The 144179-nt window shown below is 33.2% G+C and overlaps 6 protein-coding genes and 1 long non-coding RNA gene across 29 annotated transcripts; 4 read left to right on the forward strand and 3 right to left on the reverse strand.

Moving 5' to 3' along the window:
• The first annotated feature begins 5594 nt into the window (after positions 1 to 5594).
• LOC129804895 (nose resistant to fluoxetine protein 6-like) lies at positions 5595 to 19674 on the forward strand. 2 transcript variants are annotated; one of them, XM_055852651.1, is made up of 10 exons: positions 5595 to 5721; positions 5798 to 5940; positions 8159 to 8305; positions 8450 to 8950; positions 14140 to 14478; positions 14542 to 14886; positions 14953 to 15139; positions 19155 to 19297; positions 19360 to 19474; positions 19542 to 19674. In XM_055852651.1, the coding sequence occupies exons 1-10, from the start codon at positions 5643 to 5645 to the stop codon at positions 19589 to 19591; spliced, it is 2049 nt and encodes a 682-aa protein (XP_055708626.1). In that variant the 5' UTR covers positions 5595 to 5642; the 3' UTR covers positions 19592 to 19674. The 2 variants fall into 2 exon arrangements, with proteins under 2 accessions (XP_055708626.1, XP_055708627.1); XM_055852652.1 differs by having other exon boundaries at positions 19545 to 19674.
• On the reverse strand, positions 19054 to 24687 carry LOC129804961 (uncharacterized). Its single transcript, XR_008752033.1, has 2 exons — positions 24481 to 24687; positions 19054 to 20579 (listed from the first exon to the last, which is right to left on the reverse strand). It is a non-coding gene; the product is annotated as an uncharacterized LOC129804961 (long non-coding RNA).
• LOC129804945 (receptor expression-enhancing protein 5-like) lies at positions 19783 to 41635 on the forward strand. 2 transcript variants are annotated; one of them, XM_055852736.1, is made up of 4 exons: positions 19783 to 20030; positions 25447 to 25679; positions 25743 to 25842; positions 41211 to 41635. In XM_055852736.1, exons 1-4 carry the CDS (start codon positions 19901 to 19903, stop codon positions 41285 to 41287), a joined length of 540 nt encoding a protein of 179 aa, XP_055708711.1. In that variant the 5' UTR covers positions 19783 to 19900; the 3' UTR covers positions 41288 to 41635. The 2 variants fall into 2 exon arrangements, with proteins under 2 accessions (XP_055708711.1, XP_055708713.1); XM_055852738.1 differs by lacking the exon at positions 19783 to 20030 and adding an exon at positions 24695 to 25353.
• On the reverse strand, positions 41636 to 42258 carry LOC129804954 (probable 28S ribosomal protein S16, mitochondrial). Its single transcript, XM_055852748.1, has 2 exons — positions 42038 to 42258; positions 41636 to 41973 (listed from the first exon to the last, which is right to left on the reverse strand). Exons 1-2 carry the CDS (start codon positions 42161 to 42163, stop codon positions 41695 to 41697), a joined length of 405 nt encoding a protein of 134 aa, XP_055708723.1. The 5' UTR covers positions 42164 to 42258; the 3' UTR covers positions 41636 to 41694.
• Positions 42259 to 45159: 2901 nt separating this feature from the next.
• LOC129804879 (protein lingerer) lies at positions 45160 to 104268 on the forward strand. Of its 21 annotated transcripts, none has more exons than XM_055852548.1 (15): positions 45160 to 45223; positions 46206 to 46386; positions 58500 to 59169; positions 63429 to 63844; positions 68421 to 68777; positions 74547 to 74938; positions 81903 to 82022; positions 87345 to 87449; positions 87832 to 87947; positions 88033 to 88172; positions 91000 to 91149; positions 91283 to 91405; positions 91498 to 91752; positions 96044 to 96202; positions 102470 to 104268. In XM_055852548.1, exons 2-15 carry the CDS (start codon positions 46237 to 46239, stop codon positions 102539 to 102541), a joined length of 3225 nt encoding a protein of 1074 aa, XP_055708523.1. In that variant the 5' UTR covers positions 45160 to 45223; positions 46206 to 46236; the 3' UTR covers positions 102542 to 104268. The 21 variants fall into 21 exon arrangements, with proteins under 21 accessions (XP_055708523.1, XP_055708526.1, XP_055708528.1 ...); XM_055852551.1 differs by having other exon boundaries at positions 91283 to 91396; XM_055852553.1 differs by lacking the exon at positions 102470 to 104268 and adding an exon at positions 96972 to 97250.
• LOC129804902 (uncharacterized) lies at positions 52865 to 55508 on the forward strand. The gene has a single exon (XM_055852662.1). The coding sequence runs from the start codon at positions 53476 to 53478 to the stop codon at positions 55168 to 55170; it is 1695 nt and encodes a 564-aa protein (XP_055708637.1). The 5' UTR covers positions 52865 to 53475; the 3' UTR covers positions 55171 to 55508.
• Positions 104269 to 108692: 4424 nt separating the features above from the next.
• On the reverse strand, positions 108693 to 109514 carry LOC129804941 (vacuolar protein sorting-associated protein 28 homolog). The gene is made up of 2 exons (XM_055852732.1): positions 109497 to 109514; positions 108693 to 109424 (listed from the first exon to the last, which is right to left on the reverse strand). The coding sequence occupies exon 2, from the start codon at positions 109401 to 109403 to the stop codon at positions 108771 to 108773; it is 633 nt and encodes a 210-aa protein (XP_055708707.1). The 5' UTR covers positions 109404 to 109424; positions 109497 to 109514; the 3' UTR covers positions 108693 to 108770.
• Positions 109515 to 144179: the final 34665 nt, after the last annotated feature.

Here is a 144179-nt window from a genome sequence, read left to right on the forward strand (position 1 = left end):
TTACAGAACATATTTCGGACATAACTGATTTTAAAAATGACCAGCCACCAATTTAAAATGAAATGTGGGAAGTTCGACTTTAAAACAAGGAAAATTGAATAAGAAATACTCAAAATACATCGAAGTGGCAATTAAAGAATCATATCTACCATAAGTAGTCTAGTTTCAACACTGCACAAATCAGAAAGTAGAACTCACACCTATTGTAATCCGCGAATCTGTCTTACAGAACATTTTTTGAACATCAGTGATTCTTAGAATTACCAGTGAAGTGATTAATTTAAAGTAAAATGCGAAAAATTCCACTTAAAAACAAAGCAAATTGTACAAAAAATGTTCAAAGCTCACCGCATGGGCAATGAAAGAATCACACCTACCATAAGCAGATTCAGGCTTAATGCTTAATTTGACAGAAGTGAAATAAAAACATCTGATGAAGTCTCATTTTGATGGGGAAGTGCGTGTTTTCCTTCGAGATTTTAGTGAAAATTGTTTAATATCCCAATTTTCTTGTGAATTTATTCAGTAGAATCTCTGATGAGTCAAATATCCCAAGCGGCGTGCATAGTATGACCCAAAACAGTGAGTACTTCTCAAATTCGGTGGTCAATAATTTTGACAGATGTTTTACGAAGCTGCAAAATTCCATTTTCCTGAGCTGCAAGGGTGGTAATTTTTATGAATTTTCCTCCACCCACAAAAATTACCCCCTTCAAGCAAAAGATTTTCATGGTTAATATTAGCCCTAATAAACCCTCTACAACCTGGAATAGTTGCTTTTTTCGAAAAGGCACTTGCAGTGTGCAAAAATGCATAAAATATTACACATCAGAATCACGATTTTTTTATTTTCGCCTTTTGACCCAAGAAAAAAGACCTAGGCTTCCAAGTTTGTCAGGAAATGTGAGATGTAGGACTAGCTTTTAGATTATATGTCCATGGATGAAATTCATTTAGTAACTTGGAAAAAAATCAACTTTTATGAAGCTGCAACATTACGAAGGTGCAAAACCTTCCCCTACTAGACGTACCAACGCCATTCGTCGGAGGAGTCACCCCATTCCCATAAAACTGCACTGGTTCCAATCAGTTCTGAACCGGTAATATCCTAGTTCATAACCTATAACTAATTTTTATTCGTAATTAAATTATATTACTTCTTAAGTGTATTTTGGGCAATGTTTTCAGTGATTTATGAATCGCTTAAAATCGGTTGAGAACAGGCAAACGATAAATGATTCAAAAGATATATAGCATCTAAATCGCGAGTTCGAGTACTTCGCAAAGCCTGGGATCCTTTACCACCCATTTGTTCAATAAACTTGCATTTTGTTGAGAAAATAACTTAAAATTAATCATAAATCACTACCATTCCTCATTGATGTGTTTTTTTATACAGTAGACTCTCGCTCAATCGACTCTTTTTTACTCTGGCGAAAAATGTTCTTGATGATTTTTACGTTTGATTTTGAAGTAAATTTGCTCAAATTCACTGTAGTTTCTCTTGTTTTATAGTGATTCTTTATAATTGAGCGCTTTTGTGGAATTTAAAATGTCTTTGATGCCCGAATCTCTCGATAATTTGGATGACATTTTGCTCCATATGCCCGATTGAGAGAGAGTCTACTGTAACTTTTTCACTTTGTCCTTGTTAAGAGCATTTAGGCCATTTAGGTACTTTCAATTAGTAAGAATTTGCGATTTTCTTTAAAATATTGTTGTTAACATAAATTAAAAGATCTTAATTTAGAATAATGTGGTATTATAGAAAAAATTGATAAATTAAAATTGTATAGGGGGAAGTGGGGCACCTTCGAAAATGGGTTAACTTTGAAATTGGGTTTTTCACTTATTTTTAAATAAAATTGAGCCTCTTCGTGAAATAATTTAGTTGCACAAACAGATTGAGAAGCTAAATTACATCATGATAGGGGAAGTGGGGCACATTTAAAAGTGAGGCACTTTTGAAATTGGGATTTTTCTCCTATGTTTAAGTGGAACTGAGCCATACCATGATGCAATTTAGCTTCTCAATCTGTGCACCTAAATTATATCACGATAAGGCTCAATTTTATTTAAAAATAGGTGAAAAATCCCAATTTCAAAGGTGCCCCTCTTCCCCCTAAAAGATGAAAATAGTACAGTTTAATATTTAACTGTTTGGGAATTCAGTACAATCTTTACTAAATTTAATTTTAATTGAGCATTTTTTTAAAGAAAATTTTACCAAAATGTCACAGCTTGATTTAAACTTAAACCCAGACAAATTGTTTTATGTTTTTGTAGAAATATATTTCTCGAACTTGCGTCATGTAATGAGATTTTAAAAATTCCATGAAAAATCACATTAGAGTCATGATCACTCCATTTACTTTTCTTGCAATTTCTTTTGTGCTTTATTTAGATTTCTTTTTGACTATTAAACACAGACGCTTTAATTAATTAGGAAAATATATAGAACAAATACAAGGAAATTGCGATAGGGAGAAAGAGAGACCAGAGAAGAACCAAATTTCAGAAGTTTGCAAAATAACTTTAGCACTTGAAGTATAATTAAGCAAAGTGTAAAATTTTAATTGCCAACAAAATCACTCAAATTGCTCTCAAAAAAACATCGAAAACTCTCGGAGCATTAATGAAGTGGAATCGTGTCATGTGATAGACTGAAAAATTGATTAGAGAGACGTGCAAGATTTACTTACTGATGAGAGTAGTGATTTTCTTTTTTTTTTTTTAATTTCTGCAAAATAACGATGAATCGAATGATGATAGAGTAAATGCATTGAATAATTGTATTGCTAACGCCCAGTTTTGATGATGTGTCTAGGAATACAGGTGATCAAAGCGTGACCTTAACTATTAGAAAGAGGGAGAGAAGATGAAAAAAAAAATAATAAGAAAATTAAATATAAAATGGAGATGTGTTTTCTCTACTCCAGACATGATAAAAAAAATTAGTGAATTTTTTTGGTAAGATAAAAATTGCAGTGGAACAATTTTTTTTTCCTATATTGTATTAATCTTTCAGCATTAATTGACTCATCTCTTTTTTTTTGTTCTTAAATTGTATATACTTGAGTGTATGAGAGTTTTTAAATAGCAATAGTTGGATAGTTTAATTGTATATCAACTATTTTACAGTATCATGATATAATTGCAATTTTGGCGCTTCAATAGATAAAGGCATGTAATTATTGTTAAAATATTTACGTTCTATCTATATGTTCGATGGGAGATTTTTTGATAAAGAAATTGAAAAATAAAACTTTTAGTATTTAGAAGAATTTAGTGGAAATTTGTTAATTTTTGCTAAAATTTATGTACCTCAAGAAGAGAGAATGCGGAAGAAGGATTATTTGTAGATTAAAAAAAAAAGAGGAAAAAGAGAGAAAATAATAAAAATCCAATAAAAGGAATTATTCCAAAATTTTCTTGTTTTTTTTTGTCTTATGATAGGGTAAAGTGATATAAGTTGGACATAGTGTTACAAGTTGGACAATTCGCCGGTACAAGTTGGACATGATTTTTTTCTTGATAAATATAGTACAAAATTTGTTTTTAATGGCTCCGGCACACCTTTTAGATCAGGAAAATTTCATGAAGATGAAATTCGGATCCCTTTCTTTCTCGCATGTTTTGCATATGTCTATCTCATTGTCTCGTACTCTTCTTCTTCACTAAAACATCACTCCAAATTCAATTTAGCTTAATCGAATTTGGTATGTGCAAGAATGAGATAGTCATATGCAAAATATGTGAGAAAGAAAGGGTTTCGAATTTCAATTTTACGAAATTTTCCTGATCTAAAAGGTGTGCCCGAGCCATAAGCACAAGGAATCAAATTATAAAACTAAAGCATTAAAAATATACAAATAAAAATGAAGTACTAAATTTATCAAGAAAAAAAAGCCCTGTCCAACTTGTACCACTTTATCCTATATCTACGTGCTCCTTCCTGTTTTTTTACTTCATAAGATTAAAAATTTTCAGTTGTCACTGGCTCGGAGACAGAACGGTAAGAGATATCGATATAATCCCTTTTCCCTGGAAAAATTATAATTTCAGTCCGGCTTCCCATTTTGTTCTATAAAAAAATTATCAAAAGAAAACAACTGATCCCCCCGACTTTTTTTCAAAAATTTTTATCTTTTCAAAAAGTCATTATTTTCAATATTTTTTAGCTGAAATCAACAGAGAATACTAAAAATGAGTATAAAAATCGTTCCCAACAGGTGGATTTATTACAAAAAAAATATGAAAACCGAAAATTTTATAAAGTTTGATTTTTTGGAGATCAAAGTTAATCTATCTCTGGAGAACTCATTTCTCAGACATTGTTTTTAAAATTGAATTTGTTTGAAAGGTCTTGAAATTTTTAACCTACAGTAGATCCTCGCTATAGGCCATATTTGATTCCTAATTTGACACTTGGGTCGCACTATAGTCCATGTCATTTTTTAAAATTATCAACGACTTTTAGTATTGAAATTGCTCGACGGCATCCACTTTCTTTGCGATTGTGGTACTTGTCCTCGCTCTCTTCATTATGGATCACAATTATCACAACTACTCAATTAAGTTTGCCAAAAATATTAAAATAATTATGACAACATTGCATGTCGCGTACTAAAAAACATAACCTAACTTAAAATCAGTGTTTTGAAATGAACGGTCGAGAAATTGTGGACTTATAGAGCGATGGCCTATAGCGGGGCTCTACTGTAACTGCATTGATTCCAACTGGTAATGAATTGCTAAAGTATCGAGAAATTTTCTTGCTTATTCTTTTTTTTTAATTTATTGTTTGCTTGTTACCTCTCGAAGACAAACAATGCAAACTGACTCCCTATGAGTGTTCATTCTGATTGAACATTTCGCTTCTATAAATATTAGGGGAGAGTGGGGCACGTCAAGATGGGAGTTCGGTCTATTTTTTGTTCTTCAATTTATTTTTATTATCCAAAGTTTTGATCCTGTGTGAGATCTTCTTCAGGGCATTAAAAATCTGGGAGAAAAATTATCAGGAAATTTTTAGGAGCACTAATTTTTACCAACTCCTCTTTCAATACTTCCTCATTTACCACCAGTAGTGAAAGACTCCACTGGTTTTCCACTGGTGATGGATGAGGAAGTATTGAAAGAGGAGTTGCTAAAAAGTAGTACTCCTAAAAAATGCCTGATAATTCTCCCAGATTTTTGATTCCCGGAAGAAGGTCTCATCCAGGATTAAAACGTTGGCTAATAAAAATAAATTGAAGAACAAGAAATAAACCAGACTCACACGTTTACTTGCCTTAAATGTACATACGCTCGTCAACCAGAAGTGGAGTGGGGTACCTTCCCCTATTCCACAAATCTGAGACGTTTTTTATTTTGTTTCAAAGTAGATTCTTTTCCAATGCGTGTTTAAGCATATTTACCTTGTGCTCCATCCTTTCCTGGGAAAACTCCATGTCACCTGGGAAAATACTCACGTGCCAATTCTGCGGATTCACTTCGCTAAATAATTAAAAACGTCGCACGTCACTTAGCTGTTTCCCGCCCAAGTCATTTTCCACTTTCATTGACACCCTCCACTCTCTGGAAGTGCAGTTGAGATCAGGATATTGTGGAGAGTAGTTCTGTTGTCAGGCCTCGCGGGAATGCACCCCAAATTCCCCATAATGGCCTCTCTGATGGCGTGTCTGCTCAACATCTCGTCCGTTGATGGACAATTCAACAGTGAGTTTTCCCGCCAAATTCCCCAATTCCCCATTTTTCTTTCTCCATTTGATGTTGGTGATCCTGCAAATTCCAGTGAGTGAGTACTACAAGATGCCCAAACTCTATCTGATGGATGACTACGATCGCTGCCTGGATGAGTACAATGCCTCCACTTACTGCATTGCATCATCTATCATTAAACCCAACGCTACTTCCGCTCTATGGGAGTACATTGAGGTGATACTGGAGCTCTTTCCATTCTAATTGTGAATTTAGAGGAAAAATATCTTGAATTTTGTGATTTAAATGCAATTCAAAGTATCCAGATCCATAATATGTATCAAAGAAATAATAATATTTTGTGCCAATTGAGGATTCCGTTTAAAAAATATTTATTAATTAATGTGTTTTTATATAATCAATAATTATCATTTATTTAACAAGGTGCATATATATATGGAGTTCATGTAGTGATTCAAATCAAGTGAAAGTCCTAACATAATTCATAGGAAAATCATAATAATGAAACCTTAAAATTTGTTCTTTTAAATCAGTGTGGAACTTTAAAAGTGTGGAAAGCACTTTATGTGAAAATTATTAATTTAATTTAATAGAATTTCTCGGAATAACAATAATATAAATATTGATTTTTATGGGAATTTATTCTACAAAAATAATTAGCCAAATCATGTTTTTATTAGTAATATAACAAGATTTTTATAAAAAAAAGCATTAAAATTTAGTGAAATAATTAGATTTAGATAAAGTACCCTAATAAACCACTTTTTTAAGCAATTACATCATTACTTAAATTCTTTTCAAAATTATTTCTACACAGAAAAAATATTTTGTAAAATTGTTCGTAAATGTTTGTGAATTCCTATGGAGGAGTTACGAAATGCTTGTGAATCATATAACCCAAAAACAAGTTCGTAAAATTTTGTACTTTTTTCACAAACATTCTTCGTAAAATGATCATTTGACGAACATTTTTTGTACTTTTACAAACATTTGCTCATAAAGACACAAAAAATGTTCGTAAAATTTTGTCATTTGTTCGTATTTGTTCGTAAATTTTTGTTTGTCTGGCAAAAAATGTTCGTAAAATTTTGTAATTTGTTCGTAAATTTTTGTTTGTCTGGCAAAAATTTACGAACAAATACGAACAAATGACAAAATTTTACGAACATTTTTTGTGTGTTTACGAACACGAACGAAATGTACAAAATTTTACGAACTTGTTTGTGGGTTATACGATTCACAAGCATTTCGTAATAAGTCTGCTATAGGATTTCACAAACATTTACGAACAATTTTCCAAAATGTTTTTTTCTGTGTCTTTATTATTAATTTGTTATACATTTTTTTTTTATTTTTCTAAGTTTTTTTCAGTTTTTGAATTATAAATGTTTTTTTTAATATTGTAATCAATTTTTAGCAAGTTTTGGAAAGTTGAAATATTGTACTCATATGTTTTCATTATTCTTATTATTTCAATTCCTATAATTTCTTATAAGTTCCTTTATTTTTCTATCAATTTGTTTTCCTTTTTGAATAATACAGGATTTTTTACAAACCCGGAAATATCTAAATATTTTAATCAATTATTTTAATTTATTTTCAATATTATTTGTATTTCTTGTAATTCATTATGTTTTTTTTATTAATTTCTTTTTTTTTTTATTTGGCAAAGGCTTATTTTTACAATTTTTATTTATATCTCAATATTATAATCAATTTCTATCAATTTTTAGACAGTTGAAGCAATTTATTTCTATTGTTTCGTTATTTTTATATTTCTAAAATTTTCTTATGTTCTTTTCTCATAAATTTTCTTAATTTTTCTATGAATACATTTCCAATTTTTTGAATGATGAAGCTTTCTTTTACGACGATTTCTATAATAATATTTTCATATTTTAATCGATTATTTCATTTTCTTTTCATTATTATTCCGATTTCTAGTAATTTCTTAAATTTTTCCATTTCTTCATTTTTTATCAATTTATTTTAAAATTTTCTGAATGGTGACTTTTATTACAGCTTTCACTAATATCCTTATTTTTGGAACAATTTTTGGAAAGTTGGGACAATCTACTTGTCTTTTTAACTGGATTTAGAAAGATTTTTACATCTTTTTCAATTGTTTAAAATTTGTTATCAATACTCTAGAATTTTTTGCAGAGCTTTTCCCATTACGACAAATTTTTTTTTATTTTTTTAAATGAAAAGTGTGTCAGTGTAAAGTGTGTGGAAAGCCCGAAAGCCTTTCCCTATTTGATTTTTTCTGTTACTTTCTGCCTGATCTAACCGTAAGCTTTAAGAAAGAACATAAATCAAGTGAAAATAGTGTCTTAATGCTAATAAATGCAAGTGATTTTTTAGTGTTTTGCAACAATAAGAAATAAAAAGAATCCGAAGAATCCTTTATTAACAAAATGCTTCTTATCTGCAGAAATTTTCATCAAACAAAAAGAAGCATTTCCGTCACGATCGCCTTCAGCGTGGGATTTGCATAAATCTGTGTCAGGAATTAATGGATCATTTTGATCCAGAAGAACAAATGTCCTATTTTCAGGAAGAATTTCCCACAGACAACGAGGTGAGTGCATAAATAATTGATCTAAATGTCCTTGGGCTACATTCCACTCCCCTATTCGCTGCACGTGTTAATCTTTAATTGAGCATAAGGGTTGGGAGTTGGGTCAAGGAAACACTTTCACATCGAACTCACGTGCGTTCTCAGGTCTGGCTGGATCCTCGGATTTTCCGCAAAGCCACACACTACCGGAAGTTGTACGATCAATTGATCAATCAGTGCATCAATCATGAGTTGATTACGGGATATGATCTCGTGGCTTTCTCCCAAGTTGAGTATTGTGTTACGAATCATGAGATTCTGGAGTATGACTTCCTGGACATTTGCTTCTTTTTCGTGCTGGTTTCTCTGGTGACAACGGTTTTTGCGTCCACATATTTGGACCGGCGGCTCAAGAAGACACGCCCAGTTGAGGAGCAGACAAGTGATCACTACAGGATGCCCCTGCAGGGACCAGTCAATGGTAGAGTTACCTTTTCTCTGCTTCGCAACTGGTATCGCTTAATGTCTGGTCCCAAGACGAATTCCGATAAGGATTTGCGGTGTATTCATGCCATGAGATTCCTCACGATGTTTTGCGTCATCATTGGCCACACCATTCTATTCCTGAACGTCTTTCCCGTCTTCAATCCTCAGTACATCGAAATGGTGAGCTTTTAGGAAGAATTATAAGTCTTACTGTGTTATCACACTTGGACATTAAAATTTTAATATGATTCACAGTAATTGTCGCTGGTGAGAGTCCAAATGTGTAATTTGTGTGTTTGAATAATTTTAAATTCAAAATTTGATCTATTTGTTGATAAAAAGGTAGACTTGGCCCGCAAAATTTGATATAAATTGATTTATAGCATTAATGCGAAAAATTAATGCGATTTTCTCTTTAATTTTTTAATGTGAAAAATATTTATGCTTTAGGTAAATTTAAACTGATTTTTGCAGGCCAAGTCCACTTCTTTATCAATAAATAGAAAAAAAAACCCCAAATATTAAGTGACTCAAAGCCACAAATAACATATTTGGACGCTCACAAGCGACAATTAATGTGAATCACATTAAAATATTAATGTGCAAGTGTGATAACGCCGTTACAAAAGAACGTAGCCAAAGGATGGAATGAAGGGAAGGTAGAGAATCTTTACCCTGCCCATAAAAGCCCCCAATCATTTTCTTAAATTAGAAACTCATAAGGAAAAATGATTTTATATATTATTAAAATCACTTTGAGTGCCGTATATGCGTAGGGTAAAATGATGTAATTCAGAACCGTTTACGATTTGGAACACTTGAGGTATTCTCACTGTTTTAGATGAGCAAAGAGAAGATGAAGACCGCAAAATAGATCAAAAGTACTATTAACTCTTTCGCTCCTTTGGGACTCTGGGTTACCCATGGAAATAGATTTTTTTGGAATATTTAGAATCGATAAAAGTCCGATTCTTGTGGATTGATTACAAACTATAAGGATGTCCAAATCTAGGATATTTTTTACAGGATCCCAATTAACTCCTAAGCTAGGATATTTTTGGTCAAAAATCGTAAATTTTCGATTTTCTGCTTCCTTGCAGGTATTGTGACTTTTTTGATATTTCTAGACCAGAATAAGGAAAAACCTCTCGTGGCCAATAAGTATGATAACTAACAATTACAGATTACATGAATTCGAAAAACATTTTTTTCTTAAATTTTCAAAAAAAAACTTGTTCAAACTTTTTGGGTACGCTCGTCCCCAAAAATCTAGACGTCAAATGTAACGAAATCGGTAAAGGCTATCCTTAAGTGTTAGAATTAAAGTAAAGCTTACGAACAGCAGATTGGCAAACTCATCCTCGAAGCGTAGTCTCCCGCAACTGCGGTGAAAGTAACATGTCCAACGTGAACTTTATGTTAATTTTACGTTATTTGACAACGTCATGGGGTCATGACTCCCTAACGAAAGAATAATCTCTTCGAAAGAATTCCGCTAAAGCTATGTAATTTTTTTCTGGGTAAAGATGTATTTTTTTAAATAACCTACGCTGTTCTTAAATTTTTGACATCAAAACGTAAGTTTTCCTAATTCTAATTATCTCCAATTTCTATCTCAACGCTGTGGATAATTCAAACCATTTGATAAAGGTCTTTGAAAAAGGAATAAGAGCATTAAACAAAAAAATTAACAGACTATTTTTTACTGATCCTTAAGACCGAATAATTTTTGTACTAAAACTAAATAATTATATAAAAATTGCGATGATAAGGGAAGAGCACCCCGGATCGGAATGTTAAGAGACATGCTCGATACTTAGTTGAAAATATAAGCCTCAAAATACAATTTAGTATTTTTGTGAAGGCTAATCAGTATATTAGTGATCCATTTAACTGTATCTGTACATGTGAGTTTTAAATTTTTACAACAAAATAATAAAAAATAGATATAATTGCAACTACAGTAGAGTCTTCTAAATTCGAACGCTCGGGGGGTATTTTTGACATTTCTCACCTCCCAAATTCGAACGATTTTTTCAAAACTAACGAAATTTGTGTGAGATTAAATTGTACTTTGAATCAAATTCTCGCACTTTCTCGCAAGTTTTAGTGGTAACTTACTTCCTTTTCATTTTATACGATAATAATGTACGTAAACATTCAGAAAGAAGCACATAAATATGATTTTAATTCACCAAGAATACGAACTTTCTAACATAACCTCACAATTGACATTTTGAATCCAAACGGCGTTCGAATTTGAGAGATTCAGATTTGAGAGACTCTACTGTATGTACTCTGTACCTCGGATCTTCACGAATTTAATCAGATGTCTCATGGAAAATTGGTTTTATAATTGAAATCTGAGTAAATGTATTGTAGTCTTGTAAGAGCTAAATGGTAAAAAAGTAGCTAATAATTTTTAAAAAGTTATTTGAATTGATGCAATAATATGGTTATTACGTGACGATCCGAGGAACACTGCCGATTGCTGGTGCTCTTCCCTTATATTGTTTGGTTATGCATCGAAAAATAAAATAGTAATCATTTTTAAGTAATTTTTTTTGCAAAAAAAAAATTTTAAAAATTGAACATTATGGTTTGCATAATGCTAAGAGTTGATCCTGAATTTTTTGAACATGGCTTTGCTATTTAAACCCAGGATTAATTCAATATTAATAATATTTAATGCAGGTTGTCTTAAAAATTCGCATAAAAGCATATTTAAATAAATGGTAAAATTAATATAAAGTACGAGTTGTACTGCTTTTACCAGGGGCCTCTCAATATTAAATTTTCCATACGTTTTTGCATAGAGGCACTGAAGACTATTGGTAAGTTTTTTCCTAAAGAGAATTGACTTATCAGTCTGATATATTCCGAAATCTTTTATTAAAAGCTATCTAAAAATACATATTTCATAATGCTCGCCGAAATAATACAAGAACTACGAACAAATTTGTTTAAGTCGCGCTGTAATAGCTGCAAAATTTTTACAAAGAAAAGTGAAAAATATCTTCACTTTTTATTAGGCTTGATAGGCCCCTGGTTTTTACCGTGAATGTGAACTTATATACAAGAGTTTAATTTTGATCTGACAATTCTTTCTTATCTGGCAAATTATTTAAAGTTGACGTTGTGAGCGCAGTTTTTGAAATGGAAAACTTTGAACTTCATGGAGTGATTAAGTTCTTCGCTAAAAAAGATTTAAAAGTATGGAAATTCATTCTAAAAGATGATAAATCTGATAAATGGACTAGGGGGACCAGGGGTAACTCTTTCAAAATCAAATATTTTCAATCAATTAATTATTATTTGGTTTTCAAGATAGTCTGCAAGCCCTAGAAATAGTCCATACTCCATAGTCAGTCAAAGTCCAAATGCACATTAGCATCTTAACACTAAACCTAGTAAGACCCAGTCAATTTGACCGGTATTAAAACCTTTTTAAAATTAGCACATACTTAAACGGTACAATGTCGCTATCAAACTTTATGAATTTCTTAATATACTTATGTAATACATTTTCCAGTGTTTAAATTTTAATTTTTTCCTCTTTGCCAAGAAAATTTGTTGAGTCTCCTACCCTATCGCGGTATGTCATTTGACCGAGCGCGCTAATAAAAGCGACCAAAAACGGTCGGTAGCTTTAGTGTTAAAATAGTACACATCACACATTTTGCAAAAAATATTATTATTTTTTGATAAAGTTTTTAACCATTTAACCGTTTAAGGATGAGAGGGACAAGAGGGTCAAAAATTCAGGGTTAGAAAAAACATTTTCCAGATTTTTACGACTAACATAATGCAGTCTTCAGGTTCAGAGACGTTCAGTGAGTTCAATCCCCAGTTCCTGTAGGTTTCAAAATTTTAATAATAATCAATTTTATGGATTTTTCATAATCTAATAGATAATTTGCCTTTAATAATCCGAAAGGAAGTGAAATTTTCCAAAAAATCTTGAGTGATTAGAAATCAGTGAAGATAAGTCATATAGTTTTAGGTCTGAAAACCGTATAACTTTAGGACCTATTCAGGCTGATTCTGGAGAGTATTTAGCTTAAAAAAATTGGCGGTATAACGGCGTTATCACACTTGCACATTAAAATTTTAATGTGATTCACATTAATTGTCGCTTGTGAGCGTCCAAATATGTTATTTGTGTCTTTGAGTCACTTAATATTTGGGGTTTTTCTATTTATTGATAAAGAAGTGGACTTGGCCTGCAAAAATAAGTTTAAATTTACCTAAAGCATATATATTTTTCACATTAAAAAATTAAAGAGAAAATCGCATTAATTTTTCGCATTAATGCTATAAATCAATTTATATCAAATTTTGCGGACCAAGTCTACCTTTTTATCAACAAATAGATCAAATTTTGAATATAAAATGATTCAAACACACAAATTACACATTTGGACTCTCACCAGTGACAATTAATGTGAATTATATTAAAATTTTAATGTGCAAGTGTGATAACACAGTAACGGATTTGTCAAGGAAAATTTATAAAAAGAACCTATAATCGATAATCGTAATCCCGTTCATGACAGTTTGGGATAAATCTTCAGTGCCAAATTTTATAGACTAGGACTAGATAGTCTTAAGAAGCTGGCTGACTGTATTTGGACCCTTAAATGTCAGTAGAAAATACCTTTTTTAGGTCACCGCGGTAACCCAATCGTCCTGGTTTAAAAAAGTTATACCATACAGATTAAAAAAAAACAACAAAAAACTGTTTCAGTGAAAATTTCTCAGTCTCATTTGGACCATTTTAAGTATACCTAGTAAAACCGATTTTAAGCATTGTGTTATAAACAGCACACAGCATTGTGTGACTTGAACCTATTATCATTATCCTTAAGAAAGGCGCCTTATCAACGATCTTAAATTGATACGAGATTATCTCACAGAGAACTGAAGCTAGACATTTAGTCCCAAAAAACTTCAGCTAAAAGGGTTTCGATCTTAATATCCAGGATGCTCATTGATTGATTATCTTAAACAAAAATTAAAAGATTCATCCTAAGAATTCCTTGGTGATCCATCTTATATTCAGATTTTACATCCAAGGACTTGAATTTGTCCAGAAATTTAAAGAAATTCATCCGTGGCCACCGTTAAAATCTTTGTAGGATCCCGATTAATCCTTGAGCTTTTGATAGAAAAATAGTGAAATTAGCTTGATAGTTTATACATAATGATGTAGCCTCGAAAGAATTCAAATTTAAATTAAATAAGTTTTGAAAGTTTCAAATAAATTCGTAGAATCATTTTAAATGTTCTCACTGAAAAGTTCTTCCACCTCGATCTCCTGGCTGCGTTCTCGATTCTACGGGATCCCTAACAAGTGAGAATTTCTCTAGAATTACTACAGATTTATCACAATGATCCTGATCAATGGTCACACGGTCATTCAAACGTACTTCGCCATCAGCGGATTCCTTCTCTCTGTCCAGTTCATGGATTACAAGGAGAGCCAGAAGGTTTTCCACATGTCCTACTTCTTCAAAGCCATATTCTATCGCTACGTCCGGCTGACGCCAGTTTATGCCTTCATGATCCTCTTTCACGCCACGCTTCTGATCGACGTGCAGTCGGGTCCGTTGTGGAAGCACGTGGCTGAAACTGAAAGATCATTCTGTCGATCCAATTGGTGGACTAATCTCCTTTACGTCAACAATTACGTTCACGTGGGAGAGCCGGTAAGTCCTTATCTGTGAGGAAAAGTAATGCTTAGATTGACTGACTTCTCACTCAATCTACAGTGCCTTCAGCATGGCTGGTACTTGGCCACAGATTTCCAGATGTTCATTATCGGCGTGACTCTGCACATGATAATGTGGCGCTTCCCAAAGTCCACTAAACTCCTCCTCAGCATCTCAGTGTTCATCTCCTACGTGATTCCCGGGGTCGTGACGTACAAGAATAAATTCGAAGGGGTTGTGATCATCCGGCCAGAGTCTCAAAAATATGGGATGTGGTTCGATGATGTCTACAAAAAAATCTACATCCCCACGCACACAAACAGTGGCACGTATTTGGCGGGAATGGTAGCAGGACTCCTGTACAACAAACTCAAGAAGAAGGATCTCAATCTCAGGCAAAATCGAGTAAGATCTTTTCGATTTTTCTTACAGGAGATCTCTTTATTAAATAATTTTGATGCTTCCTGCTAGGCTTTCATTTGGGCTTGGTACGCTATCGTCCCAACAGGAGCGCTACTTCTCTTATCAGCTTATTGGTTCTATGCTTGCACAATGGACAAACCCGCATTCTGGATTGCAATTTATGCTGCAATCATGAAGAATCTTTGGGGAGTTCTTGGAGGAGTCATGATAATTGGGAGTGCTTTTGGAGTAGGATGTAAGTACAAAATGGATTAAATATCTTTTTAAATCAAATACAATTTATTTGTAAAGATTTTTAAAAATTTTTTTTTAATATTTAATAAACCCAAATGCTAATTAATTAAATTTATTTAAACAAGCTCAGATTTAAGCTTTTTTAATCAACTTTAAATATTTTAAAGTATTTCATTTTTGTTATTTCCATTATTTTTAAATATTATTATTATTTTAAAACTTTCTTGATTTTATTCTTAATATTTATTTTATTATTGAGAAAAAATCACCACAAATCTTCTTCCGTCAAAACTACCTAAGAAATTACATTTAAATAAAAGTTAATATATCATATTATATATTAACTGTTTTTGATAAAAGTTTATAACTTTTATATTGAAACACAGTATAAAAACAAAATAAAAAAAAATTATTTAAATACAAGTATACCAATGGTATTTGAAAACCTTTATCTTGAGAAATTACGGTATTTACTATTTTTACCTTTTTTAATTTTCAGTTATATTTATTTTTTTTTATTCTCGAAAAGCTTTTATAGCAAATTTAGTTTTTCAGCCAACCTTTAAAAATCACGACAAATCTGATAAGCTATTTGTAGAAAAAGACTCGTTTCGTATTACTTATACTCAATCAATATTAAATAAATTTTCAGATTTTTATTTTTCGAGCTCCACAAATAGATTCAATCGATTTTAAGTTATTTTGATTCACAATCTCATCCATAAATTGAGATGATTTTTTAAAGAATATAGATACGGAACTATTTACGTACATTGCAGGTCCATATCAATGACTTTGAAAAATTCCTTTCAAGATTTTTTTGAAGGTCATGTTCAATTGATTGCGATCAGCTTTGAAGTTTTTTTTTTTAATTCCTGAGTTAAAGTTAATTTTCTTGGAGATTTAGATCTGTTCTTCCATCAGGCCAAAGGCTCTGGGAAATAAAATTACTTACATTTCTTAACCCTTTAACGACGAGGCAGTTTTCACAGACCGAAAATCAGCAATAAAAATGAAAACGATGTACAAAATCAGTAAAAGGTCTTATATCTAGCCTTAGAAAATCCAACAGAGTTTGATTCTGTGTATTTTTTACATCTATGAGCGATAGGAACAAAAAAAGCCCCAAAATTTCAGTAATTTTTTTGACAAATCCAATGAATGATAATTTTCACTTAGTGAAAAATATTATTTTTGAGTATTGTAGTTTCTTTTTCCAAAACAGTTTTGCATAAAAAAAATTGGAAATATAAAAAATCATTAAAATTGATTTTCATTAAGACAATTTAAAAATTCGTCAATTTTTAAGCATAAAAATTTACCATATAGGAAATAGCTGGAGACTAGCAAAAAATATCCTAGATTCTTTCAACCTTCAACTTTGCAATTACGTACAAGCATAAGGAAAAAGTAACTTTAGGTAGTCAGGAAATTTTTTTTTCTTTATGGAACATCGGTGTTCCAATAGTCCTTAAAGGGTTTACCATTACTAATTATCGATAATGGCTTCGGCACACCTTTTAGATCAGGAAAATTTCATGAAGTCGAAATTCGGATCCCCTTCTTTCTCACGTGTTTTGCATATGACTGTCTCATTCTTTCGCATACCAAATTCGATTGAGCTAAATTGAATTTGGAGTGATGCTTAAGAGAAGAAGAAGAGTGCGAGAGAATGAGATAGACATATGCAAAACATGTGAGAAAGAAGGGGATCCGAATTTCGACTTTATGAAATTTTCCTGATCTAAAAGGTGTGCCGGAGCCATAAGGAATTGAATTGATAATAAAAATTAAAGATCTTTCAAAAAATCTAAATTCAACCAAATCGGTTAAAAAGTGAAAAAAATCGGTCCAAAGTCGTTGATCTTTGACCTTCAATATTTCAAAATGCCGAATTTTCCGGTCATGAGTTTGGGTAAAATGTTCGTCTGGACTACTTCTAAAATATATCCGAAAATCACTGAAAAGCCTAGGCCAATTTTGAGAAAAAAAATGAAAAAAATATTGTTTTGGAGGGGTTAGAGGGGGGATAGAGGAAAAAGAAAAAAGCGACTGTCCGAGATAATAATCCACTTATGGGGTGGTCATCGAAGACTGGAAGTCAATATCTTTTACCGTTTGACCTTTAGCTGAGGCACAAACTTAGGGTCAAATAAAAACAAATAATTTCAAAAAAGAATTCTTTTATCGGTACTTAACTGATTCATTACTGATGAAGATCTATGCAGCCGGGTTTAAAATTTCAATACCTCTGCAAGAAATTCAAATTTAATCAAATCGTTTAAAATATAAGCCCTCCAAAGTGGTTCACCTTTGACCTTCAATAAATCAAAATGGCGAATTTTCCGGTCATAAACATATCTAAAAATCATTGAAAAGGCTTGGGCTAATTTTGAGAAAAACCAAAAAAAATGGTTTTAAAGGAGACGTAGGGGCGTGAAAATTTTACAATGTCCTTTCTTTGACTAATTTTATTTTTTCTAAGCATTTATTGCAAAATTTCGCTCTGTTTTTTAATCTTAAATAAGAAAGTTAAGTTTGGCAATTGAAGAATCTCGAAATTTGGCAATTTCCAGCCAAATTACACAGTTTTCAGATTTTTGAAGATTTTAAATTTGAAAATCAATGCCAATTAGAGTTCTAATTAATCTATTTGGAGTATTTTATAAACCTAGGTATTCCCAGACCCAGAAAGTATTTTCTGCTTTTTTCTTATTAGAAAAAGCGAATATATTAAATTTGCATAAAATTTTTTGAAAAAAATTCACTGAGAAGTATAGAATATATTTAATAAAATCTCATTAGATAATACGGGCTTCAGACCAAAGGCTTAGCCATCTGGCTTAACTTCTTGAATTCCTTAGGCACGATTCTTTAGGAAAATGTTGTTTAGAATTGGATATTAAGGGCAAATTATCCCTTAGATTTTGAAAAATCATTAAAATTGCTTGTTATTTGGATTTTTGAGACCATCGGAAACTAGGTTAAACCTCCAGTCTGAAGCCGGCATAAGCTAAAGATCCAAATAGCATCAGGCTGATCCTTGAGAATATTTGCCTGCAAAATGTGGCAGTAGAGCATTAGATGAAGGAAATATTTTTAATGAATCTCTAATACAATTCATTTTTGTTTGTTGCAACCGATTCCCTGATGATTTCTCCTAAAGCGCATCTATCAATAACTTCATAAATTCTTTAAAAAATTGAACATTTTCATTTCTATTTTTAAGTTCGCTTGGAAAATTGTTATAATTATTTATTGCATGGTAGTGTATTAAGTTTATTCCAAATTTAGTTGTCTTTGGTTTGATTTTAATAACATTTCCAAAATAGGAAATCTTTCACTTCAATTTTTTTTATAGTACAGATTGTTCTCATGTGCTTCTGCATCATTGACTTTTTTTGTCTGTTGGTTCCTGTCTCGACAGTTTTCCCCAGTCCCTAATGTGTTCTAAAACCACAAAATAGTCGTGACAAGAACCAATGCAAGGAAAAGTCGATATTGCAGAAGCACTTGAAAACAGTCATGTGCTAAAAATAAAATGTTTAGGAGAAAAATTTCCCCTTTTCATTTTTCGTTAGAGTAGCATAATGACCCTTTATCAAATTTTACGTGCTGAAAATTCTAGAGGATCAGCATGGGTCTATTTAGGGCTTGCGGCAACATTATGATTTTCTGAGAGTAATTTAGGAATGCTCTTCAAATTTCTAAATCAGTTTTTTTGTATCAAATATTTGGGAAAAGATCTTAGGGATTCAGTGTTTATTTATCAAGGAATTGCTCTTCAATCTTGTAATTTAAAATTTTAAGGGGAGGTGGGGTACCTTTGAATTGGAGTAACTTTTAAATTGGGTTTTTTCTTGTGTTTTTAAATAAAACTGGGCCTTATCATGAACCAATTGCGAAGCTGAAGTACATCATTTAAAAATAGGAGAAAAAAGCCCAATTTCAAAGCTGCCCCACTCCACAGTTGTTCCACATTCCCCTAAAATCAATTAATTTTAATAAAATTGCAGGGGTTGCGCGCGACTTCTTATGCAACCCAATCTTTCGTCCACTTGGCCGGATAACTTTCTGCGTTTATTTGTGCCATCCATTCATCCTGAGGGCTACAATGGGTAACGTCCGACAGCCTGTCTTTCTCAGCGACTCCACAATTGTGAGTGTAGCTCCTGAAAGGGTCAAAATGTTGAGATTTTGACCTAATTTTCCAACTTCCAGGTGGTTTATGTCTCATCAACGCTCATTCTCTCATATTTGGGTGGTGCTCTTCTCTGCATCGTGCTGGAGCTTCCTATATCAGCCATCCAGAAGCAAATGCTCAACAGGAATAAAGGTAAAAAACCTCAGAAGGATGATTGAATCAATTTATGTTACTTCCTAAAATTCTTTTCATCCCCAAGTAGATCCCTCTTTCACGGACAACACCATCGAACTAGTTCACAACACATGAGTAATTTCAACAATGTTCTTCTTCTGGCTGCTGAATGTACCTCAATTTAGAATTTATTTAATTAAAAATTCCATTTGAAGCACAGATAAATGTTTTTTATAGAGAAACCGTTTTCGTTGAGTAGGAGGTTTGAAATTGAATTTTGCCGGTACCGGCGATAACGCGCCACCTAGTGAACGAAAAAACGATTGTTGATAACTTCACTCTGTTGTCAAAAGTGCACCTAGCAAGCGCATCGTTTTTTCCTCTGCTGCTGGATTTTCGGGCGTGAAATTTTTAGTTATTCTGTGTAAAAAATTCTCGTGAAAAATGTCTGCAAAAGTTGCTGAAGCCAAGGAGTGTATCCAGAGGGCCATCAATGACGAGAGTAAGCCATGGACTCCACTTTTAGCTCTGGCAGAATCCAAAAGTGGAGTACCACGTCTCTACATTTTCTGTGGTAAGTTCTCTTTTGCTTCCCTTTCTCCTGCTTTTCGTGGTATTTTGGGCAAAAAATGCACAAAGGACTCCTCCTTTGGCGTCATCCCGCCATCCCTTGCCTCAATTGATAACCTCCGTGGTCGATAGGAGGCTTCTTTTGCCAGCGATGCGCCTTTTTCTCACCTGCCGCTAAGCGTGACGTTCCCGCTTCAAGGTTATAAGCTTCGAGTCTCCGGACAAGAACAATTGCACAACAAATTCGTCATCCAGTGATTCTGCAAATTATCAGAGAATTCACCCAGCACAGAATGCCTCTGGGGCAGCTGATGAAAGATATAATTAGATTAATTTCCTCCTATTTTTAACCATGATCAACGCAATGGAGTTTTTCCTCCAATTTTCTTTTCCTTTTTATTAAGGATTATCTTTCAATATTCTGTCCACCTTTCATCGACACACTTTTCCGAGGAAATAAACTTTCCTCAACACCAATCTTATCTATAATTGAGCCAGAAAAGCCGACAAAATGCAGAAGAAAACACTGATAATCGCTTGAGTGACCAGACACCTAAAAATAAAAGGACATCATCATTTAAGGCGCGATCACATGGCTAGCAATATTTACAAAAATTATTTGGAAAATGATAATTGTTGGAGTGATTATCACATCACAGAGTGTAGTAAAACAGTTAAAAATTCATGTGTCTGAAAAAAAATCACTCAATTCGAGGTCAAAGTAAACAGGTGTTTCTTGGAATTAAACTTTTGGTTTATCTTTTATATCCAATTTGGAGTAAACAACAGATAATTACAGAAGTATCAGAAGAATTTGTATAGCCAGCAATTACTCAATATTGCTAAGAATTAAATTTTCAAGCGTACAGAATAAATTGACAATTTCTATGGTGCCATTCCAAATGAAAAATAAAAGTGGAAATCTTTATTCTAAAATTTTTATTTAGTACATGTCTGTTCTTATGTTTCTCTGCATTATCGACTTTTCCAGCCCTCAACTGTCGTGACAGGTACAAACACAAAGAAAAGTCGATAATGCTGAAGCACATGAGAACAGCCATGTACTAAAAAAAAATTCAAGGGAAAGATTTCCCCTTATCATTTTTCATTGGAATAGTTGATGCTATTCAAATGAAAACTTTCTAATGAGTATTTTTTAGTACACAAAAGAAATTGGATTCCAAGAAAACACATGAGAACAGCCATGTACTAAAAGAAAATGTTAAGAAAAAGGTCTTGCCTTTTCAATTTTCATTGGAATTGCATCAATGGTAGCATTTAAATGACAACTTTCTAATCAAGATTTTTTTTAGTACATGAAAGCTTTTACGTACTTCTGCCTTATCATTTTTTTATGGTTCCATATTAATAATGCTGCTATTCCAATGAAAAATGACAAGGGGAAATCCTTCCTCTGAACATTTTTTTTTGTTACATGACATCTTATGTGCTTCTTATGTGATTCGGATTTGAAATATTCTACAATCTGTTTATCAAGAGCGTGATTGGCATGAATGGCTGCCTTCAAATATTGTTTTAGTTGTGAACCAATAGAAGCATAGGCGTACCTTGGCGGGGGCGAAGGGGGTGATCGCCCCGGGCGCTGTAAAAATAAGGGGCGCCGTAAGGCAACCGAAAAAAATTTAAGGTCCTAAAAAATTTAAGCGTTATAAAATGAAGACGCTTTAAAATAAACACTGAGAAAATTAGAGCTCCTAGGCACCAAGAAATTAGAAAGAAAAAAAAATGACGCAAAAAATTAGGGGCATTTAAAAATTATGACATTTAAATTTAGAACGCCCAAAAAATTAAGGACGTCAACAAATTAAATTAGACGAATTAGACGGTGAAAGCTTCAGGCGTTAAAAGAAGGCGAAAATATCTAAGCTCCGGAAAGAATTGAGGTCCTACAAAAAATATCTTACATTTGGACATCCTTATAGTTTGTAATTATCTACAAGAATAGGATTTTTATCAGTTCTGAATAATAAAAAAAAAAGTTGTTTTTCACAGAACATTTATATGCTGCTTTGGGTACTCAGAGTCCCAAAAGAGACGAAAGATTTAAGGTGTTACGTTGGTCGGGCAGATTAAAAAATAGAATATTTCTTTGACATCCTTTTTTTAATATGATAAAGAAATATATTTGATTCAAGATTTTAACCATATAAAGATGCAACATTTTAACTGTAACTTTCTGAAATTAAAATTCCAAATTTTAAAAATTAAGCCATCAGAACTTGACTTTTAGAGATGGTTTTTGAAAAAAAAAATATTTCGATGGGCAAAATTTCAAAAAACTAAATATTTCCTATTAGCTTTTGAGTTAAACTCGTACTTGAACGGTAGATTTTTTTTTACATTTTTCACAATTTATTTTACAAGACATAACGTGGAGTAAAATACCTTGAAAATGTGCATAATCCCGGGGCCCCCAGTAGTCCATTTTAGGTCACGAGAAAGCTCCTGCTATTAAAGAACATATTCGGATTAGGGTGTCCTGGGGATTATTCACATTTTCGGGACCAAAAAAACCGCGCATGGTATTATGCATCCAGAAAATTTGCATACCCATAGGAGATTTCTTTCGAATAAGTCGCCGTAGAACGAATTCCGCGCGAAGTAAAAGAGTAAAAGTAGTCAGACCGAGAAGATTCAACTGCTTAAATGAAATGCATTATAAATAGCACTTTATGATCTCAGTTCTTCAATAAATTTTTAAAATATTCACAAAAAATTCCTTAATAGAAGGAATTAATGTTTATCTGATAAATAACCATTGTTTTCAAATTTCTCGCATCGCAAAGTAGTATACACATTAAGGCGTATTTCAAAAATGTTTCTACAAATTGGCTCTTAAGGGTATCAAAACATTGTATTTATGTGCTGAGACCGGGTTTCATAGTTAGACTTTCTGTGTCTGACATTCAACACTGTCCGACTTTTAGAAAATTATCGCATGGAACTTACAAAAAGACCAATAATATTAAATAAATGTGTCCAAGGGGGGTATGCACAGTAATCAATTGACTTATTAATTCGTTAATAAATAAGAAAACCTATGTACAGTAACCAGCTTACTTATTTATAAATAAGTTACTTATTAAAATGGCTGTTAAAAGCTTAATTTCAAATTAATAAGTGTTCCTATGCACAGAACCTGACATTTTATTAACTAATATTTTTTTTTATTAAAGAGAGCAGCTTGTTACACTTATTATCGTCAAATTAAGTAGAAAAAACATTAATAATTGATAAATTTCATGCAGTATATTACGATTTATGTGGTTTTAGGCAGTTTTACAGGTGATCGCCTTAAGATCAAGCAAAATATTCTTGATGAAACTCTTTAAGAAACTTTTTTTTGTAATCATATGATAATAACCTGGGATTCTCAGGCAAAAGTAATTAATTTTATATTTTTCAAAGAAGTTTGGATCTATCAGATTACCATTTCTATATTATATCTACTGTAAATTTTAAAATTTGAATATTTTCAAATTCGTCGTATATTCTGATTTTTCTCTATAATATTTTCTGATTATTCATTAGTTTTTTCATCAAATATTTGTATAAAAAATTGCTAAGGGTTCATGTGTTATAAGAAAAGAATGCACATTTTCTTCCACAACATTTTCTTAGATAAATCCATAAAGAAAATAAATGCTCATACATCACAAAATAGATTTTCAACATCTTACAGTGAAAAAACCCTAAAATAAAAAAAAAGTAATTTGTTGAATGTGTCAAATTGTACAAAATTCTTTAAACTTGAAACTTCTCAAGTTTTTCTCAGCGCTAGTTCTGCCCTCGGGCGTTAGATAGAGGAAACCCACTGATTTATTAACAGAGCTTTTGGGACGTCATTTTCTCTGTCTGTGCATAGGTTTTCTGATTAATTAATAAATAAGCCTAATAAATAAGTTCTTCCTGTGCATACCACCCCAAATCATATTTACATCAACACTGAGAAAAAAAGAGGCTGCGATTAACGTTTTTCGTCATAACTTTAACACTTTTTAGGTGTAAAAATATAACAACATTTTTTAATGTTAATTTTACATCTTTTAAGGGTAAAATCAACATGAAAGAAGGGTAGCTTTAACCCACAATACACCTAAAAAGGGTAATATTTACACCGTTTTCGGATCAATACTGCAGGGTAAAATTAACATTTCCGGAATGTTATTTTGACTTTTTCGGATTTCTCTCAGTGAAGGCTTAGATTTTCTACTCAAAATTATTATTATTATTAAGTTTTGACGGTCAATGTGTTCCAACCCTAAGTGAGTTTAATTTTTCGCTGAAAACAAAGATCTTTCTAGTTGAGAGGTATTATTGTTTTTAAATGGAAAACACGCAAATGGAAATTTCTAAAGTTAATTTATACAAAATTGACTCAAAAATGTTCCAAATATAATGATTTGACTTTATTAAAAATTCATATAACTCACCCTGCATTATTCATTGAATAAAATATTATAATGTCCTAGAATTCTTCATGTGTCTGGTCTGGTCACTCAAAATGAAAATGATATTTTAAACTCAAAGCAGATCACTTGACAATATTATTTGAAAAATAACTGCAGAGAGAATTGCAAATTTATCAACGAATTGCAATTGAATGATTTTATTGAGTGATTTATTTCTGCTCAATTATTATGCCTTTTCCAGCACGATGGTGTATATTAAGTTGTGTCGTGGAAAAGCTGGGAAATTCCTACAGCAAACTGACACAGTTAATTGGTTAACTACGAAGCGATAAAAAGGTTGTTCGGTGTTTTTTTTCTTCATTGTAAATGAAGTTGAATTGCATTATATTGTACTAAAAGTTATTACAACGCACACAGTTAAACAGCTGTGAGAGATTCCTATCATTTCTTATCACTCTGTGGATGTTTGTGCGACGTGGAAGGCAAATTACTCATAGCTGAGTTTGCCGAAAAACTTTTTAGTTGGGACTATGTTGTACTCTTTGTTAGTTCATTGGTAGTTTTGTGGTTTCCTTGAGTGAACAAAAGACCAGTGATTTTTTTTCAGAGTTCCCTCTCCTCTCTCAATTACACAGAAATCTCATTTTCTTGTGAATTTTCTAAGAATAAAGTGTGTATCTTGTTCTCACAGAAGATGCAACAGTGAGAAAATGTGTGCAAGAGTTTGTGCTCTGTTGGAACCTTCAACTTGAAATCTTTTTTCGTTCTCCACTTTCTACCTTTTTTCTGTGATCCTTTATTTTCTGTGTGTGTTACTGTTGCAAAAGGAGAAGACTTGGAAGATGGATGTTATTGTAAATTTACTGCAAGACAATTCCCAGAAAGTTGCAATTGGTAGATCAATCGTTCACAATGATTCTTAGTGTGATTTTCTCGCCAGTGCTTTAGGCTATTTTTACCACAAAAATACTTTCTTGCAATTTGCAGGAGCCGTTGGTCTCTTTGCCCTCTACCTGATGTTTGGCTGGGCTGCCCAATTGCTGTGCAATACCGTGGGCATTATCTATCCAGCCTACATCTCCATGAAGGCCATTGAGTCGGCAGACAAGGTTGATGACACCAAATGGTTGACTTACTGGGTCATTTATGCTGTACTGTCAACAGCAGAGTTCTTCTCTGGCTTCCTCACCAGTTTTATTCCCTTCTACTGGCTCTTGAAGGTGAGTCAGATGATTACACTTGTCCTCCAGACTTGTGGCAAATAAATAAATTGCTATTTGCAGTGTATCTTCCTTGTTTGGTGCATGGCGCCCATTCAGCAGAATGGATCTGTCTTTCTCTACCACAGATTCATCAGGCCGTTCTTTCTGAAGCACGTCAGCGGTAAGTTTACCCCTCAATTACAATCAATTAATTAAATTATCACTTGATTTTGATGAGATTCTTAATAATTTCACTGATTGTGATATCGAATTAGCCCGATTTACTCCGATCGGGCTTAAACTTTTCAGAAGTATTTAACATAACTCTTTAGTCACGAAAATACCTAAAGCATTAAAAACCTCGTTGACTTAGTCAAAAGAATAGTCTTACGAACATTTTTTAGGATAAATTAAGCTAATTCAAAACCTGCTCTAAATGGAAATTTTTCGCTACTCCAAATGGAAACGTCATTGTTTTCATGATAAATACAGTACTAAATTATTATATTTATGTATTTTCTACACCACAGTTTCATTATTTAGTTAATTTTGCTGCAAATAAAGCAAAAAACCAATCATATTCAAAAATTTTAATTTGTTAATTTCTCAGAAAAATTAAAAGTGTACCTTTTCACCATCGAATTTTTCATCGATCGACCACGTTTTCCAATGGAAAACACAATGAAGTGACTGTTGTTTATTCGTTTTGTTTAACATTTAACCCTCTAACGGTGTTTTCTTTAATATGCGAAAAAAGTTCTAAAACAATGTTTTCTAGGATAATTATGATCCAATAAAGTCGAAAAAAACCATCCATTCTTCATTATCTTACTTTAGGCGCTAGGTGAGAAAATATAAAATTTTTTTGAAACTCTTTTTGCTTCTAAAATTCACATTTTTATTTTTTTCTATTTTTTTTTAAAATAAAATACACAAAGTAGAATGACTATCTTTCAGTAAAAAATAAATTTATTTTAGTCAGATTTACTATAAATCGGTATTTTTTATGGAAATTGGAAATGAGTTTTTTGCACAAATATTTTTTGTTGCTTTTTCTCTGACCTGTCACACAAAACTGGGAATAGCAACAAAACGAAGAGTCAAATGAGTTCAAACTTTCAAGATGTGTTTATAAGACTATTACCGAAGACACTATAGCACTTTTAAATAAATAAAACCTTTATTGTCGCTGTAAATGTGATTTTTGTGAAGACCGCCTGGAGGCGGTCTTACCCGTTAGAGGGTTAATGTCACATTTCTGGCTAATTTTAGTTAAATTAAGTATTAATCTTTATTGTTAACGGTACGTGAAGCTTTTAAATGAAATAATTACCCATTTCGTGAACAAAAAGGGTTTTTCTTTCTGAAGTGTCTGCAAATGCTTCAATAGGAAACCCCGGAAATATATTTTTTTTGGAGACATTTTCTTATTGTTTTAGATGGGAAAGGAGAAAAGACCAGGAATAAGAACAAACCCTGCAGTCAAGAGCAACTCAACAAGTTTTTGAAAGCCTTTCGTCGCGGTTTCATTTACACTGTTTGTCTCCAATTAGAAACTTTCCCTTGTCTCCATTTGGATTAATATGTTTCCAATAGAAGCATTTTACGCTCGCATATTTTTCTTGTATTTAAGAAGTTTTCAAATTATATCTGAAGAATTTTCAGTAAACAGTAACATTTTAGAAGAGTCAAGGAGCAAATTTATCTCTTTAGAAAAAATATGAACTTAATGTGTAGAATCTTCTGTCAAAGTTAAAGCGTCTGGAAATGGTTTTGAATGAGGACATTTACCCTACCATAAAAGAAAATTGACTTTAGGCTATGGTAATTTTTCAAAAATAAAAATTCCTTTAAGGGGGTTACCCTTAATTAGGAAGCCAGAAATTAATTATTTTTCGCGATTTTTGGAAGACAGAAAAATATACAAGTTTCTTGATATTTTTATATTGCTATACGTTTTTAAAGAATATATTCATTTTAAGTGAAAAAAAAACAAGTATTTCTTCATGGCAGAAGAGTGAAACTCTTACTTGAATACAGGATTTTATGCTTCCATGATCACAACATATTTTACAAGACGAGACGTTTTGGAAAATACGCCGAAAATGTTTTTTTTAAAGGTCCGAAAAGTACAATTTTCATTTTCACCAAAAAATTTGTCGCGCAGATGCAACCTTAACTCTTCTGTTAACAGAAAATATTTGTTTTATGAACCGTCCTGTCCACCACAAAGTGTAAAAATAATCTCCAAAAACCTACTGCCAGCGGTTGAATTTAAATATCTAAATCACAATTTTAAGAGAATCAAATTTTATTTTTGGTCCTGGTCTAAATCTAGATCGCCAAAATGCCGAAAAGACCAAAATTTTAAATGCTAAAATCCCGGAAAGGGCCAAAATCTCGAATGCTAAAATCCCAAAATGGCCAAAATTACGAACGTTAAAATCCCGAAAGGGCTAAAATCTCGAAGGCCAAAATCCTGAATCGATCAAAACCCCGAAGACCCCAAATTCGAATGATAAAATCCCGAATGCTAAAATCCCAAAATGGTCAAAATTCCGAACGGGCTAAAATCTCAAAATGCCAAAATCTCGAATACTAAAATCCCGAAACAAAATTCTGAACGCCACAATCTCGAAAGCCAAAATCCCGAAAGGGCCATAATTCCGAATGCCAAAATCCTGAAAGAGCTGAAGTCTCGAAATCCAAAATCCCGGATCGGTCAAAACCTCGAACACCCAAAATCCCGAAAGGTTAAAATCCCAAAATGGCCAAAATTCCGAAAACCAGAATCGCGAATGGGTCAAAATTCCAAACAGCCAAAATTACGAACGGGCTAAAATGTCAAATGCCAAAATTTCGAATGCTAAAATCCCGAAAGGGACAAAATTCCGAAAGAGTTGAATATCAAAAGCCAAAATCCCGAGTGAGTCAAAATCTCGAACAACCAAAGTCCGGAAAAGGTTAAAATACCGAACACCAAAATCCTGAAAGCCAAAATCCCGAAAGGGCCATAATTCCGAACGCCAAAATCCTGAAAGAGCTAAAGTCTCGAAAGCCAAAATCCCGAATCGGTCAAAACTTCGAACACCCATAATCCCGAAAGGTTAAAATACCGAATGCTAAAATCCAGAATATTAAAATCCCAAAATGGCCAGAATTCCTAAAGCCAAAATCGCGAATGGGTCAAATCTCGAACAGCCAAAATCCCGAACGGGCTAAAATGTAAACCTTCAACTCAAGGCTGAAATGTCAAATGCCAAAATCTCGTATGCTAAAATTCCGAAAGAGTTGAAATATCTAAAGTCAAAATCCCGCGAACAACCAAAGTCCGGAAAAAGTTAAAATACCTAACGCCAAAGTCCTGAAAGCCAAAATCCCGAAAGCTAAAATCCCGAAAGAGCTCAAATCTTGAAAGCCAAAATCCTAAATCGGCCAAAACCTCGAACACCCAAAATCCCGGAAGATTAAAATACCGAATGCTAAAATCCAGAATGTTACAATCTCAAAATGGCCAGAATTCCTAAAGCCAAAATCGCGAATGGGTGGGTCAAATCTCGAACAGCTAAAATCCGGAAAAAGTTAAAATAACCGAACGCCAAAATCCTCAAAGCCAAAAATCTCTCTGAAAGGGCAAAATCTCTAATGGGCCAAAATTTCGAAAGCTAAAATCCCGAATGGGGTAAAATCTTAAACATCCAAAATCCGGAAAATGCTAAAATCCCAAGCGCAACTATTCCGGGAAAAGCCACAAAATACCGAATAGCCAAAATCCCGGATTCTTAAAAGAGTCATATCGCTTATTGGAAGCTAAGGTAAATTTTCTGTGTTTTGGGAAATCATTCAACACATTGTCCTCCGTATAATTAAGTCCTTTCTAGGATTTTGACCATTCGGGATTTTGGCGTATTCAGGATTTTGACCAATTAGGGATTTTGGTTTTCGGGATTTTAGCCAATATACCGATACTTTTTTATGCCTAAGAACATGAATTAAATAATTGTTTTATTATATTTAAAAAATAGACATTTTTTAAATCTTCTTGACTCACATAACCCCTTGAGAATCTCATTTATTATAAGCCGATTTAGGCTTATTGTTGTTTTTTACGTTTTTTTTATTGACCAAAAATTGGATAAGCACTTTATGTGCAAAAATTGATGGTAATACCGTTCAAGGCTTGTTTCAATATTTTGATTTTTTTGTAATATCGAAGTTTATCTTAAAAAGACTTGAAGGTATTTTTTTTTATATAAAGAACAAGAAAACATTTTGGGCTATTAATAATTTACCATTGAATGGATAATAATTATATAATTGAAGATACGGTGGTTTGAATATTGTTTCTTATATTTCTATCTCTAATATTCAATTTCATCTCAAAGAGGAATTGTGGGTAATACGGACGGATCTCTAATAATAATATTTGCGTGCCTTTATTAAAGTTTTTCTTAGTATTTTTTATTCTTGATAACTTGTGTTTATTTATAAATATGTCGTCATTATTTGAAATTTTGCAAGTAATCAAATTTAATTACCCAATAAATTGTAATAAAAACAACAAAATAAGGACAATTTTTTTTTATTTTCTCCCGACAATCTTGAATTTTTTTATAGATCTACAATAAAGTTGCTTTATCTTGATACATGGTTAAGGTTCTTTGTTTTAGATGGCAATGAATACCTCAGGAAGTGTCTATAGTAATTAGGCATAGAGTAATTAGGGCATTGCACAAAGCATTAGTTAGCTTGCGATAAGAATATGGTAAAATCTAAAAAAGAAGAAGTCAATGTACTGATGACTAATGGAGTTACTTAATTTGGGGGCGTCCTCAGAAAAACATGAAAATTCTTCATGAAACAAACTAATAATAAGATTGTTTTATCTTTAACTTAATGGAAGGCAACCATATTTAATTAGAATTGCCATCAGTGAAAATTTGTTGGGGGAAAAGCTTCTGGAAAGCAAGTGGAAGACAAGTATCGACAAGTGATTTTCGACAAAAATTAAATATCGATGGATGGCTAGAAGACATTTTGATTGAAAAAGTTTCAAGTTTGAATCGAAAGTTTGTAGGGTAAAATGAGGTAATTTGGAACCATTTACAATTTGGGACATTTGAGATTTTCTCACTGTTTTAGAGATTCAAAAGGAAGAAAAGCAATTTCTTTTCTTCTTAATCGTCCTCTTTCTTCTGTTTCGCAGTCTTTGTTTTCTCTTTGCTCATCTGAAACAATGAAAAAAACGCAAATATCCCAACTTGTAAATGGTTCCAAATTACATAATTTTATCCTATAACTACAGCCAATTTAAGCTCTAAGTTAATTAGCTTTGGCTGTATAGCCCAAATCAGGCTGAGATTTTAGTACAATTATAGCTGCACTTTGTATTGGTCAAACAAAAAATAACTTAAGTCGCTTAGATACCTGTGAACCAAGATATTAATGGATCAAAAATTGACCGACCTATAACTCCGGTTATAATTAACATTTTGACCTAATTTTTTGTCTGAAGGTTCCTCTCGATGATCGCTTTCAGATGATAATTCGAAAAGTCACCACAGATGGCGCTGCGATAGCGTCAAAATCCAAAACTAATTTTCTAAAAAAAAACATCACTGTGAAAATTGATCAAATTATACATTGTTGTAGTCTAGGCTATGATGTTTAAAAAGTAGCATGGGTTCGCTGTGGTTAATGGTATCTACACACTAGAAACAATTTTCGTCAAAAATTGCCTTTTTTGAAAAATTCTGACGTTTCTGCCTACAAGGATAGGGGAAATTTTCTTTAAAAATGCATTTTTTAAATAAATTTCTACTAGTGTGTAGAGGCCCTAGGAGTCAAAGTTCACGAAATTCAAAACACCATATCTCCGGTTCTATTTGACCGATTTTGACGAGTGAGAACGCGAATGAAAGCTCTCGCAAGGAGCTATAACTTTTTTTTTCTAGAACATCAATTATCCGATTAATAATTCGGCATAATTTTGAAGGACATTCTTATATATCTATATTTCGTCCATGCATAATTTTTGGCTCAGATTATGTCATCTGTCCAATTTTGTCGTACTCGGGCAGTAGTTAACACGGGGTAGTTGTAAACACTGATTATGTCTTATGGGTCTCAATGCCTTCACTATTTTGTGTCATGTCCTAATATTTGTTCAGGGAACAAGAATTCTTATTCTATCTATAAATTCGTATAGGTCTCATACTCTGAAATTCAATGTCTAATTAAAAATATCGCAGTGTTGACTACTTCCCTAGTTTCTCCTTTGGCTTCGCCACTAATTTTTAGACCGTTTCTATTAATATCACTTTAAATAGAAAGTTTTTAAATTCAACTGTGAGAGAGAGATAGAGACACAAATAAATTACTTGAAAAACGTCTGGCGGCGCTGCGGTTGCAAAAAATCTCTGAAATGCGACAAAATATTTTCTTCTCTATTTTATCCTTATTAGCAGGTCGTGTCCCTTCTTGTAATATGTACTTTTGCATTCCTTATTAACCAAAATAGTGTTGTACAAAAGGGTTTTTCTCAAACCTATCCTGAATTTTGGGACAGCTCAAAAGAATATGAGTCTTCCAGCTCAAAATTTCATCCCAATGTTTTTGTTGTAATATTGATAATTATTCACAATGAACCCAAATAACTGTATTCAACTAAATTATTAAAAGGATTTTCTTGTGAAAATGACTTAACTCTAAGGAATTAAACAATTTTCACATTAAAAAACCTCTGATTTTCTCTACGTGAATTTTCGCGGCATTTCGAAGAATGCCAACAGGCACCACCAAATTCAATTCGGCTTTTCTTTTAGCTCAGGCCTGCATTAGAATCCCTTTTTCACGACTAGAGCCCTGCGCACGGAAAGGTCTTGCTGCGTGCGCGGAGAGGGGGAGGGCAATTTGCGCGCGTAAGCGCGCAAAAAAATTTTTCAACTTTTGCGCGCAAAATTCAGTTTTTGCGCGCAAGATTTTTTTTGCGCGCAAGATTTTTTTTTACGCGCAAGCTGATTTTTAATGAAAATATTGTTTTTCTAGAGATTGAAAAATACCAGGCAATGAAAATCTAGTTCCCGGTTCACTGAAAAACGTATGTAATTTCTTTGCCTGTTAGACATTCTTCACACAATAGATGTGACATATTAACAATATAATAAATAATATAAAAAACTTTTGGATTTTGATTTTTGTTTCATACTTAAGTTGAAAATATTAGCCCAGGTCTTTACATTTCATTCAATAAGAAAAAAGTTTGATCAAAATTTTATACACCATGAAAAAATATATAAAATTTCAGGTTTAATATAAAACTTTTAAAGTACTTTTGTTTGGTAAGAATTAGAGACAATTTATTACTAGTGAAATACTAATTACAACAATTAATAACTTTAGCAGGTATATAAAACACAAATATGTTGACTCTATTGAAGTCGTACTAAACTTGAATGTTTTAAAAATGAGTTTCATTTTAATCAATTACAATATAAAGTAATTGTTGAAACAATAAAATTCAGTTATATTCTTTATACTAAAATTCTCATAATGATTTAATTTCTTCTAAAGATTAAAATTGGCGTTATTTTTTATTTGTTTTTTACGGTTAAAATTTTATACTTACTTACCAAAATTTAATAAAATATTCATCGTTCTGTCTTATGTGCTGGACATTCCTACGGCTTAAGCCGAGAAACAACTTAACGTAATTATAATCAAAATATTGATTATACTACATTCCCACCAGTTTCCCACTAAGTCGTCTCTCGGCATAAGCTGGATTTCTATCTGACAGTAGCCTGTAGTTATTACTATTCATTTCATGGTATCCCTTTCTTTTATAATAATACAGCGATGTTAATTTCATACTCCCCCTGTTCCAAAAAAAAAAATCGTAAGTTTGAGAAATATTCCTGTCCCAAAAATGTCGTACGTTTGGAAAAGAATCACTATGAAGAAACGGTGTAAACTAAAATCTTTTTTATTTTTTCGAAAACTACTGCAACTTATTCAAGTCTTAAATCTTGTAGCAATGTGGTACAATGCAAAATAGGCCTATTAAAATTATTACTACGTTATTTCGTGTATAACATGCCAATATCTTGACACATTCCTTGATTGTATTTTTCAAGGTCTAAAGTAATTCTCAAAAATGTCATTCTCTCAATAAATTTTATTAAAGTGTGATTTTTTAATAAGTTGTTTAATAAATATAAACGAATCTAAGAAAATTTTCTTTATATTGTGGTAATGACTATATTAATCAACTTTTTTCAAAATATAGTACAATGATTATATTAGGTGAGATTCTTAACAATCTCACCTATTATTTTGTTTTTGTTTTTTTTTTGTTTCCCCCCTTATCTGCCCCCCCCCCCCCTTACCAAGGTCTTAGGTCTTTAGGCCTATTTTGACCAGTATCCTGTGTTGAAAATCCTTTAAAAACCAAAAACATCCACAAAAATATATACCAAAATCATCAATCTATAAAATTCAAATATCTCACAAATACTGAGGAAAAACAATAAATATTTAAGACGGGAAACTTACACATTAATGGTCGTACTGCTATTATTTTGTAATACAAGAGGAATTGTTAAGAAACAGGCTGTAATAATTATCACAACGATAATGTTTTGATTTTCAATTATATTCTAAACTACCGTCGTTGCGGGTGACTTTGCACTCGGGGGGTGACTTTGCACTCTGCTGTTCGTGAGACTTTGAACAATTCTAGCACTTATTGATAGTCTTCGCCGATCCGGTCTACCATGTCAAAGTATATAGGGATATGTTAAGTACCAAGTAAGGTACAATGATACTCAAAAGGATTCTTGTAGTTTCAGTAATAGTCAATGAAATCCTAGTATAGGTATTTTGTCAAAAAACGACTACGCGAAAAAGTTATCTGAAGATGCAATTCCAAAATCGATTTCAGAGAAGTAAATTGCCCAAATCTATTCTAAATTTATCTGGCTAGAATAATTCACTTCGATTTTGATCATTATTTTTAGTAAATTCCTTTTTTTCACTATAGTCTTCCTAAGAACGCATGATTTATATTAAAAAATTGCATATAATGGACTTTCTTAAGCTTTATTATAGAAGTATTTGGCCAAAAATTATCAAATTTTTTTATAACTTAAGATAAAATGACAGAGATCTACAAGATGGTGTGGTCGCCATCTTGATTTGACGATTCTGTCCGCCATTTTGAATAACTGTCAAAACAAAAATCTCATCCGATTGAGCTGAAATTTTAGTATGTTCTGGCTGATGTCAAGACCTTTTCAGAACATATATAAAATCCGACCTAGGTCAAGCGATTGTCTGGATACTGGGGCTCCAAGTTCAAAATTTTGACATTTTCATTAATACAGAACTACGGAGAGCTTCTTTTATCGAAACCATACAAAAAAGGCAGTATTATCGTTAGGCGATGAGATCTAAATAACAAACAAAAAGAAAAGTAATGTTTTTCTTTATAACAGCATATTATTTGAAGATCTGAAAAACTTTTGCAAATATGAAAAAATAAAAAAATAAATAAATGCACTTCATTTTTTTTAATTATGTAAGAGTAAATAAATATATAAAATAAAAGCCTCAACCATTTCTAATGGTTACAGAGGCATTTCGTTTATGTTTTAAAATTCAGGATTAGAAAATAAAGATCGCCAAAATATGAATATTTCAAATTATTAAACTTTGAGCCCCTGTATCAAGGTAAATACTTGACGTAGACCGGAACATAGATACGTTCTGAAAAGGTCTTGATATCAGCTACAACATACTAAAATTTCAACCCAATCGGGCCAGTTTTAGATTTTGACAGTTATTCAAAATGGCGGACAGAAACGTCAAATCAAGATGGCGATCATGTCATCTTGTAGATCTCGTGCATCTTACCCTTAGATTTGAAGATCTTCATTGTCGTTTATTATCAGAAATTGTTGATTTTTTAGTATTTATTAAAAAGTGCAAAGTCACCCGCACCTTATCCCCAGTGCAAGCCTTTTTTCTTGATTTTTTTAAACATAGTAAAATTTTATAAAATTAATGCTATTGGCACAAAATCTATTCATTAACAACTGAATACAAATAATTTTACTCAAAAACCCCCCTCCCTTCACTTTAACTATCCACTTTTAGAGGGCAAAATTGAAAAACAGCGAAAAAACGTGCAAAGTCACCCGCAACGACGGTATGTATAAAATTCATTTAAAAAATTGTTGCTATTTTCATACATAAAATTCGTCTATTTTAAGGATTTTATTTTTATTAATTTTGTAGATATGAAGTAAAATTTAGGAAATACGTGAATTTGTTGAACGAAAAACTTTCTGAATTCTCTGAGAAAATAAAATGGTCAGTGAAAAGTTCAATAAAAAACAAGAAGTGGTCAACAAAAAATTGAAAATAGTAAAAATATTGTTCAGCAAAAATTAAATATGAGCAGTAAAAAATAAAATGTGGTCAGAAAAAATAAAAAATGGACAATAAAAAATAAAAAGTTGTCAGTAAAAAATTAAAAATGAGCAGTAATTTTCTTAATTTTCAAGTGAAATTTCGCACATCTTGAGCCTAAAGAAGACTTTAATAGGGTGTAAAGCATGACGCCTCTATCTCTGATAGTTTCCAAGAGTTTGCGGAATCTTTGTTTTTTATTCCATTTTGTTTTTTTTTTTTTAGAATTTGTCTTTGGAATCTGTTTTCGGTAATCTTTGTTTTTTGGAAACTTTGTCTTTGGAAATATTGTCTTTCATACATTTTACACTAGTATATTTTATTGAATAAAATAATTAAATTACAACGATTTTTGAAGTTTTTTTTCGTCCTTTGGGGCAAAGTGAAATTTTCTGTTTTGGGAAGTTTTTAGTTTTGTCCTTTGCGGCAAAGGGAAATGCGTTTTGGGAAGTTATCAGTATCGTCCGTTGGGGCAAAGGTAAGTATTCTGAGAAAAAAGAAATTTTTGGGAAGTTATAAAATATACTTGTGCGAAATGTATGACAGACAAAATTTCCGATACTTGTCTAAAATAAAATGTATGAAAGACAAGATTTCCAAAGACAAAGTTTCCAAAAAAAAACAAAATATACCGAATGCAAAGATTTCAAAGACAAACTCTGATGTGTAAAAAACAAAATAGAAAAAACAAAGATTCCTGATCTCGTTTCCGCGATAATGAACTTCAAAGCTTTTCAGACATTTTTGATCGTTTCTCATTCAATTACCCCATTTTCAATTGAAATTTGGAATATCTCAAGCCTAAACAAGGTTCTAATCGAATGCAAAGTTTGAGGCCTCTATCTCTCAAAGTTTCCGAGATAATCGACTTTAAAAATTTTTAGTCGCTTTAATGCATTTTTGACCTAATGTGAAATTTCACACACCTTGAGCCTAAAAGAGGCTCTAATAGGGTGTAAAGTATGAGGCCTCTATCTCTCATAGTTTCCGAGAAAATCGACTTTAAAGATTTTCAGACACTTTTATGCATTTCTCATCCAATTTATCTCATTAATAACGATAATAACTAACGTACAGTTTAAGAATTATTAAACGAGATTTTGCGTTATTCATGTATAAAATATCGTTCGTGTTTTCCACAATACAATTTGCAAAGAAGGAGTCGGTTTGCGGAATCTTTGTTTTTTCTATTTTGTTTTTTACATTTTTGTTTTTCGCAGTTTGTCTTTGGAATCTTTGTATTTGGTAATCTTTGTTTTTTTTTGGAAACTTTGTCTTTGGAAATCTTGTTTTCATATATTTTCCACAATTATCGGAAATTTTGTCTGTCATACATTTTGTTCAAGTATATTTTATAACTTTCCAAAAATTTCCATTTTTTCAGAAAATTTCCCTTTGCCCCAAAGGACGAAATTAAAAACTTCGCAAAACACAAAGAATTTCCCTTTGTCGCAAAGGACAAAACTAAAAAAATCCCAGAACACAGAAAATTTCCCTTTGCCCCAAAGGACGTAACTAAAAACTTCCCAAAACACAGAAAATTTTATTTTACCCCGATAGATGATACTGATAATTTCCCAAAACAGTAAATTTCCCGTTGCCCTGAAGTACAAAACTAAAATCTTAAAAAAAAACAATGTGATTTCATTAGTTATTTTAATAAAATATGCTTGTTTAAAATATATGAAAGACAAGATTTCCAAAAAAACAAAAATTACCCAAGACAAAGATTTAAAAGAGAAACTGGGAAATACAAAAGCGTAAAAAACGAATAGGAAAAAAACGAAGATTCCGCAAACCAGTTTTTTCTTGAGTACCGTTTCAATTCACTTAAATTGTGGTATGAATAAGGTTGGGACCTCACCCAACCATTATGTTATAAAAATCGTCACGGAATTTTTATTATCCTCCTGAGGAAAATCTAAGGTTTTCCAAAAATTGCTTGTGGTAGGTTTATGAACCTAATAAGCAAGACATTTTTTGCTGTAGTAGAAAATAGCTTTGATTTGTGTGTAAATCATGAAAGTATTGCAAATATTAGACTTCATTCCATAGTATGGTCACTTTCCACTATTTGCGTCCAATTTTAGTCATAGCATTACTCAAATTTGAATTATAGTAATATATTTGTAATTTCATGTATTAAAACTCTGAATATAACATGAAAATAACAAAAGTGATTCCAAATGACAGACTTTTTCCTCAAGAAAAAAGAATGTAAAAAATATAAATAATGATAAAAGTTAAATGCTGCGCGAATGAAAACTTTTGCTGCTGCGCGCATTCTGCGCGCACAAAAAAGATTGTGCTGCTACGGCGTGAAAAATCAGCTTGCGCGCTGCGCGCATTACATGCGCGCAGCCGTACGCAGGGCTCTATTCACGACACGATTCTCTATGGCTTCGTCACACCTTTTAGATTAGGAAAATTTCATGAAGTCGAAATTGGAATCTCTCTCGTTCTCACAAATTTTGCATATTCCTATCTCACTCTTTCACATACTTCATCTTCTTTTAATCATCACAACAAATTCAATTTAACTTAATCAAATTTGGAGTGCGAAGAATGAGATAGATGATGCAAAACGTGTTAATAAAAAGGGGATGTGAATTTTGATTTCATGAAATTGGCCTGATCTAAAAGGTGTGCCGGAGCCATTACAGTAGACTCTCGCTCAATCGGCTCTTTCTCAATCGGGCGACAAATTTTGTTGACAATGTTCACGTTTAATTATGAAGCTAATTCGCTCAAATTCACTGCAGTTCTTCCTATTTTATTGTGATTCTTTATAATTGAGCGCTTTTTGTGGAATTTACAAAGACTTTGACGCTCAATTCTATCGCTAAACCGGATGACATTTTGCCCCATATTCCCGATTGAGAGAGAGTCTACTGTACCTTTAAAATGCAATTTATATAATTGAAGTTGCAAGCACGGTGGGGTGGATTGTGTCGAATCTCAGCTGTCATAAGCCAATTTTAGCTTATCCAAATTTATCCTTTGAAGCTTGGCGTTTTTTTAAGCTTCTGGAACGCCTTTAACCTACACAGTAAAAAATAAGTACCACTATAATAGTAGGTAATTTTTGACATCTCTATTATAGTGGTAATTTTGGGAAAAGTGTAATTTTTAAAACGTGTAATCTTCAGCGTGTAATGTTTTTCCGTGTAATTTGCAGAATGTAATTTTCAAAAATGTGTAAAAAGGAGCGTGTAAAATTAAAAAACGTGTAATTTCTAGCGTGTAATTTTATTTTTCCTAAAAAAAATTCTTTTCACAATTTTTCCCTCTTCGTTTATTGGTTATCCATGTCCAGCATCAAAAGCCTCGTTTATGTAGAAGGAATTCTTTTTTGAGGATGCAATTTTGGTGATCTGCAAATTAGAAAAAAAAACAATCAGTTTTTAGATAGAAAATAGAAATTTAAGATTCGCAGGTCCAGGAGCGAAATAAGACGCAATTGTGAAAAGATTAAGAAGATAATAAGAAAAAAACTAACCTTAGGGGGCTGCTTGCTTCCTTCGTCAGATATTCCTCCATGCACATCTTCCTAATTGCTGCATTCCAGCTTCTATTTGTTCTATCAGCATACTTTTATTTCATCTGGTTGTCCATCTCCGTGATCCAGTTCCCTCTGTAATATAAAATAAGCTTAATTAAGTGAAAGTCACCCGCACAGAAGTAAATGCCCTATAAACAGGGTACTAAGGGATATCGTTCCCGGAACTACACAATCGTAATCATAGAAGTTGAATAGCGGAAAAAAATACGCTTCAAACTTTCACTGGAACTTGGGAGCATCAATGAGCGATGGGTTTGAGACTCACTAAGAGCACAGGAGGGCCCCACGGGGTAGAAACACTGAGGGAAATCGTCTATTCCGGGAATAGAATGTGGAATTGTGACAAGTTGTAACATGTTCAATACCCGTTAAAATATATGCAGATTTTCACACTGTATTTCTTAAATATTGAACTGAACGACTGATGATTACAAGGGGTGGTTATTGTGGGGGCCACCACTGGCAGAAAACTGCCCTTTGGACCAGAAATCCGAGGCAAAATATGCACAGATGCAACTGAAAGTGACGCCACGTAAATTTCAACACTGGATTTTTTCCACAATCACTCACATAAAACTTTGAAAATTCACACTAGCAGGAGTACTCCACTTTTTTCTTGAGGGATTTGGTCTTTTTTGCAAAATTAGAAGCTATAAAACTCAAGAAACTAAAGAAAATACTCACCGAGGTGGATGCTTCCAGCAGCTGTCAAACTGTAATGGCGATTTTACACGTTTTTGAGTACATGCACCAAATTTTACACGTTGTTGAATATTTACCACTTTTAAAGTGACACTGTTCCACTTGAATAGTGGTAAAAATTACATGTTTGAATTACACGCTGAAAATTTTTACACAAATTATTTTTTACACAAAGTTTACCATTTTAATAGTGGTAAAAATCAAAATTTACAATTTTTTTAGTGGTAATTTGGAAATTACATGTTATTTTTTTTACACGATTTTTTACTGTGTAGGTATAATTTCATGAAATCAAAATTTTTGTCCCTTTCTTTCTCAAAACTTTTTCGGTCTCGAAATTGGACTGAACAAAATTGAATTTGTTGTGACGCACAAAAGAAAAAGAAGAAGATTCCGAAAGAGCGAGATAGACATATGCAAAGCTTTTAAGAAAGAAAGGGATGCAAATTTTGATTAGACGGTATTTTCCTGATCTAAAAGGTGTGCCAGATCGGGGATATATTGAGATCTATTGTTTGGACAGACAAGTTTAAGATTTCGAATTGACTTACCTAAAAATTCTTCAAAGTACGAGTATTTCTGCGCTTCTCTTTTATTTAAAAATGTTATTCAACTAAAAAACTTCTCAGAATAAATATTTTCGAATTTTGAAACATGTCAAATGATTTACTTTGATAAAAAAACACTTTTTTCTTTAGAAAAATGCTCTATGTGACCCTTTCCTGGTTTTTCCTCTAAGGATAATCTCTCATTTTATTTTTAAAATAGCGCACTAAAATTCGTTTTTAATTTTAATCCTGCTTTTTCTTTTGCAGAAACCGATGCTGCTCTCAATAAACTGGCTGATAAGGCGAAGAAGATGGCAGGAGACATCATGAGCAAGAATGAATGAAGAGTTTTAAGGAAGAAAGAAACCACCGAGAGTATCAAACTGAAGAGAGTTTTGACGGGAAGATAAAAAGAAAAAAATGTTGCTTAAATTGAACGAATGTCCTATCCCCCTTCTATCCCGATTGTTTATCCCATTTTAATCCATCACAATGGCCAAGTAATCACGATGCTTTAATTAAGCACAAGACATTTCGGGTAATCATCAAATTGTATATTTTTCGTCGAGTTGCCTTTCGGGAATTATATATTCTTTTTATATAAATTGCCCATCTAAGCGGATTGAGCATGTTGAGCAGATAAAGACAATTGTGGTTTAAGAGATTCTAGTAAATGAAAGAATGATAGAAAATTCTGTTTAGACTTTTATTTAACTCTTACTTGGACTAAAAATGGTTGTCCGGATAAGGATCACTCTTTAGGAGATGTTTCTGCTGATTGGGCTTCCTCTTTCGCTTTTGCTAATTCTTTGCGATTCCTCCAGGCAGTTATATAGGTTCTTGGGTGAATGGGGATAAGTCCTGAGATGCCTAGAAGCTCAGCAACTGGCCTGGACAAGTGAGCTCCACTCCCAATCCAATGCCTTATCCGTTCGACGTTCAGGGAGACAAGTTGCTGGTTGTACTGATTAGGCATTGGATCGTACGTGCCTACCTGCTCAATTGGAGGTTGATGCTGATTCTTCCGACGCTGGAAAACGAGAAAATGCAGGATTTTAGGAGGATTTCCCGGAAGGAGAGGGCTGTTTCCTAACCTCCATAACCACAATGTGAAAGAAAGGCCGATTTGCACATCCATATCGCACGAACCTGATGATTTTGGCTGATCTCTCGTAGAATTTGCCAATCCCACTGGCTGGATGAAAAGGGGCCAGGGACATTGTGGAATTTCCTTGAGAAAATCACCAAAAAACAGTGCGTGAATAACAAGAAAAACACTGCAATAGGCCTCACCCGGCTGGTCTACTTGACTTCATTCAAGTTATATTCGTACCAAATATATCATTAATGATTCTTAAAATGACCAAAGAACATTAATTTTTCAAAAAGAAAAATATAATTGTTTTTTTTTCTTATTCTTGCATTTTTATAAAACATTCAGATTACTTTTACTATTTAGAAATTTCAGTTTTTATATTCGTTATAAATTTCCAACCTAAATAACAAATATTTAGATTTAGATATTTACAACATCAAAATAAGAAAATAAAAATTAAAAATTTCTAATTAAAATAAAAACATTAAAAATAAATTTATAATACAGTAAAGTTCATCAAATATCAACATTTGGGGGGTATAATGACATTTCTCACTCTTCACATTCTTGTGAGGAAAAAACTGAACAACGACGTTTACTGTTCTTATCCCATTATTTAATCACTCCATAAGCACTGAGTAAGGGCAGAATCACATTGACAGTAAAATGCTCACCGTCACCGTCAAAGCCCTCACCGTATTTCGCTGATTTACGCATTTTCATTGCTAATCTTACGCAAATTCTCAATTATCGTGTTACATTATCTCATACTCGGTGGCACTAGGTGAAAATAATATAAGAAAATTGAAGAAATAAAACGAAAATGCGATAAACGGTGAGCAAAAAAACTGTACGAAAAACTGTAGCAAAAAATCCTACAGTTTTTCTTATTGCTTACCGTTTATCGCATTTTCGCTTTATTTATTCAATTTTCTTATACTATTTTCACCTAGTGCCACCGAGTATGAGATAAGGTAATATCGTAATGGAAAATTTGTGTAAGAATTGCAATAAAAATGCGTAAATCAACGAAATACGGTGAGGGCTTTGACGGTGACGGTGAGCATTTTACTGTCAATGTGATTCTGCCCTAACTCTTCTGCCAGCTTTTTAGTGTGATATTTGATAAATTTTTCCACTTTGTTCGAAAATTTAGTATGAAAATTCGAAATTGAATTTGAATTCTTCGAAATTCAACGACTTTTTGTGCAAATAGAGTTCCATTTACCTTTTATCCAAGACAGAGGTGTGCAAGAAACAGTTGAAACCGAATTAACGTCAAAATAAGTTTGTTATAGTGGCGTTTTGACCATTGACGTACATGTTTCATTTGACGTTAATTCGGTTTCAACGGTTTCTTGTACACCTCTGATCCAAGACACTATTGGAGAATCAAAATCTACTTCTTGGGCTCATTACATTTTAACTGCAAATTACAAGCCAGGCAAACGAGCAAAAGAAGTTACGGCAAATGCTTATTACTGAAAATTTGTATGGAAATTTGTCATAACTTCTCCAAAAATGGAAGTTACGACAAATTCAGATAATTTTTTCTTAATTAAGAGCACTTATGGGCCACTTCCATTCAGAAATTTGCTAGAAAATTTTTAATTTCATATGAAAAAAGGATGCTTTTATGAGAAAAAGTTCAATCTAGTTGAACTATTTCTCATAAAAGCTTAAAAATTAAGTTGCTAACAGTTTTCCAGACTGTTCCTATGGGGAACAGCGCCATCCATTGAGTTTTCTTCTTGTACTTGCATGCCAATGAGTTGTCAGCTGAGCGAATTTCCATTAAAAAACATGTTTTCATTTCACAGTGAAGGTGTTTTTAGATAAATTAAGGTAAACTTGGGTTCTTTGAAGGTGAAAGTAATGCGTGGAGTAAGAAAATATCCCTGTATTGGGTATAGGGTATGCCTAGAACTCTGATTGACGGGAAAGGCGGGCAAAGTGTTCGAAGTGCATCAGAAAATAGTGACATCGCTGTTTTAAAATGGTAATCGATTCAATTACCCATCACTATCTCTTTCCCTGTTTCACTTTGCGTAACTACCAAAGGATTAAAGATATCCTTTAGCAGTGATTTCATGAAGGTTTCGGTTGTTTTTATGGATTTTTACCCAGAAGCTAAATTAAAACAAACAAATGTCAACGAGATGTTCCTATTTAGCACTTGGAAGGACCCTAGTCCTTCCAAGTGGCAGCCGCTGCCAATTTTATTTTTAATTTTATTTTTTTTATAATGAAAAATATATCATTTCGCTTAGACGCCTAATAGAATGCGTGCAGAATTTATCTTGCAGTTTTATCGTTATATAATTTTTAATAAAAATTAATTATTAATGTAAAAATATTGCAAAAACAAAAAAAGTGCACTCGGAAGGACCAAGTGACAGTTACTGCCATATGCATTTTATATGGGAGTTTGCCGTTTTGCAAATGTAATTTTCTTGATTATTAATGTGTAGAAGCGTTGAAAGAACATTTTGAAAGTGTTATTGCAAATTATTGTGAAGAAAAATAATGAAAATTCAGTAAAAATATTGAGGTCGTAAAACGCTCAATGAAAAAGCATTCTTATATGATTCTGATGAAGATGAAAACATCGAATGTTTGGAAATTCTTAGATACAGTGACCAAGGAGATGAAATTTCTGGTTCAGACACAAGAAAAGAACTGAGTGAGGCTCCGAATGTTAAAATATAAGTAAAAATGTCAAAATATTTTGTAAAATCCGAACAATGGCAGCGGCTGTCATTTGGTCCTTCCGTGACACTTTTACGATAATTTTTGTTTAAAATAATTTTTATTGGGCTTATAAAAGTTTCTTTTTCTCAAGTGCGTTTAATGTACAAAATTACGCTGACTCCAAATATGTATATATCGCAAAATCGCAAAAATGAAGTTACGATAAATGCTGATTTAACAGACGAAATGTATAAAGAAATTAGTTATCTTTTTTGTGGATAAGAGTCAAATGAGAGCAAATTTTATGAATTAAAATTCTGCCTCAAACACAATTGCTGTGATTTCTATTGAAACAATATTTCTCAAAAAGTCCGCGAATAGGCTTTTGTGAAGTTGGCTACGAATCTGGCATCTCCTTTCTATGACAAACTCCCACTAGGCGTCGCCACGTTCGGGGTCACGTGATCACAGTTTCTAGCGACATTAGAAGCAGGTACGATGGTGTCAGACAATTGGTATAAAAATGTTTTTTTCGGGGTGAGAAAGTGCATGGAGTTAGCAAAAGATGTGCTGAAAATGTGGAGTAGATCCTGGGGCAGTGAATTGATGTGATAAAAGCCATGGAATCGTATGGGATTAGTGGGAAAAGTGTGACGCGTCTGAGCGACATTCCGTCAAGAGATTTTCACTTGAAAGAGAAATGGCGTCTGTAATTTTATTTGGCACATGGTCTCATCGCATATTTCTGCGATATTTCAGCCACTTTGGCACCTGCCGATGTCCTGGGGCTGTGTGGGATTGGGCTGGGCTGGTGCGAGGAGTGCATTGGGTGTGAAATTGGGCCAGCTACGGGGGAAATTGGGGTGGAAATGGGTGAAAATACCATGGCCTTTGTGTGGCCTCCGCGGGGCTGAGCCGCAAATGTGTCAAAAATGCGCGGATGGGAAATGGGGGCCATTCTGGATGGGGGGCGAATGGCCTTGCTGAGTGCAGAAGGGGGAGTAGGAAATGGGCAACTGGGGGAGCTATGGTTGGTTTCTATCGGATTCACACAGTGTCAGCAACTCCTGGACGCCCACAAATCGAGGCATACGTCTTCCGGTTGATTCATGTCATTGTCCTCTCGCATAACGCACTCCTCCCCCATGCCCCCAGACCCCAAGTGACTCATTTTGGACTGAGAGCAGGGAATAGTGTCAAGAAGATTCTTTTAGTGTTTTTCTTTTCTTTTTTGTGCCTGGATGAAAAGCTGGGAATTCGATGAAAATATTTAATTTTTTTTTTAAATAATTCCAATTAATCTGTTCCACATTTTCTCTCCGTGCCCCCGAAAAAATGCGTGGCATTTTCTCTTCCAATTGCGCAGAGATGAACGGGAAATTGTCTCGCGAGAAATTTTATTTATATTTATTTTTTTGCCAAAGACAATGGTGAGACTTTCTTAACTCACAGTCTCTCCTCTGCCATTCTTGCAGCTACTTGTAAATATATACAGTGTATATAGCGATGAGCACACAGAATCGTTCAGGAGGTGGCGGCGGTGGTGGCCAGAAGGCCAAGAAGGGCGCAAATCCAGCCTCAAGTGGTGGAAATGATGGGAATACCAACAAGAAAACAGAACATGCAAAGACAGAGAAGGAGAAACCACATGCAAAGGTAAGAGACGCATTGAAAATCTTATCAGTGCCCCCCCCCACCCCTCAATCAGCTTCTGGGGCTATCCCAGGCAGAGCAGCTTCTGTCCAAAGATCAACTGATAATTTCCAATCAATATTGTCTCTCACTGACTTTTCCCTCCTTACGGCGCTTCCCTGAAGAGAGAGAAACATTATCTCAAACAAAAGAGAATGGGCTGATTATGCTATACCCCACCTCAAAGCACATGGTACCAGTCTCTCCATTCGCAATGATTAATTGCACTTTGTGTAATTGTATCGCATTTCCGGGAAATTTCCGCGGCAATATTTGCGAATCTCACCGGGTATATTTTATTGATAAAATTATGCGGAAAAAGAAGAATGAGTCAAAGCTCTTCAGTTAATAAATTTGTTTACAACAGCCAGTACAAAAATATGCCATAGGGGAAGCCTTTGAAGCTTCGAACACTTCATTAATATATTTTTTCTTACTACAATTATTTCATTTGATAATAATATTTAAAATTTTTGCACAAAGCTCAGTACATTTCTGCTTCATTTGCCCCATAATGAATTAAAAGAGTCTAAAATAAAAATGTTAAAGTTGGGGAATTCGGAAGAAATATAAATATTTTGAAAATGGACTTCCGCTGCACAATTTTGTCGCATCATCAGTTAAATGGGCCAATGTATTGGGGGAAGTTATATAAATGAAAAATCAACAAAAGGAGAATTATTTATGAATTTTAGAAAGCATTGTGGAATATGTTTATTGAATAATATCGTCACTACGTAAACTTTTAATTCAATTTTTGCCTATAGCAGTTATCTAACTAAAATCCTTCCTACTTTGTGCAGAATTATCAAAATAGAAGCTGCAGATATGCAGAATCTATTTTAAATAGGGTAGGGTAAGTGTGCCAAATTCCGGCCAGCTTGCAATTTCGGCCACCTTTTTTGTTCCTCAAATTTCCAAGAAAGTTTAGATTTTACGTACTCTAGAGATTATACAATACAAAAGAATAACAAAAAATGTAGTTTCGACAAACGAGATGACGTGAAAAAGATATTGGAAGAATTTCTGAAGGGCAAGGAACTATGGGAATGAAGGTGGCCGAAATAGGGTACCAAAACGATGTCTATATTTTTATTCATTTTAAAATGTATTAAGAATGATTTTAGAGTAAATAAAGACTGTAAACTCTTTACAAGGTTCCAAGCAACACTCTTTCAGAAGAAAGAATAAAAAAATCAATTTAAATTTAAAATATTACATTTCAAACTTGAGACTTTGACGCTTGAATGCAACTATGCCGAAATTTGGCACACTTACCCTAAGTGTGCCAAACTTCGGCATAGTTGCATATAAACACCGAAGTCCTAAGTTTGAAATGAAATAATTTTTAATTCATATTGATACTTTTTGTTACTTCCTTTTCGGGAGGGTTGTGTGGAAGCTTAAAAACTAGTTTATCATTTTCGCTTTCTTTAAATCTCTTCCTGAAATATTGAAAAATTAGTAAAAATGTGGACATTACTTTGGGTAGTACCGTCGTTGCGGGTGACTTTGCACGTTTTTTCGCTGTTTTTCAACTTTGCCCTCTAAAAGTGGATAGTTAAAGTAAAGGGAGGGGGGTTTTTGAGTAAAATTATTTGTATTCAGTTGTTAATGAATGGATTTTGTGCCACTAGCATTAATTTTTTAAAATTTTACTATGTTTAAAAAAATCAAGAAAAAAGGCTTGCACTTGGGATAAGATGCGGGTGACTTTGCACTTTTTAATAAATACTAAAAAATCAACAATTTCTGATAATAAACGACAATGAAGACCTTCACATCTAAGGCTAAGATGCACGAGATCTACAAGATTACGTGATCGCCATCTTGATTTGACGTTTCTGTCCGCCATTTTGAATAACTGTCAAACCCTAAAACTGGTTCGATTGGGTTGACATTTTAGTATGTTGTAGCTCATGTCATATTTTGGCGATCTTTATTTTCTAAGCCTGAATTTTAAAACCTAAACGAAATGCCTCAGTAACCATTAGAAATGGTTGAGGCTTGTATTTTATATATTTATTTACTCTAACATAATTGAAAAAAATGAAAAGTGCATTTATTTATTTTTTTATTTTTTCATCTTTGCAAAAGTTTTTCAGATCTTCAAATATTATGCTGTTATAAGAAAAACATTACTTTTCTTTTTGTTTGTTATTTAGATCTCATCGCCTAACGATAATACTGCCTTTTTGTGATGGTTTCGATAAAAGAAGCTCTCCGTAGTTCTGTATTAAAGAAAATGTCAAAATTTTGAACTTAAAGCCCCAATATCCAGACAATCGCTTGACCTAGGTCGGATTTTATATATGTTCTGAAAAGGTCTTGACATCAGCCAGAACATACTAAAATTTCAGCTCAATCGGATAAGTTTTCTGTTTTGACAGTTATTCAAAATGGCGGACAGAATCGTCAAATCAAGATGGCGACCACACCATCTTGTAGATCTCGGTCATTTTATCTTAAGTTATAAAAGAAATTGAATAATTTTTGGCCAAATACTTCTATAATAAAGCTTGAGAAAGTCCATTATATGCAATTTTATAATATAAATCATGCGTTCTTAGGAAGACTATAGTGAAAAAAAGGAATTTACTAAAAATAATGAACAAAATCGAAGTGGATTATTCTAGCCAGATAAATTTAGAATATATTTGGGCAATTTACTTCTCTGAAATCGATTTTGGAATTGCATCTTCAGATAACTTTTTCGCGGAGTCGTTTTTTGACAAAATACCTATACTAAGATTTCATTGACTATTACTGAAACTACAAGAATCCTTTTGAGGATCAATGTACCTTACTTGGTACTTAACATATCCCTATGTACTTTGACATGGTAGACCGGATCGGCGAAGACTATCAATAAGTGCTAGAATTGTTCAAACTCTCACGAACAGCAGAGTGCAAAGTCACCCCCCGAGTGCAAAGTCACCCGCAACGACGGTATTCCGGCCACTTTGAATGAAATTCCGACCACCTTGTTTGTGACCACCTTTTGTGACGCAACGAATAGAAAATTTCAAAACGTCAAACGGAACGAGTTTAATATTTAGTTTAATACGTTTAATACCACAAGCCTTGAGATCTTCCGTGTAATTTGTCCTGAAGACCTGAAGAGTAGCATCTCAAATTTACGCGCAGATTCCCGTAACAACTTCCTCTTCTGAACTCTTCCAATGCCTTTTCCACATCATCATTTTCATAGAAGCAATGGTTTTTTTTTCTCTGGTCATTGTAGAACTCAAAAATTGAAAAGACGTAAAACTCAAAACAAAAGACGTTGCCGGAATAGGCAACACTACCTCACCGCAGAGACGTTCACAAAGTATATACTTTTTTACGCGAAATACAGGATCCAGTTGGGAAATTTCACCCGAAATTTAAAGATTGATTCACTATTAACATAAACAGAGACAATAAAATCAAAAGACTGCTAGAAACAATCGATCTGTCACACTTTTTGTAAGACTCTTTCCACACTGAGTACACCTAAATTATACCTAAAATTTAACGGTATTTGTGCTAATTCATCCTAAAATGAATAAATATTTAAAAACAACATGAATTCATTGACTATTCGAAGTTAACATACAAAATTTTAATTAATTTATTTGCATGGCCGAAATTACACTCAAAGTGGCCGAAATTAGAAGCTGGCCGAAATTTGGCACACTTCCCCTAACCATGGTTCATTGTTATTGAAAATTATCGAAAAAAATTAAATTTTTCAGCAATATTTAATTTAGATCACAAAAAAAAACAATGTTATAATGCGTTTGCACAAAAAAACTGTTATAATTCGAAAAACCAAAATGAAGAATAGGGACAGGTGGCGCTACACTAAAAACGCTATTTTTTCGAATCTTAAAAAATCTGGGCTATAACGTAATGTAATTTAGATATACAAAACAATTGTATTATTATATTATTAAACTTTTAACTCTTTCGTTTCTTTTGGGACTCTGAGTACCCAAAGCAGCATATGAATATTCTGTGAAAAACAATGATTTTTAACAATTCAGAACTGATAAAAATCTGATTCTTATGGATGATTATAAACTATAAGGATGTCAAAATGTAAGATATTTTTTGTAGGATCTCAATTAATTTCTGAGCTTAGATATTTTTGATTAAAAAATGGTGAAATTGGCTTGCAGCATATGCTGCGATCCGGAAGGAGTTAATGAATTTTGTGCATTTTTTAAGATTTAGTGTGTATGTAGAATTTTGATTGATTGTTTATTATTATTACTGTATTTTATTTTATTATTTTTTTAATTTATTTATTTTTTGTTTAAATTTGGTGTTGAGCTTACATGACCACAGATCACCCGGTCGACCCGTCGGAGCAGTCTGTGGTTGTATTATAGCTCTTTGAGTAAGCCCATCTCCATTACGAATTTAACAATTTTCTTATGACCCAATTGTAGATCTTAATTAAATTATGATAAGGCCCAGCTTCCTTTATACGGGTTTCAGACCTAAGGTTTAGCCATATGGCTTAATTTTTCTAATTTTTTATCAGTCCTGATTTTTGGGAAAATATTACTTAGGATTCGACATTATGGGCAAATGATCCGGTTAATCCTGAAAAATCAATGAAATTGCTTGCTACAGTATACTCTCTCAAATTCGGGCATTCGGGACTGATATGTCACCCAAATTAGAGAGAAATTCGGGCGTCAAACTGTTTGAAATGCAATGATTTTTTGTTCATCTGCGTACTCATATTAAGTTTAGATACTCATACTTATTGTGAATTGCATTAAAATTTCTTAATAATGCAAAATCACATCAAAACTAAAGTCAAACAGTGGAAATTTTGGGCATATTTGCATAATTCGATTATCATAATCACACTTGAAAAATGTCAATAAACTTTTTTAAAATTAACTGCTGCTCGAATTAAAAAGTATCCCGATCTTAAAAGAGCCGAATTAGCGAAAGTCTACCTAAAATATTTTGGTACAAAAAAAAACATTTTTCACTTGACTAAAAATCACTTTCAAAATTAAGACATATTACTTCGTCGAATTTGATTTTCGATCCGTTTTAATTTTTGTTCTAATTCGAAGATTCAAAGATTCAACATATTATAATTTAAATAACAAATTTCTGACTTTTGTTCAAAGTCTGGTTTGAAGTTGATGGGAGTGAGTCCATTGAAGCCCTAAGATGTTATCCTTAACCGTTTGGTCTCAAGATGTTGTAATGAGCAATGAGTGGACAAATATCAATCCACGATAAAAAGTTGAAGCTTATTAAAAATTCTTAGAAATGGATTGAAAATTTAGCAAGGTTCTTTTTATCAAACAAGCTTCTGTGCAGCAGATCTGGAAACTAAAACTGCGCCACAGAAAACTCTTTATTTTGTTATTCTGAGAAATAATAAAATAAACAAAAATTAAGTTTTGCGTCATTATTATAAGCATAAGGAAATAACTTGTATCGACAAAATTCCTTTAATTTTCTTTTGTTCTAATTGTTACCATGTAGTTTTGATGAAAAGAAAGATTTAATTGTAAATTAAATTAAAACAGAAAATTTGAAATGCACAATACTAAAAATATTTCAGTGAACAAAGTAAACTTTATCAAACATTTTTTCCATAGTTGAGTTGAAAGCGTTGAAAGGAAAAATTTTATTTTAAAAAATTCTTATCTGTGGACATGGTTCCTCCTCTGAAGAAGAAGCAGCTTCTTGTGGTAAATTTTCAATGAGTGAAATGTATTTTTCTCACAAGTAGCAAAAACATTGGGGTTTCAATTACAAGATATTCTTGGTTAAAAGTGAAAAATCTCAAGATTATTGCACTCTTTTTCTGTTGTTTTTTTCTTTTTCCCGAGACTTAAACTAGCAAAACGTGCTGCTTTATGGTACTGCTGTAGTAAATTAGTTTGGTATTTGTTCTCAAGTGGTGAGAAACGGCTTAAATCGGTGATAAAGGTAAACAAGTGGAGAGAAATAGCGCACATACGGCTTTGTTGTGGGGGATTTTATATCAGCTCAAAAGAAATAATGGGGGAGAAAAGCAATTTAACGGAAGATGATGAGTATTGTATTGCATCATGAAAAAATCCTCTCAATTGACTTTTTGGTGATTTTTTTTCTCACTTAGGGTGGATTCACCAGTTCTCGCCAGTGACCCACTTGTCGCCACCTATATTAAATTCACTATTTTTTCATTATTTATGAAATAAATGACCTACAAAGTCATTTGTATTTCTACTGTTGCTACTTATGAAAGCGAAAAATATGTTTATTTGTTTTGTACTTAAGAATTTGGGCGTTTTTTAAAACAATATTTTAATCCAGTGCATAGAATTCAATATTTCTTAATAAATATACTTAGTGTCATCGAATTTTTATCCAACAAAATGAATGTTTTTGGAAAACTAATTTGTCTATTGACTATAAAAGTACATTTGTAGAATAAGTAAAATTTGTGTTTATGTACTAAATATTTTATTTTATATAATTATTAAGTAAAATTGAAGCATGGCGGAAGGTGGTAATGTTCTGAAATTGATTTTACCAACTGTCGCCATGCTTTTAAAGAAGCGGAGCTATATTCATTGCATAGATTCTCAGTTGTCAAATTCGCATTGTTTATTTTCGGGAGTAGTGTAATTAATTGAGTTTTCAAATAAAAAAGGAGAAAAAATCATATTAAGGTGAGTAATAAAAAGGTGAACAGAAGGAAAAAGTAACGATGAATATATTCTTTCAATAATATTGTTCAAAATAATCGAATTTCTCTTGGAGAGACAGTTTTTTATCTTTCTAACCTTACTTTTCTGTTTTCCTTGTCTGCTACAAAATGTTCATCTCAATGTTTCCTTACTGAAATAATCCTTATTTTATATTAAAACAGATTTTACTAACATGAGTTATATTACATTACCAACAGTTCTTTTTATAGTTTTGTTATTTTAATGTACTTAGGATTCAGCATTGATGCAAAATGGGGCGCAATAAACTTAAAAAAAAAAGCAAACCTATTCACCACACACAGTACTGCGAGCTATACAAGCAGTTCGAAATGGAATGTCAATCAACAGAGCTTCTCATCTATACAAAATCCCGAGAACTTCTCTACGAGACAAATTAAGTGGGCGAAGTGCTATTGATAATTGTGGTCGTTCAGGAATACACAGTGGTCTCGGAAAGGAGATTGAGAAGAGAATTGTTGATTGGGTGATCACTTCGGCCGACTGTGGATTCCCTGTAACCAAAGAGGGCCTTCTTTCCACGGCGGAAAAAATAATCTCCAATCTTCCACAACGCCAACGATCAGGTTTCAAAAGAAACAGGCCAAGCAACAAATGGTACTATGGCTTCTTGAAGAGAAATCCGCAAATTTCACAGAAAAAGGCTGAGTATGTTAACAGAGCGAGAGGTAGTGTAACGGAGGAAAAAATAAGAGCATGGTTTCAGGACGTCGTGGAGCAGCTAGGAGACAATATTGGAATTCTAAATGAGCCGAAACGCGTATTTAACATGGATGAGACTGGATTCAATCTTGCCCCAAGAGGAGAATTGGTTCTTGGGAGAAAGAATCACCATGTCTATGTGGAATCCGGTAACTCGGACAAGGAAAATATTACCACTCTCTTTGCAGTAAATGCAATTGGCACTTTTGCTCCTCCTCTCACCCTATATAAATATGAGCGGATGCCTATTTCTGCTGTCCAGTCTGCTCCTCCAAATTGGGGAATTGGTAAGACTGAATCAGGATGGATGACTGGAGCAGCGTTCTTCGAGTATATAGCAAATGTTTTCTTGGAATTCCTCGTTCAACAAAACATTCAGAGACCAGTGATTGTTTTCATTGATGGTCATAGCTCACATCTTACTCTCCACTTAAGCAAGTTTTGTAGAGAAAACGGAATTGTACTGGTAGCATTGTATCCCAATTCTACCCACATTTTGCAACCTTTGGATGTGGCTGTTTTTAAGCCACTAAAAACAAAATGGAACTTAATTAAGAGGGAATGGAGGATTGAGAATGATGGAAGAGAGATTCGCAAATTTGATATTCCGACAGCTCTACAAAAAATCATATCACAAGATAACATGTCCAAAAATGTGGTCTCAGGCTTTCGCGCAACTGGATTGTACCCATTTAATGCAGACGCAGTTGATTACTCGAAAATCATTCAGAGAACAGGACTGAAAGATACAACTTCAGACCAGAACATTGACTCAGATATTGCAGATCAGGGAAATCAGGAGAACTTTGTTCATTATTTTGAGTCGAAAATTGAAGAAAAGCTTCTAAGTAAATTTAGGATTCAGAAAGAAGAAGGAGGTGACTGGTCGGGCGATATTAAGGCTGAAAAGCTTTATCAGGTCTGGAGAGCCATATTGCGTGATTTCGACGAAGCAGAATCCTTGAATAATATGATTGAAAATTCTGGGGACGGAATTCAAGAGGCTGAAGCTGTAAAGACTGAGCTTCATCCTCAAATTGAAGTGAATCCGCCACTGGAATGTGTGATGAAAGGAGCATTTCAACAGATAAAGAGATGGCCACAAAGTAAGAGAACGCGAAGGAGCAAACAAGATACCCCCACAGTAATAACTACCGAAAAGTGGGTAAACTTTTTTGAGAAAAAAGAAGAAGACAAGTTAAAACTGATTAAAGAAAAGGAGCAGAAGAAACTATTGAGAGACAAAAAAGCCATCGAGAAAAAGGAAATGTTGATTAAAAAGAAGATGACTAAAAGGCAAAAAAAATGAATAAATGAAAAATACATTCAAAAAATATATTTTTTTATTATTCTTGTAAATAATTCAGGTATATTTGTTTCTAAATTCCTTTTGAAACAATTGGCGAGAAGTGGTTAAAAAGATGGCGAAAAGTGGTAAAAAGTGGCGACGAAGTGGTTAATTTTGCATTATTAAGAAAAGTCATTTTTTTAAATACCTTAGAATTATTTTCGAGGATTACTGGTTTAACGAATCTGTAGTCAATACATCTGAGTAACTTTGGGTCAAATTTGAGTTACTTTGCAAAAAGGGTTTAAAAGATATAATTTAATTAATTACATTTTTTCCTAAAAGTGGCGATAACTGGTTATTCCACCCTAAATATTTGAGAGATGATGCTGAATAATTTGTTTATTTGTTTTAGTTGTGAATTGATTTGTTTATATTATATTTTCTTTGACAGGGATAAATATGGACTAAATATTTAAGTGCAATACATTATTATTCTCAATTGAGTTATAAAACAGAGAGACGACCAATCTAAATATTTTGCATAGCGCACGAATGAATTTTATTAACATATATTCCAAACCTTGACATCTTGGAAAATATTCAACAATTTTCCAATTTAAAAACAAAGGAAATTCTCGTAATACAAGTTTGAAAACATTTTCGAAAAAATTGATATTTTTTGCAGAGTAATATTTTGTGAGTTTAAATTATATCTTTTTTTCAATTCGATGAGTAACGAGTTTGTTCCTTAAAAACTATTCCATAAAAAATTTACAAGTTTTGATATTAAACCTTTCAATTTCACGGAGTTGGAATCTTATTAAATGCAATACGCGAAATGCAGAGTGGTCCGAATGAACTGTAACTTTCTAAAAAGCTGTATTTTTTTTTTAACTTCAAAATGAATATTACTGATGTAGAAGAGAAAAAATTTCTCCAATCCTTCATTATTTGAGAATCCATTTGACATTTTTGACATATAATCACCTGATATTCTAGACACATTTACGACTTAAGCTGAAAGACAGCTTAACGTAATTAATAACAAAATAATAATGTCTTCCCATCAGTTTCTCATTAACTAAGCCGTTTCTCTGCTTAAGGCTGGAGACGGATTAGTCAGAAACTGATGGAAATGTAATCTCTTATGTAATAATTAGCCAACATGCCCCTTTTAGAGAAGTTGATCGGATTTGCATCCGGCGACCGTGGGGACTAATGTGTGCTCGAAATGAAAAGCAAAACGTTATTTTTGAGCCAATTTTATTTTACGCGTGGCGGTAGGTACTGACTTTTGTTAAAAATTCTAATATCTTTTATCAATTTTCTTTTTATTCCAAAAAGAGGTCCTTCCAAAAAAATTTACTGATGATACTCATTTTGACCCTACAATTTAAAAATCCTAACGAATGCAATAATCTGAGCTCATGAAAAGTCCATACCATAAAAAACGATTACCCTTGGCTTCGGTAATCATTTAAATGTCTAAATTATTGTATGACCTTTCCCTAATATAGAAACGATCAGTTTGTTTGTTAATGAATTGTTCAATTGTAAAACTTTCCCACTAAAGAAACCGAACTGGCTTCTGTCGACCAAACGAAACAACTTCATTACTCTATAGAGCACAACTTTGAGCATTTTACTGCTCGAACTCCACGGAGTATAATCACTCGAGGCTGTAGAGGCCAAACGGTAAGAGATAGCGACTTGGGGCTTTCGGGGGGACCCCCCATAAGTCGACCCAATGATCGTTAACATGCCCCTCATTCCCCCCTACCACCGTCCCCTTCCCCACTAAAACTATCTTTTTTGGGATTGCACGAAAACGCGTCGTGCGATTTTCTTCATTTTTGGATATGTTTTAGAGATTACCCAGGCGAACATTTCGTCTATTGGCCTCTACACACTAGAAGAAATTTCTTTAAAAAATGCGCTTTTAAAGAAAATTTCCCTTATCCTTATAGACAGAATTTTTTAAAAAAGGCAATTTTTGACGAAAATTGCTTCTAGTGTGTAGACACCATATATACGAAAATCCCGTTGAATTATTCCTAATAACGGTTTTTCAAGGTCAAAGGTTAAAAAGACACTAGAAAACGCATTTATCAAGCGAATGGGGCCATGTTTGGGGTCATTGGAAAGGTCTTGGAATTTTCGACAGAACTGAACTGGTTCCAATCGGTTTTGAACCGGTAATGGACCGGTTCATAACCGATAACCAGTTTTTATGAGAAAATTAATTCTATTACCTTTAAAACTGTTTTGGGGGGTCTTTTGGGAGATTTATGAATCGCTTCAAATCGGTTGAGAACCGGTAAACGGTAAATGATGCGAAAGTACTTTTGCGGTACAGCATCTAGGTCACGAGTTCGAGTATTTCGCAAAGACTTAGACGCTTTGCCACCCCTTTTTGAATGCTAATGTCCCTAATTTACTCAAAGTAGCATAGAAATATGCAATTCAACTTTTAAGAACGTTTGATGTTCATGCGATTGACGATAGTGGCGCCACAATCATATTTACAGCTTAACTCTTTCGTCTCTTTTGGGACTCTCGTACCCAAAGCAGCATATGAATGTTCTGTAAAAAACAATGTTTTTTAATTATTTAGAACTGATAAAAATCCTATTCTTGTGGATGATTACAAACTATAAGGATGTCCAAATGTAAGATATTTTTTGTAGGACCTCAATTAATTCCTGAGCATAGATATTTTTGAGTAAAAATTGTGAAATTGGCTTGCAGCATATGCTGCGGTCCGGAAAGAGTTAAGTCGCAATGCCTAACTTCATATGAAGCATATGCTTATCATTTGAATTTATTTATCGTGTCTGTCTTATGCCTTTACATTTTACTGGGCAAAAAAATCATCAGACAATAGATGAATTTTTTAATCAGTAAAGGCTAGAGGAAAAAAAATTCTTCCACCCGTTACACGTAGCATTTTCAGTTGCTGCGGGGTAAGTGGAAGAAATTACATTTGTTTCTTTTAGGAAATATATTGGATTTCTGTGATGCATATGCTTCATATGACTAATTTATTTACCTAACCAACAATTAACGGTTAAAAATAACCAAATATTTCAGGTTCAAATATTTATCTTAATGGATTTTAATGATTTGAACATATTTTCACTTTCCAAGCAATTCTGGCGAATGCTTATGGTTGTTTTCTAAATTTACAGGAAAGGTTAATAATTACTGGGAAAAATGTCAGTTTTGAGACAATATTTTTTTATTGAATTAAAAAAACAAGGAACACATTTTGTTTGTAAATATTTTGTAAATTTGATTCTAATGGAATGCATTTATTTGTGTGCAAAATGGGGATTTTGTGTGTGCAGCCAACTGCTGAACAGATACGAATTGCTCAGATAACTGACATCAAAGGTGGTCTTGAGGATTCGAAGATGCAGGAGAAAGTGGCTAGCATCATGGAGACAACTCAGCGATCCGAAGAGGATGTATGTTATGCTCTCTATGAGTGTGACAATGATCTCGATAGGGCCGTGATCTTTTTGCTGGAGACACTGACGGAGGATGCCTTCGAGAAGACGTCCAAGAAGAAGTCAAAGAATCGCACTTTGTCCACCAATAACAACAACGACGGAGGCGATGGTGATTGGTTGGAGTCCAATAGTACCTCCAATGCCAGATCAGGCAATCAGGCTACTGGACCTGACAAGGAGCGCTCACGCAGCCGTGGCGGGATGCGTGGGGGTCGTCAGGGGTCCGATAGTCGTGGTTGGCGCGGCAGGGAGGCGCGTGAGAATGAGCGCAATGCTGCAGATACCAAGGGAGGCGACGGATGGCGTCCGGGTCGTGGACCAGGACGCAGCGGAAGTGGCCGTGGAGGCTATGGTGGGGGCTCCCGTGGGGGTCGTGTCGGCAGAATGGGACGCGGAACGGGATCTCGGGATCAGGGCAGGGGCTTCTCGCGCCAGCCTGACAATCTTGAGCCCGTGGACTCGTGGGACAACAGCCAGGCCAACACCACCGATGTTAAGGCTGATGGTGAGTACTTGCTATGGTTACTTCTTTTTTTTTTCTTTTTTTTCTCCCAAGCAGATTCAGATATTTCCTTATTGACAGAAATTTTTCTACACTGAGAGAAATCCGAAAAGTTAAAATAACATTCCGAAATGTTTATTTTACCCTGCAGTATTGATCCGAAATCGGTGTAAATATTACCCTTTTTAGGTGTATTATGGGTTAAAGTTACCCTTTTTCATGTTAATTTTACCCTTAAAAAGGTGTAAAATTAGCATTAAAAAAAGTTGATATATTTTTACACCTAAAAGTGTTAAAGTTATGAGGAAAAAATGTTAATCGCACCCCGTTTTTTTAGTCAGTGTACCCTGCAGTATTGATCCAAAATCGGTGTAAATATTACCCTCTTTAGGTGTATTAGGGGTTAAAGTTACCCTTTTTCATGTTAATTTTAGCCTTAAAAAGGTGTAAAATTAACATAAAAAAATGTTGATATATTTTTACACCTAAAAAAAGTTAATCGCACCCCGTTTTTTTCTCAGTGTAGAGATTGCGTTAGTTTATGCCTTTACACTATGGGCAAAAAATCATCAGATAATAGATGAATTTTTTAATCAGTAAAGGCTAGAGGAAAAAAATCTTTCACCCGTTACACGCAGCATTTTCAGTTGCTGCGGGGTAAGTGGAAGAAATGACATCATCTTCTTCTTTATTCTATTTAAATTCAACAAGTTTTCTTGATCTAAAATATGTGCTGGCGTGACAGTTTCTTAATTTCTCTAACATATGATATCCCCTTACTGATTTAGAAGCGAAACAACTTGAGATAATCAGTCATTTTTTCAATGACCCTCCTCTTTAAAAATTTATTAACCGAATAGGGGAAGTGCTTATAATTTTGGACAGTCTGCTTATAAGCATCGAAGTTCCAAGTTTGAAGTGCGATATTTTCAATACTAATTGACATTTCTTGTTACTCTCTTTTCAGAAGGGTTGTTTAGAAACTTAGCAAGCTATTTATCGTCTTATTTTTATTAAAATTAGTTTTAATACGTTTAAAAATGAATTGATAAGTAGAGGTGACCTTGGCTCTTATTTTGGACAACTTGTTTATTAATTTGTCCAACTTGGCTGTAAATTTGGACAGCTAATCCGCCTCAATAGGATGCCCATTGTTCTTCATTTGATGAACCAATCTTACCAAGTCCTCTTCCTGTTTATGTAAGGGAAACGTAGAATGTCACAAGAAGCCCGGAAACTTTCCATATCATTCATTAAAGTGAGTTGACTTCGATACTCCAAGTACGTGCGGATTCGCTCATTCCCTGCCCTTTCCGGGAGCCTTTCAAGGTATTTCTCGCTACATCTCTTTCGTAGAGATGATGCTCCTTTGTTTCTCCAGGCATTTGTCCAACCTAGTCATCACAAAAGCTAAAACTTCACGAAATTTCGTGAGAAAAACACCTGTCCAAAATAAGAATCATCACCTCACTGGTGAATGCCTTAAAAAATTTCCCATTTTTCACACGAAAAATATAATTCACAAGGCAAATCTCACTTCAGGTCAAATGTACAAATCATCAGTAACGTGAATCAACACAATATTCAATGAATATTCAATAATATTACTCAAAAACAGCGAACAAACTTTGTTAGTACTTCACCAAAACTAAATAAGACTGAAGTAAGCCACGAAGTTCTGTCATATTTCTCGTAAGCAATTGCTCACACTGAATTTTCAACAAAGCAATTTCAACTCAAATCATATTCAAATTTTAACGTATTTAGTGTTAAAATCTTCCAAAAGGAACAAATATTTAGATAGAATTCATTATTCATCAAATATTGGAATAAAAATCCATCATTTTAATCAATTTATTTTTAGTGTCCAATGTTATCCTCAAAGTGTCCAAAATAAGAAACTGGACAAAATTATGAGCATTTCCCCTATCTTTAATTAAAATTCATGCATATAAAAGTTTACAATATTTGAACCATCTTTTTGGAAATTTCATTGTAAAATTTTTAAAAATTAGCCGTTTAGCGTAATTTCCTGGATTTTAAATTTTGAATCCATTACTGTAATTTTTTTACTAGCCGAAAATGGTATTCCCATGTTGATCTAGAGATGGAACGACTGGAGATAATCACTTTTTATTTTCGATGACCCCAATTACTCCATTACTTACAAAAAGATGGTAATATACGGCCAAGATATCTTCAAGAAAAAAATATTTCGTAAAATTATTCGTAAATGTTTGTGAATTCCTATTGGGGACTTAACGAAATGTTCGTAAATCGTATAACCCACAAACAAGTTCGTAAAAATTTGTACTTTTTTACAAACACTGTTCGGAACATGATCACTTTACGATAATTTTTTGTACTTTTACAAACATTTGTTCGTAAATGTTCGTAATCACACATCAACATGTTCATAAAGTTTTGTTATTTGTTCGTAAATTTTTGTCTCCCTGGCGAACATTTTACGAACAAATGACAAAATTTTACGAACACTTTGATTTGTGATTACGAATATTTACGAACAAATGTTTGTAAGAGTACAAAAAATGCTCGTCAAGCGATCATGTTATGAACAATATTTGTGAAAAAAGTACAAACTTTTATTAATTTATTTGTTGGTTATACGATGTACGGGCATTTTTTAAGTTCCCAATAGAAATTTACAAAATATTTACGAACAATTTTCCGAAATATTTAGGTGTGATTCCTTCTAATCACACCTATTGTAATCCTCGGATTTTCTCGAAGTGCTCAGATCGAGCTGAAACTCACAGGGTACATGTTTTGAACATCCCTGATGCCGAAAATCATATGCGGTCATTTTCGGGTCGGCCGTCCGTAGTACGCAATATCTCTGGTTTGGATAGAGATATCTTCATAATTTTTTTTTGTTTGGGCTCGTTGGAAAGGTCTTAGTCTTCCTGACAAGTCTGAATATATTGCAATCGGTTATGAACCGGTAATCAATCGATAAGTAATTTTTGGCCGAAAATCAATTTTATTACTTTTTACATTTACACTATTTTGTGAGATTTTTAGAATGATTTATGAATCGGTTCAAATCGGTTGAGAACCGGTAAATGGTAAATGATGCGGAAGTATTTTTGAGTCAGAAGTTCGAGTACTCCGCAAAACCTGGAACGCTTTGTCACCTCTTTGTTCAATCGAATAAAGTCTTATTTTTGATCATTGGGGGCTTTGATATTTCTAAGAAGGTTATGAACCGGTTATTAACCGATAAGTAATTTGTGTCCGAAAATCATTTGTATTACTCCTAAGTTATTATGGGCGATATTCTGAGTGATTTATGAATCGGTTCAAATCGGTTAAGAACCAGTAAACCGTAAATTATGAAAGAGTACTTTTGAAGTACAGTAGACTTTCGCTCAATTGGCTCTTCTTCAATCGGGCGAAAAATTTTGTTGACAATTTTCACGTTTAATTTATAAAGTTAATTTGCTCAAATTCGCTGTAGTTCTTCCTATTTTATCGTGATTCTTTATAATTGAGCGCTTTTTGTGGAATTTACAAAGGTTTTGACGCCCAATTCTATCGCTAAACCGGATGACATTTCGCCCCAAATGCCCATTTGAGAGAGAGAGAGTCTACTGTATTTAGGGAACTTTGCCATCCCTTTTCTAACAATTTTTTACCATATTTTCGTAAAATTTTATTTAGACATGAGAAAAAATGGTGCGTTTTGAAGCACCCAAATCAACTCCCAGACTCACAAAGTCTCTAATTGTGCCCTTAGAATGTGGTATTTACAACCGAAGCACATTGATTAAGAAATAAAGAAATAATTTAGTCAATTTTTTTGTTAAAATTTCTCAATAATTCAACGAAATAGTTTAATAAAAGTTCGGTATAAAACTTATTCAAGAATCTTTGGCACTATAAAAGTTGAGCCAGCATATGAGTAAAAGAGCCCAATATACTCATTAATATTTACAAAATTCCAAAATTATCACACAACAAAAAAAAAGACTGTTCAGTAGATACAAAGGTCAATAACTTTCTTCTATCAATATCGATGTCTCTAAATTGACTCGACTGATGATTTTTTCCAATTTGTACAGAGTTCTTTTCTTACTAATTCCACATGTTTTCCCGGATAAAAAAACAATGGCTCTTATCTTTGCAATTAATGAAGAAATTGCCAATTGAGATTGAGTTGCTTTCAAGAGCAAGCAGAGTTTGATAAAGGTGATTATAGCGATATGGTGTTTTTTTTTCTCTCTCTCTGTGTGTGATTGTAGACACTTGGGGAGACTGGGACAATGAGGAGTACACTGGCTCATTGGCCGATAGTAAAGTATTTACGCCGAGTACGGCGACTCAGCCGTCAACGGGAGGAGAATTGGCAGCGCCGCCGGGATTGGAACAGCAGATCCTCAATCCACCATCAGCTCATGCTGATGATTTGGTTGGGGTGCAGCAGTTCACCGGTAGTGCTGTTGTCTCCAGCACAACGACGGCTGCTGTTGTGGCGGGAACGGCTGCCATCAACAACAATTCGGTGCAGTATCCGGAATTGGGGACGGCAGCGCAAATTCGTCAGGCACTCGATATGCCACAGATTAATTCATCGACACTGTCGGCTGAACAATCTCAATACTTCAATTCTCTCTCATCGCAGAATTCCAGTCAAACGGCAAATGTCAATTCATATCAGGTGAGTTAATTTTTTTTATTATTTACATTTTACAAGGATACTCTCTCCAATATGCCAGGGAATATTAAATAAAATGTTTTCGAGTTTTTAACAGTGTTTTAGAGTTTCCAGAAGTGAAACAATATTGATACAGGGGAATACTTTCAGGCTTCGCACAAACTCTAGCTTCGAACACTTTTTATTTTTCCCATATTCCTTTAATGAATCTGACCTATTTTTTCAAAAAATATGTGACAGGGCTAGCTAAGGAAAGAACTAGGGGAAAAATATGAAGTGTTTGAAGCCAGAATGTGTGCAAAGCCTGAAAGCCTTCTCTTGAAAATTACCCTCTGGTAAATTGTAAGAATAAAAGAAGGATAATGAATATGATTTACAGGGGCAACCATTAATTTTGTACTCGGGTTTATTAAATTTTAATTAGTAACTCAACCCTCAATCACGCTACAGGAAAAAAATAAAGAGTATTCTATTAATTTTAATGAAGATTTTCTTGTCAGTGAAAAATTTGTAGCAAAACTCGAAGCTGTTATTGAATATTATCGATTTTTAGTAAATTGATGAATTGTGTTGCAATTTTTTAAATGAAATTTAATTAGAACTAGTAAAATTTGCTTATCAGTCGATAAATGTCAATTTCAATCAATCCGTTGAACTTTCATATAGGAAAGAAGGAGCTGCTCGAACCCCCAAAGAGAAGCTCTGCCTTGTATTCTTTTTCGCAATTTTTTTAAGGTGCATATGAGATTAATGTCGATTTAAATTTGTCAATATATCATCACAAAATTACCTTGAAATAGAAAATTGGTCAAAAAAAGAGTATTTTAAAAACCAGTGATGAGCCCAGACAAGCTTATGGTACAGTAGACTCTCACTCAATCGGCTCTTTCTCAATCGGGCGACAAATTTTGTTGAGAATTTTCACGTTTAATTATGAAGCTAATTCGCTCAAATTCGCTATAGTTCTTCTTATTTTATCGTGATTTTTTATAATTGAGCGCTTCTTGTGGAATTTACAAAGGCTTTGACGCTCAATTCTATCGCTAAACCGGATGACATTTTGCCCCATATTCCCGATTGAGAGAGAGTCTACTGTAGCTGAGATTCTTTTTAGGTTTTTCTTTCTTTTCTTCTTTCAAATTCGGTTTTGAGTTGAATTTTGGGGTAAAGAATCGCATCGGGTGAGTTGTTCTTGTTGGTCGAAATGGAAAAAATTGGCTAGACGTGATTCTTTAACCCCCAAAATTCAATTCACAATCGAATTTTCACGCATTCCGTGTTCCAGGCACCCCGAATTACACGCATTTTGAGGCCGCCTATAAAGAATCTCAGCTACCATAAGCTTATCTGGGCTTATTCACAGGTCAATTTTGATTCTAAATAGTCTGAGTGCAGAGGGCCAACAAAAGAAAAAAAGTTCATTCAAATCGGTTAATATACTTAAATTTCATCAAAATCGCTTCATAAACACCGATAATATGGTCCGGTCAAGACATTTTCGATTATAGTTCGGGTCAGGGAACATCGAGGGAGGAGTGCAGCCCACCGTTGGAAAGGCCTCGACCTCAGCTACAACATACTAAAATTTAAAGAAAACCAATCGTTTAGTTTTTGAAATATTCATCGTCGATTAATCGAAAACCGATTTTTCGATTAATCGAATCTTTGATTAACCCATTCAGTCAATGTACCAGAAATGCTTGAGATAGAATGTTCATATTTTGTGATTAGTGTCCTACAGATTAATGGATGAATTTTTTTAAAAGAAAGAAAAATTATCTATTATGGGGGCGCGGGGAGCCCTTGTCAAACACACGTCTTATCCGTCACTGAATTTAAATTCTGTACATTAATTCATTACAAACTCTATTCCTTTAGATAGAGTTACTATCCAAGAAAACAAATTAACAACTAAAATTCAAATCAGGAAAGAGGAAAGAGGCCAATTTTAACAAATTCGACGGAATGTCGTATTTTCCGTCCGCCATTTTGAGCAAAAATTTTGCATGACCCTCCGCGAAGCAAGAAAACAATAACATAATGTATTATCATCTCTGTCGGACTATTTTTCACAAGGAATTGAAGAATTAAAGTTACTAAAAATCCATTCCCGACAGCAATTCGGATAAAAGTTGCCCAGGAATAAATAATCTAAAATCACTCAATTTGCGTATGATTTATAATACCATGGTAAGGAATGGGTTAAATCTGATGACATTGAGGTGTTATATATTATAAGTGTTGTAATTCTCCATGAGAGCTTTCCAAAATATTAAAATTTTTCAAATTCTGACAGTTAGAACAGGAGATATGGCCATTTGAAATTTCATTTTCGACTTCTCGTATTTTTTCCCATGATTTTCGTGATCTATGAATGTGGAAATCCAAAGTTTCGGCTCGATCTGACGAGGTCGGATTTCGCCTTGGATCACAAAAACTCTGAAATTGTAAAGAATCTCAGCTAAAAGTCATTGTAAGACGAAAATAACCGAGGTCTTGGAAATCGGGGGCATCAAAAGCTCTGGTGGTGGTACCCTGATAAGATTTCTCTTGGTAAGGGTGTGTTTACGTACTTGTAGCTCTGGATTAACTGACTGTCGGCTTAGAGCGTTAGATCATCGGAAAGCATGATCAGTCTCTGCTTTAAAGATGTATAGCACAACCTTTACCTTCTATTTAGAGGGCTAACCCTAGGGACAAGGCACTTTGTGTACCCAAACAGTCTTTGGGAATTCATAACGGCAATTAATTAATTGACCAAATCGGGTGAAAATGAGGCCTTCCAGGGTCATTGAACTTTGTTCTTGAATAATTCAGGATGGCGATTTTTGCGGTGAAAGGCATCTTTGGACGAATTGTTCACCTTGACTAACTACAACACATTTCCGAAAATTAACGAAATCACCAAGCCAATTTTGAGATAAGTAAGAAATCATGTTTTTGGAGGGGATGGAAGGGGTTTGGGAGAATTTACGTGAGTTAATTCACTAAAGAATGTTGTTTTGTGGGGGGTCTCCGAAGATGGGAAGTCGATATCTCATACCGTTTAGATGCCAGAATGGTGAAAAGTTGAAAAAAAAATGGATTGTGGAAACTGCTCTCTGTGGAGTTCGAGTAATTAGTTAAAACAATGCCAAATATGGATAGAAATTTCTCACGGGGTCCGTGGCGCAATTGGTAAGAGCTTGCGGCTTTTCTGTTGATGATTGTCACAGTTGTGAGTTCGAGTTCCACCCGGGGCGGTGTAAAGGATTGAAGCGCGTGAATGGACATTTTTCACGAAAAATTGTAAACAGAATAGTAGGAAATCGGTAAACTGAACAATGCACAAAATGACAGGAATAGCCCAGCACATCAAAATAAATATAAATAAATAATAAATCACAAATAGTGTGCAGGAGCTACTAGCACGGATTACTCTACTATGGATAGTAAGGTGAAAGGAACACCTATTGACACTTTAAGAACTCGTGTCAGGACCTATTGACACCCTACTTTATACCATTTGGAATACGAAATTTGAACATTTATCCTTATCGAAAAACGTAGATTAATGGGAAAAAACACCATATTACTTACATTTTATTAGATAGGGGGAAGTGGGGCACCTTAGAAATTGGGATTTTTCTCCTATGTTTAAGTGTGGAACTAAGCCATATTAAAATGTAATTAAGCTTCTCAATTTGTTTATGCAGCTAAATTATATCACGATAAGGCTCAATTTTATTTAAAAATAGGTGAAAAATTCCAATTTCAAAGGTGCCCCACTTTCAAAGGTGTCCAACTTCCCTCTACATTAAATAAATTTCAACATTTTGACAAAAGTGTCAATAGTGGTTCTCTGTCGAAGAGGTGTCCATTCGACCCTAGGCACAAATTTTCGTGTCCCGTAGTAGTGCAAAATGAATAAAAGTGTGCCCAGGAATAAAGCATTTTGATATTCAGAAATGAAATGAGGGATTTGCAACACTTTTAGTCTCAAGAATATCCAGAAGAAGGAATGGGGTCTCATACATGATGTAATCAATTTTTGCATTTAGACGATATTCAACGCTTTCGAAAAACCGCAAGTCGATATCTTTATCCGTTCGTTCATTTTCTTCAAAAACGGTTTTACTTCGGAGAAATTGCTGGAAGGATGAAGGGATAAACGAAAAAAAATTGATATTGTTTAAAATATTGCAGCTAATAATATTTTTCTGATAACTAAAAAACTCTAGAATATCAGTGAAACAATATTTCGCTGAAAATAGACCATAGAGATAATTTATGATCAATTATATTTTGTGGCTGAATTGATGTGTGGGTATATTATTGTGCAAATGATATACAAGAGAGAGTGTGCCTTCTCTTTGGGCAAAAAAATCATCAGATAATAGATGAATTTTTTTAATCTGAGAGGGCAAGAGCAAATATTTCTTTTACGATTTACACACAACATTGTCAGTTGTTGTGGGGTTAATACAAGTTATGACAAAATTTTATCACGCAATATTATCTCGTTATTACTCTGAAATAATTTTGCAAATTTATTACATCGAGGGACCTTTTTTTCTTTTTTTCTTTGTGAATAATTCAGCCGGCCTCAGTGCAATATCCTGCGGCTTATGGTGCGAATAGTAGTTTCGGGGACACGGTATCCTCACAGCCCACGGTGCGCAAGACCACCCGGGCGAGGGTTCCGCCACCGTCAAAAATTCCATCGTCAGCCGTTGAGATGCCTGGAGATACGCTCAATAACATTGGGTACTTGGATGTTCAGTTTGGTGGCTTGGACTTTGGTACGGAGGATTCCTTTGATACTCTGACGGATAAGTTCAATGCCACGAGTCTCGATTCGACTTCCACTGTGTCGAATCCGGGTGATGTGGCGTCGGACTATCAGTCGAAGAATTCTCAGCAATCACTTACGGCCGGATTGCAAACATCTCAGATGGTAAGTGATACTTTTTCTTATTGTTTATTTTTCTTTTTAATTTTTAGGGTAGATTTGTGAATTTACTCAGCTGTTAGAAGTTTTTATTTACAAGTCGAAGGCTCCAATTCATATGAATATATTTAACTCTTAATAAATTTTCCCAATTCAAGAGCCTTTTCTTAAATTATGATTTTGAGATAGAATTGTATGGAATGGAACGTTCCAAGAATGATAGGAAAATAATTCTAGGAAATATTATAAAATGTGCCACGATATTTTTTTTGTTAAAAAAGAAAACAAATGAAGAATTGAGAGTCTTTTGTTCTGAATTGTTTGTTCAAGAAATATTCCTGCTGATTTTGAATTTTATTACTCTTAGAGTGTTCCATTTACACAAAAGATAAATTATTTATTTGAATGAATGAGATCATTGTTATTTTTCAGAGTTTCAAAGATCGATAAATAACACTGTGCAACAGCCAAAAATGGGATGGAAAATAATGAGTATTTTCTTGTTCCTTGGTATGTTCTGAACATTTCTCCCAAAGAAACTTGTGGTCCATCACCTCAAGTTTCTGAGATATCTTAAGAAAAAAATCTTTCAGAATTTTTTTCGAATATTTGAAATAAAGTTGTTTATCTTATAATCAATTACGGTACATCCTAGGATGTTGGTATCAAAGGATATCTCAAGGATGTGTAGAGGAGGATTCAAGGACAATCTTCCTTGAACATCGCATATCCCTATCCTTTCATTTTTTAGATTTGTTTCATAAACCCCTAAATATCCTCCAAATCCATGAAAGGATGTGTGGGACGACTTGAATCCTTTACAAAAATTGTCTCCTAAATATCATAGGGACGTAAAATATACCGTTATCCAGAAATTACGTATTTGAATGACTTATGAACCACAGAATTTTCTCTCAAAAATTCATTATTTTATTTCATATATTAACAACATGCACTATAAACCAATAAGACTTCGATATGGCATCGATCGCTCTCAAATTTTAGTATGTTATAGCTGGACCTTAGGGCTTTCGATCATTTCCAAACTTAAGGTCCCCCGACCCCCCTGACCCGAACTATAAGGGTCCAAAAAAATTCTTAAAACGGCCATAACTCCGGTTCTAATTGTCAGAATTTAAAAAATGAAGGCGTTTTGGAAAGCTCTCGTAAAATGCCACTTCCCATTCTAACGTCCCAAGTTCATAAAACTATCGCTAGTAGCGGTATTATCAAAATGAAGGTTTTTCAATTCACTAAATAAAATAACTCAAAAATACCTTTGTGCAGCGGGCGGAAATTTTAGTATGGTTAGTATGTTATAGCTGCAGATTATCCCTATCAAACAAAAAAAAAACTTAAGTCGATCGATAACACCTGACCCGAGCTATGAGGGGTCAAAGTTAACGAAATTCAAAACATAATATCTTCTGTCATTTGACCTAATTTGATGAGTAAGGGCGCACATTAAAGGTCTCACAAAAAGGACCAAATTCTGTTACCACAATTCCACATAAAATTGGGAATTGTAAAGAGTTTTATAAAATCCCTAAATTACGAGCAAGCGGCTCTCAAGCGTTTGAAGGAAGTTATTCCAAAACTCGGCATCGCAAAAATGGAAGAAGATGTTTTCACGGATCCTGACATCCGAAAGTTGGAAAAGGATTCAATTTTCACAAAATCTTTGCTGCCAAATGAAAAAAAAATTGCGTGAGAGTCGGTCAAAAATGCAATTCGCGATTGTTTGGGAGGCACCAGAACAGAAATTATCGAAAATCTTGTGCAAAAAATGATTTCAGAATTTAAAGAAATGGATGTGAATATATCACTGAAAATCCACTTGCTGTATTGTCACTTTGATATTTTTTTAAGACAAAAATCAACAGAATCAGATGAGCACGGAGAAAAATACCATCAAATCGCTGCACCTTACGAAAAATGGTACAAAAGCAAGAATCTTGATTTTCTTTTGGCATAAATGTGTTGGATGGTGGATTACAAAGAAAATTAAACTTATGAGACATTAGAATTTATTTGTAGAAGATATGAAATAAAATAATAAATTTTTGAGAGAAAATTCTGTGGTTCATAAGTCATTCAAATACGTAATTTCTGGATAACGGTATATTTTACGTCCCTATGATATTTAGGAGACAATTTTTGTAAAGGATTCAAGTCGTCCTACACATCCTTCTCATGGATTTGGAGGATATTTAGGAGTTTATGAAACAAATCTAAAAAATGAAGGGATAGGGATATGCGATGTTCAAGGAAAATTGTCCTTGAATCCTCCTCTACACATCCTTGAGATATCCTCTGATACCAACATCCTAGGATGTACCGTAATTGATTATAAACAATTTTTTTCAAATATTTCGTAAAATTTCTTAAAGATCTTTTTCTTAAGATATCTCAGAAACTTGACGTGATGGACCACAAGTTTCTTCGGGAGAAATGTTCAGGATACATCAAGGAACAAGAAACTACTCATTATTTTCCATCCCAAGAAAAAAAGTTTCATTTTGTTGCACTGTGTAATACTCCATTTGGCACAGAAAGAAGTGCACGATTAGTTTGGAGGAAATTACCAAATACCTCAAAAGTACTTTCGCATTATTTACCGTTTACCGGTTCTTAACCGATTTGAACCGATTAATATATCACTCAAAATATCACACAAAATAGCTGAGGAATAATAAAACTAATTTTCTGCTAAAAATTACTTATCGGTTCATAACCGATTTATTACCGATTCACTACCGGTTCATAACCGATAGGAACCGGTTCAATCTTGTCCAGAATTCCAAGACCTTTCCAACGACCCCAAACGCGAAAACATTCGGTTGAGAAAATCGCTCTCTAGAGCCTTTTAAACTTTTAATCTTGAAAAACTGGGAATGTTAAAAGTTCCTAAATCGACTTATCGTTGGGGGAGGGCTGTCTTCCGAAGGTTCCAAGTTTCTATCTCTAACTGTTTGGTCTTCCGAGTGTCGTTTTAAGGTTAGCATAATTCAGCTGAAAATACATATGTTTTCAGCTGATTTAAAATCGGTTAGCATTTGGTGTTCCCTGGGTAATAGTAAATTTTATTAACACATTTATATCGGTCTCGGTCAAATTCGTGATAGCCAAAATGTCGATTATGACCCTTTCGGGAATTCAGTCCATTTGGGATTTTGTCTCCAAAATGTTGACTATTTGGTCTTTTGGCTTTCGAGATTTTGGTTTCACCGCTTTTTTAATTAATCCCTGAATTTCTTTATTCATATCCCTGTACAAATCAATACAATGTGAGAGAAATCCGAAAAAGTTAAAATAACATTCCGGAAATGTTAATTTTACCCTGCAGTATTTATCCAAAATCGGTGTAAATATTATGCTTTTTAGATGTATTGCGGCTTAAAGTTACCTTTTTCATGTTAATTGTACCCTTAAGAAGGTGTAAAATTAACAAAAAAAAATGTTGATATGTTTTTACACCTAAAAAGTGTTAAAGTTCTAAGGAAAAAAAGTTAATCGCACCCTCTTTTTTTCTCAGTGTAGGTATACAATATATTTCGTCAATCATTACCTTTGAAAAGCTTACGTTTAAGCCATTCTAGTATTTTTATCCGTTATCATCTTGACATTAAACAGTTAAAGATAACGGATTTCAGTAGGGGAATTCTGTAACGATATGATAATATCACATGATAAATTTTCGTAGTAAATTATGTAGCAGGACAACATTAAAGTCCAGTTAGCGTCGAATTGCCATTGCAAGGTGCTCTGTGAAGTTCTTACTAATCAGTAAGAATATGATTTTAAATTAACTTTTTCGAATTTACTACATAAAATATTCTTAAATTTTGTCATATGATATTGTGATACTGTTACAGAATCCCCCTACAGGTATTTAGTATCCCTTTTTGCTTATAAGCTTATGAAGTTACGGAAATTTTTTTAGACTTGAATATTTATAAGTACATGTTTCATTGTTTATTCTTAATTTTTTGATACCACAAAATTCAATAATTTTTTAAAGTTGTGCAATGCTGTTTGCCCATCTATTCAATAACTCTCATCATTAGAAGTCAAATGGTTAGAGGTAGCGACGGAAGTGCGCAAATGCCCTTGAATTACTCTCAATAAGGGGCTCTCAAGGTCAAATGCTAATTAGCTCTAGAAAGTGTATTTCTCATTTGATTGGGACAAGTTTGGATTCACTGGAAAAATTTTCCCTGAATGTGAGAATGTGAACCGGTTTCAAATGGTTATAAAACTATAATGCTTCTGAATTTTGATTGGACCTTTGTTCAGAAAAGCCTCTATCCTGAATGGGATCTTTATCATCAGGTTCTGTTGATAATTAACAAATTCATATTACTGCTCGAATTCCAGCGAGGGATCAGTATTCATAGTCTCTAGATTTTTTGCACCCCTGAAAATTTTTACAGGGGACCACTTTTTTCAACAAATTTTCGCGATTCAGACGAGGTCTGGGAAATGGCGTTACACTGTTTGTCTGTCTGTCCATTCGGTTGTCGCCAGCTCTAGAGGGCAAACGGTTAGAGTTAGCAATTTGGGAACTTCGGGGACCCCTCCATAAGTCGACCCAAGGATCGTTGACATGCCACTCAGGTCATGATGTCATGACTTTTGTTCGGCGGCGCGACTGTCCGCTTGTGCATCTAATCTACACTTATGTCCATTCGGCCGTTACCACGTCTAGAGCTTAAAGGGTTAGAGGTAGAAGCTTGGTATCTTCGGGGGACCCCCCCCCCCATAACTCAACCCTAGGATTACTAACATGCCTCTCATTTTCCACTCCCACTTCCCCTTTCCATACTTTTTGGGATTGCTCAATAACGCATAGTCTGATTTTTTTTTTAATTTTTGAATATTTTTTAAATCCCATTGAATCATTCCTGCAACGGGTTTTCAAGGTCAAAGCTTAAAAAGGCCCTAGAAAACGTATTTCTTAACCGAATGGTATCATGATTGAGTTCATTGAGAAGGTCTTGGAATTTCTAATAAAACTGAACCGATGCCAATGGGTAATGAATAAATCATAACCGATAAGTAATTTTTATGGGAAGTTTGTACTTTTTCACAATCATTGTTTGAAACATGATCATTTGACGGTCATTTTTTGTACTATTACAAACATTTGTTCGTAAATGTTCGAAAACACAAAAAGAATGTTCGTAAAATTTTGTCATTTGTTCGTAAATGTTTGTTTTCCTGTCGAACATTTTACGATCATTTACGAACAAATGACAAATTTTTACGAACATTTATTGTGCGTTTACGAACATTTACGAACATTTGTTTGTAAAAGTACAAAAAATGTTCGTCAAATGATCATGTTCCGAACAATGTTTGTGAAAAAAGTACAAACTTTTACGAACTTGTTTGTGAGTTTTACGATTCACGAGCATTTCGTAACTCCCCCATAGGAATTCACAAACATTTACAAACATTTTTACAAAATATTTTTTTCTGTGTATAGCAAAATTGTGATATGAAAAATATGAGTGAAATAGAACACAATAGGATTTGCTTGAACATATTCAGCATACGAGATTCGAAAGAAAAGTCTCAATATTCTCTTTCCAAAAGACACACCTTTCTATCTTCTTTTTTTTATGATTCCTTGTGTGAGAAATCTTGGATGAGAAATTGCAATTTAAATTGGAATTTAATTTTAAATTTTTATGACTATATTCTCAGTCTGTTTTGCTTATCTCATCAATCCTTGTCTTTTGTTATTTTTCTTCCTAAAAAAATAATAAACAGAGGACGGCAAATTCAGTGTCGCAACAATCATCGGGGTCTGTAAACAATTCCGTGAATGTGATCAACAACAGTGCAGGAAGTGGTGCTAGTGGATACCAACAATACACGAACAATACATCAGCCAAGGGACCCACGTCGTATCAGGCTGCTGGCACGGGACAGGGTGGTTATAGCAACACCAATTATGCCAGCACTCAGGTTTCATCGACAAATAGCTATCCACCGACGAGCTCGTACAGTTCGTACAATCAGAACTCGGTCAATTCGTACCAGAGTCAAAATAGTGCGAATAATGTGGCGGCTGTGAACAACTCGAGCAACGCATCCAACAGCAGCTCCACGACCAGTATTCCCGTGGGTGGTGGAAGTGCTGGCGTGGGCAATAGTGCAAGGTGAGTTGCTTTTATTGTTGTTGTTTTTTTTTTGTTGCTAGTGTCCTTTTTGTTTTCGTATTTGTTTTTTTTTACCTATCCACTGAGGGTGATTAATCAAAATTGGACTTAGGTATGAGGTTTAGCTGAAATTGATTCTTGTGTTATATTTTTACGGGGTCAAAGTTCTACAATTACAATGGAGTTAAATTATAAACAAAAAATCACAATGTTTATGATATAAGCCCAGATAAGCTTATGGTAGCTGAAATTATTTAATAAATAAATAATTCGTCAAGTGTTGGGGAAAATTTTTCTTTGACACGCTTTATAAGAAAAAGCGTGGTGAAAAATACGCCGAAAATGGTAAATTTTGTATAAAAATTTGCCAAAAAAGTAAATTTGACTTTTATTTGAAAAATCCACTATGTAAGTACGAGTTCAACTAAATGGAAATATTCTGGTTTTTTTTTTTATTTTCAATTAAATTTGAAGGTTATTTCATGCCTAAAGATACAATACTGTTCCTATTTAAGACTATACTTCAGAGGGGCAATTCACGAAATATCCAGACAAAATTGACGGGACGGCGAAAATGGCGGGGACATATTTGGTGTGGCGAAAAGTGAAATAACCCTAATTAATGCATTTTTCAATTCATTTTTAATCGCCGAAAAGTATAGGCAAAACGCAATTGGCAGGTTATTTATGGCGTGCATTTAAAATTGGAATATATGAATTGTTATAATAAATTAGGAATTTAAAGCATTCTAAGATAGAGGAAAATTTTCAAATACCAATATATTTTTTTATGTTTTGGTGAACTTTGTTGAACATTAAATGTCACAATTATTTTGCTTCACATAAAAGAAAATAAATATTGAATTATATTTTGAATCATTTTTTCCAAAATCACTTTGACTTTCTTTTAAATTCTAAATACAATTTGTATATTAGAAGGTTATAAAATTATTTGGGTATTGATGAAGTTGTTATCACATGTATTTTCTGAGAATTATGATAAATTTTGGAAGTCTGTAAAGACTAATTACCTCTCAAGAGTAGCATCGAAAAAAAATTCATTTATTCTGACAATAAAGTCTTTATTCATTTTGTACATAAACGTGGTAAACATTGCTTAAATCACTGAAAATATGATATTTTTGATGCGTTGATTGACATGTGGTGGTCTTTAGAGGGTTATTTTATACTTATTAATTTTCAATTTATTATTATAATATTAATATTTAATTTATTATTATTTAATAAATTTTTAAATTGGTATTGAAAATAATTTTCTTTGGATCATTGTAGAAGTCTTGGCGAAAATTTAGGTCCGAAATAAATCGAAAGTAAATTTAACAATAAAAATAATCTGTAACTTATTATTCTTAATAATAATTCTTTTTATCCCTGAACTTTCCCAAAAGCTATTTTTCAGAACGCAGGGAGTATTTAAACGTTTATAAAATTTTAAAACCCACTAATTTCTTGTAACTTTTATGCCTGGGTATCTTTATTTAAACAAAATAATGCAAATAAATAATTTTTTCACAAGATTTTGGTAAAAAAAATCATACCCTCCGGTCTCGAACTGGAGGGTAAAATTGTCTGGATACATCCCGAAATTCCAGTAGGTACAAGACTCAAAACCTTGTACACCTTACATTTTTAGCGAGGCGACGCACCTTTTTTCGGGTTGGCGAAATTCGTTTCACAGAAAACAGGCAGTAACCAGGCAAAATTTTGTCTGGATACTTTCGTGAATTGCCCCCCAGATGAATCTTTACTCTGAGAGTGATCTTGTCCACCGTAAAATAAGTTTTTTAAGATCTCCAATAACCGCTGAATTTTGAAGGTTCATAAATTCTTTTTAGCTGAGATTCTTTATTTCTTTTATTTGAAAGTTTTTTTTCATAGACCATTTAGGGTCAAAGGAACGTCTATTGACACTTTAAGAACTTTCGTAACTTTCCTGACTGATATCTTCTATTGTATTAAATTTTTTTGTGTTTAAATATTAACTTATATCAACTTATTAATTTGACTACCGTTAGTATCATTCACTTTTCTCAAAATGTTTGAAAAACTAAAAAAAACTGTATTTTTTAAAATCATGACTAAATGCCATATCTATTGACACTTTCGGTACCGTCGTTGCGGGTGACTTTGCACGTTTTTTCGCTATTTTTCAACTTTGCTCTCTGAAAGTGGATAGTTAAAGTGAAGGGAGGAGGGTTTTTGAGTAAAATTATTTGTATTCAGTTGTTAATGAATGGATTTTGTGCCACTAGCATTAATTTTATAAAATTTTACTATGTTTAAAAAAATCAAGAAAAAAGGCTTGCACTGGGGATAAGGTGCGGGTGACTTTGCACTTTTTAATAAATACTAAAAAATCAACAATTTCTGATAATAAACGACAATGAAGATCTTTACATCTAAGGGTAATATGCACGAGATCTACAAGATGACATGATCGCCATCTTGATTTGACGTTTCTGTCCGCCATTTTGAATAACTGTCAAAACCTAAAACTGGTCCGATTGGGTTGAAATTTTAGTATGTTGTAGCTGATGTCAAGACCTTTTTAGAATGTATCTATGTCCCAGTCTACGTCAAGTATTTACCTAGATACAGAGGCTCACATTTTAAAATTTTGAAATCATCATATTTTGGCGATCTTTATTTTAAAATCCTTATTTTAAAATCTAAATGAAATGCTTCAGTAACCATTAAAAATGGTTGAGGCTTTTATTTTATATATTTATTTACTCTTACATAATTAAAAAAATAAATGAAAAGTGCATTTATTAATTTTTTTTATTTTTTCATTTTTGCAAAAACAGTTTTTCAGATCTTCAAATAATATGCTGTTATAAAGAAAAACAATCCTTTTCTTTTTGTTTGTTATTTAGATCTCATCGCCTAACGATAGAACTGTCTTTTTGTGATGATTTCGATAAAAGAAGCTCTTCGTTGTTCTGTATTCATGAAAATGTCAAAATTTTGAACTTGGAGCTCCTGTATCCAGGCAATCGCTTGACCTAGGTCGGATGTTATATATGTTCTGAAAAGGTTTTGACATCAGCTAGAACATACTAAAATTTCAGCTCAATCGGATGAAATTTTTGTTTTGACAGTTATTCAAAATGGCGGACAGAAACGTCAAACCAAAATGGCGACCACACCATCTTGTAGATCTCGGTCACTTTATCTTAAATTATCAAAAAATTGGATAATTTTTAGCCAAATACTTTTATAATAAAGCTTTAGAAAGATCATTACATGCAATTTTATAACATAAATCATGCGTTCTTAGAAAGATAATAGGCAAAAAAATATTTTAATAAAAATAATCAACAAAATGGAAGTGGATTATTCTAGCCAGATAAATTTAGAATAGATTTGGGCAATTTACTACTCTGAAATCGATTTTGGAATTACACCTTCAGATAACTTTTTCACGGAGCCGTTTTTTGACAAAATACCTATATTAGCATTTCATTGACTATTACTGAAACCACAAGAATCCTTTTGAGGATCATTGTACCTTACTTGGTACTTAACATATCCCTATATACTTTGACATGGTAGATCGGATCGGCGAAGACCATCAATAAGTGCTAGAATTGTTCAAAGTCTCACGAACAGCAGAGTGCAAAGTCACCCCACGAGTGCAAAGTCACCCGCAACGACGGTATCTATTGACACACGAAATTTGAACACCTATTGGACACTTTTTCTTTACACCTTTGATTGAGATTTTGGCTGAAAACTTCCTTATTGCACTGGATCACTCCATCTGGGGGACTGCCAACCAGGGAATCTATTAAATCTCTATCCAGAATGCCCCGTCCTTCCGTAAGAAACTCTTCCTCACAGAGATTTCTGTAAATCTTATGTCCCTTCACAGCAGCCATTCTCGTGATGATAAACTTCTCTCTCCTCATAATTTTACATTGTATTCCTTACAGGATGCAATGGGCAGCTTTTAGATTTATAAAACTTGACACTCTCCTTAAGAATTCTCTCTCAACAGCTTATAGACAATACTCTTTCCATTGGGGCATCTCTGGTGCAGTCGAAATTTTTGTCACGCATTAGATTTCTGCAGTGCTAGAGCTGAAGGAAGTTCTACTATAAAAGTATCACCAGTGGCAACTCACCAACAAACATTCTTAGTCCTTTTTGCGCACAAACACTTAACTTGTTAGTAATTTCACTATTTCTTTCACAAAAATGCAGCAACTTTGTTTACTTTTATTCATTCTTCTTATTCTTCTTCATCTATCAAGCTGATACAAAAGTCGGCAATCTGTACCTGTCAATAGACGTTGAAATCGACGATTTTGTCTCGGTTTATTGACACTGTAATTAAATTCATTTTAATTAAAACAAATTGATGCAAATTGTGTATTAAATTAAAATTTAGTTATTTTTTGACTGTTATGCATCAGATATACGTTCATTTTATTAAAAAAAAATAGAAAAAAATTATTTTTGTAAAAGCTTCTTTCTTACACTTTTTCATAAGAATCTTGAAATTTCTCCACGTCGACAATTGAAATTGCTTAAACCTTTTTAAAACCTTCTTAAATTCGCAGAACAGTTCTAGAAAAGGGTAGGTTAAAGGAAAGCAGGTCAGATTACATGAATTTTACTAAATATAAACAATTTATATTAAATAAATTTCAATATTTTGATGAGAGTGTCAATAGGGGTTCCCTGTCGAACAGACGTTCCTTTCACCCTATGCCTTTACATTTTACTGGGCAAAAAAATCATCAAAAAATAGATGAATTTTTTAATCAGTAAAGGCTAGAGGAAAAATATCTTCCACCCGTTACACGTAGCATTTTCAGTTGCTGCGGGGTAAGTGGAAGAAATTACATTGTCTTTATCTTTATTTGTCTATATCCAATATTAGCAAAACATACAATGGGTTAACCCTTTAAGAATGATTGGATCATCAGCCATTAAAAAAATCTAACTATTTAGAGGTTAAAATATTTTTGTTTTTTGGTCATTTGTGATCTATAAAATGTTAAGGAGTAACATCTACCAGGAAGCTTAAAATACACTTTTTTTGTGACTACTAATGCTTTTTTTCAGGCGTTCTGGTAGATATAACCCCTTTTATAATTTGTTTTTAAAATTAGGCTTCAAAAAAGAAGTTTAGATTTTTTTCAGCTTGCCTGGTACCCGCAACCCCTTAACTCTTGTGTGATCGCAGCACGTGCTGATTTTGTGATTTCAAGATTTTGTGATCACATACACTCATAAAAAGAAAACGTGTAAGACTTACTCGAATCGATGTTAAATTGACTCTTCACTGAGAAAAAAAGAAGCTGCGATTAACTTTTTTTCGTCATAACAACACTTATTGAGTGTAAAAATCTCAACGTAGTTGAGATCCAAGTTATCAAGTTATCAAGATCAAGTTATCTCAATGTAACTTTAACCCCCAATACACCTAAAAAAGGTTATATTTAAGGTAAAGTACCCTTTATTCGACCGGTTCCTCTATTCGACCGGTAGATTTATTTATTTAATTTAATTATATTTGCTATAATATTTTGTGTATGATTTAACATTAATAGGTCAATTATTCTTTAAATAATACGAATCAGTGACAAATTCATAGAAATTGATGAAATTCACCATCAAATATTCAAAAATTGACCCACCGGTCGAATAGAGGAATCCGGTCGAGTAAGGGTACTTTACCTTACACCATTTTAGGATCAATACTGCAGGGTAAAATTAGCATTTCCGGAATGTTATTTTGACTTTTTCGGATTTTTCTCAGTGTTGTTATTATTTTTGATTAACTAATGTAAAGTACCCTGTAGGCGGCCGGTTTCTCAACTCGGCCAGTGCGACTATTTATTCAATTTACTTAGATTTGTTATAATATGGTCTTACCAATTTAACATTATAAGGTGTATTATATTATATATAACGTAAATCAGTGAAAATTTCATAGAAATTGACTATAAAACGTTAAAAAATTGGTTAAATAATTCAACTGGCCGAGTTGAAGCACCGGCCGACTAGAGGGTACTTTACCTTATATTTTACATTTAATTTTACTTTTATTTAGGTGTACTATTCAGAAAAGTTGTTTCAAGCTTTTTTTTGTCCTAAAATTTACATGAAAAAAAGTGAAGATTTTTAAAGAGTGAAAATATCTCTTTTTAGAGTTAAAATAACCATTTTTTTTTAAACCCTAATTGGATAGATTTTGTACGTTTTTTTTTAAATTTTATTATTTCAATGACTATTTTTTTCTTGATCTTGAAGTTCCCAAGTGCTGAGATATCACAATAATAATGCATTGCACATGGCTTCATAAAATACTGTTAGGCATATTTCTTATTGATGTTCCATATTAAGTTTGTCACAAAGAAAATCATCTTGACTGAAATATATTTTTAAATTGAAAACACTTAAGCATATACTTCGGGCGAGATAAAACTTTACATCGATCGAGGTGTTTCAACTCTCAAGATTTTTTATTAGTCTAAGCTCAGGATTTAATTGGGCTCCTACATTTAGATATCTTTATAATTTGTGATCATCCATAAGAATCGGATGTTTATCGAAGCAAAAGAGTTAAATCACTGTCAAGGTTTTTCGAGTTCCACGAATGTTTTTTTTTTTTATCTTTTTCGGGTTTCGTGAAATATTTATTGAGCAATAATCAAGGCTTTATGAGCCCTTATGAGAAAATCTATGCAAAATGTCCTTCATTTTTAAGTTGACATCAGAACGCAGATAAGAAGCCTATTATGACTAGGAATGTGTCAGTTAGGCATTTTTATGTTATTTATCTCAGCTAAACTTTATGTGTAAGACCAATTTTTTTTGTGAAAGAGTGATGTTTGCGTGATTAACAAATTGTGAATTGAAACTAATGAACAAATTTCTCCCTCTGTCTATCTTCTATGTTGTGTGACCTTCCCCGATCGTATAAACATAGTGCGACCGGCAATACGGGATACCTTTCCAGCCAGTATCCTGTGAGTCAATCGTCATCCGTGTTTCCAACACAGCCGAGTGCTTATCAGAACAGTCCGAGTGTGTATGGAAATAGTTCGGGGTAAGTGTTTTATTTTTTTTTCAACCACTGATTGTTTGTCCTTTTGCTCCTTCTCTCACTCTCTCAGACCACGAGAAAATTAATACAATAATCACGCTGTGAGAATACTTTTTTTTGTCGTGTGGTTTCTGTTTTTTTTTATTGTGTGTGTGTTTTATTTTTTTTTTGCGTCAGAAAAGCTTTTTAGGCCACTTGTCACTGGATATATTGATTCAGGCAAGATAATAAAATTAACGTGAAATTGAGAAACTTGCAGACTCATGCCAAAAACATTATTGCTGAAAATGGAGTAAAGTTTTTTTTTACGTAGAAACTTCTGTCCTAAATTTATTTCGGGCGAATAATGTAGAAGAGAAAGAAGTAGGAGAAAGTACTCTTCCTTCGAACATTTATGCCTTTGAATACTGTGAATTTTCTTTTATTTTTCCTGAGAGATTTACACATTTCTATTAAATATTAGTTAGCTTATTATCAATTATTGATAATTATGTGTAATGGCCTCTACACACAAGAGAAATTTATGTCCATATTGAGGAGTTTTTCCTAAACAAGCGTAGAGAATTTGCTTAAGGTTAAGTTGATCCGCGAAATTTTATGATTTTCAGGATATCATTGACAACATAACCTCTTAAGAGACTTTGTCTCCTGTAAAATTCTTATTTTAATGCTAAAAAAAATCACAAACAAGAGTTTAACTTTGAGTCTGATTCCTGGAGATACAATTTTTAAAACTATTTGCAGAAATTTTACTTTTAATTTTTTTTTAAATATAATTTGTGGTTATGTTTTATTCCCAACATAATCTAAATATTTTTCAATTGCGGGCAGAATCACATTGACAGTAAAATTTTCACCGTATTTAGTTAATTTACGCATTTTCATTGCAATTCTTACGTAAATTCTCGATTACCGTATGACCTTATCTCATACTCGGTGGCACTAGGTGAAAAAAATAAAAGAAAATTGAAGAAATAAAACGAAAATGCGATAAACGGTGAGGAAAAAACTGTAAGAGAAATTAATCGTACAGTTTCATTCTGCTCACCGTTTATCGAATTTTCGTTTTATTTCTTCAATTTTCTTACATTATTTTCACCTAGTGCCACCGAGTATGAGATAAGGTAATACGGTAATTGAGAATTTACGTAAGAATTGCAATGAAAATGCGTAAATTAACTAAATACGGTGAGGCTACGGCGAGCACTTTACTGTCAATGTGATTCTGCCCTAAAACTGAATCTGGTAAAAAGTTCATCAAAGATTTCGTTCCCAAGTTGTAGAGTTTAAATTTCCCGCCTTATAGCAATAAATGCTTTGCTAAAGCAAGCCTAACTATTTGGGATGCAATGAGCCCAAACAGAAGTAAATTTTGATTCTCCAATAGTGTCTTGGATAAAAGGTAAATGGAACTCTATTTCCACAAAAAGTCGTTGAAGTTCGAAGACTTCAAATTCAATTTTGAATTTTCATACTAAATTTTCGAACAAAGTGGGGAAAAATTATCAAATATTATGCCCTAAACATACTTACGACTTAAGCCGAGAGACGACTTAGTGGAAAATTATGGAAATGTAGTTTAATCATTATTTCGAATATAGTTACGCTAAGCCGTCTCTCGGCTAATCCTCAGGTCTGTCGAGGCCCTTACACTAAAAAGTTGGCAAAAGAGTTACTCAGTGATTATGGAGTGATTAAATACTGGGGCAAGAACAGTACACGTTGTTGTTCTCTTTTTTTTCCTCACACCAATGTGCAGACAGACACATTTTGACACTTGAGAACTTCTAAATTCCAACAGGATGTAACTTCAGTCACCTTGCGAAATTACCAAGAAGTAAGAAAGTCTCTTTTTTGGATCTTCTTATAAACCTTTTCATACAAAGTAGAATATCCATTCGAGAAATGCTTTTCAGGTTATCTCTTATCAACCCTTAAGAAAGTTTACAGCATAACCTCTTGTCTATTAAAGATAGTTTGTCGGGTATGTTCAAGTTTCATGCCAAACATTCCCTTGAGGCAGTAATTAATGTGAACTATAAATTGTTTTAACTAAAGTTTTCAGCAAGGTACTAAAAATTGAACATTCTCTTCTTTAAGTACATGAGAAAGTGTTGTATTGCAAAATGCATTTTCTTTTGGTTTTTGGCGTGAGTTTCTCAATTAAAACTTTTACTATGAAAATCACTCGTGCTGAAAGAGTTTGCAAATTGGGAAAACAATGCACACACAAAATGTTATATATCTCAAGATGTCTGTCTTGAGATTAAAGGTGAGAAGTGTATAGATAGTTCTTTTTTCTCTTTTGCTGGAATCAAATAAAAAATTGTCATGTAAAATTAACAAGAGAAAACTTGTGTGATGAAATATGCTAAAACTTTTTCACAGTTATAGTTTTTTTAAATTTTTTTTTCAAAAATAATTTTCAAGCAACTGCTACCCCGTGAGGGAAAAGATAAAATGAAGAAATATTTCTCACATTCAATACACAATAAAAAAGGATTGGATGAATCACGATAAGGGAAGGCTTTCAGGATTCGCATACATTCTGGCTTCGAACATTTCATGTTCTACCCGTATTCCTTCAATTAATCTTACCTAGTGGCAATTATATTTTAATAGCCAATCGAGTATATTTCTGTTGTTCAGTAATAACGTTTCCGATTTGAGAGCTCTCTCCGGTTAAGGTTTTTTTTCTATACCGATTCGAAGGTATCACAGAGAGGAAATAGCTAAAAACCCGTTGGAAGTTTGAACTTTTAAACCGACGTGTTTTACAAAAGTGAGTAAGTTCATGAACAAGACATTTATTTTAATGAAACTGTAATTCAAACGTTTTGCCATCCTGATGACCATGTCACATATAAGATTAAGATTAATAATTTCTGAACTGCGAGAATGGCAAAAAAAGATAGCAAGTGTTTTATCATGCCTCTGTCGCGTTTCGCTCGAAAACTGACCGAATAACAGTTGTCACGCATGGAAAATTGCTCGAATTGCCTATAATATGATTTAGAAAGCAATTAATACAAACAGTAATATCTTACTCATCGTATTACTCCATTAGAGTGTACTCTTTCTAACACACGTGATATTCCATTTGAAATTTTGGATATTATATACCTCTCCCTCTGGCTTTTCTTAATATTAATCTTATATGTGACACCACGGTAAAATTCCACAAAAATTCACTTTTTACAGTAAACGTTTACGCAATCTTGTTGACGTAAACGATTGACCGCGGTGTCACATATAAGATTAATATTAATATTAAGAAAAGCCGGAGAGAGAGGTATATAGTATTCAAAATTCAAATGGAATATCACGTGTGTTAGAAAGAGTACACTCTAGTGGAGTAATACAATGAGTAAGATATTACTGTTCGTATTAATTGCTTTCTGAATCGTATTACAGGCAATTCGAGCAATTTTTCATGTGTGCCAACTGTGATTCGGTCACTTTTCGAGCTAAACGCGAGAGAGAGGCATGATAAAACACTTGCTATCCTTTGTTGGCATTCTCGCAGTTCAGAAAGTATTAATCTTAATATTAATCTTATATGTGACATGGTAATGAAGCTGGCCTGAGCTAAAAGAAAAGCCCAAGAAAATTTGGTGGTGCCTGTTGGCATTCTTCGAAATGTCGCGAAAATTCACGTAGAGAAAATGAGAGGTTTTTCAATGTGAAAATTGTTTAATTCCTTAGAGTTAAGTCATTTTCACAAGAAAATCCTTTTAATAATTTATTTGAATACAGTTATTTTGGGTTAATTGTGAATAATTGTTGATATTACAACAAAAATATTGGGATGAAAATTTGAGCTGGAAGACTCATATTCTTTTGAGCTGTCCCAAAATTCAGGATAGGTTTGAGAAAAACCCTTTTGTACTACATTATTTTGGTTAATAAGGAATGCAAAAGTACATATTACAATAAGGGACACGACCTGCTAATAATGATAAAATAGAGAAGAAAATATTTTGTCGCATTTCAGAGATTTGTGAAAAGTGAGTTATTTGTGTCTCTATCTCTCTCTCACAGTTGAATTGCGCGCGATTTAAGAACTTTCCATTTGAAGTGATATTTGAATTTAATTTCTTTGTATTTCTGCAAGATTCAAGTAAAAGGGTGTGTAGTGGACAGCTATCCGCCTTCCGACAAAGATTATCAAGAAGACAATTTCTTTCTATATGAGTTTTTATGTCTGTTATGTCTTTTTGGCGCAAAAATATTTATCATGGCATCGTGGGCACCGTGAATAAGCGGGATTATTGTTACCAGTATGGCTATCTGTAATTTCCATTAAAATTATCAACACAAAATTTCCGATATTACACGACTTTTAACGAGCACAGGTCTGTTGAAGTGTCAAGAATACCGAAATTCGAAATGGAAAAGCTCTAAAGCGGCGAGTACGTGAACTCGCACTTTAGGCTTTCGGTAGATTTTCAAATAAGTTTGGCTTGGCTTTGGAGTGGCTTTGTCTCTTCGAAAGGTTATTACTACTGAACGGGGCCATTCCTCTCGTTCAGTAATAACCTTCCCGATTTGAGAGCTCTCTCCGGTAGAGGTTTTTCCTTTACCGATTCGAAGGTATATCAGAGTGGACTTACCTAAAAACCCGTTGGAAGTTCGAACGTTTAAACCGACGAGTTACACAAAAATGAGCAAGTTCCTAAAAAGGTCATCTCTTTGAGTGAAAGTGCAATTAAGACGTTCTGCCATCCTGAATTTCCACAAAACTACACAAAAAATCACTTTTTGCAGCAAACTTTGCACACTGTTGTTGACATTGTTGACGATTGAAGTGTCAAGAATACCGAAATTTGAAATGGCAGAACAATCAGCGCTAAAGCGGCGAGTACGTGAACTTACACTTTAGACTTTCGGTAGATTTTCGAATGGGTTTGGCTTGGCTTTGGAGTGGCTTTGTCTCTTCGAAAGGTTATTACTGAACGGAGCCATTAGGTCATACATCTTTCTGAATAAATCAGGTCAGATTAATTAAAAAAAAATATGAAATGTTCGAAGCCAGGGTATGTGCGAAGCCTGAAAACATTCCCCTACATTTTTCACATTTAGAGATAAATTGGTGTTTTGAGAGAAAAGATGCAAGTGATTTAGTTTTGAGGAAGTTACTGAAGAAATCGGGAATGAAATGTGGAATGATTTTATGAAAATTTGTATTCTCTTCATTATAATTGTATAAAGTTGTTTGTAGAAAATTTTTTCTCGGTCTCTGTGAGAAGTGATTTTTGGGCTACAATGATTTTTTTTAACGTGAAGAAGTAAAAGAAAATAGAAATGAAATTGTTATGTTAACAGTAGGTACACGGGAAGTACAAATACGTCCACGGCACAGTACAGTAATTTTACAAGTACGAAGCTGAAGGAGAATGCTGCTACAACAATCAGTACTCCGTTTGAGAGGTAAATCTCACAAAATGAAAATAAATATTATTTACAGAGGATAATGACCAGCGCACAATAACTTTTGTTTGTAAACATATTTTCAAAATTTCCCATGAGAATGAGCGAGATGACTAGATCTCTATCTCAGTTACTCTAATTGAAATGTCAAAAACATGTTTACTAAACAAAAGTTATTGTGCATTGGGCATAATATTACATTTTCTCTGTTGTTTGTATACTAAAAACTTTTTTTAATTTATTGTTTTTTTTCTATGTATTTTGTTTAATACATCTCACATTTAATAGAAGAGAATTTTAAAGTTTTGCTTAAAGGTTCTCAAATGAATAATTCTGGCAAATGAATTTATTTCTTTATTAATTTTATTTTTAATTGTTGCAGCGTGACTTCGAGTTCAGTGTCGAGCAGTGCTCCGAGTGCGGTGAACAATTCTGCCGTTACTACAAGTAGTATGAGTTCACCATCTCTGGGACTGACCAAAGTGACAAGTGCAACATGTGAGTTTGTATATACTGAAGAAAAATTATTATTTTGCAGCAGAAGTTCAATATAATTTTCTTTCTGATAATTTATTTCCCGTAGCCAAAACCAGTGGAATGGTGCCCAATATTCCTCCAATGGTCAGTCAGTATATTCAAACGGCGGGTGTTCCGTTCTATCAGCCTCAGGCGATGTATTCATTAGAGGACTTTCAAATAATGCAACAGAGGATGCCCCACATGGTGAGTTGATAACAAACAGAATACACAATATGAATATCAGAGTTGAGGAGATTCTATTTTTTTTATCATTTTCTACTAAAGTTTTTCAGTAAAAATTATTCCTTTAGCCAGCAATTTTTTTCAAAAAAATATAATAATATATCAAATTGTTCTCGACGGCCAATCCAGATGAAATTGGCTCCACGTGATTTTTTACCACCAAAATTCAACTCACAATCGAATTTTCACGCATTCCGAGTTGCAAGCACCCCGACTTGCACGCATTTCGAGGTTGCCTGTAAAGAATCTCAGCTACTATGAGCTTATCTGGGCTTATCACTGGTCATTTTCTATTTTAAATAGTTTGAGTGCAAAGGCCAACGAAAGAAAAAAAAGTTCATTGAAATCGGTTAATAAACATTAGGGATAGAGTCCGGTCCATTTGGATATAGTAAGGGTCGGGGTACAGTGATCCTCAAATACAGGATATACTAAAATTTCAAAGAAATTGCTTCATAAGCACCGAAAATACAGTCCGGTCAAGACACTTTCAGTTATAGCTCGGGTCAAGCAATATCGAGGGAGAAGTGCGGCCCACTGTTGAAAAGGTTTCGACACAAGGAAACAACAAGGAAACTCATGGTCTAGCTTTCGAAATATTCGAAATTGAATTTTCGAAAATCGATTTTTCGATTAATCGGATCTTCGATTAAATTAGGGATGGAATGATAACTTTTCGATACTGTCGAATCGATAGTATCGATAAATCTATATCTCTTAGATTAAGTCAATGACGACTTTTTACGCATCGTTAAGCCATTAATTGTGACATTCTTAAGAAAATGTGACTGTTGCTAAATATCTATATTAGCTACAAAAAGTACAGTTATCGTTTAATTTTCTTCAGAATCGACAGTCGATACTATCGAAAATGAGTTATCATGTCACCCCAGATAACGTTGAGGTGTTTAGATGAGTTTAGTATTAGGTGAGATTCTTAACAATCTCACCTACTATAATCCTAACAAAATCTCATGTCCTCCGATCGGCCCCAAACTTTGCCAGAATGTGTTTTGACATTTCCTGATCACGAATATGTGGATGGCTAAAAATCGTTCCCGTCCGTCCGTCCGTCCGTCCGCTCTTTGGAGCTTAATAGCTCCTAAACTAAAAGAGATATCGACTTGCGGTTTTCGGCAAAGGTTATATATCGTATGAAAATTGCAACTTGGTGCATTGGCCCCACTTTTGAACTCCTTTGAACTTCTTGGGAACAACACCAGGGGCGCCACAGTCGAAAACCCAATTTCAATATCACATAACCTCAATTATCTCGACTGTCGCTGAACCGATTTTGATGATTACTTCGACATAATTATAGAGGACATTTGTGTCTACATTCTACATTTCGTCTATACATCATTTTTAGAACTGATAAGGCGATCTGTCAGATTTTGCTGTTTAATTGTGAAAAAATTGATTTTTCCCATAATAACGCTTTGAAACCACTCAGATGCCAATTTGAGGGCTCCTACTCGACCAAGACACTTAAAATAGGGTTTAAAATGAAAAGTCTCACAAAATACAACAATTCTTTGATATAGGTGAAGTTCATCAAATGAACACTTGGGGCGCTCTGGTCGAGAAAACGAGTTGAGAAATAAAAAACCGCGCTTATCTCGGCTTCTAAATAATCGATAAGATCAATTTCTATGACAAAATTACAGATAACATTCTGGTCTACATTTCACCCATACATCACTTCTGTCAGTTCATCCAAATCTTTGATATTTTAGTTTAAATACAAAATATGTATAATTTCACGAGTTTGATTTAATATAACTGAATGGCGTCCCCCAACTTCAGCTCTAAATCGAACTTACATGCATTCCGAGTTAGCACACGTTAAGAATCTCAACTACATAAGCCGGTTAGGATTATTTGTCCCTTTTACCTTTGTCGAAAACCGCTTACCGATCTTTTTTCGTTTTCTCTTCAAAAGTGTTTGAACTCCGTAAAAATGGCCGGTTGTACAGTCGAAGAAATCGGTTTTACCGGGTATCATTTTCGTTGTCTATGTAAAAAGTTAAAAAAGGGACATTCTTCTTGATATTCTACAACACAAGGTTTCGAATTCCGAAGGGTTCGAGTCTTATCTATCTCGATGAGTCGAGATAGAGACTTGGGACCTTCGGGGCAACTTTAAAAATAAAAAAATAAAATATCCCTAATTTTGTCCTAAATGGCCCTCTTCCTCTCTAAAACCATGTTTTTTGGGATTTTTTTTTATTGAATATGTTATAGAGGTTATCTAAGTGGACATTTCGTTCAAATACGTAAATATCGTTGAAGCATTCCTAGTAACGAGTTTTCAATGTCATAAAGGCTCCTGAGAGTGTTTTTCTCAACCGAATGGGGTCATATTTGGGTTTATTGGAAAGGTCTTGGAATACCTGACAAGCGTGAACGGATTTTAATCGGTTCTGAACTAGTAAGGAACTCATTTTGAACCGATAACTGATTTTTATCCAAAGATAAAATTACGGCTTAAGGCGAGAGTCAACTTACTTTGTTTAATTATAATCAAAATAATAATTCGACTACATTCGCATTAGTTCTTCACTAGGCCGTAAGAAAATCTACTAACTAGTTAAGAACTAAATTTTTAAATAATAACCAACGAACGTAGAGAATTCATTGCACATTTTACATTATTTTTATTCTATTCTATCCTTTTTTGTTTAGACAGCGTTTCAACTCTGATACTTCGTACTCTTCTTTTATTTTTAGTTTAATTATTGCGTAAAACATTTTTAGAGAAAAACAAAATCCTTTTTGTGTCTCGTAGCAACCTGAATATTACAACCTCAATTATCCGACACCAACGAGCTTGGGTGCTGGAGTTAGGGATGCAAATTTAGGTTCTGTGGCAGCATACTCGACGATGTCCGACGGACGCTTCACGAGGACAGACAATAATTCTAGTCCTGTTAGTAATGTACGTTAATTTACATTGGGTGTTTTTCTTTTCTCTTGTGCTTTTAACCGCAGTCGCACACTGATTTATGAAGTGCAAGTGTTTGAGAAGGATAAAAAAAAGCAGAAATTAACGTTGATTAATTGCTATTTAGGTGCCCAGTACAATGTCGCAGCAAACGGGATCTGGTGGGCAGTTGATGAATGTTCCATACTATTTTTATGGAGCAAATATGGTGCCGGGGAGCTTTCAGTATGGAATGTATCCGGTGAGAAAAGTGGCGAATTATTCCATTTTTAGTTCTTTTTCCATCAGGCCATTTTTGTGAATAATTTGTGTTTTTCTTTTGGCTGGGATTCTTTGATGCAGCAACAAATGGCAACTGCGAGCGCCACTTCGGGAGGACAGTTCCCGAAACCATCGTACAACAGTGCTTACGGTTCGACGGCTTATGACACGCTGAGTCAGACAACGCAGGACTACAGCAAGAGTGCCTATCCGGGATCGGGCGTGGGGCAGCAATCCAAGGGACAAAATGTCAATAATCCACCGCCAGCGGGAACGGGCTCAGACATCACGTCGTCAATGTACAGCAAGACTCACGTGGCGCTCAACAAAGTTAATGTAAGTCTTTTTTTTAATTTTCTATTTCTCTTTGATATTACTTTTGGGCTAAAAGGACTTTTTCATAAAAGCAAATAATGCAAAATCAAGTTTTCAGAACATAGTTTGATAATCTCTTTTATGTTTTCTGATTTTTAGAATAGAAATTAAATAGAATCTATTAAAAATTGCAAAATAAAAATTTCGTATTTCGACGGTGAATGTCTGAAATAATAAAATCTGAAACATTGTCTGAATATCTGAGTAAATTGTGAAATTTTTAAAGATTAAAAACTGTATTGCATTCAGGAAATAACTCGGGGACTTAATGAAAAATTAATTGACTGCATATTTCCAAAATTCTAAACTCACTTTTATAATTTCGTGCAAAATTGCTTTATCGTTAATTCACTCCTGATTTATAAGTTTGTAAAAAAGAACAATTTTCGTTAAAATTTTAGCCGGGGCACGTTTTGAGAACTAAAATTTTACCGAAAATTTCCGTATGTTTTAATAATTAAAAAAAAACAAAAAAAAAAGAAATAATATAACGATAGGTTTTGTATTTAAAATTAAATTATCCATTTACGGCCTTTGCCTGTTCAATTTTCTCCAAATATTGCGTTAGGATATTAGTTGAGATATTTTGAGAACTAAAATTGTTATTTTGTTTATTGACGATGATTTTACTTGTTGTTTTTCTAATATGAGTTTAAATTAATTGTTTCCAAGATTTAATGATAAAGATTGCCAAGTTTCTCAATCTTACCATTCGCAAGTAGAGTTAGAAAAATTCGAAGATCTATTCGAAAAGCCAAAGAGCCTAAACACAAGTAGATTTTGATTCTCCAATAGTGTCTTGGATAAAAGGTAAATGGAACTTTATTTGCACAAAAAGTCGTTGATGATCGAATAATTCAAATTCAATTTCGAATTTTCATACTAAATTTTCAAACAAGGTGGGGAAAATGTATCAAATATCACACTAAAAAGCTGGCAGGAGAGTTACTCAGTGATTATGGAGTGATTAAATAAATCGGACAAGAACAGTAAGCGTCGTTGTTCTGTTTTATTTCTCACAACAATATCAAGACCGTCACATTTTGGCACTTGAGCACTTCGAAATTCGAACAGGATGTATCTCAGCCACCTTGCGGAAGTATCTAAAAGTAAGAAAGTCTCTTTTTTGGATCTTCAAATAGATGTTCAAATTTTTCAAGATCTATTTCTGTACGGAAAGAATACTGTTTAAGGTGAATTTGATGATTAAGGTGAATTTTAATGATTTTTTTTTATGTTTTGTGTCCAATTTCATTTATATTCTCGATGATTTGTGTTATTTATACAATCATTGACCTTATAATGATATAAAACTCCTGGAATATTATTGCAAAATTATATAGTAAAAATATAGTAGTAGTATATAGTACTAATTTGAATATATAATTCCACCGGCCGACTTGAAGAACCCATAGTGCCCGACTTGTGAAACGGCCGACTAGATAGTACCTTACCTTAGTTGAAATATTTTGAGAACTAAAATTGTTTATTGACGATGATTTTACTTGTTGTTTTGCTAGTATGAGTTTAAAATAATTGTTTCCAAGATTTCATGATAAAGATTGCCAAGTTTCTCAATCTTACCATTCACAAGTAGAGTTTGAAAAATTCGAAGATCTATTCGAAAAGCCAAAAACTTTCCGTACAGAAGTAGATCTTGAAAAATTCAAAAATCTATTTGAAGATCCAAAAAAAGATACTTTCTTACTTCTTGATAATTCCGCAAGGCGGCTGAGGTACATCTTATTCGAATTTCAAAGTGCTCAAGTGTCAAAATGTGTCCGTCTGCACATTGTTGTAAGGAAGAAAACAGTACAGCGATGCTTGCTGTTCTTGTCCCATTATTTAATCACTCCATAATCACTGAGTAACTCTTTTGCCAGCTTTTTAGTGTGATATTTGATAAATTTTCCCCAACTTGTTCGAAAATTTAGTATGAAAATTCGAAATTGAATTTGAATTCTTTGAACATCAACGACTTTTTGTTCAAATAGAGTTCCATTTACCTTTTATCCAAGACACTATTGGAGAATCAAAATCTACTTCTGTTTGGGCTCATTATCCTCCGTATAATTTCATTCCTTTAAGGATTTTGAGCATTCGGGATTTTGCCTGGCTCCGGGGGGAAACATAATTAAATTTTAGTTCTCAAAACGTGTCTCGACTAAATTCTTAACGAAAGACAATAAAAAAAGACTGATTTTAGCCGAGACTTTTGTGAATTATTTAGAATTTCGTCAAAAATGCCTCGTATTAGGTGAGATTCTTAACAATCTCACCTACTATAATCCTAACAAAATTTCATGTCCTCCGATCGCGCTCAAACTTGGCCAAAATGTGTTTCGCCACTTCCTGATCACGAAGATATGGGGGGCTAAGTTACGTTCCCGGCCGCTCTTTGGAGCTTAATAGCTCCTAAACTAAAAAAGATATCGACTTGCGGTTTTCGGCAAAGGTTAAATATCGTATGAAAATTGCAACATGGTGCATTGACCCCCCACCCCCCACCCCTCCTTCCGCCATTTTGAAGACCCCCCTTTTTTTGTTTTCTCAATAGCTCCGCCCCTATGGCATCGAGCGGGCTCAAATTTTAGTATGTTATAGCTGGGCCTTAGAGCTTTCCATCAATACCAAACTTAAGGTCCCCCGACCCCCCTGACCCGAGCTATAAGGGTCCAAAAAAATTTTCTTAAAATGGCCATAACTCCGGTTCTAATTGTCAGAATTTAAAAAGTGAGGGCGTTTTGGAAAGCTCTCGTGAAATGCCACTTCCCCTTCTAACATCGCAAGTTCATAAAACCACCTCTAGGGGCGCTATTATTAAAAAGAAAATTTTTAAATCTTATAAGTTAAATAACTCAAAAATTCCTTATGCAATCGGGCTGAAATTTTAGTATGTTGTAGCCGTTGATTATACCTATCAAACAAAAAAAACCTTAAGTCGATCCATAACCCCTGACCCGAGCTATAAGGGGTCAAAGTTCGAACATTGACCGGCCTCTATCTCCGGTTCTAATTAACATATCGACATAAATTTTACCTTTTTGGTTTCGTCTCGATGAGCACTTTCAGATGGAAGTTCAAAAAGTCACCACAGGTGGCGCTGTGATAGCGTCAAAATTCATCGAAATTCAAAGTCACTTTTCTCAAAAACGGCATTGTGCAAGTTAATGAAATTTTAGTATGTTGTAGTCCAGTCTAGGACGTTTCCAAAATGGTGCGTATGTGCGCTGTGGTTTCAATAGAACCGGAGATATGAGGGGTCAAAGTTCACAAAAATTAAAAAATCATATCTCCGGTTCTATGTGACCGATTTTGATGAATGAGGGTTTAAACGAAAGATCTCACCAAATACTACAACTTTCTAGAACATTTGAACTTTGTGGGACCAACACCAGGGGCGCCACAGTCAAAAAACGAATTTGAATATCACATAACCTCAATTATCTAGACTGTCGCTGAACCGATTTTGATGATTACTTCGACATAATTGTAGAGGACATTTGTCTCTACATTTCGTCCATACATCATTTTCCGGTCAGACTACGCTATCACTCCGATTTTGCCGTTTAAGTGTGAAAAAATTGATTTTTCCCATAATAACGCTTTGAAATCACTCAGATGCCAATTTGACTGCCTCTACTCCACCAAGGCACTTAAAATAGGGTTTTAAATGGAAAGTTCCACAGAATACAACAATTCTTTGATATAGTTGAAGTTCAACAAATGACTACTTGGGGCACTCTGATGGATGAAAAAACGAGTTAAGAAACAAAAAACCTCGATTATCTTGGCTTCTGAGTAATCGATGAGATCATGTTCTATGGAAAAATTATAGAGAACATTCTGGTCTACATTTCACCCATATAACACTTTTCTGTCAGTTCATCCAAATCCTTGATATTTTGGTTTAAATAAAAAATTTGTATAATTTCACGAATTTTATTCAAGATAACTGAATGGCGTACCCCAACTTCAGCTCTAAATCGAATTTGCATGCACTCCGAGTTAGCTCACGTTAAGAATCTCACCTACATAAGCCGGTTAGGATTATCTGTCCCTTTTTTCTCCAATTAGCAAAAAGTTAGTTCTGAATGCAATATTTTGAATTATTAATAACAAAAAGAGCTTTTTGTATTAAAATAGAATTTTTTTACTGATATCAGTCTGCATTAGCGACATTTTATTTGCAAGATCAATAGGTTACGGTATTTCGATTTCACAGGATTTTGCACTTTCTTTTTTATTGCAGTCCTACGAAAAACAGTCCTTCCACTCAGGGACTCCGCCACCGTTCAACTTAGCCGGCACCCAGACGGCAGGAGCCACATCAGCTCAACCGTATGGCATGTACATTCCGGCAATTCCGCCACCCCATCACAACATGAACATGCATCAGCCGATCCATCAGGTAGGTCCTCGATACAACAACTCATATGACAACAATTAGAGTCTGGTTGTTCTCTGTGGAGTTTATCTATCTTTATCACAAGTTTATTTTTCTGTGGAAGAAAGGAAGATTGGAGTTATATAATGCTTTTGTCGACAAAAAAAAATTTAAATGAAATGAGTTGGAAGGAAAGCAAATAAATTCTTATTTATGTTTCAATCTAAAAAAAAGAGAAAGAATGAAATGAATTAGTAAAGCACTGTCATGATTTTTTTTCTCCTTTTAATTATTTTTGATTGTTTTTTTTTCGTTTTTGGAGTTCGAAAGAAATGAGCAAAATTGATCAATTGGGTTTTTTTTTAGTTCTCTCTATCTTCGCATGAGTAATCCTTTGGTTTTGGTGTCGTTGCGTATTTTCATTTCAACTTAGGAATTTGATTTCGTTGGCATTTTTTTTTAAATTTTATTTTTTTTAGATAGCATATTGAAAAGAAAATTTCTCTCACAATAAATTCTTCATCTACTTTTTGTTGTTTATCTCCAAGATCGCCTCTAAATATTTGTTTCACTGTGATTGTTTTTTTGGAATTTGTTCAAGCAAAATATAAATTGAAAAATATCATTATTCATTTTAATTTTTTTTTTAGAAAATCATTCACTATCGAGTCCCATTTTAATGTTTTTTTTTTCTCAGATATTTTTTTCATTGAATCTGAGAATTAAAAAAAAATTCATCAACATTTTTGTACGTTGAAATTTACTGGTGTTTTTTCTTTATTATTTCTTATAGGACTTTATTTTTTAAACACATCTCAACGTCAATGCAAAGTACTCTGATATACTTTGAATATTTGTCGAAAAAAATGTGAGAGAGTTTGATACGGAAAGGCATGAAATATCAATGAAAAGTTTATATATATTTTAAAAAAAACAATGTCTTATTTATGAACAAAACAACAAATTATTGCAACTTGTGGAGTGTATCAAGAACAAATTATAAAAATATGGAAAAAAATTGTTTAAATTTAAAAAGCAAATAAATAATGTGAACGCCTTGAGCAAAAAAAAAGTATGTTAAAAAATATGTTGAAGATTCTTTTGTAAACATCTTGTCTGTATTTATTTTATCTCTTGTTCCAAATTTTTTAATTTTTTATGTAATTTGATTTTTTTTACCACAGAAGAGACCTAAAAATTAGACTACATTTTCTTTTATTTTTAGAACCTTATCAGTGACTGTGTTAGATTTTATTGCTGAGGAAATTAAGAAAAAAATAATTTGATGCATGTCTAAATTTTTGACATTTTTTTTTTATAATGTAGAAAAAGATCTTTTTGTGTGATTTCACTTTTAATGTAGAAATTGAAATTAATTTATTTTTTTGGTTTGAAAATCTCGCTCGCTTTTTCAGTGATTTTTTTAGCTGCTGCAATGAAAGCCTGAGAAGCTCGTCCTTAGATACAATTCCTATCCTCTTTCATTATTGAGTCAGTCTACAAAATTCTTGCACACTTTAGATCGATTTTTTTAAATATAGAAATTTTTTGAGTAAAATCTTTAAAACAGGTTAGGATTCTGCCGTAATGGTTAAAAATGACAGAGTATTTTTCTGCAGTAAAAATTTAAATTTGGTCAGTATGGCTCCGGCACACCTTTTAGATTAGGAAAATTTCATGAAATCAAAATTCACATCCTTTCTCAAACGTTTTGCATATGTCTATCTTATTCTTTCGCACTTTAAATTCGATTGAGCTAAATTGAATACGTTGTGATGTTCAAAAGAAGAAGAAGAAGAGTGTAAAAGAATGAGATAGATGTATGCAAAGTATGTGAGAAAGAAAGGGACTCGAATTTCGACTTCATGAAATTTTTCTGCACTAAAAGGCGCCGGACCCAGAAAAATTCAATTTGGTAAGCAATTGAATTTAGTCCGTGAAATATTTAATTTTGGTCAGTTATACCTCGACACATCGTCTAGATTAGGAAAATTTTATAAAATCAAAATTCATATTTTTCTCTCTCAAACTTTTTGCATAATCTATCCTACTCTTTATGGCTTCGGCGCACCTTTTAGATCTGGAAAATTTAATGAATTCGAAATTTGAATCATATTTTGCATATATCTATCTCATTCTTTCACACTCCAAATTCAATTGAACTAAATAGAATTTGATTTGATGTTTAAAAGAAGAAAAAGAGTGCGAAAAAATGAGACAGACATGCAAAACGTGTGAGAAGGAAGAACATTCGAATTTTGACTTCATGAAATTTTCTTGACCTAAAAGGTGTGCCGGAGCCATTAGCAATTAAAATTGGATTGTACTAAATTCAATTTGTTATGATGCCCAAATAAAGAAGAAGACTGCGAAAAAGTGGCATAGACGAATGCAAAACGTTTGGGAAAGAAAGGCATGTCAATTTTGATTTGATTTGATGCCAGAGTTAGTATCAATGAAAATTGTTGTAAGAAATTGTTGTGAAATTCAATCGGTTGAAATTTTACCTACATTTTTAGACTGAAATCAGATATATTTGTTTATTTCTGTCAAATCAAAATTTAAATTGAATTTGAAAATGAAATTTTATTTTCAATTTCCATTTCACAGAGAAAGACAATATTATCTGATTTCGGTTTGAAAGAGTAAGAGGTAATATTCCATTCAATTGAATTTCACTAAATTGAAAAGGTGTGCCAGCACCATTTTGGAATTTCACAAATTTTTTCGTTCACATAATTATTTGTAAGAATATTACTATATATTCTATTATATTAGAATATTAGAAAGAAAGGTAACAAGTTTTTTCACAGTTGCTTTAGTGCTGGGAAAATTAAATAATTTGTTTTGCATTACCAAAATGACCAAAACTTACAAGATCATTGCTTTGCTGTTAAAGTTCTAAATTGAGTGCCATTAAAATTTGTTTTTGTACTGACCAAGTTTAATTTTTCATTTACAAAATACGTTTAGTGAATAGAAAAACCAGATAAATCCAGTGGAATTAGATCAGTCAACGAAAGAAAATAGATTAGTAAAAAAACAAATTTCGTCTTAAGGATATACTTCAGTCGAGATAGAATTAACTGTTCCTAACTGACACTTAGCGTAGCAGACTAACCAACGTGAGGTTAAACGGTATTATCGGGAAATGATACGTAGAGCTGTAAACGAAAGAGCTTACATCCACGGATAAAGAATTATAAAAGAGTACAGAGATACAGAGAGTTCTGTTTAAACTGATAAGCCTGCGAATTCACTCGAGTGATACAGAAAAATTGTATACCTGCAGGATATATCTTTGGAATAAGTTACAGAAGCACCATGAAGTATGCAAAACATTTTTAGCGCCAGAGGGTCATGAGAAATGTAAGAAATGCATTGCAAATTTACCGCGTGAAAAAATGCATACATTTTGGGCCATTTCAGAAATTATTTTATAAATGGCTCCCAATTGATGGCTATTCATATGTAAATCATTCAGTCTGTTGTCACACAATCCGGAACTCCCTATATAAGTATGTAACACTATTAACTCTCCCGTATATTTTGGGACTCTGGGTACCTAAAAGAAATAACCCAATTTTTGTGGACGATTACAGGCTAATAGGTGTCCAAATCTGGAATAATTTTGTAGAGTCTCCTGTAGTTCCTGAGCTAAGATAGTTTTGGTCAAAACACCGTGAAATTGGCTTGCTGAATATGCAATACCCTAGACAGATTTACGACTTAAGAGACAGATTAGTCAGAATCACAAACTGATGGAAATGCAATTTAATCATTATTTTGGTTATAATTACGTTAAGCCGTCTCTCGGCTCAAGGCGTAAGTACGTCTAGGGCTTCACGGTCTGGAAAGAATGAAGAAAGGATAATGAGGTTTTTAAGTAGGTTTAAGACAAGTGACAAAAAGTAAAAGAGGAATCAATGGGGGTTAATGTAATGATACAAGGTCAGCACAAATTGTAGTTGCTCAAAAACCGTTTTAAAAGAAGTAAGTCTTCAGTACAGTAAGCATGTAAAACTGATAGAAAAATGAGTTTTAACTTTAAAAGATATACTTCGGTAGAGAAAATATTTACTGAATAGTGACACAAGTCCCAGGCAGATGTTTCATTTTCCATTTCTGTCTCAGTTTCTCATGTCCAGAAGTCGAATTACAGTCAGGTTAGAGGGCATTTCAGCTTTAAAAGGGCAATCCATGGAATCAGTGGCAACGAGGTTCTATGTGGAAAAAGCCAAAAAATAGGTACTAAAGAACCTTGCAAATGATGAAAGATGTACTGCTAACTATGTACTAATCTCTAAATATACTTGTTTTAGTTGAAAATTACAAATTTGCAAGTTTTTCACATGAACGTCGTTATTTTTTTTTTAATTGACGTTCGAATTTGAGGTTTGAGAAGTGTCATTTATATTCCATAAACCCCCCAAACGTTCATATTGGAGCAACTTGATTGTAACTTTTGGAGTCAAATTAACGAGTGCAACCGGAGAACATTTTTGATGATTACTGTTTGTATAATGTGGGAGCAATGCGAATTAACAGTTTATTTAAATGAGGAATTGATCGGTTTATGAACAAAAAGAACTGGAGTGTGCAACAGACTGTTCGCGAGGAGCTAATCCTCCACCCTCAGAGGTTCTGCTCCTGGGAAGGAGACTATTGTTTCGAAAGAATGGAAAGTTTGACAAAGCAGAGCCTTTATTGCTTATGGCGGGTTTTACTGCTTCTAGTTATCCTAGTTTTACCTTCAATTAGGGTTGAAGCTTTGGATGTGTCTTCTCCATACTTACAGTTTACGGCCAAAAAAAAAAAACACATTATTAAGACAATTTGATGTATTATGATCAGGGGCATGACATTTCCTATGTTTCTCATATGTTTCTAGCGAGCCGAAAAAACTTTGGAGTTTATACGGTATTTTCTGTCATTGTGGAATGAATTAGCAAAAAATACAAATACAATCTAAAAACCAATTTAATATGGAATTGACAACCGAAAACCCCAAATTGGCAACCTACGTACTTTCGGAGATATCTGGTGAAATGTGTACGAAAATAGGGAAAAATTTACACTGAAACTGGTCGCATTCTTCAGAGCTAATATCACCCCCCTGATTATGATAGCTCAGTATGATCTTGTGGTTCTTCGTAATCATTTTGTGACCAAAAACTTCCACAATGCCCTTATAATAGACTGTAAGTAATGCCGCAGTCCTATATGAAGTTAAAGTATTACGTTGTACGAGATAATTAGTGTTATCTATGGGTCCATTTTTAGTTTCAAAACGACAATGTTGATGGACTGATCTAGGCAGTAACCACTAAACAGTCTTATCAGGATACGCTCTTGAATTTAGTCTCTGCATTCAGAAATAAACTAAGATAGTGTTGCAGGCGATACCATTAAAGATTTATATCTTATATACCCTTTATAATTCAGAAAAAATAAAGTTGAGAACCAAACCTTAACAGCAAGAACCCAAAGTGAACTGAACGAAAAGTGAACTGAACCCGCTGATCCTACAATATTTTGAAATAAGAAGCCCCGAGGATGAATTGTCCATGACATAAAATGGTTTCATTTTCATTTATGAATATCTCAATAATCACGGAAGTTCTGTCAATCTGCGTTCCAATGGTTGAGTTTTAGGAAGACATATTTTCGTTAAGTTTAGCCTAGTTTGATAGAATAATCTGGGAATGGTTCTTACTTTTACTTTTTAAGCTTGAATCCATTTAAATGAGAAATAAACACGTGTACGGTGTACTGTTCTCGAAATTTAAAACTTCGTTAGGTTTAGTCTAGGTTGTCTAGATACTTTAGTTTGCTAATCTACAAGGTTTTTTTTAGGACTAATCCTTGTATTTAGTACATTTGAAGTAAATTATAAATATACAACACTTATCAGTATTAAATGGTCTTGGACGAAATTTATTAGTGATTTTAAACTTGTTTCGTTAAGTTTCTATCCGAGACACATTTTGAGAACTAAACATTGACGCAGAAATGCAAGAATTTTTGGACTGGCTCTGTAACAATCTTTTCCTCTTTAATTTACTTGATTGATCTTTCTTCCTTTGTATTCAATTTACAATGGCCTATTTTTAGTTGAATTTCTTTTTTGATCGATTCACATGATGAATTTTAGTGTTTGGTGTGTGCAACGAGAAAGCAAGAGGCGATTGATGAAAAATATTTAAAGGATAAAAAGAAGAAATCTAAAAAGTGTTCTGCCCACGATAAATGTTGTTGGAAAATGTTTTCTCTCTTATTTGTTGATTTCAGGATTCAAACAGCAGTGGTCAACGTCCACAGTCGAGCAGTCAGGGAAAAACGTACTGGACGGCTCAAAATTAAACAAATGAAAATTAAAAGATTAAAAAAACAATGAATTTTATTCACTTCCCATTCAAAAAAAAAAGATAACACACAATTCAAGAGTGTTAAATTCTTTTTCTTACTTCCTGTATTTTTTTTTAATATTTCTCTTTTCATTAAAAATTAAAGTAAAATAAAAAATTGTGCGGATTTTCTAAATAAAATTATTTGTATTCAATCTTTGATAATGACTCTTTTTTTTAAATTAGATTAGCTTGGTTTTTTCTGGAGATACAAAGGCGAATTTAAAGATGAAAAATTTATTGTAAGCACTTTCTATGGCAGTGAGAAAAACTTTAAAAAAAATATTGATACACATTTTTAAAAAGAAATTTTAAAATAACTAAAAATATCTTTCTGTTTTATCAAAATTCAAAGTAGAAAGATAATTTGTGTGAGTAAAATGGTAAACGGTAGCTGAAAATGGGAAGACGCACTTTTGAAAGAATTTTTGAGAAAAATTTCCCTCCAAAAATGCAGAAATTTGAATAACAATACGCAAAGAATTCACCAAAAAAACGATGCAAAATGACTTACTTTTGCAGATAGGAAATAAAAGTGAGAAAATTTAAAGAATTTAACACGCTCTACATGTTACAGCAATCCCCGTATATACACCATATTATTGTAATTTTTGCTGTTTTACGAGCGGACACAATTGATTAAAAAAAAAAACAGTAAACTTTAACTATATAAAATATGCGATTAGTGGACAATTGATTTGACTTCGGTACGAAAGAAAGAGATCAGACATGAAGTAAAAGAAGTTGAGAGAGAACGCTTATAACGGAGAGTATTTAATTAATTTTTATTTAATTAAATACTAATAAAATCGAGAAGCGATTGATGAAAATATTTAGTAGAAAAGAATCACTATTGATAACATAAAAATTCATATATAGAAATGGAAGGAGAAAAAGAATGATTATTATATTAAAAAAAAAGTATAGATAAAACAAAAGATGAAGATAAATAATTTGAGGAGATAAAATTGCATTATAGCAATTTCAATTAATCCCTTTTATTGTTTTAATTTCTCTTAAATAATTATTATTTTAAACAGATATTAACTTTAATGTGCTAAAAACACTTAATTTAATAAAAAAGAAGAAAAAAAACAAAGAGAAAAAAAGAAAAATACAATTAAAGTAACTATTTAGTGGAAATAATAAAGAAAAAAAAAGAGAAAAAGTAAATCACACAATTTTACTATGGAGATGAAAATTATTGATAGTAATTGATATATAGAGAAAAATTAAATAAAAAAAATTAATGATGGAAATAAAATTTAACACATTAAGAAAAAAAAATGTATGGATATATTAGTGAAGTGAGAAGAGAAGAAAAAATAATGAAAAGATACTTGAAAAAAAAATGAACACGTTTTTTTTACTGTTTATAAAAAAAAGGTATAATAGTGAACAAAATACATTAATTAAAAAGAAAAGCAAAATAAAAAAAAAACAATTACGTGAAAAAATGGAAAGATAAAATATGTGTAACGTTTCAAAAAAAAAAAAAACTTTTTAGAGTAAACAAAAGAAAAACTGCATTTTAACTCTCTAGAATGGCAAAAGAAAAATTTAAAGCAGTGGAGAATTTAGTATGTGAGAGGAATAAGGCAAAAAGAAAAACCATACGAGATGAGAGAAATTTTTTCATTATGGAAATGGACAAGATAAAATAAACACAGAGAAAGACTTCAAGAGATTTTCTTGAATTTCAAAATAGGTTCTTGTGCATTCAGTTTTTCGATTGGTTTAGTTGACTCCGTGGTTGCAATGGATGTGGGAAAGTAAGGCACCGAAGGAACGCATTACTTAAAGATGTTTATGGGAAATTGATTTTTTTCAGCTTCAACTTGGGAAAGTTAGCAAAAAGGAGGACTTATCTCAAAATGTTTGAGATAATTCACTGCTCTTTGAGATGACTTCTAATCTTGAAGGGAAGGTTTTCAGGCTTCGCATGTCGCATACACTCTGACATCGAATACTCCATATTGGCTCCGTTATATAACCTTTCGGAGAGTCCAAGCTACTCCATTTTCCACTATTCAAAAATCGAAATTCGAAATTTGCGCTGTGGTTCTTCCATTTCGAGTTTCGATATCTTGAACCTTGACACTTCAATCGTCAACAATGTTTAACAACAGTGTGTAAACTTAAAAAAAAAAGTGCTGCAAAAAGTGAATTTTTTGTGTAATTTTGTGGAATTTTAGGATGGAAAAAGTTTGAATTGCAATTTTATTAAAATAAATGTACATTTCATGAACGTGCTCACTTCCCAGCGAGCACCGAATGCTAACCGATTTCAATTCAGCTGAAAATATTTGTATTTTCAGCTGAATTCTGCTAAGCTTTAATGAAAATTCGCGAGGAAGTGCCATTTCCATATACAGTTAGACTCTCCCAAATTCGGGCATTTGGGACCGAAATGTCAACCGAATTAGAGACAAATTCGGGCCACAAATTGTTTTAAATGCAACGATTTTTTGTTTACCTGCATACTCATATTGAGTTTATATGCTCATTGGTATTATAAATTTCATGAAAACCTCTTAATAATGCAAATTCACATCAAAACTAAGACAAATCATGACAAATCTGAGCATATTTGCTTCATTTGATAATCATAATCGAACTTGAAAAATGTCAACAAACTTTTTTCGAATTTAACTGCCGCCCGAATTATAAAGTAGCCCGATCTTAAAAGAGCCGAATTACTGAGAGTCTACTGTATTTGGTTAGGACTGTTTGTACAGCGACTGCTGCACGGTTAGCACATTTTTGCTGATGGATTCAGCACGCATATTTTTTCGGCTTGAACACGCATATTTTTTCAGCTAACTGTGCTCGCTGGGTTTCGTGTAACTCGTCGGTTTAAACTTTCGAACTTCCAACGGGTTTTTAGGTAAGTTCACTCTGATATATGTACCTTCGAATCGGTAAAGGAAAAACCTCAACCGGAGAGAGTTCTCAAATCGGGAAGGTTATTACTGAACGATAGGATTATGCCTAAGCTATTTGAAAAATTGATGCTATATCTAAACTAAATCCTATTTTGACTGTGAAAGGACTCTGACCATAAGTTTGAATTTAGCAGAGTTCGTAGAGATAAATACTACAACAGTGACTACAGTAGAGCAACTGCATCGATTTGTAAAGAAGATTCATAACGCTTTTGATCACAAAAATATTGTTCGGCAGTAATTAATTAGATATTGGTGAAGGGCATGCTAGTCAGCTCATATCACGGAGCACCAATGGTTTCCTTAGCAATATGGGCTGGAACGTTTAAAGTTTGCCAATTAACATATTTGCAGCACATGGAAAGTGTATACAGTGTAGATGTGACCGATTTGACCTAAAACATTTCCTTCCATAACATCAGCCCTAATGCAACGCCGCTTTAGAAGTTGCAGCACAATGTTTCACGTAGAATTTCCTTTCTCGTAGATAAGACGATAACACTATCCCTTCTGACACAAGGTAAGGGGGCCCAGCGTTGAGCTATTAATTAACACCCAGCTTTAGGCACTTTTTTAGCCCTCATCCGCAAGATCTGAGTGGTAAGTCCGAATTAAAGACTGGATTTTTCCACGTAAATCAATGGCGGTCGAATGAAAGTGTCAAATGCACCTCCTGATTTCACTTCCGAATATTATGCAAACAACAAAAGCTACAAGGATAATGACTTGTTTTATTTAACTAGTATTAACAAATTAACACTTTAGAAAAGGAAAAATCATTGCGTAAAAAAATTGTCCCCTAAAAAGCCCACGAAAAAGAAATAAAAACGTATTTTAGGGTTGTAGTTTGCTCAATGTTATTACTACACTCAGTCCCGACCTAATTTACTAATAAAGCATTGTAAAACGTGATTTAGTGTATTATTTTGTTAGTGAAATGTTTTGTGAATGCGATAATGGCTCAATGTTGGATTGTAATTCAGGTATTTCGCATTTTTCTGAAATTTTGACCACTCAATATAAATTGACTCCAAACTTATCTCACAGTATATGTTAGGAAAAAGTATTTAGACTAAAATCTAGTATATTTATCCCTCTTCACAAGGCATTCAGTCTTGTACATAAGGCACTCCTCAATTTTGAATAATATCGTGTAACACTTACAAGTGCAGAAAAATCCCATTTGAACGTGAGTGAAAGTGAGACGGAAGGTGGCTTCAATTCCGGAGCCCTTATGCCGGGGGTTAGCTTTCCCTACACGAAACACAGCGTTGCATATTTATTATTATTAATAAAATCTTAATCTTAGGAACTTCTTAAAAGTAAGGTATGAAAGATAGGGGTATTTGGATAGGGGATCCAGGCTATAATCCACGCTTACCTGGTCAGACGGGACATTACAAATCAGTGTTTTCATGGGGGATCTCAGTGGCGTAATAGGCAAGACAGTTGGCTCTTGGGCGGATACATCCCCAAAAAATAAAAGAAATACAGTATAATTTAGTGATTGTAATGATAAACGTATTGGAAGTCAGGTACTTCGCTAAGTTCCTTCAAATCATGATAGAAGTTAATTTGCCAGACAATATTAAGCAGAAGATGACATTAACTTTCACACAGATTTTCCAGAAAAACATGATAGTCACTTCAGAAGCCATTTCTTTGTCTGCAGCTACTGGTTTTTGGGATCCATTTGCACAACAGATAAGTGTTTTATAAGAAGCCAATTCTTTCGTTTTATTTTTTTAATAATTTCATTTCCTAGAATGAAGTAAAAAAAATTTCCCGCAAATATGTTCCGTAGAGGTAGATTCAGGAGCAGGGAACAGGTCAACATTAAAAACCCGTGAGAATTAAATAGCCGTTGTAAGCATCTCTATATAAAGTTCTCAGTTGATATGAATCATATTTTCGAAATGTTTCCCAACTTGACTACATTAAAAAAATAATATTTATAATCTGAAATAATTTATTACTTAAAAAGTTTTATTAGACGGATTTTAGATTGGAGCTTTAGCCCAGTTCCCGAAGGTTTCAAAATTCTAAATAAAAATCAATTTTACTGATTTTACTGACTTAAATGTATTAAATCATTTGCCTTTAATATCCAATTCTAAGCCAAAATTTCTTTAAAAAAAAAATTGCACTGATAATAAATAAGAGCAGTTAAGCCATATGGCTAAACCTTATACAAGCTTTAGACCTAATGCCCTAGACACACGACTTAAGCCGACAGGCGACTTAGTGGAAAATGTTGGAAATGCACTTTCACCATTATTTCTAATATTATTACGCTAAGCCGTCTATCGGCTAATCCTCATGTCTGTCAAGGCCCTAAGGTTAGCCATTTGCCATAACTTCTTTAAATTTTTATTATAGTTAAGATTTCTTGGAAAATTTTTACTTAGAGCTGTATATTAAAGATAAGTGTTCCTAGATCCAAAAAAAGCAATCAAAATAATTGCTACAGGGAGGTCCGCTTCCAAAGAAATTCTCGGGCCCAAAAAAAGCCAGCGAATTCGCTCCGATCACACAGAAAACTAGTGATAAGCCCAGATAAGCTTATGGTAGCTGAGATTCTTTACAGGTGACCTCGAAATGCGTGCAACTCGGGGTGCTTGCAACTCGGAATGCGTGAAAATTCGATTGCGAGTTGAATTTCGCAATCAAAATTCAAAATTTGGGCCCGATCTGACGAGGTCGGATTTCACCTAGGACCACAAAAGCTGAGTGTAAAGAATCTCAGATAAAATGCCTACTCATAGGAGGTCTTCGGACTAAGTTACGGAAACGCCGTGATGTATGCAATTCAAAACATTTTCGGCGCCAATTTTTCTGCCTATTTTCAGGGCCAACGGTTCATAAAAAATGCATTTCAAATTTGCCACGTGAAAAATATTTGCATACATTTAGGGACATTTCAAAAATTATTTTATAAATAAGCTCCTAATAGTAGGCAATTTATATCAAATTCTTTCAATCCATTTTCACTTAAGCCGGAACTACCTGTGTTTATAATTTTGAGTCTTTCGAGAACTGGGTTAAACCTGTAGTCTGAAAGCCGCATAAGGATAAAATATTTGGTGAATATATTTCCTTTTAAAAAACTATCAGCACCTGATATGCTCGCCAAAGTGAAAATTTCCAGGGAGTTAAAAGGCATTTTCCTATTTATTGTGACTCTTCGTCAAGTCCTTTATTGAGTAGTTAATTAACAAATATATTTATACTATAAATGGGTTACGTGGAGTGCAGGAGATTGTTGAAGGCAGCATATGAGGATTCAAGATCAAAAAGAAGTTGCCTCACTTGAGCCTCGGATAACTCATCGGATGCCTGCATAGCATTGAGCGTGCTGAGCCATCCGGACACCTTCACGCGTCCCTCAAAGTCCTCCGGAATGAGCGATAGCCGGGACATGGTATCCACCAGATCTCTCAATTCCGGATGTAGTTCATCCATTGCCTTGATCTCCAGCCTGAGCTTATCCATGAGCGTGATGAAGAGCGAGACAATGTCTGCGATGCATTTGCTGGTATTCCCCTTGTCGTCCTTAATTGTAATCGGACGGTCCTCCTTGATACGCTCCAGAGCAGCTGGACAGTCCAGTCGGAACTTTTTCACGAAAGCTTCTACATTGGGAAATTCAGCTCCTTGAATCTGCTTGAAGGCCACCTTGTACTGAACCAGGAATTTACTGCATGAGGCTGTGTACTCTTGCGGAGTGATACAGTCCCAAATGTATGCCTTCTCCAGGTTCTGCAGTGTATTTATCACGGCGTAAAGTTCTGCCATATTATCGTGTTTCTCACGTTCTCGAGCATTTCTGTACACCTTCACTTCCTCATACAATTCCGGTCGATTGTCCTGCATCGCGACTGTGTTCAAATTCACCTGGAATTTATGAGATTTCAGTAGAATTAGCTAATGCTCCTCCTGCCACTTAATCCTCCTCCCATAACTTACTATGTTGCTCAGAGGTTGGAAATGCAGAAAATCACAGAAAATTTACTCCAAAATCAATCTTTGTTTTCAGTTTATGATTCCACTTGACAGCTGACTCATTCATGCCGAAAAGCTCAATTCGGAACTTGAGAGCTTTCCGGAAAGCTTTTTGCGCGGAATATTTGAAAATGCTACAAGTTAACGGTCGTTAGCATGAGGTTCATGGGGTTCAAGGTGATGAAGGTATTTATTTATATTGATTTTTGGTTCGCAATTGAAGATCCTTGATCGTTCACTTGATATTCTGAGTTAGCTCAATTGCCCACGAGGCACCTTTCGAGGTCTTCAACAATTTTCGCCAGACTTCCACGACTTCCACTCATCAAGTAGCAAAATTTGAGGGATTTCAAAGGGGTAATCATTGAGTAATAAGTGTATTGAATATAGAATTTTCTTAGATAATCCCCATACAACATTTTAATTATTAATTAGCAGATTTTCAAAACATTTTACTTTGTGTAAAACAGTTTAAACTCATTGATATCATTTGGAATTCTGAGTACCCTAAAGAAAATATTGATACTCTAGGAAAACTATTTTTTGACTATTTAGAATTGACAAAAGCCTGATCCTTTTGGATGCTTTCAAACTAAGGGAAGGCTTTCAGTCATATCAGGCATGGATCAGAGTCATTAATCTTCTAAGGACGATTGGGTCACCGGTCACTACAAAAATGAAATTTTCAAGGGGTGAATAAGTGTCTCACAGAGTGAACCGTGAGCAGCGATCGGCAAAATTGTGCCAGTCCGGAGTTAAAAATCGACAGATCGGCATGACAATTAGGTAAAATCGGTTCGATATTATCGAAGAATCGGCAGATTTAAATATCAGTTCGCTCTTCTGCAGTATAGCGTTCGTTTAAACTCGTGTAACATCATAAATTTCATACAGACAGTTGATAAATTTTAATGTATCGTACTAGAAAAACTAATTTTTCCGTTGGATTTCTATGGAAAGTTTTTAGAATTGGCAGACCGGCACGAGATCAGCACAAATTGTGCACACAAAATTGTTCCGATCGGCACAATTTTTACAAAAGATCGGCAGATCAGCACTCGAATGAACCGTGAACGGTACAGTTATCTACCCATTGGAAATTTTTCTTACGGTCATTTAAAGTTGTGTATTGGTCTAAAAAGTTAGAAAAGGTGATTTTTTCTGACCCCCGATTTTTGATCCTCTCATGATTAAAGGGTTAATGGAATATGGAAGGAATATGAAGTATTCGAAGTCAGAATGTATACGAAGCCTGAAAAGGTATTTAAATCTAGGATACCTTGCTTAGGCAGTAGCCAGCGATTAATTCTTAGTCTAAAATATTTTTGATTAAAAGTCGTGAAAATGGTTCGCTGGATATTTTTCGATCTTGAAAATGCTAAGCCACTTCTTAAGGAACGACAAGAAGTGTGACGAGCCAATTAACTGATGAAGTATTTTTCTCCATTTCAACGGACAAAATAGATTAAATAAAATCTCTTTCTTTTCATCATCCCAGAATCTAAAAAAAGGCAACGATTTTCACAATTTCTTGATACATAAAAATCATAAAAATAGATTTGCTGGATTCAACTTTTGGGTGCTTTTTTCTAATGTTTTAACGTGAAATAGAGTTAATTTAAACAGTAAATTAACGTTCAAGCCAAATGTCCATGACTTTGGTGGTCTCATTTTTGGATGAACGGTGGAATAAAGTTATTCGTATCTATCAATAGATTTTTCCAGAAATACATGATTGCAAATTTATGTGATTGAGATGAGATTTGTTTGTAATAAAATGAAATATCCTCCATAATCGACTTCAATAAGTCGTATTTTGTGTAATAAGTAGCGCTTTTTTAGCATCCTGGAAACATTAGGTGGAGCTATCACTTATGGATTTGAACACTTATAGATAGCTTACAGAAATCTTAAATTTGTGATATAGTTATTTTTTAAAGTTTAAAATTTTTTTAAAGGGTAGAACTTGAAGATTTCTGTAAGTTGTCTTATTAGTCTATAACGTTTATAAGGAACGACTCCACTCTTATGTCTTAACATTCACATTACTGATCCATGTTTTATTAAAGAGAAGTTCTAGCTAGTTTATGGTAGTTCAGGATAATAAAGAATCGATTTAAAGCCGCACAATCTCGCTAATTCGAACGAAGAAATTGATAAATTGTTGTATAATGCAAAGCACTATTCTACGTTTTCATATACGAAAGAAAATTTAAACCTTTAACTCTAGAATAACTTTAATCTGTAGTACAAATAAAAGTTTTTTCACATTTTCAACCTTAATATAGGGCAAGTGCTCATAATTTTGGGAAGGGTTCTTATAAGCATCAATGTTCTAAGTTTGAAGTGCGATATTTTCAATACAAATAGATTTTTTGTTATTCTCTTTTCAGAAGGGTTGTTTAGAAACTTGGAAAGCTATTTATCGTCTTTGCTTTTCCTAAAATTAGTGTTAATACGTTTAAAAATGAATTGGAATGTAAAGGTAAGTTTGACTCTGATTTTGGACACCTTGGCTCTAAATTCGGACACCTTGCTTATAAATTTGGACAGCTAATCTGCCTCAATAGGATGCCCATTGTTCTCCATTTGAAGAACCTATTTTACCAAGTCTTCTCCTTATTTGTGTAATGACCTCTACACACTAGTGCAATTTGTGCCCATATTGAAGAGTTTTCCTTCACAAGTGTAAGGAATTTGCTTCAATATAGACATAAATTGCTCTAGTGTGTAGAGGCCATAAGGGAATCGTAGACTGTCATAAGTAGCCTGAAAACTTTCCATATCACTCATTAACCCATTCAGTCAATGTACCAGAAATACTTGAGATAGAGTGTTCATATTTTGGGATTAGTTTCCAACAGATTAATATATGAATCTTTTGAAAAGAAACAATTTTACCTATTATGGGTTAGCGGGGAGCCGCCTTCAAACACGTGTCTTAACGGTCACTGAATTTAAATTCTGTACATTAATTCATTACAAACTCTATTGATTTAGACAGAGTAACTATCCAAGAAAAAAAATTGGCAACTAGAATTCAAATCTGGAAAGAGATTTTAAGAGAGATTTTAAGCAAAAATTTTGCATGACGAAGCGAGAAAATAACAACAAAATGTATTTCCATCTCTGTCGGGCTATTTTCTCCAAATAATTGAAGGACTAAAGTAACTAAAAATCCATTCCTGACAGAAATTCGAATATCAATTGAATTGGAATAAATAATTTAAAATCACTCAATTTGCGTATGATGTATAATACCATGGTAAGGAATGGGTTAAAGTGAGGTGATTTCGGTACTCTAAGTACGCGGAAGAGACGAGTGGATCATATTAAAAAATAATAGAAAGGTTATAATATTTGATTAATTCGTTTATCGATTTAATTAATTTGGAAGGTACGTTTTGATCGCAACATGGTCCACTTTAAAGCAAATTCTTCTTCTAACCAGGTATTTTTAGCTTTTTAATAAAGAGTAGTAATTTTTATCTGTCTCTCTGTAGGGGTACAGTATCAAATTTCAGCCAGCTTTCAATTTCGGCCACTTACATTTTTAGTTTTTCTATACTCTAGTCTAGAGACTATACAATGCAAAAAATAATGTCTCTTTGACGAACCAGATGATGGGAAAAAGAATTTGGAAAAATTCCAAAGAAATATTACTCAAAGTTGTGCATATATTTTTAGTCATTTGAAAATGGTATTATAAGAATGATTTTAGAGAAAACAAAGATGATAAACTACAAAGTTCCAAGCAACATTTCAAGATTTAATTTGTATTATAAATATTACATTTAAAACTTAAGACTTTGATGCTTTGCCACAATTTGGTACAGTTACCATACTAGAAAAACGGAAAAATGATTTTTAAAAATACTAGAATTATTTTTAATTGAAAATTCCTGATATTTTAATTTCATTGCTACAAGTAAATTACAATGAAATTGAAATTCTTCAAGAGTAAAGCGATTTAAGTTGGACAATTCGCCGGTACAACTTGCACATGATTTTTTTCTTAATAAATACAGTACAAAATTTGTTTTTAAGCACAAGAAACCAAATTATAAAACTAAAGCATTAAAAATATATAAATAAAAATGAAGTACTAAATTTATCAAGAAAAAAAGCCCTCTTCCAACTTGTACCATTGTCCAACTTGTATCATGGTCCAACTTGTACCACTTTACCCTATATAGACATTCTAAACTTCAATCCTTAAGTAACATTTGTCACAAACTTTTTCCGCTGCAGACCCCTTTTCAGGTGAGCTTTTTTGCACGTTCTTTTGGCGGGTCAAAATCTCAATATATCTCTGAAATTGCGGAGGCAAATAAATGGCTGGCAAAAGTGGCCGTCCATGAGATGAAATCTCTGGGTTAGTGGTGTGCGATTTTCTTTGATCACTTCTCACCCAAGTGTCTGTCCCAAGCACGCCGTTTATGGAAGTTTATTTCCGATTTGGCGGGGAAATAATTTCCGACGCGCGGCGAAGATTGAGTGGAAAAAAAAGCTGCCCAGAGTTGATGGTCGATTGGAGAAATAAAATATTCATTTGTATGTTGTTTACAGAAGCAAGTGATTTTTTATATAAATGTATTTTTTCCATTTATTTCCGCTATCATTTAATATGCCTTAAAACTCAAAAATATGGACGGAAAGGAAGCATGAGGTGGTGAGGGAGGGAAAGCTCTGACCTTCCGGTAAATTCTCGCCACACGTTCAGGCTATTTTTAGTTCATCTCCTTTATTGTTTTGTTTACAATGGGCATCTCGAAGAAAAAAGCTCCGGAAGATATTTTTACACTAGCTGGAGTTTTTCCGCAATTTCCATTTGCTTCTGTTGCGTAGCGATGGAAAAACATACAAGACAAATTAACAGTTTCTAAGAATATCTTTTGATTGATAACTATTTATCTTGCGAGTTTATTTTTTTATTAGTTTTCAGCATGATATTCTATTCGGGACCTTTTAATAGCATAATTGTACTTAAGTGCTGTGAGTGTAGCAGACAATGAAGGAATTATTTTTAAAAAAAATAAAGAAATCTTCGAATACAAAGTATTCCATTATTTTAGAGAATAATGGCCAGCGAACAATAACTTTTGTTTGTAAACATATTTTCAAAATTTTCCATGAGAATGAGCGAGATGACTAGATCTATGTTTCATTCACTCTCATTGAAATGTCAAGAACATGTTTAGTAAACAAAAGTTATTATGCGTTGGGCATAATAAATGTTTTGGTATCTAATAAAAAAAAATTGGGAAATATATTTTTAAATTGTCTGAAAGGCATTTTAAGAGACTCTAAATTTATAATAAAACAATTGTTTTTCCAAAAATCTATTACCGAAATTTTATAGTTTATGAAATTCTATTAAAATTTAATCAAATAAATTTTTTTATGACCTGAAAAGTGAAATAATTATAAACTTCTAGTAATATAAATTAGATTTTACTACAATTTTATAGTATTCTAGTATGTATTCAGAGCTTTTCGATGTTCGACACTCCAATATTTGTGTGACAGCTGTCAAACACACACGAGAAATGTCAAAAATCTCCCTTTTTGGGATAAATCTAAAAATAGTTAAAATTTATTTATAGTGGGAGGTGGGGCTACATTGAGCGGTTTTTTTTATTCGCATATTTCTAAAGGAAGTTGGTCCTAGCCATAATTGAATTTAGAAGTTTAATTTGCGCAATTTAGCCAATATAGCTCAATATAGTCCCACCTCCTTTTCAGTATTAGAAGTTCAGTATTTTTAATAAATATGCAACAGGTATCCCTTATGTGAATAAGTACTCAAGGTAGGCTGAATTTCTGGTTCCCTGGATAACCTATAGGCTCTTAAGTGTTCCCGTGGGTCCCTTAAATTTCCATAGATTATCAAGAATTTTACTGTTGGCCCTGTGTATCAACCTTTGTCCTAATTTAACATAATTAATAACTCTTGAGAAACAGGATTAGGTATATAGGTCAAAAAATATCTTTATTATTTTTTATAGTCCTAAATTACATCAAAAATAAATAAACCTTTATATTTCACCTTTATTTATTCATACTTCTTGTTGATTTATTGTGGCTTACTAACCCTTTCTAAATTTTATTGTTAATTTCCATGAGTTCTTAAGGCTTTATCAGTGTTGGCAAATTTTCAGTAAGTTCCTAAAGATTTCCCGAATCCCCACGGAGTCTTTGTTGGTTTTAAAGTTTCCTGTCAGTTTCCACTCTGTCTAGTGATCTTCAAAATAGAGATTTATGGTGCTACTTCCTTGAAAAAAATGATAATTTTTCTCCTGAACATTTTTAGCGCTTCACTGTTCTCAAGGGCTTCTGCATTATCGACATTTCTTTGTATTGGTTCCTATCGAGATTGTTGGCCCTTCCCCAGTCCTCGTTGTGTTCCAAAATTACCAAACAGTTGTGACAGGAACCTACACAAAGAAAAGTCGATTATGTAGAAGCACTTGAGAACAGTAAAGTGCTAAAAAATGTTCATTTTTAATTGATTGATTTAGTGTTTAACAAAATCTGTTAATAGCGAATTAAAATCCTATGGGAGTCTTATACGGGCTTCAGATTCAGATCTGAGTTACCCACATGGCTTAACTGCTCTAATTTCTTAGCAATCAAGATTTTTTAGAAACTTTTTATTTAGGATTGGATCTTCACTGGGTGCTATTCCCATTGAAAAATGAACATTTTTTTAGCACTTTACTATTCTCAAGTGCTTCTGCATTATCTACTTTTTGTGATGATTCCTGTCTTTATTGGTTTGCCTAATCCTCGGCGTGTTCTAAACCCACCAAACAGATGAGACCGGAATCAAAACAAAGAAGAGACGGTTGTGTAGTAGCACTTAAGGGTAAAGTGCCAAAAAGGATATATTCATTTTTCATTAGAATAGAAATATTATTGAGGACAAATGATTTATTTTAGATTCTGAAAAAAGAAATAAAATTGGTTATTACAATAGGATTTTGAGCTTTTCGTGAACTGGGCTAAAAATCTAGTCTGTATATCGCTTTAGGCCTGAAGACAAGCTCCCTGTGATATCCCAGAGAATTAAGGAGACCGGTCATCAAATTAGTTAGGCAATGACTTTTTCTCTTTGCCTACAATTTATATCAAACATGATTGAATCAAACTGATAAATATTTTAATGAAGAGGAGGGATTTAATTATTCTGAATAAATAAGTAGAGGAAAGTGGGGCACCTTTGAATTGGGGCTCTTTTGAAATTGAGTTTTTTCTCCTATTTATTTACAAATGTAACTGAACCTTACTATCTTGTAATTTGTATTTTGTTGTAAATATTTTGTTGTGTAGGGGAAAGCTCGCTACCTTCGGACGATTTATGCTTCGCACAAATCATTTTTTTTCAATGTGTTATAAATGAATTTGCCCCATTATAATATTATATTTCAATAGCTAGTGCAATGCCTTATACTTTCAGAAAAGAGCTATGAGTGAAATCCATAAGGAACATAGAGAAAAAATTGAATTGTCCGAAGCTTGAATGGTCCTAAGGTAGCGCGCTTTCTCCTAGTTTAGTTCCATATAAAAATAGGTGAAAAAAGACCAATTTCAAAGGTGTTGCACTCCTTCCTACTTCGCAAAATATTCTTTCTAAGGAGAACTATAATACCCTACTGTCTAATTCTACCCCTGACTAATATTGCCCCGGTCTCCCCTATCTACTTTCTCAGGCTTCCAGGATAGACTGGTTCGAGTTCCCTGCAATGTTTTATTTCTTGGAAATTTGAGTCTCTTCCTAACGTCATGAGTTCTTAAGTTAAATTTATCTCAAGTTTATCAGAGATTGTAAAATATTTTTAAAAATTCTGCTAATCTCAAATCGTGAATCATGCGACTGATCAAATGGGCAGATTTGCGAAGGCGCCCTGTTCCATCCTTCCCGCAGCTCAATCCACCAAACGCACTTTTCAGGGCCCCAGTAGTGCGACGCGGAACCGCAAAAGTTCCCCTGGCTGTCAGCCAAGGATATTAGCTTTCGATCGGGACGCGAATACTTAATTCGCTGTCGGTGGGAAAAGTGACTCTCGCTGTCGATCGAGCGCCCACCAATCACCATACAATTAGCACAGAAATATGAGATAATGGGAAGGAATTTCATGATCAATGGCAATGCCAGCATGTTGGTTGTGACTTGAATTGGGTCTCGTGCTAATATTTTGTCACATGAATGATTCTGTGGTTGGTGACGAGGGGAGAAATTTTCAAGTACAGAAATGCTAATTAGATAACAAATCCAAATGGAGGCTTTCCTTGTTTCAATCTCTCGCACTTGACCTTATCATCATTCACAGAGATCGGATTGTATTTCCTCAACAACACTTCATATACTCTCGCCATACACAGCAATTTAATTGCACTCTTTATATGACAGATAAATCTTGACGTGTCCTTCCTCTACTTACTCACTTCTCCACCACATTAAATGCCTTTTCAACTTTTAATGTATACATAGCATATCTCTCTCGCCTCTTCATAGCACACCATAAATTCTTCTCTAGTGACACTCAAGAACTTCTACTTGAGGCACTTGAGGCTGCTCCAGCAAATCGACACAGCGATCGTGATTGTGCGGGCATTTATTGAAAAGTTATTAATTACAGCATCATTCTGTGAGAAGAGATCCATCTGGACTGACCATGACAGAGTGCAACAGCAAAAAATGACCCCGATTTCTTCAGCAACAACTCCACACCAGAATATTATCCTCCATCTCAGAATTGCATTTTCTGCAAACTCATACACTTTCCCAAAGTCAAGGATCGTTTTTTTTATCTGGTCCATGAGAACCAATTTGTAGGGATGGTGGAAGTCAAGATTTCGCTAGAGATAGGAACTTTGACGGGAGGAGGCCTAAATATTCTTTTGATCCTGAAGGACGTACTTGAAAGAACAAACAAGCTTTTGGCTTAGCCATGAAATTTTGGAAGGTCGTAGATCATTCAACTTTGTACTCCTTTCATATCTCCAATGAGCTTCTGTTGGATTAAACTCAGCTGCGTGAGAAGTAGCTAGACGGATAAGTGTGAATCGCTTAAGATCGTGAAATATAAAGGTTTATTTATTTTTGATTTAATTTAAGACTATAAAAAATAATTAAGATATTTTGTGACCTTTATACCTAATACTGTTTCTCTAGAGTTCTTAATTATCATAAATTAGGACGAAGACTATAAAGATGGCAAAAAAATGTTTGTCACCGAAACAAACGTGTCTATAATGCCTTTCAAGGTTTAACCCTTTAAGGACGATTGGGTCACCCGTGACCCATAGAGAAAATAATTTTTCCTGACTACCTGAAGTTATTTCTTTCTAATGTTTGTACATAATCAAGAAGTAGAAAGATGTAGGAATCTAGGATATTTTTTGCAAATCTCCAGCTATTTGCTATATAAAAAAATATTTGAGCTCAAAAATCACGAATTTTGAAATTTTCACGTTGGTGCTTGAATTTTAATATTTTTATTTCTAATTTTTTTAAGCAAAAACCTCTTGGGACTAGAAAATAATAACTATACATAATATTTCTCAACAAAGTAAAAATTGTAGTTTATTGGTATTTTCAGGAAAGCTTCATAATTTTCATGGGTCATATATGACCCAATCGTCCTAAAAGGTAAAAAACACCGAATTTGTCTCTAGTTGATTTTCGAAGATTTGAGGTTAGCCCAAAAAAATCGTTTTGTATTCTTGGGTACTCAGAGTCCTAAAAAAGGTGAAAAAGCCAAAGAAAATATTTTTAGACGATTTAATATTATAATAAATATTTATAAATACAGTACGTCTCCGATACAGTCTACTTCTAAAAATTAAAACACCGTGTAAAAATACCAAATTTATTGTCAAATTTTTAAACTATTGTTGTTAAGTAAGAACTTTAGACAATTTTTTAGGAGTGAAAGTAACTATAACAATAACTTAGAATATTGAAGATATGAATCTAATGCGTTGATTCTATTGCAATTTAAATTTAAAAAATAACTCTATTGATTCTGGATTTTAAAATTTAGACTTGTCACATTTTGCCCCAAGCTCCCTTAACTGAATGAATTCACTTCAATCAGAATTAAAAGTTATAAAAATTGAGTTTAATCCATTAATATACATGTTTATTGACTGCTTTTGAAATATCTTAATTAAGTAAATTCTGTAACTTTCTTCGAAGTAAATAATGCTATATAGATTGTTAACATTAGTGAAAGTATAATTTCAGCAAATTTTCTTCAGTCAGTCTATCAGTCGATCATTCAAAGTCAATCTGCTAATACTTAGTGCAAAATGCTTAATATATAAGCTATATAAGATATGTAAATTAGTGCAAAATTATGTATGTAAGATTTTGTGATAAGAATTGTTTGTAGCTTTCATGATGTTAACAATACCTTGTTATAATTTATTGTTCAAACTCAAATAGCGAGTAATAAGAACATTAGATAGTTCTTCAATTTTGTGATAGTTTTCAGTATCCTTATCATTTTATTTAAAATCTACTGGATTTTCTTAGATGCATCTTATTTCTTGGGATAATAGAGATGTCTCTTTATGTACGAGCATATGGGAGCGTAGGGTTGATCAGGTTAACAAATATTTCTTGTTCGATTTTTTCATACTAATCCTTTGGATGTATGTTAATATTGATTTTTCTTCTCAATAGGAGGAAGTGGGGTACCTTTGAATTGAAGAAGAACCTTTAAAATAGGCCTTTTCTCCTATTTTTAAATAAAACTGAACCGTAATATAATTTAGCTTATCGTATTTTAGCTTCACAACAAGTACCCACTTTTCCCTATATTGTGAGAAGTACATAATATTGTGATGATTATTAGTTCTAACTTCTGTTGCATTATTTCATTCGAATTTCTATTCGTGTTTGTAAGATCTTTCTTAACCTCGAGCATCAGGTCGAGCGTTCTGAGAAGTCTTATTTATTTAATTTATAGGATTTAGTGACTGTTCTCTTCTGCGAATTTGGCTGATTTTTTTACAATTTAAGTTTTCTCATAATATTGAAAAATCTATTAATTATTTATTAATAAAAAAAAAGAGATGGCAAAACGTCCCAGCTACTTTTAAAACATATTCGAAAATAAAAGAAATATAGGGGAAAGCGCGTAATCTTTACACATTTTATGCTTCGAATAATTCTTTTTTTTTTTAATGTGTTTTAAATGAATTTGGCCCATTGTAATTATTATATATTTTATTAGCAGGTCCAATGCCTCAAATTTTCAGATAAAGTTATGGGTGAAATCCATAAGGAGCATAAAGAAAAAATGGATTTGTCCGAAGCTTGAGTCGTCCGAAGGTAGCACGTTTTCCCCTATAGGGGGAGAAGGGTTAGGGGAATGTAGGCATGGTTCGCACAGAGTGAACCTTCAAACGATGCGAATTTTCTCTTTGTTTGCAAACAGCTTACCTACCATTTCTCATCTCGTTTCATGAGCTTAATAATGATCTATCTAATGGCTAAGAAATGACGAACTAGCTCTTTGCAAACAAAGAGAAAATTTGCGTTGTTTGAATGTTCACTCTGTGCGAACCATGCCAACATTCCCCTACCATTGAAACATGGGCACATTTGAAATTGTGATTTTTCTCTTATGTTTAAATTTAACTGAACTGAGCCATTTCATAATGCAATTTAGCTTTTCAATCTGTTTGTGCAGCTAAATTATATCACGATAAGGGTCAATTTTATTTAAAAATAGAGGAAATCCCTTTCAAAGGTGATCCACTTACCCCTAGTACTGTTCACGAAATAGTAGAAATTTTTGGAAAACTCATTCTTCTCCAGAAGAAGAAGGTTGAGTTTTTTTTTATCGTTTTGGGATCAAAATTTCACAGATTATGTTGCCGCGTCCGGACGGAGCTTGCCTTCGAAGATTTCCACTGAAGCTGAACGGAAATTTTCCGCACGGCGGTTTTGGAAATAAATTAAGAAAAACATGGTTTTGGAGGAGATGTAGGGGTATTGTAAAAAGAACAAAAAGACCGCCTAAGATAATGTCCACTTATGGGGAAGTCATCGAAGACCGGGAGTCAATAACCTCTTACCGTTTAACCTCTATAGCTCGGGAAAAAACTCAAGTTCAATTTAAAAAAAAAATAATTTCTGAAAAACTAATTCAATTATCGGTGCTCAACCGATTTGTTACTAATGAAAACTGATGCTGTCAGGGTCGAAAATTCAATACCTTTCTAAAAAATCCAAATTTAACCAAATCGATCAAAAAATGAGCCCTCCAAAGTGAATCGAACATTGATTTTTAATACTTAAAATGACGATTTTTCCGAATAAGGGCAAAATCACATTGACAGTAAAATGCTCACCGTCACCGTCAAAGCCCTCACCGTATTTCGTTGATTTACGCATTTTCATTGCAATTCTTACGCAAATTTTCCATTACGATATTACCTTGTCTCATACTCGGTGGCACTAGGTGAAAATGATATAAGAAAATTGAAGAAATAAAACGAAAATGCGATAAACGGTAAGCAAAACAAAAAACTGTAGGGTTTTTTTGCTACAGTTTTTCGTACAGTTTTATTGCTCACCGTTTATCGCATTTCCGCTTTATTTATTCAATTTTCTTATACTATTTTCACCTAGGGCCACCGAGTATGAGATAAGGCAATACGGTAATTGAGAATTTGCGTAAGAATTGCAATGAAAATGCGTAAATTAACGAAATACGGTGAGGGCTTTGACGGTGACGGTGAGCATTTTACTGTCAATGTGATTCTGCCCTAAGTTTGGAAGAAATGTTTGTCTAGGTTACCTCCAAAATATATCCAAAAAAAAAGAAATCCAAGAAGAAATCTATAGTTCCCTTTCCTTCGTTTCTGAAATAAACCAAAAAAACATGGCATTGGAGGGGGTGAGGGGGAAAAGTAAAAAATGTCTGGAGTCTGGAGATAATGTGAGTTTTTTTTTGAATAAAAAACACACATTACATAAACATAATGAAATAAAAAAAAATAAAAATAAATAAATAAAATAAAATAAATTAATAAAATTTCTTATATTTGAGTAAAGATCTCTACACACTAGAGAAACTTATGTCCATATTGAAGCAAATTCTCTACGCTTGTGTAGGAAAACCCCTTCAATATGGACATAAATTTCTCTAGTATGTAGAGGCCATAAAATCCATTAGTGATCTCTGCATACTAGAGAAGTTTATGTCCATATTGAAGCAAATTGCTCTACGCATGTGACTGTCAAATATGGACATAACCTTCTCTAACGTGGAGGGTCCGTAAAATCAAGTTTATTTCAATAATCTAATCTTATGGCTACTACACACTAGAGGAAGTTAAATCCATATTTGGTATTATTGAAGTAATTTTGTTTCAATATGACAACAACTCATGAAAATTTCTTATATGTAGGAGATTATGTTAAAAATTTTCAGGACATTTTGCTATAAATAATGGATTCCTATCAATAATGTCATATTTATTGTAATTTATTTATTTAAATTTTGCACAAATGTATGGACAGCTTAAGACACCTGAAACTATATAAAGAAACATCCATAATAGAGTGATCAAGTTAAACAGAATATTGTACTAATAGTGGCGCGTGTTCGATAAATTACTGTCAATCAAGCGTTGTGCGAAAAAGGGCCTCTCTTTTAATGTATTCTCAAGAACAAATCTAACATCAATTCGTGTGACTTTGGAATGGCTGTGAATTGAATTAGAACGATGTGCTTCGACAGAGAGACGAAGGAGAAATAGAATGTCCAATTGGGCGAAGAGTGAATGTCGATGGAATCCTACGTGAAAAGTGCAAAAATATGATTTATTCTTTCCACTTTATATCGTGTGAAAAATTTTCTCGAATCAGAGAAAATTGTGCTTAGTCAGAAAGACGATGATCGTGAGAAGAGATCACCCTGTTCTGTGGGGCGCAGACGAGAGAGACATTGCAAATGGGTCAAGTTCATACACCTTCTTTCTTCTTTACCCACACATAATTATGATCGTCACATATCTATAGTATTCTTCGCACAGTAAATTAATTCCACACACACTCTCTTCAAATAGTGTAATCGCTCGCAATGGCAATAATTGTATAACATTAACATTTCCACACGGCGATAAAAAAGCAAACAAGTGACTTAAAATCGTGAAATTACTAATGAGGAGAGACACATCGCAATCAATTAGAATACATAAATAGTATGAGTCACTTGTTGTTAATTCTGTTGGATTGCGCGGGAGGCCCTTTGAAATGGAGACGCCGGGTAATCACCTGGAGCTTTTTACAGTGATTAGGAAGATTTTTCTCAATGCTAAGAGATGATCATGTAATAAGAAAAACGCCGCTTGTTTATATGCCACTAAAATCACAGTCGGTGTACTTGAACGTGTGAAGTTTAAGGTCATGTATTTCCAACATTAGCAATATTTTGTGTATTTCATTAATTTCCTCATTTTTGTCGTAACGCACGCTCTTTTTTTCTCACCTCCATGCCTCCGTCCTATTTGGGCCAATGCGCAAATTGGTTACGTCGCTCTCTTGGAGCTGTTATGCACGCGCTGTGTTTTGTTATAAAAGAGAGTCAGAATAATAGCAAGAAATTAAATCCAATTAGTCTCAATTTCTAGTACTTTCCAACCCTCTCGTCAAATGGGGTAGGTTGCCCTCGTAATCGTCGTATGATCTATTTATTGCTGGTCTGGGTGGGAAATTTCCCCAAGAGTGCTGCAAGTATTTCCTCTTTTTCAATGAACTTGCATCAGAGTTGAAAAGAAATTTATTGTGATTTTTTTAGATTGAAGATTATGGTACTACTTGTATTTATTTTTGAATAAAAAGAACACTGTTGTCGATGCCAGAAATTTAGACACATTGCTCTCATATGCCAAGTGCAACATTATGTTGCAAATGTCCAAAGAACACAATGCTTAGTTTCATATTTAAAATTGATGAATTGGTTTGTGAAAGTAGGTAGTTATTTGATGAAACTGCAACAAGTCCCATAAAATTTAATAAAATCGATAAAAATCTGCAAATAAAAAATAAGTTAAAATTCAGGGTTAATATCCTGTCTATGATTATAACTATTTCCCGCCTTATGTTATACTTACTTAGGTGGCTGCAACCCCTTCACTTCCCCTTCAAGGATAACCGTATTATGTTATCCTTGATAAAATATAGAGTTTGAGGTTTTCTTATAAATTATTTCTAGGCATGATAAACACATCATTTCTCCTCGAAACGTCGTAAAGTGTAAAAGTGCGAAAATCAAGAGAAGTTTAGTGTTTCCGTCCATTTTCTGCTAAAGGATCAAAAAAAACAAGCATAACAATGCTTGTCTAGAAATCCCACATACGGGAAGGCCTAATTGCTCTTCAGTATGTTGCACTAGAATTATTATTATAAGAAGTTAAAGCATTCACACTAGTCAGACTGTGCATAGCAGTATTACATGTGAGAAGACTTAGTTCTTCAATGGAATTCTGTAATGCATTTCATTAAATATTATTACTCGTTTCCTATGTGGATATTTTTCCTTTACCTTAGCTCTACAAATGATAAGTTTATGATTTTAAAAGTTTGATTAAAACGTATATAGTTGAACTGTACGATTTTTTTGTAACATATGGCATATCTTCCACAATAGGGTAAGGGCTCGTTATTTTGGACAGGGTGCCTATAAGCATCAATGTTCCAAGTTTGAAGTGTGATATTTCCAATACTAATTGACTTTTTTTGTTACTCTCTTTTCAGAAGGATTGTTTAGAAACTTGGCAAGAGTTTATCGTCTTTGTTTTTACTATAATTAGTTTTAATACGTTTAAAAATGAATTGATATGCAGAGGTGAATTAGATTCGAATTTTGGACACCATGGCTCTAAATTTGGACACCTTGGCTGTATATTTGGGTAGCCTCAATAGGATGCCCATTGTTCTCCATTTCAAGAACAAATCTTACCAAGTCCTCTTCCTGTTCATGTAAGGGAACCGTAGAATGTCACAAGAAGCCCAGAAAATTTCCTTATCATTCATTAAAGTGATTTGACTTCGGTACACCAAGCACGCTCGGATATCGTCGGTTGCGTCTACCTCTGTCGTATCTGCATTTGTTTTGTATCTGCATTCGGTGCAAGCTACAATACAAATGTCCCCTCTTGCGTGAAAGGCTGACACAAAAGAAATGCAGATACGACAGAGGTAGACGCAACCGACGATATGTGCATTCCATGGCCTTTCCGGGAGCCTTTCAAGGCTTTTCTCACTACATATTGTTCGTAAAGATGATGCTTCTTTGTTTCTCCAGGCAATTATACTACCTAGTCATCACAAAAGTTAATACTTCACGAAATTTTGAGAAAAAAAAAACACCTGTCCAAAATAAGTAGTATCACCTCTCTTAGAATGTGAATCTCTTAGAAAAGTGCGCATTTTTCACACGAAAAACGTAATTCACAAGGCAAATCTCACTTCAGGTCAAATCAATAAGTCACTATAGATGTGAATCAACACAATATTCAACGAATATTTAATAATATCACTTGAAAACAGCGAAGAAAACTTGTTAGTACTTCACCAAAGCTAAATAAGACTGAAGTAAACACGAAGTTCTGTCATATTTCTCGTAAGCAATTGCTCACATTGAATTTTCAACAAAGCAATTTCAACTCAAATCATATTCAAAAATTAACGTATTTAGTGTTAAAATCTTCCAAAAAAAAAACAAATATTAAGATAGAATTCATTATTCATCAAATATTGGAATAAAAATCCATAATTTTGATCAATTTATTTATACTGTCCAATTTTATCCTCAAAGTGTCCAAATTTAGAGACTGTACAAAATTATGAGCTCTTACGCCATCTGTCGTTTTATTAGGAAGGTCGATATTGGTAAATCGGCGGCAATCATAACCACGTTTAAGATTACAAATTAAAGTCTTTTGCGTAAAGTAATGCCCTAGACACACTTAGGACTTAAGCCGCGAGACGGCTTAAGGTAATTATAATTAAAATAATGATTGGACTAAATTACCACCAGTTTCCCACTAAATAAGTCGTTTCTCAGCTTAATTTGATGGATAGATTAGTCAGAAACTGGTGAAATGTAATCTGATCATTATTTTGATCATAAATGCGTTAAGCCTCTCTTGGCTTAAGTTGTAAATGTGTCTAGAGCATAATACAGTTAAGGTATTTTATTAATTGATTTTTTACTCTAAACTTTACTGTCCTGCAATTGATCAAAATCTATAATCTATTCAACTCTAATCCGTTGAAACCTGTTGCCTAACAGAATTTCCTTCTTCTGTCCTTCTGCATCTAGCTCCACAACGCAGTAGCAAAGTGTGGGGCGATTTGACCATATATGGCTCGAATTTGTTGGGGTTGAAAAGTGAAGACATTATAGGGGTTATTCGCCTACAGGGTGTCCCTGACCATGATCATAAAAATCATCATCCATGCAATTCAGCAGATCGTGAACGATTCTACAAAACAAGTAATGTTTCAGGCAATTTGGGCTAATATTTTGGATGTTTGCTTCTGGTTTAATTAAAATAAATGATATATTTTTCATCGTCCTGCTTGCTGAATCTTCCTCCATTTAATTTGCTAGCTGAATCACTTTGTGACGCGATGTGAAACCTTAGGAAGATTCTAAAGTGCTTTAATACATGAAATGAAAAAAAAAGGCTTTAGAGTTCGTGGAAATGCACAAAGAACTTGACGATTTTCCCCCAAGGAAATCATCCCAAAAAAAGTGACTCAATATTAGAGGCATTTTCACACTACTCGTTTTTGCTCACTGGCACATTAATCAAGATGTGGTGGCATTTTAAGATTATAACACAAAACTTTTGAATGGAGGAGAAAAAGGTGCGTTTTGCCAGTTGGAAATTTGCTGAATGCCATTGACACAAATGTAGCGAAAAATCTTTGGCAAAAATCACCGAAATTAAATATACATCCCAATTGAAGTTTCTTATGTACAAAGTTTTTGCGTAGTGCCACACAAAACATCTCACTTTTCGCGAAGATGAAAGATTGAATGACCAAAAACCACACATCAAGGCAATTTTATTTGCACACTGAATGTGCAATTTATCATACAATTTTCAACTTAGATGCTCTTGTCCGAATTTACAGATATTGCAATTAACTGAATTAACTCAATTTATATCTATATTAATATATTGCTTTAATGTGTACTCGTTTAATCTTTAAAGTTTATTTTGTTTGGGTGTTCTTCAATTCTTCAGTTTCGAATGTAAGTTTCTAACATTTACAGTTATAATCGTTAAATAATTGCACGTGTGATGATCAAGGCTGCTATTTTTTTCATTACTGAAAAATTACTTAAATATTGGGGTGTTAAATTTTAAATATTATCATGAAGTATCATATTTTATACGTTTTTAAATCTTTCACTTAAATCAAATATTCTTTTAATCTTAAAGTCCTTTAAAGGCAAATCTACTGGTAAAGAAAAAATAAACGTCTGCCGCCGTCTTATCGTTATCAAACAAGTGAAGTTCCTCAAATACTTTTAGGAAGTAGGGCAAAGTGGTACAAGTTGGAGGGGGCTTTTTGTCTTGATAAATTTAGTACTTCATTTTCATTTGTATATTTTTAATGCTATAGTTTTATAATTTGGTTCCTTGTGCTTAAAAACAAATTTGTACTGTATTTATCAAGAAAAAAGCCATGTCCAACTTGTACCGGCGAATTGTCCAACTTGTAACACTAATTCCAAATTATATCACTTTACCCTATAGATGAGATTTTTCTATCCTGAAATTTATAATTTTTTTGAGTACATTTATTCACAATCTGTATTGTTATGCTATAAGCGAAAAGCAACTAACCTTAATTAGGAAAAATAAATTATTTTATAGAATTTATTATAATAAAATTGATTGTTAAATAACTGGAATTTATCGAGATTATATATTACGATTACATTGAGTAAACATCGGAGAAAAATCGTTCTAATTCGGACTTCACACAAAACTTTTTTATATTCTAAACATTTACATTTTGAATTTAACTGTCGGTCGTTTATATTTGAGGAACTCTACTATATTAATAGGAAAATTACCAAAGGGCTTCAAGTTAATCACCAGAGTTACTATAAAGTTTCTGAATCAAAGTGTATCCTCACGTATGGGCAGTTGTCGAGATCCTGAATGCGCCATCCTTCGAATATTGCAATTTTTCATTTTTTTATAAAAGGAAAGATTTTATTTTTTAAATATAAACTAAACTAATACAGCCACGTAATCTTTTCTAACAAGAAACGATATTGAATATTTAGGACATTTGTTTTTGAAGAATCCGAAAAAATGCAGTATTCGGAGGCTAGTGTATTACGAAATTGAACATCTTATTCTAATTAAATGTATCATTCCGGTTAAATTTCGAAAATGAAAATCCTAAATGGGTCTATATTCCGAATACCCAAAATCCTGAAAAACCGAATTCTCGAATGTGCCGAGATCCTAAAAAGTCAAATTCGGTTTATTGAGAAATTATAACACAGGGAATTTCGTGAGAGCCAGTTGTAATATCTCAGAAACTAACTTAGGCCCTTGACGCACTTACGACTTAAGCCGAGAGACGGCTTAGTGGGAAATGATAGAAATGTGGTTTAGCCATTGTGTCCAATATTATTACACTAAGCCGTATTACACTATCTCGGCTAATCCTCAGGTCTGTCAAAGCCCTTAGCTATTTATGAACGAGCTTAGTCGCTTCTAAGCTATTAGTCGTAGATGAGTCCAGCGCACAAGTTTTCAGCTATAAATTATTCTCTCAAGATGTTTGATTTTGAGGGTATTCGGAATTTTAACCATCAGGGATTTCGATCCATTTGGGATTTTGGCTTTTCAGGATTTTAGTCCATTTCGTATTTTGGCTATTCGGGTTCTTCCCTTTTCGGGATTTGAGCTTATTCGGGAATTTGTCTCTTCTGGATTTTGGATTTTCTGGATCTTGGCTTTTCGGGATGTTAGGCTATTCGGGATTTTGGATATTCAAGATCTTGCCTTTCCGGGATTTTATTTCATTCAGGAATTTGTCTCTTCGGGATTTTGGCATTTCTGGATCTTGACTTTTCGGAATTTCAGAGCATTCGGAAATTTATCTCTTCGGGCTTTTGGCTTTTCTGAATCTTGGCTTTTCGAGACTTTGACCCAATCGTAATTTTGGTTTTCGGAATTTCGACCTATTCCGGTACGAAAATATTATGTTTCCTCGGGATTTTGGCTTTAGCAGCATATTATTTACAATAAAAATCATTATTTCCATTTTTCGTAATTTTCTTGTTATTTTGCTGAATTGACATGAAGCTTAATCTTTTAAGAACGAGTGTATTACTGACGGTGGACCATTCGTTCTCAAAGCATTGAGAATTAAAAACGGAATATACTAGTAATGACACACGCGAAAGAAAACTATTCTCTCAGGAGGAAATCGATGAGATTTTTAAATTAAACTTGGACTAAGTCCCAATCTTAAATAAATTGAGAAATGCAAGTTTCGGAATCTTATCTTTTGATGAAAATTGACCATAATACTAAAGGTATCCTTCAATGGTCTTCTAGACTGGAAATTTATCTATTTGTCGCAACTTTCCCAATTTTTTAAAGCAAGGGTTTTGAAAAATCATTACTAAAATAGTTAATTTCATTTAGAAAAAATAGACATTCAGGGTTACACGAGAGTCATAAGACCGCTTTTGCATAATTTTTTAGTTAATAATTTTGACCCCTGGGTCCTGAGTCAGGCCAACACCAGTAATTGGTTGTAACGCCGGATAAGTAATTTTGACTCCGAAGTTTTTATTTGTAAATATACTTCTTTTTATTTTATTTTATTTCTTTCTTTCTATTTTATTTGTAAATATAATGTGCTTCACTAAAAGAATAAATAAAACAGGAAATGTATAGGAGTTTAAACTTCTAAAATGTGAGTTTGTGCAATTAAAATTCAGAAATAAATAATGACTAAATCACAGGTACTACAAGAGGGTCAGGATTTATCCGGTTTTCACTCTCTCTTTCTCTTCGTCCCCTGACCAGAAAGCCAACATCAATTTCATTGACTCGGAGTTGTTTGCTGCCCAGTGCGTCTGTCTCCAAAATAAGAGAGAAGTTGTGTTATGTGGAAAATGTTCTTGAGAAGTGTGTCTCTCTAGCGGGCAACAAATAGCATAAGAATAAATCAATGACATCGAGACTTGATCACTGCAAGGTTCTCACTTTATTGCCTCCAATACAGTGGTGGTCGCATATGTGAACAACTGCACCTCTAAGCGAATTTTAATGATTTAACAACGTAAATTATCTCGTCTATATTTAGGTGAATAATTTTCGCATATATGCGATGATCAGAGAGATTGTCACCTCGCTTTGAATTTCATTTGCAGGCCTCTCAAATCCTCATAATACCCATCTTATTCACTTAGTCATCAATTCATCTGGTGAAGTACGTGCAAATGATCTATTGAGTGTCAATATGACACGCTTTGAATCATCACCAGCAATTCTTCATCAATTGTTCCAACAAACCACTCTCTGAAGGAGATCCTGGCGCAATATTTAGGTTAATTGGTGCGCGTTTAGTGAGTACAATGCTAAAGTAAAGAAACTAATTTTGCGTTGTCCTAAGTTCTTGGGGCTAAGCAAATAATTTATTGCCCCTCAAAATACCAGAAAATGCAAATAACACATAGTTATTGTGCCATGTGGCCAAGTGTTTTGTTACATTTGGTACACGAAAAGTAAACTTTTCTATAGAAAACAAGATGATTCTAGTTTAATCTATTCAATTTTAGTATCTAGAGCAAATTTTAGAACAAATATTTAAGAAGTATGGTAAAATATAGGGTAATAAGTATAAATTTATGCTAACCTCTAATAATTTCCAATCGTACCATACTGAGTAATTAAGGAAATATATTTTATTAAATATAAATATTAGTTGATTCTTGAAATATTAATAAAGGTTAATAAATGACAACCCTATAAAAATGTTTTAATATTCTATTTTAAATAAAGATCAATAATTTAAAATTATGACAATTGATCGCCGTTTGCACAGTTTTAAAAAAATAAATTACAAAAAACGCTTGATTAGTAACTCAGCATTCAGTACAGGTACCAAAAACCAACTTGATGGAATTTTAGTGAAAGAATTAAAGAGCAAGATGATCTAAAGAATAATTTATTTAGAATAATGTATTAATATAATCCTAATTTTCTGTATAGTATTTGTGATTTATGGCAGATCAAGTCGAAATGTTGAATTATCATTTAGGTATTACATTTATTATTACTGTATTTTTAGTATCAATCATTTCAATATTTTTCTCTTCAACATCACTTTTGTTTTAAAAATTTTTTAAATACGAGAGATAAATTCCTATATTTTCAAAAAGATTGAAAGAGAATTAAAATTATTTATTTGTATTTGTCTTTGTTAAATGTACAAACGATCAGTACATCACGGAATTTCAAAGGAAAAGTTTAGAAAAACTTCTTTTGGTATAGGTTACTAAGAACTTTATAATTTTCTTTCTAAATAATTTTGATCATATTTATCTTATATTTTTAGTTTTCGTTAATTCATTAGAATTAAAGTTATTATAATTAAATTTCCAGACTTATTCATTTTTTAAAGATTATGGAAGGTATATTAAAATTAGATACATTTTCGGCACTTCCTTATAGAATTTCCTGGACTCTTAGTTCAAAATTCACTCTTTTTAGTACTTCAAATAGTTTATCTAATATATTCATAGAATTCAGGTATTTTTCCCCGGAAATAAGAAAATCTACGAATGGGCTTCAGACTTAATGTTTAGCCCAGTTTCAAAAGGTCTCTATCCTAACTTACATGCACGCACATTTAGAGTTTTTTTTTTAAATCTAATGGATCGTTGGCTCTTAATATGTAATCTTTTGTCAAAATTTTGTAAAATATTTTGCCCAAAATAAATTAGATAAGTTAAGCCATATGGCTAAACCTTATGCCTTGGACACGCATACGACTTAACCCTCTATCAGGTAAGACCGTCTCAAGGCGGTCATCACAAAAATCATACAGTGGGTGTCAAAAGTTTGTTACGTCATGTATGTTCGGGAAACCAGGTGGGACAAAAGATAGAAAAAAATACTTTTTTTAAATTTTTCGTTTTTTAAATTGGTTGCCTGTAATCCGTAGACCTTATTAATGTATTTTATAAATAATAATTAATCTTATTTTAGATGAAAAATAATTGTTTGCCAAAAGTTGATTATTTTTCATGCGTTAAAAGTTTGTTACGTCAAAAGTACCTCAAAAAGATGAAATACGTGCAACTAACTTCTTTTAATCCCGTTATATTTTGAAGTTATGTCATTTGGCTTTGAGACTTTTGACTCAGGAGGTTGATAACTACATTGTAAGTGTCTCTGATAGTGACCCCATGATATCTGTTCCAAAAATTCAGAATCAGTTGGTTTGTTGAAAGGATTTAGCTCCCTATTGTTACAAAAATTAAGCTGAAACTGAAAAAATGGCAAGAATGGTTGAGTGACTCCTGGGATTTCATAGGTAAGCAAGTCCAATATGAATAAAATTCTACTTAAAACACGTTAAAAAAGTTAATTTGCAATATTTTAACCACATTAGTCTTGCCTACCCGTGAAATCTTAAGAGCCAGCCAAACATTCTCACGATTTTTTCCAATTTCAGCTTTATTTTTGTAACAGTAGGGACCTGTATCCCTTCGGTAACCAACTGACTCTGAATTTTTGGAACAGATATCATGGGGTCACTATCAGAGATACTTACAATGCAGTTATCAACCTTCTGAGTCAAAACCCTGGGTCTGGCCAGTAGCGTTTTCCACATGTACTTATGTTTTATTACCATAAATTTTGACGATTTTGTACATCCTGTAGGGATTTTCCCTCCAATACAGAAAATTTATGACGAAGATTCATTACGGCAGTATTTCGGGACAATTTCTATTCTTATTTTAACTTCTTGTAACTTGCCATTTTAACCTAAATTTTAAATTAACAAAAAACATTTTATTTCTTATTATTTATCTTGTTTATATGCATATATTGACCATTGAAAATTTTGAAAATGTGCAAATGTACTATTTGCTTATCAAATAACATAACTTCAAAATATAACGAGATTAAAAGAAGTTAGTTGCACGCATTTCATCTTTTTGAGGAACTTTTCCAATTGACGTAGCAAACTTTTGACGCATGAAAAGTAATCAACTTTTGGCAAACAATTATTTTTCATATGAAATAAGATTAATTATTATATATAAAATACATTAATAAGATCTACGGATTACAGACAACCAATTTGCAAAAAGAAAAATTTTAAAAAGTAATTTTTTCTATCTTTTTTCCCACCTGGTTTCCCGAACATACATGACGTAACAAACTTTTGACACCCACTGTATTTACTGTGATTACAAAGTTTTTATTAATTTAAAATTGCTTTTGTGCATTTAGTTATAATCTTACTGACATATCTTCTGAAAGTAAATGCAAATAAACACATTAAATGTGAATTTAAATACAGTAAAAGTGTCTTTTCGATATGTGCCTTGACACGTGGTAACTGTTAGAGGGTTAATTCGAGAGTCGGATTAATGTAATTGTAATTAAAATAATGATCAGATTACTTTTCTATCAATCTTTGGCTTAGTAGAAAACTGATTGGAATTTAGTCAAATCATTATTTTGATTATAAACTACGTTAAGCCACCTCTCGGCTTAAATCATTAGAAGTAGGTTTAATATCTTTTTTTTTCATTTTTCCTCTGTTAAAATTTTCATGAAAATGTCACTGCTTTTAAAGTTCCAAATTAAGTACTTATTAAATTTGTTTTTTTGCTGACTAATACTAACTTATTTTCAGCTCAGTGCCAAAATAAAATATCAGTACCGCAAAATACGAATAAGCTTTCCAAAAGCCGATTAAAAGACTTTAAGCTCACAGATTTATCTCAGATTGGAGAGAGAAATATCTCCATTTACTTTTCCTATCTGACAATTATTCAGGTTCGTGCTACAATTTGAACTAAATTCCTAAGAGTATCAATTTTCACTTCAAGATTTGTTAATTACTCCGGTAAATCAATTTAGTTACACAAATTATCGCTGATTACTGCCTTTGGGAACATGACCTCCAACCAGTATTAATTGTTGTAGCATCATGTTAACGAATTTTCAGTTTTTCCCCATTCAAAATATTCACTTTGTGTCTGTTTTCATAACTGGGTGTTTTATCTGAACCGTTAGAAGACGTTTTTAGCATTCAAGAAAAATATCCTTGGTGATTCGCAGATGTTATTTTGTGTTTTTTTTCTGTTAGTTCGTCAAGAAAAATGGACTTTGCTGTATGTTTTATTGTTAAACTTAAAGGGCAAAAATTGACCCCCTGAGAATAAGACGCAGATGGGGAGAAAGACCTTCAACTGGTGCTTTTCTGAAGCTTTCGGACGACGTACATATAAGCAAAAAGGCATCGACATTTGAGTCATAATGCGTGAGACAAACTGTCTCTGTGACATTGCTCCAGAAAAAAAGGTGGCAAGTGAATGTAGTATTTAATTTAAATGTATTGAAATTCGCATATACAATAAATAAAAAAGTGACAATATTAAGCAATATATTAAATATTTAATAATCCACATTGGGATTATTTTCAAATAAGACCATCGTCGTATGTTTGAAAAATAACACAAGCGCGCAGTAAATTTTCTTGTCACATGAACAAAGTTGCGCCAATTTTCAAAGTGACTTTAATAATTATCTTTTTTTTTCAAAAAAAAAAACATTTTTTCATCTTACATGCTCCAATATGTAAATAATTTGCTCCCTCGCGCGCAAATAATAACTTTTTTTGAGGCACAATTGAGAGTTCACCCAGAAAATGAAATAGAAAAGCAACTTTTCAAAATTATTTAAGAGCTTCTGCGGAGTTTTTTTTTACCACTGAAGCACAAATGAGTTCAGAAATATGGCCAGGAAAATGTGAAGAGTATATTGAACCAATAAATGTGTTTTCTTTTTGAAACTCATTTCGTTTAGTCAATTGCTATAAAACAAATTATTCCAAGTGCAGATCAATTTTGCCGCAATTAGAGGTCGGTCAGTGTTTGATTAATTTATTCTTCGGCACTTTTTTTTTCAAATTTATTACCATCACTAAATGGTGTTTATTTACCCCACCATGTGATCTCCCACACGATATCGAACCGCGGAAGTCAATTATGTAACAAACAATGCTAATGATTTTAGGAAAAGTCTTGTGCTATTTACTTCCGGTCGGGTGTCTGTGCATGAAAAGCACCATATAAAAACATATAGTTTTATGCAAAAGAGCATGTGTTGAAAAAATGCATCCATCAGAGGTCAATGCGGCGATTAAGTTGGATGTGGGAAAATCACAATAATAATACTAAATGCACATAAGAGATATCAAATGAGTAGAGTCAATGTCAATTGCTATTTATTTATATATTTTTTTTGTTCAGTCCATCTAAAATAACCATACAATATTAATAGATCATGTTATAGCTAATAAATTATATACCTCATTTGTGGCAATAGATACATTTTGAGAAAATAATACGATTCAATAACGAGCACAGAAGTGGCAATTATTTTCACCATAGGCGATCTATAGGGCATTATTGTTGAGCTATAAAGATAATAATTACTCATATTTTTTTTCCAAATAAATAAAATCAACCATATTCTCACTAATAAGATAATCTTTAATAAGGCACTTTAAGTGTTTGGACATAAATGACTTATTTAATTTAGTGTAACATACAGCTTGTAAAAGTTTATCGATACATAAAAATACTCGTGTCACGAAGTCACCGTAAAGTATTGCCTAAAGCAAATATACAAAATGTAATATTAGTTTAAATTAATGAGACCACAAGAAGTAAAAAGGAACGGAATTATTAAAACATAATGGTTTAAAATATTATCTTAAATTTTTCATAATTATTATACCAATTTTTGCAATTTCGTACAATTTAATGACAAATTCCTTATATTTATTTAATTTGCGTGTAAAAAGACACATTTTATAACAGTTAATTACTTATTATAATTTTAATTTCAAAATAAAATTATTAAATAATTAGAAGAAAACAATTTTAACAGTAGAGAAAACGTAATTGGTTAGCCAAAAGTCAAATTAATTAATATTTTTAAATTAAAAAAGTAAGGTTTTTTTTTTTAAATCAATTTTAAGCCTTTTAGATTAGGAAGATTTCATGAAAAAAATTCAATTTAACCCTCTTCTGCTGAGTTAAATCTAAATTGAATTTGTTTTGATGATCATGTCGTAATCTTGTGATCATCACAACAAATAGAATGGTACATAAATACGCAGTAGGGGGTGGGGCACCTTTGAATTTGGGGCAGCTTTGAAATTGGGAATTTTCTCCTAATTTTAAATAAAATAAAGCCTTATCGTGATATAATTTAGCCCCACAAATAGATTAACAAGCTAAATTCCATTACGATAAGGATTAATTTCATTTAAAAATAGGAGAAAAATCCCAATTTCAAAGCTGCCTCAAATTCAAAGTTGCCCCACTTCCCCCTATGCTTTCCAAATAAATAGGAAATTTTGATTCCATGAAATTTTCCTTATCAAAAAGATGCGGTAAATAGGAGCATAAAAATTTTACATTCTATCAGTAAAAATTAAATGTCAGTATAATCTAAAATGTTAGATTTTAAGAGTCAAGTCAAATTTTGTTATTATGGCTCCGGCACACCTTTTAGATCAGGAAAATTTCATGAAGTCGAAATTCGAAACCCTTTCTTTCTCACATGTTTTGCATATGACTATCTCATTCTTTCGCATACCAAATTCGATTTAGCTAAATTGAATTTGGAGTGATGTTTAAGAGAAGAAGAAGAGTGCGAGAGAATGAGATAGAAATTAGGCAAAACATGTGAGAAAGAAAGGGATCTGAAATTCGACTTAATGAAATTTTCTTGATCTAAAAGGTGTGCCCGAGCCATTAAGAAGTATAACTCATCTGGTGTAAATTTAAATTCGGTCACTTGTAATTGAAAATTGAACGGTAGTGCCTCCGCCACACCTTTCAAAACAAAAAATTTGCATGAAATCAAAATTCACATCTCTTTCTTCCTCAAAGGTTTTGCTTATATATCTATACCACTCTCACTCTTCTTCTTCTTTTAAACATCACGACAAATTTAATTTAGTTCAATCTAATTTTGAGTGCTTATGGCTCTGACACACCTTTTAGATCAGGAAAATTTCATGTAGTCGGAATTAGCATCACTTTCTTTCTCAAACCTATTGCATTGGTCTATCGGGTATACCTCACCCTTTCGGACTTTAAACATCATAACAAATTAAATTTAACTTTTAACTCAACCGAATTTGGAATGTATAAAAATGAGATATGCATACGCAAAACATTTAAGAAAGAAAGGGATATGAATTATGTTTTCTTGATCTAAAATTGATTTCATGAAATTATACCGAGCTAAAAAGTGTTCCACAGGCTTTTTGAAAAATGTTCTTATTTTACTTACCAAAATAGATTTTTTTTAGTCTCCGGCACATCATTTAGATCAGTAAAATTTCATGGAATCAAAATTACCGTGCCTTTCTTTTCCAAAAAAAAGTGCTTAAGTCAATCCCACTCTTTAAATAAGTAAATTTTATTCAGAAGAAGCAAATTTTATTCTGTGTGATGTTCAAATGAAGAAGAAGAGTCCGAAAAAGTAGGATAAACACACGCAAAACTTTGAAGATAAAAAGGGATATGAATTTTGACTTTATGAAATATTCCTGATCTAAAAGGTGTGCCTTAGTCATAATAAATCAAATTTTGTAAAAGTAGAAATAAAATTTGATGAGCTAAAGAGATCGATAAACAGAAGAATAAGTATTTATAAAAGTAAAATTCGTTTTGATTTGCTGATTTTAATGGTGCTTGCACAACTTTTAGATCAAGAGTTCATGAAATCGAAATTCACGTAATTTTCCTTCTGAAATTGTTTCCGAAGTCCGTCCTACTCTTTCGCACTCTTCTTCTTTTGAACAACATACCAAATTGAATTTAGTTTAAGAGTATGGTAGAATTTCAATAAGTTAAACTTAGGGAGATTTAAAAGGGGTAATAACACCATGAGAATAGAATATTGCTTTAATAACGTACCAAAGCACAAAAACACATAATCTTTTAAAATGAAACACCCCCTAACGAATTTCAATTTGTCAATCGTCTTTTAATAAATTCAATTTATGCAATGCTTAAATTTCAGTTTTCAAATTATTCAAATTTATTGAAATGCTTCTGTAGAATAACTTACAAATCATTGAGTATTTTCATTCATTAAAAGATCCACAGATGTATCAATGGAGTCCAAATATGCAATATTAATATGCTTTCTTAATGAATTTGTTTATTGCTTCATTAAAAGTTATTGAAAAAAAAACAATCCAATAACTTCAATCTGCAGAAAAAGTATCGTTAACTTTATTTTTATAGAAAAATGCTGCTAATTTGCAGATGCACATTAAATAATATTCATCTTTGGAGTGAAAATCACTCAGAAATATACGAAAAGTAACATATTTTCATTGCTCTAGTTATTTTTTGAAAACTTTATGGATTTACTAAAGACTATAGATTTTGATTAATATTTTAACAGGCCAATTACAATTACTACCGTTTTTTCTTCCCAGAACATGTTGCCCATTGTGAGCTTTTTCTTGAAAACAGAAACGAAACTTTGTGAAGTGTAGGGGAAACTGGGGATTTTTTCGCAACCTCTTATATTTTTACGGATTTTCTCTCGAAAATATATAAAATTTAAATTTAAGGTAACAATACGCCATAAATTTTTCTTGGGCTTTAACTATTTAAAAACTATTAATAATGTTATATTAGCTTATTTAAATTGTTATTATTTTATGGGAAATGTATTTATATGAATTTTAATAAAAATAGTTCAATTTCAAGCCTTCAATATAATAGTTTTCCTATAAAATTTTATATTTAAAATCTCTATTACCTCTCCTCTTCCCTAAATTGAAGAAATTGGCCTAAATCTTAATTCCTTTATTGTCTAATTCATGAGCATGAATTTGAGAGATGAGCTCAATTATAATCCGTACATTGACTTTTATCGTTGTTTTATTTCAGTATGTTTTATATATTTTCTTTCACTAATCCGAAACGCAACAGTGCTGGAAACTCATTTAGTTCGCAAATTTCTAGTGATCGAGACAGTGAAGAAAAAATTCACCAAACTGTGAAATTATGTAAAAGATATTCCTATAATCTCGTGCCATCGTCCAAAAAAATATTCGAGAGCACATTTTTTTCCTTTCCATTTGCTTTAGATGGTATGATTTCAGTTCACATTTTCTACCAATTGCACCAGAAGAAATTACTTTCAAAGTACCTATGTGTTTAGTGCGATAGGTATTAATTAATGTGCAATGGAATATTTTATTTTAACCCTTTAGTACATCCTTAACAGGGGTTCATTAAGCCTAATAAGAAGTGAAGCTATTTTCTTGTATGTAAACATTTTTCAGATATTGCACCGCAGCATAAATAAATTTGCTCGTAGTTCTTGTATTATTTCGGCGAACATTATGAAATATGTATTTTTAGATAGCTTTTAATGCACGGTTTCGAAATATATCAGACTGATAAGTCAATTCTCTTTAGGAAAAAACTTGCCATTAGTCTGAAAAAACGCGGAAAAAGGAAATGTCGAGAGGCCCCTGTCCTTAACTTGGAGTATATTTCGAAATCCATCCCGTTGTGCGATGTACTGATGGATTTTGGATAACCTTTCCTTGTGGTTCGCTTCTGAGATAAAATCCTTTATCTTTATTATATACCTGCTTTATGGATAAAATAGAAAGTCAAAAAGACTTTTTTTTTTAAAGTAAAATAATACCATAATATAAAAAAGAATATTATTAATTTTATTTAAAACAAAAAATCAGAGGGAATTGAAGGATGACTTTTGATTTTCCAAAAGTGTCTTGGCTAAAAAGTTAATATTTTAATATTTGTACAAAATGTCGTTGATTTTCGAAAAATGTAAAGAGTAGGGTGGAGTCTACATGTTATACATACTTATGTTATACATACTTATGGACAACGGAAAAATCTTAAGTTATTCCATTTAATAGATTTCGAAAAATCGAAAAAATGTTAATTACATCATAAACTAATAATTTTATAACTTTTCGAAATCTGTTTTATGTAAGAACTAAAGATTTTCGAACTAAACTTTTCGATTTTTTGAACTAAATACTACCGTATTTCGAATTTTCATATGACAAATTCACCGAAGGTTACGAAAACTTAGACAGAAAGAAACTATCAAATGAGTTACTCAGTGACCATAATGGAATTTAATGAATTAAACAGAAATATTATGAACCCCGTTGATTTGATTTTCCGCACAACAAGGAGTACTAACACATTTTGACACTAGAGGCTTTTCGAAATTCGAACAAGAGAGGAATTCTGTAACGATATGACAAATTTTAATTTTTTTTATGTGGGAAATTCAGAAAAAATTGTCGAAAATCAGATTCATATCTGTTACTAAAAGCCTCATAGAGCTCCTTGCAATAAACAATCCAGACGCATGACATTTCCTATGTTTCCCATATGTTTCTACACTGAGAAAAAAACGGGGGTGTGATTAACTTTTTTCCTCATAACTTTAACACTTTTTAGGTGTGAAAATATATCAACATTTTTTAATGTTAATTATACACCTTTTTAAGGGCAAAATTAACATGAAAAGGGTAACTTTAACCCCTAATACACCTAAAAAGCATAATATTTACACCGATTTCGGATTGATACTGCAGGGTAAAATAAACATTTCCGGAATGTTATTTTAATTTTTCCGGATTTCGCTCAGTGTAGCCAGCCGAAAAAACGTTTGAGTTTATTAGCTGTTTTCTGTCATTGTAGAATGAATTAGCAAAAAATACTAATACAAAATAAAAGCCAATTTAATAACGAAGAGGCAACCGAAAACCCTAAATTGGCAACCTACGTAGTTTTGGAGATATCTCGTGAAATGTGTACGAAAACAGAGAGAAAATTACATTAAAACCGGTCGCATTTTTCAGAGCTAATGTCACCCCCTTGAAACATTCAATTGGGGCTTTAATGTTGTCCTGTTCTCGAATTTAACATGAAAATTTGTCATGACATTGTCATATCGTTACAGAATTTCTCTATGGGAAATACTTCAACCACCACACGGACGAAACAAGAAGTAAAAATGATTTTCGATTTTTTTTTCATTTTCGAAACCGATCTTCGATTGTCTTTTCTCTTGAATAAAATCTGTCTGTGAGTACTCGGAATTCGTCAAATAATTAAATAATTGAATCAATAAATCATGAGCAAATATATTATTCACTTACTTAATTACCGATGTATACAATTCTAAATATTATTTTCTTTTTTTTTCTTGAAGTTTTTTGCTGTAAAGCTTTTTTCTTCTTCTATTTTTTATTCTCTTTAGCTATGCTTCAATTTTCTTTAAACTAGTTAATTTCTAGCATCCTACGTCTACCTTTATCTATTTACGATATTGCTATTTTCTGTTTCAATAGCTGTAAGGAATTATATATTCTATCTCTAACTAACTCTTCTGTAAGACATGCATCAAACCGAATTTTTGAAATAAATATATATATATATATATATATATATATATATATATTATTCACTGCATCACGAGGATATTTCCAATTATTCTGCTTCAAATAGTTCTTCAAGCCATACTTTTCGAACACAGAGTTTTTCGGAGGCAGTTTTACATGCCGGAAGGTAGACAAAATCGTCAAAACTTAATCTCAGCAGTGATATAGGAAGAAGCGTGTTACCTTCGGACAACCCAAGCTTCGGCACTGAGAAAAAACGGGGGTGCGAATAACTTTTTTTCCTCATAACTTTAACACTTTTTAGGTGTAAAAATATATCAACATTTTTTAATGTTAATTTTACACCTTTTTAAGGGTAAAATTAACATGAAAAAGGGTACTTTTAACTCCTAATACACCTAAAAAGCATAATATTTACACCGATTTCGGATAAATACTGCAGTGTAAAATTAACATTTCCGGAATGTTATTTTAACTTTTTCGGATTTATTTCAGTGGGACATTTCAATTTTTTTCTCTGTGTTCCTTACGGATTTCACCCATTTATGGCAACACTATTTGTGGGGTTTTCAACCCAAGATCAAAAACTACCTCTTCTTCAGAGCTTTCGACTTGTCTCCATCAGTGGTCCCCGAATGTTTGAAGAGTGTTCTGAATGAATTTTCGGTCTGATGAGATGTAGCAGATATTGGACGGAAAAATAGACCTCTCTTGATTTTTACTCTTTAATTCTTCACGACGTTTCGGGGTCATTCTGTGTCAGCCTTTTGAATGGTGAACATCTCAGTGAAAAATTACAAAAAAGTTCAAGTGAAGTGCAGCAGTAAATTTTCCCACCTGTACGTGATTTTTCCTCCAATTCGAAACCTGATGAAGAGGGCATTCATCCTCGAAACGTCGTGAAGAATTAAAGAGTAAAAATCAAGAGAGGTCTATTTTTCCGTCCACTATCTGTTTGAAGAGTGTTTAATGTATCCGTTGAGATATTTTGTGAAAATCCTGGAAATTTCCCACCAATGCAAAACAGCCCTAACCAACGAAACCCACAGATCTCTGACTACAGTCGAAAACTGAGAAAGAGACGGAGCGTATCGAAAGCTCTGGAGAAGAGGTAGTTTTTGATCTTGGGTTGAAAATTCTACAAATAGTGTTGTCGCATCCGGACGGAGTCTCTCTCTGAAAACACCACCGTAATCTACACGGCAATTTTCTACGGTTATTGCTAGAGGGTGATTTTGATCCAAAAAATCGACGTATATATATGTATAAATTGTCAATTCATCAGTTGAATCAGCATTTGTCGTAACATCATTTCAGCGATTTTGTGATATATAAATATTAATACACAACAAATAAATTCGTATGGACCATATTTATGACCCATTCGTTCATAAAGTGTTAAGTCTACTATAAATACGTCTCAAACAATCACACTTTTCATTAAATGGCACTTTATAAAGTTGACTAACAAATGTGTCAATAAATCGAGCTCAATGTGCTCTCTCCAACAGGAACACTTGAAATTCTGTAAAATTCCAGTGTTTTGATGTATATTCTGCGAAAATACGGAGGTCAATATCAAAGACAAACACTAAAGGAGGGTGGTGGGTGGTAAACCAGCTTTTTTGTCGAGTGATTTTCCATACAAAATTTCAATACAATCAGAAAACAACTCTAAAGTTAAATTAAAGAAAAGCCTTGGCTTCCCAGTGAATAAACTTGGAGTTGAAGGTTCAACAAGAGTGCTCCTTGTCTCCGGATAATTCTCAATCGTGATCAACAATTAATTGTCGGTTTATTGAACTCACAGCGTACACTCCTTTCCCACCACGATCATCTCATGGTTCACCAGTGAATAGTTGTGGGCCTCTGTGGTATGAACT

Source organism: Phlebotomus papatasi, chromosome 2, assembly GCF_024763615.1.
Source record: "Phlebotomus papatasi isolate M1 chromosome 2, Ppap_2.1, whole genome shotgun sequence".
Lineage (NCBI taxonomy): Eukaryota > Metazoa > Arthropoda > Insecta > Diptera > Psychodidae > Phlebotomus > Phlebotomus papatasi.

Coding starts and splice junctions, on each gene's coding strand:
- LOC129804954 (XM_055852748.1), bottom strand. CDS start 42,163: ATGTCCCTGGCCCCTTTTCATCCAGCCAGTGGGATTGGCAAATTCTAC. Junction 41,974..42,037: donor TTCACATTGTGGTTATGGAG/GTTAGGAAACAG, acceptor CTCGTTTTCCAG/CGTCGGAAGAATCAGCATCA.
- LOC129804941 (XM_055852732.1), bottom strand. CDS start 109,403: ATGCAGGACAATCGACCGGAATTGTATGAGGAAGTGAAGGTGTACAGA.
- LOC129804895 (XM_055852651.1), top strand. CDS start 5,643: ATGCACCCCAAATTCCCCATAATGGCCTCTCTGATGGCGTGTCTGCTC. Junction 5,722..5,797: donor CGTTGATGGACAATTCAACA/GTGAGTTTTCCC, acceptor TGCAAATTCCAG/TGAGTGAGTACTACAAGATG. Junction 19,475..19,541: donor AATGCTCAACAGGAATAAAG/GTAAAAAACCTC, acceptor TTCATCCCCAAG/TAGATCCCTCTTTCACGGAC.
- LOC129804879 (XM_055852548.1), top strand. CDS start 46,237: ATGAGCACACAGAATCGTTCAGGAGGTGGCGGCGGTGGTGGCCAGAAG. Junction 91,150..91,282: donor ATTCTAGTCCTGTTAGTAAT/GTACGTTAATTT, acceptor ATTGCTATTTAG/GTGCCCAGTACAATGTCGCA. Junction 91,406..91,497: donor GAATGTATCCGGTGAGAAAA/GTGGCGAATTAT, acceptor TCTTTGATGCAG/CAACAAATGGCAACTGCGAG.
- LOC129804945 (XM_055852736.1), top strand. CDS start 19,901: ATGTCTGCAAAAGTTGCTGAAGCCAAGGAGTGTATCCAGAGGGCCATC. Junction 25,680..25,742: donor CCTTCTACTGGCTCTTGAAG/GTGAGTCAGATG, acceptor TGCTATTTGCAG/TGTATCTTCCTTGTTTGGTG. Junction 25,843..41,210: donor CTTTCTGAAGCACGTCAGCG/GTAAGTTTACCC, acceptor TTTCTTTTGCAG/AAACCGATGCTGCTCTCAAT.
- LOC129804902 (XM_055852662.1), top strand. CDS start 53,476: ATGTCAATCAACAGAGCTTCTCATCTATACAAAATCCCGAGAACTTCT.